The sequence below is a fragment of the Medicago truncatula genome, chromosome 5, assembly GCF_003473485.1.
Source record: "Medicago truncatula cultivar Jemalong A17 chromosome 5, MtrunA17r5.0-ANR, whole genome shotgun sequence".
NCBI lineage: Eukaryota > Viridiplantae > Streptophyta > Magnoliopsida > Fabales > Fabaceae > Medicago > Medicago truncatula.
The window spans coordinates 2,776,697-2,908,807 of record NC_053046.1 but is presented as its reverse complement, the minus strand read 5'-3'; the positions used below and the strand labels follow the sequence as shown (position 1 = coordinate 2,908,807).

General features: G+C 33.0%; 14 protein-coding genes and 2 long non-coding RNA genes across 23 annotated transcripts; 9 read left to right on the top strand and 7 right to left on the bottom strand.

The window, feature by feature from the left end:
* Positions 1-528: 528 nt before the first annotated feature.
* LOC11436800 (protein P21) lies at positions 529-1,607 on the top strand. Its single transcript, XM_003611082.4, has one exon. The coding sequence runs from the start codon at positions 634-636 to the stop codon at positions 1,342-1,344; it is 711 nt and encodes a 236-aa protein (XP_003611130.2). The 5' UTR covers positions 529-633; the 3' UTR covers positions 1,345-1,607.
* Positions 1,608-5,499: 3,892 nt separating this feature from the next.
* On the top strand, positions 5,500-6,435 carry LOC25494521 (thaumatin-like protein 1). The gene has a single exon (XM_013597958.3). It carries the CDS (start codon positions 5,528-5,530, stop codon positions 6,251-6,253), a length of 726 nt encoding a protein of 241 aa, XP_013453412.1. The 5' UTR covers positions 5,500-5,527; the 3' UTR covers positions 6,254-6,435.
* A 5,104-nt stretch (positions 6,436-11,539) lies between these two features.
* On the top strand, positions 11,540-16,234 carry LOC11443092 (transcription initiation factor IIE subunit beta). The gene is made up of 5 exons (XM_024784012.2): positions 11,540-11,627; positions 11,973-12,194; positions 13,298-13,429; positions 13,559-13,675; positions 15,345-16,234. The coding sequence occupies exons 2-5, from the start codon at positions 11,973-11,975 to the stop codon at positions 15,684-15,686; spliced, it is 813 nt and encodes a 270-aa protein (XP_024639780.1). The 5' UTR covers positions 11,540-11,627; the 3' UTR covers positions 15,687-16,234.
* Positions 16,235-17,612: 1,378 nt separating this feature from the next.
* Positions 17,613-19,816, bottom strand: LOC11442403 (F-box protein At3g07870). Its single transcript, XM_024784659.2, has 2 exons — positions 18,495-19,816; positions 17,613-17,707 (listed from the first exon to the last, which is right to left on the bottom strand). The coding sequence occupies exons 1-2, from the start codon at positions 19,814-19,816 to the stop codon at positions 17,644-17,646; spliced, it is 1,386 nt and encodes a 461-aa protein (XP_024640427.1). The 3' UTR covers positions 17,613-17,643.
* A 1,663-nt stretch (positions 19,817-21,479) lies between these two features.
* On the bottom strand, positions 21,480-23,728 carry LOC11443068 (remorin 1.4). 2 transcript variants are annotated; one of them, XM_003611073.4, is made up of 5 exons: positions 23,267-23,728; positions 22,794-22,874; positions 22,625-22,712; positions 22,156-22,237; positions 21,480-21,847 (listed from the first exon to the last, which is right to left on the bottom strand). In XM_003611073.4, the coding sequence occupies exons 1-5, from the start codon at positions 23,442-23,444 to the stop codon at positions 21,647-21,649; spliced, it is 630 nt and encodes a 209-aa protein (XP_003611121.1). In that variant the 5' UTR covers positions 23,445-23,728; the 3' UTR covers positions 21,480-21,646. The 2 variants fall into 2 exon arrangements, with proteins under 2 accessions (XP_003611121.1, XP_039690023.1); XM_039834089.1 differs by having other exon boundaries at positions 23,312-23,726.
* A 10,059-nt stretch (positions 23,729-33,787) lies between these two features.
* Positions 33,788-50,932, bottom strand: LOC11440987 (F-box protein At3g07870). 4 transcript variants are annotated; one of them, XM_039834524.1, is made up of 5 exons: positions 50,819-50,932; positions 40,659-40,708; positions 36,104-37,507; positions 35,173-35,309; positions 33,788-34,112 (listed from the first exon to the last, which is right to left on the bottom strand). In XM_039834524.1, the coding sequence occupies exons 3-4, from the start codon at positions 37,498-37,500 to the stop codon at positions 35,246-35,248; spliced, it is 1,461 nt and encodes a 486-aa protein (XP_039690458.1). In that variant the 5' UTR covers positions 37,501-37,507; positions 40,659-40,708; positions 50,819-50,932; the 3' UTR covers positions 33,788-34,112; positions 35,173-35,245. The 4 variants fall into 4 exon arrangements, with proteins under 4 accessions (XP_039690458.1, XP_039690456.1, XP_039690457.1 ...); XM_039834522.1 differs by lacking the exon at positions 50,819-50,932 and adding an exon at positions 38,695-40,048 and having other exon boundaries at positions 40,659-41,109; XM_039834523.1 differs by lacking the exon at positions 50,819-50,932 and adding an exon at positions 38,695-40,048 and having other exon boundaries at positions 36,104-37,492; positions 40,659-41,109.
* Positions 45,625-50,944, bottom strand: LOC11427577 (F-box protein At3g07870). 4 transcript variants are annotated; one of them, XM_039834520.1, is made up of 5 exons: positions 50,803-50,944; positions 50,477-50,720; positions 47,922-49,337; positions 46,991-47,127; positions 45,625-45,947 (listed from the first exon to the last, which is right to left on the bottom strand). In XM_039834520.1, the coding sequence occupies exons 3-4, from the start codon at positions 49,328-49,330 to the stop codon at positions 47,064-47,066; spliced, it is 1,473 nt and encodes a 490-aa protein (XP_039690454.1). In that variant the 5' UTR covers positions 49,331-49,337; positions 50,477-50,720; positions 50,803-50,944; the 3' UTR covers positions 45,625-45,947; positions 46,991-47,063. The 4 variants fall into 4 exon arrangements, with proteins under 4 accessions (XP_039690454.1, XP_024639842.1, XP_024639841.1 ...); XM_024784074.2 differs by having other exon boundaries at positions 47,922-49,322; XM_024784073.2 differs by lacking the exon at positions 50,477-50,720 and having other exon boundaries at positions 50,803-50,941.
* Positions 50,945-59,383: 8,439 nt separating this feature from the next.
* Positions 59,384-64,450, top strand: LOC11438969 (COP1-interactive protein 1). The gene is made up of 8 exons (XM_003611067.4): positions 59,384-59,746; positions 60,143-60,343; positions 60,434-60,556; positions 60,699-60,742; positions 60,841-60,949; positions 61,229-63,472; positions 63,635-63,772; positions 63,949-64,450. The coding sequence occupies exons 1-8, from the start codon at positions 59,669-59,671 to the stop codon at positions 64,198-64,200; spliced, it is 3,189 nt and encodes a 1,062-aa protein (XP_003611115.1). The 5' UTR covers positions 59,384-59,668; the 3' UTR covers positions 64,201-64,450.
* A 6,434-nt stretch (positions 64,451-70,884) lies between these two features.
* Positions 70,885-74,329, top strand: LOC11427048 (O-glucosyltransferase rumi homolog). The gene is made up of 6 exons (XM_003611065.4): positions 70,885-71,109; positions 71,404-71,972; positions 72,527-72,719; positions 72,803-72,867; positions 72,983-73,193; positions 73,522-74,329. Exons 1-6 carry the CDS (start codon positions 70,996-70,998, stop codon positions 73,876-73,878), a joined length of 1,509 nt encoding a protein of 502 aa, XP_003611113.1. The 5' UTR covers positions 70,885-70,995; the 3' UTR covers positions 73,879-74,329.
* Positions 74,330-77,695: 3,366 nt separating this feature from the next.
* On the top strand, positions 77,696-81,570 carry LOC11429105 (cell division cycle 5-like protein). Its single transcript, XM_024785082.2, has 3 exons — positions 77,696-77,845; positions 78,327-80,286; positions 80,953-81,570. Exon 2 carries the CDS (start codon positions 78,403-78,405, stop codon positions 80,224-80,226), a length of 1,824 nt encoding a protein of 607 aa, XP_024640850.1. The 5' UTR covers positions 77,696-77,845; positions 78,327-78,402; the 3' UTR covers positions 80,227-80,286; positions 80,953-81,570.
* A 9,824-nt stretch (positions 81,571-91,394) lies between these two features.
* On the top strand, positions 91,395-95,341 carry LOC11436779 (probable LRR receptor-like serine/threonine-protein kinase At1g63430). Its single transcript, XM_003611059.4, has 11 exons — positions 91,395-91,707; positions 91,944-92,154; positions 92,256-92,399; positions 92,484-92,633; positions 92,891-93,007; positions 93,094-93,413; positions 93,493-93,698; positions 93,791-93,926; positions 94,009-94,166; positions 94,355-94,570; positions 94,834-95,341. Exons 1-11 carry the CDS (start codon positions 91,623-91,625, stop codon positions 95,074-95,076), a joined length of 1,986 nt encoding a protein of 661 aa, XP_003611107.1. The 5' UTR covers positions 91,395-91,622; the 3' UTR covers positions 95,077-95,341.
* Positions 95,342-95,396: 55 nt separating this feature from the next.
* On the bottom strand, positions 95,397-97,452 carry LOC11442402 (actin-depolymerizing factor 7). The gene is made up of 3 exons (XM_039834153.1): positions 97,187-97,452; positions 95,892-96,151; positions 95,397-95,793 (listed from the first exon to the last, which is right to left on the bottom strand). Exons 1-3 carry the CDS (start codon positions 97,187-97,189, stop codon positions 95,643-95,645), a joined length of 414 nt encoding a protein of 137 aa, XP_039690087.1. The 5' UTR covers positions 97,190-97,452; the 3' UTR covers positions 95,397-95,642.
* A 4,875-nt stretch (positions 97,453-102,327) lies between these two features.
* LOC11443067 (probable copper-transporting ATPase HMA5) lies at positions 102,328-120,883 on the top strand. The gene is made up of 7 exons (XM_039834152.1): positions 102,328-102,663; positions 103,201-103,207; positions 112,029-113,419; positions 113,593-113,847; positions 114,247-114,369; positions 119,135-119,611; positions 120,271-120,883. Exons 1-7 carry the CDS (start codon positions 102,376-102,378, stop codon positions 120,718-120,720), a joined length of 2,991 nt encoding a protein of 996 aa, XP_039690086.1. The 5' UTR covers positions 102,328-102,375; the 3' UTR covers positions 120,721-120,883.
* Positions 115,285-119,128, bottom strand: LOC112421827 (uncharacterized). Its single transcript, XR_005646220.1, has 5 exons — positions 118,126-119,128; positions 117,355-117,445; positions 116,672-116,726; positions 116,402-116,481; positions 115,285-115,516 (listed from the first exon to the last, which is right to left on the bottom strand). It is a non-coding gene; the product is annotated as an uncharacterized lncRNA (long non-coding RNA).
* A 162-nt stretch (positions 120,884-121,045) lies between the features above and the next one.
* Positions 121,046-122,657, bottom strand: LOC11435708 (uncharacterized). Its single transcript, XR_003012149.2, has 3 exons — positions 122,330-122,657; positions 122,032-122,143; positions 121,046-121,261 (listed from the first exon to the last, which is right to left on the bottom strand). It is a non-coding gene; the product is annotated as an uncharacterized lncRNA (long non-coding RNA).
* Positions 122,658-126,007: 3,350 nt separating this feature from the next.
* Positions 126,008-130,764, top strand: LOC11440986 (FT-interacting protein 7). The gene is made up of 4 exons (XM_024784570.2): positions 126,008-126,118; positions 126,438-126,515; positions 127,248-129,897; positions 130,063-130,764. The coding sequence occupies exons 3-4, from the start codon at positions 127,295-127,297 to the stop codon at positions 130,481-130,483; spliced, it is 3,024 nt and encodes a 1,007-aa protein (XP_024640338.1). The 5' UTR covers positions 126,008-126,118; positions 126,438-126,515; positions 127,248-127,294; the 3' UTR covers positions 130,484-130,764.
* The last annotated feature ends 1,347 nt before the right edge of the window (positions 130,765-132,111 follow it).

Sequence of the window (132,111 nt, the reverse complement as noted above, 5' to 3'; positions counted from 1 at the left end):
GAATATTATATTATTGGTGTTATTTAAAAAGATAAATATTTTTATTATTTAATTTATTGGTAAAAAAATAAACATAATTTATTGCTTATTTTTTTGAAGGAATAATTTGTTGCTTATTTAAAAGTCAAAAAATTTATACAAATTTCATAAAAAATATTGTTTATGATTTACATGTGTAAGAATATTTAAAAAAAGCGGACACACAAACGCTGTAGGGTAAATAAATAACGTTGAATTTTTTTTTTAGGGAAAATAACGTTGAACTTGTAAATAAATAACGTTGATCTTTGAAAGATTAACCAAAGGAATCGAGGAAGGAAATTTTGACCATAGTTATAACCAGCTTTTCCACAATCACGGCTCAAAACCTCGTTTAATTAACGTGACCTATTTTGCTAAGCTACCATAGTACATTATATTATTAAACTTTCAACAAATGTTAGTTATCAATAACTTATTTTAATTCTAAATACTTGACTTGTCTGCTATTTCATAACTTATTATACATATGAATTTTCCAAAACAAACCACATTTTTCTTCTTTCAACATATCCAAATGTTGAACGAATCAAATCAAATAGTAATAATTATTTATAAAACCTACCTCTCATTCATTTTTCATCATACACAAAAATGGCCATCATCATGAAAACAAATCTCTCAATCTTCCTTCTCATAGCCATAACATCCATAGCTGCAGCACAAGCAGGAAGATTCAATATCACAAACAAATGCAACTACACCGTATGGGCTGCAGCCTTCCCCGGTGGCGGCATGAAACTCAACACCGGTGAATCATGGAACATGAACATAACCAACGGTACAAGTAACGCAAGAATCTGGGGTCGAACCAATTGCACTTTCGACAATTCAGGTCTCGGAAAGTGTCAAACCGGTGATTGCAATGGGACACTAGAGTGTAAAACAATTGGTACGCCACCAAACACAATCATGGAATTTGCTTTGAACATGTATAACGACCTTGATTTTTACGATGTTTCGCTTGTACAAGGTTTCAATATTCCAATTCAGTTAAAACCGTCTTTAAATTCTTGTGGTACCGTTAATTGTACCGCCGATATTAACGGAGAGTGTCCTACTCCACTTAAGGTACCAGGTGGATGTAACAATCCTTGTACTACGTTTGATACAACTGAATATTGTTGCAACTCTGATTCTGCTAGATCTGCAGCTACCAATGCCTCTGCCACATGTGGTCCAACAACTTATTCTAAGTTCTTTAAGGATAGGTGCCCTTATGCTTATAGTTACCCTAAAGATGATGCAACCAGCACATTCTCTTGTATGGGAGGAACAACTTATGATGTTGTCTTTTGTCCTTAAATTACTTGTTTTTATTAACTTCTCTTTTTATTGATTTTTATTTGTCTTGTTTACAATTTGTGATTCTTATTGTAAAATTTGATATATGTATCTGTAACCAAATAAATGGGTAATCTTTAGGGGATTCCTTTGTACATCTATGGAATATTGATGTGCTCTAGAGCCTTGTCATAGAATAAAGTAAGATTTATGTAAAAGTAAATTCTGATCCTGAGAACAAATTAATTGATATTTATTAATAAGAGACTTTGATTCATATGGTACATAGTATTACAAATTAAACATGGATATGTCATATGTGCAGCCTGTATCCCACATCATTTGGGACAATTGATATGTAGCTCCAGTTATGAATTATAGTTACGGTTTATTCAGCTATGATTGTTTTGATCTATATATGATTAGCTATAATTCTTGCAAGAGTTTTCATTTTGATGTACAAGATATTTTTACATTGTTATATTAGTTTTTTTCTTTTTTTGATTTAACCCTCTAAGTTTTAGGAGATTGAATCCTAGTAATTCGAAGTTTAATTGGGAGATAGAAAAAATATTCGTCTTTAATCAAAGTTTATTATCTACTACAATTATATGAGTTAGTTTATTGTCATACTTAGAAAAAATGATTCTGTCTTGACCCTCTTTATCGCTCTTTAATTCCCTTGCCTCATCCACCAGGTACCAAACAGCGTTATATCCCCTATTCGTCATGTTTAATTGTTACCTGATTCATTGTCATCTACTAAAAAAATAAAAATCATTTTCACAAATCGTTCATTTTGTCCACAAATACGACTTTGATTTAGGGTGTGTTTGGTAACACAAATAATCTAGCTTATAGTTTGTTGGACTAACTTATAAGCTTGTTGGATGAAAATGTGATGTGTTTGATAATAAACTTTTCTCACGAGCTTATAGCTTTTTTTGAGAAACTATTTCAAATAGCTTTTTAGCTTATAGCTGATAGCTTTTTACATTTTCTTCCATTTTTAACCTTTAATATTATTTTTTATAAAAATAAATTTCCCACTTAAAAGGATAAAACTGCCCACGTTCCTTTATATTTTTTTTTTTTTTAAGAAAACACTTAGTTACTACTTTATTATTCATTTTTCTTTAATTCTTTTTTTTCCCTTTATTTCTATTGAACTTGTATATTCATATTATCATTTTTTTTTCTTTTAACTTATTTACTGATTCAAATAGAAAGAAAAAAATCATTAAAAAAATATAAAAATGAAGTTAGACAAGATTCGTTAAAAAAATATATCAATTAAATTCATAAATCACAATTATCATTTTAAAGATAAAAAATACTTTGAAATAAATTAAATATTTAAGACAAATATAACAGTTGAAAATATTTATAAATGTAATTTATAAAAAAAATAAAGACACATGTACTTTTATGTCATTTTATATTTATCACTCATTTCAAAAGCAAATTTTACCAAACACTTTAATTTCAAACAACTAGTTTTTCAGCTATAAGTTAGTTTTTCAGCTATAAGATAGCTTATCAGCTATCAACTAGCTTATAACTTATTTTTACCAAACAGAGCCTTAGTTTCTAAAGTGGAAATTTTTGCATTATTTTTATTTTGCACCATTGTTTACATATATATTACTTTTAGCAATTTTTTAAACAGAGCCTTAGCAATTTTTGCATTATTTTTACATCGGAATATGAAAATACATGGGATTGGATAGGTGAAACCTTGCCATAGTTTCATTGCTTCCATGCATGGGAATGGGGGTCTCCAACGGTCTCTGCACACTTGCAAGGACAACATATTACTCGAAAAGTCCTAAAACGACATCGTGTTAACTCCAAACCATAATTTTTTCAATGAATAATAGAAGAAAATGGGAGGATGTTTGTGGAAGAATGTTAAGGGAGATTGTAGGTAATACATATGGAAAGAAAAAAAAAGGTTTTACGTATTAAGAGTATGGAAAAGAGGTGTCAACTGACGGAGGAACGTAAATATACCAACTTTGGTAATGTTTTACAAATTCAAGGATCGTTTTTTAGAATTTTCGTAACATAAATGATAATTTTGAGGTCATATATATTACAAAGTTTATGATCATTTTGGTGGCTTGGACTTCCAATAACAAACTTAACAAACACATTATCATGTTTGTTTGGTACTTGGTAGAATAGACACATTATTAAGCAACACAACTTTTAGTTACATGAATACTTCAAAAAGTTATTTAACAACAAAGCTACATAGACAAGGCTACTTTTTTTTTTTTTTTTTTTTTTTTTTAGGTAGGCTGCAATTTTTTTAAAGTTTATTTTAAATAAAATTGAATCAAGAGCTATGGGTTCTCTAAAAATTCCAATATGAAGATAGTAGAAGAGTTTATGATCTATCGATGTAATCTATCAATTTAAATAAACGAAATTATTTTGTTGTAAGAAAACTATATAATCATTTTTTTGAAGGAAAAACTATATATACTCATTAGATTTTGCGTAGAACAACACATTAGATTGTATATAAGTGAAAGGTGTACACTAGTAAAGATCTGAACAGAATATTGATCAAAATGAATACACACAAGATTTCATTCTCTTTTACCTTACTGAAAGTTCTCACTTTTCTCTTTCTCATTAGATAGTATTTATTATTAAATGTGAGAGAAGTTGGTAAAGAGATTTATATTGAGATACAAAGAAAATGTGAAGAATTTTTTTTTTTTCAAATAAAGACGAATGAAATGAATTATTTTTTCAATAATTATTCTAGCGACAAAAATTTCATTCAATAAATTAAAGAAGTGAAGAATTCGGGGAACAAACAAATAAAATATCGACCGTACAGTACTAGTTTATAATTTTTTTTTTTTTAGAAAGTGTATAAAACTTGTAACACTCAACTTGTATTAAATTAAAATGACATCATGTTTTATGATATTATCTTCATTATAGATCGAGCTGAGCTAGTTAGGCAGATAGCCGCCGGGGACCTTTTCATTATGAAAGCTAGGTCAACTTGTTTTTCTTTTTCTATATTCTCAATGCCAGCAAAGATTAGAGAAGAAAATTATGAAGAAATACGCAATTTGTTGGGTAATATGATGAGAAATAGTGATAGAAATTGAAAAGTAATAATGTCAGGAAACTACGAGCATAGCAAACTACTAACCCGCTTGTTTCTATAATAAAAATTATGTATTATTAGGATATAAGAGTATAAGCCCCTCACTTATTGTGCAAAAAACAAGTTGATTATCGATTGAGGTAGGTATATACTACATCCTTCAGTTATTGTGATAAGCAAAAAAAAAACTATTTTATAGATTATTTAATAAATCTAAAAAATAATTTTTGTTTGTTTATAATGATGATAGTAAGATGGTTGTATGGAAAATTCTATGGTGAAGTTATGAAAATGACTACACTTAATCTAATTTTATTTTACCTTGTTTCAAGTTTAACATTCCATAAAGTGTAACACTTAAGACTATCAGATAATATCATCAAATATGTTTGCATGTTAAAGATGTCAACGATAAAATAGTACCTGTAAGTCCAAGATGTTACAAGCATTACTAGATGAATTACTATTGATCATTAATCAGTAATCAACAATTTAAAAATGAATCAAACATTAAAATTAAAATTAACTTTTTCAAAAAAGTCAATTTTCTGACTGCACCGTAGAAGCCCCCTGTATTTTTTTCGTCATAAATTTAGTATTCATTTGAGAAGTATATTTATGCATTGAAATATTAACTAATATCCTCATAACACTTTTTAATCACCTAAAATGATAAGTTTTTACAAAATTTATGTATTTGGTGTATTGTGAACTATTTAACTTGTTTAAATAATATTTTTTTAATTATGAATCCTTAAAGAACACCTAAAGAAGACTTTTATGTAAGAATTTACAATGTTTCAACTTTCAAGTAAGTAGCTATGACATTAAAAAAATAAATAATAATAATAGCTATGTATTAAACTCTATATAACAACAAAATAGTCAAGTATCTACCTATCTAAGATATTGATTATTGACTAAAGTTCATGATTTTAAGCACTAGTGAGAAAGTGACGGGAAAAAATGAATATTATAATTGCCCAAATGTGATGGCCGCCGAGTCCCATCCTTACTCAAAATTGGCTATATAAACCTAAACTAGCATACATCCAATATCCATATAACAAAATGACTTTCTTATCAATCCTCACATTCACACTATGCTCCCTACTACTCACCCTCACTCCTTCACAAGCAGCCAACTTTGAGATCGTCAACAATTGCCCTTACACCGTTTGGGCAGCTGCTAGCCCAGGTGGTGGTCGCCGCCTCGACCGCGGTCAAACATGGAACCTCTGGGTTAATCCTGGTACCGCCATGGCTCGTATTTGGGGTCGTACCGGTTGCAACTTTGATGGCAGCGGTCGTGGCCGTTGCCAAACAGGAGACTGCACCGGTGGACTCCAATGTACCGGTTGGGGTGTCCCACCAAACACATTAGCCGAATATGCGTTAAACCAATTCGGAAATCAAGATTTCTACGACATCTCTCTTGTCGATGGTTTCAATATCCCAATGGATTTCTTCCCTCTTAACGGTGGATGTCATAAAATCAGTTGCACTGCCGATATCAACGGACAGTGCCCTAACGAATTGAGGACTCAAGGTGGCTGTAACAACCCTTGTACTGTTTTTAAGACCAATGAATATTGTTGCACTAATGGCCAAGGAAGCTGTGGGCCCACTAAATTCTCAAGGTTTTTTAAGGATAGGTGTCATGATTCATACAGTTACCCTCAAGATGATCCAACAAGTACTTTCACTTGTCCTGCTGGATCTAACTATAAAGTTGTTTTCTGTCCTCTTGGAGCTCCTCATATTGAGATGTCACTAAACCAGACCGGTGTGTATTGAAATGTGTATGTGATCAATGGTGTGTTCTTTCAATAAGTTGAAGTTTTTTTGCTAAAACTTCATTTAGGTAGCTACTTTGGCTTTGCTTGGGGTTTATAATTACTGTATTTTGCTGTGTGTATTGTGTGTACGATGAAGTATTAATGGATGGAGCCAATGAAGTTTTTTAATTATGTGATGAAGTTTTCAAATATCTTTCCCTAAAACAACTTTATCCACCTTACTAACTTTTGATATACAATTATCTTGATAGTGAAACAAACCAAAAAATTAAAGACCGTAAAATCCTCCCTGAAAGCAAGTCCATGGTCTAATTTTAATCGGTCACGATGATTAAAAAGTTAACAAGAAGTAACACATAGACATTAATTACGATGTTGCATATTTCAAATGGCATGTATCAAACTATTAGAGAAATGAAATTTTGTCAAAGGATTAAGGGCCACAACACACAACATATGATGTAACCCGACTGCTGCTATTATAGCATATTCGTTGAATATTATTACATAAGATCCAATGCATCTAACCTCTCTTTTCTCTCTCTCTCTCTCTACTAATCAATGTATCCAACCTTTTCTTTTAGAGGAGAATGCATCCAAACCTCTTTTTATTTTCAACAAACTAGCACAAAATGTGCAAAGTTGTTCCAAAATCATCATACAATTGATATGATACACATTGACTACCACTAAGAAGTTGTTACGTCATAAAAAATAAGTTACTTGACTAGAAGAAAAAAGTAGCAATCATGTGGCAACTCCTAAACAACCTCCCTGCTTCACAATATTCCACCGGCTGCCAACAAAATAATGATAGTGTCAAAACAAAATTACGATATTACCATAAATTTTTAAATTCAGTGTTATTTCAAACATACACCAAATCACTTAAAATAATATTATGGTGAAAATTGCTATCATGGCTTGGACGATACATTTTCTTGTAAAGAGCTAGGAGTGTAGGACTATACATACATTTGATTTAACTTGCATTCACATGGTAGGGACATCCATGAGATATGCAAATCTTTTTTTTTTTTTTTTTTTTTAAGGAAATGAGATATGCAAATCATGAATTTAGTGTGTTACACACACACATGTATGTTATATGTATGTATATGTGTGTGTATATGCGTGTGTGTGTTTTGTGAATGCGTGTGCATGTGTGTGGGTACGTACATGATGTGAATTGATTATTAAATGAGTAAATATTGGTAGATATATCTTTTTTGTACCACTCTTGTACCACCCCTATGTGGCAGGGACATTTTTGTAAATTTACCCATTTTTAATTTTGTTTTTCTGATTCATTCAGAGACCATCCCCTCTCTCAAACTTCCCCTTTCATCTCAAATCATCCGCCGCACTTCCATCTCCGACAATACTGCTCGTTTTCCAAGGGTATCTTTGTTTTCTCCTATCCATAATCAAGAAGGAAAAGATCATTGCTTAAACATCCATACCAAAGTAATAAAGGGTCGTCTTCCTTGATTGCTTTCTCAGCCACAACCTATGGCAAAGATTGAATTCCTCAGCAAAGAAAAATCCAAAGTATAGTTGTTTCTAAAAAGAAAATTCCTCAGAATTTGACGTGTGAGTGTATGTGTCTGGGAGAGGAGTCATTAAGGAAAGAGTATGAAATAACATGCCTTCACCCACATCTTTGTGCTACTTTCTTGTTCCTGAACAATTCTAGCATTTGGATTGAAACTATTATTACACATGTCAATTAGAGGGAGCATCATGGGAATGTCAAAGTTTACCCCATTCGATTGCTTGTTACCATGTAACTTGAATGCTCTAGATGAAACTGCTGACATAGCCCATCCAAGAGATGAAGCATCTACTTCTTGGCCATCGAAAGGAGAAATTTGCATAATTTTTTTATGTCCTTTTTTTTTATGAATGTTTTTTTTTTTGTGTGGAGAAGACGTGCCACGGCCGGTGAAGGAAGGAGGAACCACGGTCGGCGGAGGTGACGGCAGGATTTGAGTTTTATTAGTTCCGGCGTCGGCGCTGGTTGTTGTGGACTGTGGTGGTGGTAAAGAGAGAGGGAGAAGAAAGAGAAGGGGAAAGGCACTCAAGAGAGAGAATTCATTTTTTATTATTTTAAGTTAAATTGTGCCACAAGAGGTGTATAAGGTGGGATTGCCACATAAAGTGGTCTACCTATCATCACCCTTATTAAATACATGGCCTTCAGTATAAAATACTTTAGTAACTAGTCACTAATTGCTTTAATACAATTTCAAGTAAAATAAAATAATATGGATGACATCTGTTTAAGTTATTTGAAAAGATAGAAATAACTGTATTGTTCGATAAAAACCACAGTCATTGCAGTAGTTTGTTGACAATGTGAAACTTTTTTCTTTAAAGTCATTATTACAAGGAAAAAAAAAGAAAAATATCTAATTCATTTTTCGATTATCATCATTGATGGACTAATCTCACTCAATGCTTTACTTTTGTCTCTAGTTAGAGTGTAGTATCGATCTCTACCTAGCAATGATGTTGGCTTTACTGTGTATTTTGATTATTTATCTATTTTTGAGTCCTAATCTAACACAACTTATGCGGGTGTAGAGCTCCAATACATACATACATACCAAAACTACAGTAAGAAAATAAAATAATATGGAAGCAAAGTTAAAAATTACATTAATATTGAAAATTTCACACCATATCAAAACTACACTAGAATTATAACAAAAGTAGTTATTCATGCATCTATCCAACTCGATATTTATTAGTAGCAGTTCACATAATTAGTAGCGCCTCGTATTATCAAGCTCTAGTTTTTTTCTTCTTTACTTTATACTTCTTCTGTTTTAAAATATAAGTAAAAATTGGTCAATAAAATTTAATGTATTTAATACAAATTTTAAATCAAATACATTAATTTTATTGATCAATTTTTTTCCTTATATTTTAAAACTTTGAGTAAAGATACTCTTTATTTGCTTAAAATAAATGGAGAATGTCATTTGGTGAAAGATATATACAAAAAATTATATAATGGATCCTACCACTAAGTGGATCTCTCTACAATTAATTTTTTTCAAATTTCATTATACCTTTATGAAAATGGAAAAAATGGAGATGGTATTAAATAGAGAGGATCCTACTTTACCCGAAACGGGTTAAGATCCTCTCCATTTATTACTTTTTTCATTTGTTGCAATTAGGAGTGGAAATAGGCTAAGCCGGGCCGGGCTTTGTAAGGCCTAAGCCTGACCTACTTCAAAACTTATAGGCTTGAGCCTGGCCTATTATCCGTCATAGGCTCATTTTCGAGGCCTGATGTGGCCTATTTAAAGGCCTGATGAAGCCTGAAAGCCTATTTAAAAGCCTGTTACGAAGGCCTAAAGCACATGAATATATTTGATACTAAATAATGAAATCTTACGAAGGTCTAATCACACCAATATATCTACTACTAAATAACGAATCATATGAAGGCTTGAGTTTATGAGAAAAAAACTTCAACGATATCAATAATGGAAGATATATTAAACATAAAAAGTTTAATAGGCCGGCCTGACTGGCTTAATAGGCTTATTTTGTAAACCTTAGTCTAGCCTATTTAATTAAATAGGCTTTATAAAAAAATCTTGAGCCTGGCCTTGTTAATAAACGAGTTGGGCCGAGCTAGGCTTTAAATAGGCCTCTATCGGACGGCATGGCCTGTTCCCTCCCCTAGTTGCAATTTGAAGAGAGATAGACAAAAAAAATTGATGGTGGAATTCACTTAGTAATATGACCTATCACTTATTTTTTTATGTTTTTCTCTCTCTAAATTACAATAAATGGAAAAAATTATAAATGGAGAGGATGTTTACCCCCTTGACACATGGACAACAAGGTAAAAAGACCATTGTCTCAAAGTGGTTATTTACTTTTGGACACCATCATGATCTCACCAACATTATTCAACTATATGTGTTTATCTTAGTGGCTGTAGTTATCTATCTCGAATATGGTTGAAACTTTGAATTCAATGAATTAAGCATACATATGCATGCTTTCTTGTCGTGTACGAAAACTCTTCAATTTCTTTAACAAATTAAGCTAAGAGAAATCTAAAATTTGATATTTTCTTCAAACCTGAATCAGGGACTTCGATGCTGACCACCATGAGTTATATAGATGAAATTTTTCTTCCCGAATAACATGAAAAAATGTATGTACGCCTCTTGATAAAATATCACCGTAAAAATGTATGATTAAATTAAAAATTAGGATTTATTACTTAAATTATGAAACATGATAAACTGTAACAAACAATGCATTTAACTTAAACATATAACACTGTAGGATATGGTGTACATTATTGAGAAATTCAGTTCAATTTGATTAGCATCTATCATTAGAGAAGTTATGTTTGCGTAGACCAATAGAGGCATCCTTGCACTTTCTTTGCTCGTAATTAGAAACGATTCGAGGTAAAATACCTATCACTTATTCATGATCATCTCTATAGATCCAAGGAAGGAAAATAAAATTTTAAATTCTACTGCGTTTATCTCTATTTTGATTCACTATTTTCTTTTAAGTTGAGCTCTAAAGGCTCAACAGAGTCATGACATCTTCAAGGGTCAAGACTCGATGAATGCTAATTGAGGTAGTTATATATTATCAATCAAAGCAATTTTCACGCTGACATTGAAAATTAAATATATAATTTTGCGAGTGAATCAACTTCCTAACTAATTATGCGAACTTTATCGACAAGATAATACTTTCAAATACAAGGGGAAAAAAGAGGCATTGATAATTTGAAACTCGTCTAAAAAGTGAATATAATCTAATTTACACCGATTTTATCCATGGTTCAGCTTGAATTCTAGTTCTAGAATAAAAATACTCTCTCCGTCTTAAATTGTATGACGTTTTGGCATTTCAGACATATTAAGAAATGCAATTATTATGTGGAAAAAATATATTATGAATTGTTTTATAAAATTGTCCTTAATAAATAATATGGAAAATATAAATGAAAGAATTGAAAGAAGAGATAGTAATAAATAGTTAATGTTATAATAGGAAAAATAATATTAATGTTGCATTGATATTGTAAAACGACATATAATTTGGGATAAATTCTCTCCCCTAGAGCGACATACAATTTGGGAAGGAGGAAATATATTTCGTTAAAGAAAAAGAGTAAATTAAATTTTCTTTCACAGAAAGTCAGAAAGTAAATAAATATATATTATTTTTTTTTTGAAAGAGAAAGTAAATAAATATTAAATACCTGTAAAATGAAAGGAAAAAAAAGAAAATAGAATAACAAGGAAAAAAACTGCAAAGACTTTCTTTTTCTGCATTCCTTCATCCATATCGAAAAATCTGTGACGAACTCAATCACGGTTATCTTTCTTTTCATCTCTCAAATTTAATTCGCTCTACATACATATTCTTCTTCCGATTATTATTATTACTTTCTCGATTTCAACACGCTCTTCAAATTTCAATTCTCTTCTACTTTCCCCTTTTCACCATTTCCGATCACAAAAATCAAATTTCAATAACCCTCTCTTTGATTGAATTGTTTTCAAAACTTATTATAACAATTCAATTTTTATCATTCTAATTAAGTTTCAGTACATTAGTATATGTTGTTGTTTCCCCATTGATTTTGCATATAAAAGTGAAAACCTAGAAGAATTGATCATTTTGATGAACCTTAGAAATTGATTTGATTTGAAATTCAGATGGCGTTGCAAGGAAAGCTAGATAGATTCAAAAAGCAGCAAGAGAAATGTCAATCAACACTATCGAGTATAGCAGCAAACAAGGCTGTATCTGCATCTGTGCCAAATGCTCTTGCTCCGGTCAAATTTTCGACCGATACGGAGAGACTTCAACATATTAATAGTATTCGTAAAGCTCCTGTTGGTGCTCAAATGAAGCGTGTTATTGATCTTCTTTTTGAGGTATCAAAAAATAATATGATCATATGCAATACCCACTTGTTGATATTATTTTTATGATTTCACTATTTTTATGCTCTTGGTATATGTTTTGAGATGGAACTTTAATTGGGTAAAACAATCACAGTCAAAAGTGGAAGCTTTATAAGTTGCGGCCGCTTTTTTATCTTAGTGTTGCAGAAAATTGTGGTTTAATAGTATACTTATGCAGCTGAAATTTTAATTACTTTGTGCTTGCCAAGATATCAAAAACCTAGATATTAAGGTTTTGATACAGTATTTTAAATCCCGGGTGAAGAGAATTAAGATATATATCGGCCCTGTTTGAATAAGAAACTTAACTAAGCTTTTATCATATAAGTGCTTATACGTAAACTATTTCTATAACATAATGAAATGCAGTATATAATCTATAAGTTGTTTTTATAAGCTATTCAGAAGAGTTTATGGAAATAAGCTGAAAACACCTTATGAACATATCATTAGCTGTTTCCATAAGCTCCTCCCAAACAGTTTCACTAGTACTTAGCTCAGTAGATAAGTTCAAATAAGTCAATCTAAAGAGGATCATTGATAATATGTGATGTCAACACTTGCAATTCCTCCTATGACAAGAGGTAACTATACTGAAATTGTTTCTTCAACCGAATAATAAATTAATAATGTTTAATTGGACTAATTTGATGGATTACTTTGGTGATATTATTTCCTCACAGGGATCAGCCATTAACCCAGTTATAATAATAAGTATTAATGGAGCATTTACCTCCTTCATGCAATTTATAGTCCCGTGTCATCTTATAAATATTATCAGAAAGTACTTGTACTTTAGGTTCAAAAGTCCTTAGGTTATAATTTATATGCGTTTTATTTCTATATCACGTTGCTGTTTAGGAAAACATCTACAGTGCTTTTTATATATGATATGATGTATAAATATGGTTTAATGTTAGTACCTGTAAGCTATTCTGTGCCTAATAGTCATTCTGAGTGGTGGCTAATAAACCTTTTCAGCCAACCCCTGACCTCTCTCGAGGTTGATGGGTATGTGCATGTTGCCTTGCCAGGATACATACTTATTGCTTGTGTTTGTATTTGCTTAATAGACTCGGCAGGCTTTAACATTGGAGCAAATAAATGAAACATGCCATGTGGACATGAAAGCTAACAAAGATGTTTTTGACAATATGAGGAAAAATCCAAAAGTAAGATACGATGGAGAAAGATTCTCTTATAAGGTAACTTTTATTCTTGCGTATATGTTAACCTTCGTGTTTCAATTTTGTTCACTTTGACAGTAACATCCCCTTCTTTTATGCTACCTATTATTTTGGCTCATGACATTTGGCATTGCTTTTGGTCTATAGTCAAAACATGCTCTTCGGGACAAAAAAGAGCTGCTTTTCCTGATACGCAAATTTCCCGAGGGCATTGCTGTTATTGACTTAAAGGATTCGTACCCAACTGTAATGGAGGACTTACAGGTAAATTAGTTTTAGCAGTTAGTTTTTTTTTATATTCATTTTTCTGGAACATTGGTGAACTTTAATCATAGAAATATGTCTAACTCCCATATTGCCTTGAGCTTGTTGAGCAACTATTCTTATATCACCACCTTGATTCCTTTCTTGTGCACAATGAATTTTTGGGAGACATATTTGTTCCTAAATACTAAGCAGTCACTATACCTATGAAAGAAGCCCAAATGTTATTATAGTCAATACAATTGATGGATATAAGAATAAGATGTTGCAAGGGACAAATTATAATAGACAAATATTGTTAGAAACTGTTCATCTGAAAAAAACAATCCAACTCATAATTCACAACAATATAAATATAAGTTCAGTGTCCTGAGTATTCCCGTTCCTCCCTTTGTATCCGAAAGACTAACCCTATAACTTCAATATAGACCATGATATCAAAGTGGTTTCATCCACAATGACCTCCGCCATCGTCATCTCGTTGATTATTTTTTCTTCGTTAAAAAAGCATTGGATCAGTTAGTTATTTGTTTCAATGTTCTTCCAGGGTTCCAGCATCCCCTGGCTATTACAATCAAATAAATTTTGATATCAACTAATCCAAAAGTAGTGTAGCCCTAACTATCCCAAATGACTGCCTATCCCATCTCAGAAATAGTTTGGCCCCGTGTCTATCCTAGAGAATTAGTCTCACCCTAACAATCCCAGATGTAGTTTGGTTTCGACAGTTGTAGATTATTTTGGTCACCGTTTGGATTAGGCTTATTTTGAGCTTATGCTAAACAGCTTATGCAAATAAATAAGCTTTTATCTATTATTCATAAGTTTGTCAATGTGGTTTATGAAACAACAGTTTAGAAGATACAATTTTTGTTAGTGAAAACTTTTAAATTAACATAAAAGCTTATTTATTTACATAAGCTATTTTTTCATAAGCTAAAAAATAAGCCAATCCAAACGGACCCCCAAATCCCAGAGGCATTCTGGCCTCATCTTTTTATTACCTCAATCTTGTCCCAGCTTATTCCAAATATAGTCTGTCCCTGATTTATCCTAGATACAATCTAGCCCTACTTTTTGTCCCAAATAAGCTCTAAATTTTGTCTGAGTTTACAATTCGTCATGTTTTGTGGAGTCTACTTTTATATGGATGGTATTCTTTTTTCCTCCCCATGCATATAAAAGAATAACCCTTTAACTTAAACAAATATGAATAAAATATTAATTTGAAAACTAATTATTCCTACCCAAACTCTCAGCTCCTCTGAGACAAGGCAATAGGCCAACTGTATATGCACCCTCTGTTTGTAGTTACAATTTTCAACACTCACTTTTATTGTTAAAATTTACACGAATCCCACCGATTCTTGTGGGTCCCATATGCATTTAGTGGGACCAACATAAATATTAACCAATAAAAGAGTGTGTTTCGGAAAGTGTGAGTCAGACTGTGTTGCTAGCCTTATTCATATCTTAATACAAGCGTGAACTGTTTTAGCATTTTTTTTTTTTTTTTTGAAAAGTGAAAGAATTCTATTAATCTGCAACATCTATACTCAGATGACTCGCTGTGGTGAGTGATGTTTTTTAGAGGTGGTTAAGAGTCAAAATTTAGGTATGTAATTGGTTTCTCATGAAAATAAGATCTCATAAAGCTTTCAGTTTATAGGCTTTGAAAGGTGGCAGGGAGATTTGGCTGCTGTCCAACTTTGATTCACAGGAAGACATTGCCTACCCTAATGATCCTAAAGTGCCCATTAAGGTGGATGATGACCTAAAACAGCTTTTTCGTGGGATTGAATTGCCTCGTGATATGATTGATATAGAGAGGGATCTCCAAAAAAATGGAATGAAGCCTGCTACTAACACTGCAAAGAGGAGGAGTGCAGCACAAATGGAAGGCATTTCATCCAAGCCTAAACCTAAGAAAAAGAAGAACGAAATCACCAAGAGGACCAAGCTGACTAACGCCCATCTTCCAGAGCTTTTTCAGAACTTGAACAACTCCTGATTTAAGTAACTCAGCGTGTGTTGGGCGAATTCTCGTAGTTTATTTAGTGGTGTAAAAATGATAATGTGTTTACAGAGATTTCCCATTGTCCAGAAGGATGTATCTTTATTATTGTATTAGCTTACTGCCTCAGGTTTTGTGCATATTTGTTTTGTTGAAGAAACAACTTTTCGTAGTGGGGGACACATTGCAAATTCAGGGTATTCCTTCCAGGATTAAACAAGATTCTTAAGCAAAAGGGCAAAGGTGGCCAAAACCCCTCTTCTAGTGGTTTTTCTAAACTCAAGGTCGTATCATTTAAATCAAGGGCTGAAAATGGCGGACCAGGTTAGCCAACTAAGTCATTTAGCAGAGTGAAAACATTGTCCCTCTCATTCTTAGGTCCTACTTCTGGAAATGAATAATGAATTATATTGTTTGTTGCCTATTGGTGAGAATAAAGACTTCCATGTAATTTTATTATGGTCCTGAATTTCAGAATGATGTAATTTTATTGAACACATGTATGAAATGATTATATACGCACATAATTTTGAATTTTATACGCACATAATTTTGCATTGTGCCTATGTCTTAAAATTACCAAAAGAAAGTAATTCAGTTAATTAGTAACCAGGGTTAAATATGTTATCTCTCCTCTGTTGGACTTGGGACGGATTAAACATATTTTAAGTCCTTCAAATTAAGAAAGAGGAAATGTTTACAAATGCAGTTTTTAGTCCCTCATAATGAGAAATAGACTATTCGTAGACCCCAACAAAGTGACATCCTATCAACTTGCAGATCATTATGTTATCTGATTTTGCAGCTTGATGGTCTTAGGCTCTTCAGAGTATATACAGAGTTGAACATCGCGTAACCAATCCATCAAGAATTCAGTCCTTATTTGGTTTAAAATTTAATAGAAAAAGCTTGAAAAAAAATTCTTTGGTGCAACTCCACGGCTACGAAACTTAGCAGATGTTTCCTGCTCAAAAAATTCTCCAGCATATTGATTGACTTCAGCTATTTCCAAAGTTTCCTGTCAATTTAAACAAAATTGAGCAACACTTGAGTGTAACAACTGATATTTGAAAAGAAAAGGCAAATTAATCTTGTGGTTTCTTAACTTAATTTCAGATAACAATTTAATTTTTTTTTTTATATGTTTGCATATATATAAAATGACATTTGTACCAAAAAAAAAAAATGACATGAAAAAAGAAAACTCAGTTTGTACCGAAAATTGAGAGCAATTTTGCGAAAAGAAAAATAGGCACATTGATGCATTAAATTTGTGCTAATCCCTCGTCAACAATTTATTTTTTGTCTTAACCTTTGTTAATTTAGAGTTCGACCGAAAAGTAAGAAAGACCTTACTTACAAATTGTTCCAATCAAGAGATTCAAGCATGGGTAATTCAAAAAATATTTGTTCTTAGAATAGAGGAAAATCTAATTGCTTCCTTTCAAAATGCACAAAAATAGGAATTCAGATTACGTGTTTTAGAATATAATTATTCATTTCTCAATAAAAAATAAATAGAGCCACACAAGAATTAACTTAATTGTATCCAATATCCAATTTTTTTAGACTAAAATTCAATATCCAAACTTTGTGATTATCCAGAGACAGAGCCAACAAATAACTTCAAACTATGCATCAAAATAATTGATCAATGTTTTCTTGTTAAACACAGTTGTAATGATTAAAAGAATGCCAAGATAGTATAGTGACTTTTATCTCTTACAACAACACTGATTCATTTGCAATAAGATTTTTTGTCTGAGAAACTAGCACAATAAGCTGCTTATCAATTGTGATCTAGCATAACCTAACCCTGCCTGTTGTATAGAAATTCATATATTCTTCATCAAAGGCTTCCAATGTGAAAACAAACATACTCTTATTAGGAAGCAGGCTCTTCACCAAATTCTTCACCATCAAGTGCAGGTGAAGAACGTGTACTTTCCAAGTCTCAAACAATATGTTGATATATGGAAAGAACTTCATTTTCTCCACATGTAATATCGTTTTCCCACCTACAAAAAATTAAAACAAAATTAAGGAACAATGGTTAAGTAAAATTTGCTATAACTGCAATTTGTAGGGGATAGAATAGTCTTGAGAAACTATCTACAACTAAACAAACCATGAAGATCCAAAACCAAGAACTATCCATTTCCTGCTCGTCCATCAACCCAAAAAGTATAAAGGAATTTGCTAAAGAGTTCTACATCGGATAAAAGATGGCCTCAACAAGTGTTTATATGTGAAAACAATTATAACATCTTAAGCCGGTTTTGTAGAGTTGTGTTAGACCAAGTTACATTTCTAAGAGAAATTTATAAGATGTAATTATTAATAAATAGGAGTAATGTCAACAACACTCATTTTAACACTCTTTCTAACATACACTCTCTTATTGGTGAAATACGTATAGGACCTACCACTTTGAAAACAAGTCTCGCATATAGTGGTGGGACCCATGTGCATTTAACAAAATAAGAGAATTGGTGTTAGAAATAATGTGTTGAAACGAGCGATTATTGACAACATTTTCCAACAAATAATTGAGTCAACATGTATTTTTACAATTGTCAAAGCTAATATGTAATTAAAGGCAACGAAAACGGACTAAAATTATAACAAATTAAAACAACACAAAAATAGAGCATGGTTGTTCACAAAAGTGGAAATCAAAACATAGACAACAACGTAAGAAATTCACATATGTCCCGTTGAATCTTTGTCTTATGAGTCAAATTGTAATTTCTAAAAGAAAATCATATTCATTTACTCAATCAAAATAAAATATTACATTCGTACCATGAGTGGGTGTTCAACGCTTCAACATTGTCTCCTTTCACGACATCGTTCAATGATATTAGACTTTGAATATATTCAATTACTTCAACTTCTGTTGTCCCTTGAATTCGAAAAACTTTGAACCCATGTTTCTCAGGTTCGTGGTGTTTAGACAGCCAATAAAAACTACAACGCCACGGATAAGGATAGCCCACACAAGTGCCCGGAATGTACAAGAGCGAAGTATCAATGTTGTAAACAATAGTCCATGATTCTCCAATGCCATATTCATTCATAACCCACATTGTAACATTCTCGAGAGACGATCTATGACAAATGTAAAGAAATCCCTTCAATTCTCCCAATCTAATAGGCATGCTATGGGGAAATCCATTATCATGATTTCCAAACACATGTGGAGGAGAAGGAAACGACTGCAACCTCTCACTTTCAAAATTGAAACACAATATTGACTTTTGTTGCCAAGCTTCAAATATAATCCAATGAAGTGCGCCATTCACACATGTTGGATTCAAAAGCTTCAAAAAAGAAATTTGAGGATCCACTTCAACATTTCTCCATGATGGTGTTCCGAGCGTGTGTATCTCGAGCACTACACGCTCAAACACCAAACGATTGTCTCGTCTAACATATTTGTTCCATATTATGATCACCTTATATTCATTAGTTTTGGGTTGGAAACTAAAACCAGCTTGTACCCGAGCACTGTTAAACCAGTCAGAAGTCGTAGTAAGTTCAGGAAGTATTGTGAATTCCCTCGTTACTGGGTTGCAAATCACTAAAGGGCTTCCGATAGATGTTTCAGATAAACAAAGCAAGCCATTGCAAGAATTCACAATGCCAAACTTGTCCCTACTTGAGGTGCAAGTAATATAACGTTCCTTGGATTTATTTTTTATCACCTTATATAATTTGGCGTCATTTTTGTCCCTAGATGATATGTCATTACAAAGAGGAAGCTCGAATATAGGGTCAAGCTTCACATGATTGTTGCTTCCAATCTCAAACTTTTCAGCTTCGCACTCAAGAAGGTATAGGTTTCTTGACACTCCTATATTGTCTAAATTTCGAATCACGAAACTAACTGGTGCTCGCTCAAATTGCAATTTAGCAAAATGTGGTTCTGAAATAAGTGTATTCCAAGTTTTGCACACACATCTACACATGAGAAGAGACTTAATGGGAAGTTGAAGAAGAATGTGGGTAGTTAAGTGAGATGGAAGATTATCAAAGTAAGGGCAAAGTTGTTGACATTTTGATTTATTGCTGCATCTTTGGATAGTAGCCCTTGGTGGGGTAATTGAACCCTTTTTTCTTTTCATGGCCGATCACACTAAATTGCAAAAAGGAAAATAAATGAATGGAGTTTACATTAAAAATAAAAATTAACTAACAAGTAAAAAAAACATGACAATTAATTAACGAGAAAGAAATCAATCAAAACAAAAGTACCTAGCTAAGGTCGGAATGGAGAATTGCAAAAGCTGGGAACGTGCGTGCGTGAGTGAGATCGTAGAAGAACAACAATTAAAAGGGCAACCCCAAATCCTTTATTAATTTATCTATTTTATAAACAAAAGGGTCATGGGCCAAAACACCACGATCACTTTTTATTTATTTATTTTTTTACAAAATTACACCGACATAAACTTGGCTTAACCAAAATTTAACTCCAAACAATGCATTGCTATAACACATTCAAATACACTTAAAAACATTCAAAGACAACACAATCAACATTGATCACATTAAATTCATTCAACATTGAAACGACATAAAATTTTTGTGTATTTCATTCATCACGTCAATATTCGTACACATTCAAAATAGTAATTGTTGTGAACTTGCGATATACATTAATGATGACAAAAATACAAGAAAAAATACAATACAAATGAAGTCGTTAGAATACCCTTCTCCTATACGAGACTAGATACTAAGCGACCAACTCTGCTTCTTCAGAAATATGCTCCAAAGTACTATATAGATCATCGTAAGTGGTGCCATTTGCTGTGCCATACAAAGTCATGGTCCTAACCCTTTATACTAGCTGAAATGTATCCAAAGTTTCACTCTCATGCTCCTCGTCTATCATAACCTTGACATTTTCTTGCCTAGGTGGTTCTCCCTCAACTTGAGCTATTAATTTGCGATGAGATACTACATAGAACCAAACAATGTAATCAGGTATGGACTGCCAATGAACCTCCATAAATGTAATAATATTTATTGATTGTCTTAATTTATGTAAAATGTTAAAAGGTAACGGTAAAAAAAGAACGGAGGTCTCTACAAAAAAAAAAAAAAAAGAACAGAGGAGGTAGTAGTAACACTGCTGCCGAAGAACCCAAGGACCACTAATAAATTTCTCTAAAATAAGTGCGGTTAGTCACCGTATTTTTGATTTTTATCCTTCTTGTATTGAACATTGCCATTGGTTGATTAATGATAATAGTTAACTTTGTTTCGGTAAAAAAAAAAATGTGGTTAAATTACACTTTATATATACAAAATGCATTCAATGTTGTTTTTCATATTCTAAGACAAATTGATAATATTAATAGGGTATATTTGAAAAATGAATAGTAAATGTATCTAGAAATTTAGCCGGTCTTATATTTAAGGACAGATGAATTATGTGCTAAATTTTAGCCGCCCTTAATATATATTTTTTAATTCGTCCCTGTATACTCCCTTCAATCCAATCTCACGAGAGTAGCAATTAGGTGTAGAATAAGGGTGGTGAAATAAACTATTTCTCTATCATCCATTCAATCCATCAAATGCATCTATTACTTACAACAAAAGTTAATTAATTAATAGGATCTATTAATTGAGAATTGTGATGCTGAAAAAGTTTAGCAATCTACTTGTAATTAATTTGCATTGTTCATTGTTATATTAATTTGATCCAATTTATGGCCAATGTCTTGCTAGTCTATGTTTGTTTGAGTTGCAGGTGGTATTGTTCCCTTAATGATACAATTAAAGGGAAAGTAGTAAATGTTATTGATTATCAAATGTGGAATTCTTTGTTAACTCAAACAATACATATAAGAACAAAACCACACTTTTAAAAGTATACATAATTGAACATCATGTAAAACCAATCCATCAAGAATTCAATTCTTCTTATTTGGCTTAAAAAAAACTTAAGCACTAAAGCATCCAAACAATTTCTTTGGTGCAACTCCACGACTACGAAACTTTGCAGCTGTTTCCTCTAGTTCAAGACATTCTTCCCTTTTTTGAGCCTCAACTATTGCTCTTTTCTCTTCAGCATATTGATGGATTTCAGCTAGTTCATTTTTCATTTTTGAAACATACTCAACTTTCTTTCTTTCCAAATTTTCCTATTAATTAAAACAATTTTGTAAGTTACAAATGAGGGAAACAACTGATATTTGAAAATAAAAGCAAGTCACATTGATGAATTAAATGAGTATTACGGGACCCAAGAGCGCTTAGATGAAATGACTCGCATCTCTTCTAATCTAACCAAGGTTTAGGGTTTGATCCCGAGCCGAGCTTGAGCATTTAACAACGGTAAAACTTTTGGGAGGAATTTGTCACACATTTGAGTTCCACAAGACTCGAGAGATTTGTCTATACAATTGTGCGCGAAGATACCTAATTTACAACAAAAAGAAATAATAATCACCTCAAATTTCTTGAGTTGTGCCTCTATAGATGATTTCTTGCTTTCCTCCCATAATCCAACAGAAGATTGCTTCTTGTATGCCCTGTGTGACCATTTCATCAAGCTCTTGAATAATTTATATTTGGGTTAATAGGTCTTTACCTCCTGTAATATAGGTCATTTCCGATTTCCCTCCTATAAAATATTTTTTTGATTTACCCCTTTATAAAATTTTATTGTTTTGATTTACCCCCCTAATAGGCCAAACAAAAACCAATTTTGTTTTTTTTTTTTTAAGAAATTTTCGTTTTTATTTGGCCTATTAGGGGGTTAAATCAAAACAATAAAATTTTACAGGGGGTAAATAAAAAAAATATATTTTACAGGGGAAAAACCGAAAATGATCTATATTACAGGAGGTTAAAGACCTATTAACCCTTTATATTTTATTTGAGTAAGATAGTCATAAATCTATAAGATGGGTCCTTGCCTATTTTCTGCCTTTGTCTTTTCACTTTCTTCCCATGCTTTAATTAAAGCCAATCTTTTCTCTGCTACAATTTTTGCAAGCCCAGCATCTAATGGAACAAAAAGAAAATAGTTACAATATATCTATATAAGCATACAATATCTTTATACTACTTTTTATAGAAAATAACCTCTGTCAGTTGAGTCCTTAGCATCCTTTTTATCATCATGGTCCCCTGTTTCCTTATTATCAGCATGATCATCTGCAACCTCTGTATGAAAAATACGATGAGTTGAATGAATCAAAGTAGCATACAAAATCTCATGCAGTGACCTAAACAATTTTGACAAAATAGAATTATCTGTTCTATGTCACGAGCTCCTTTGTTACATTTTTTTTTTTATTAATACAAACCATCTTTTTAAAAAAAATTCATTTGTTTGTTACAATTTAAAAAATAAAAAATCGAGAGTCCGAAAAAAAAAAAAAAAAAAAATCTAGAAACTGCTTCAAATACAAAGGTATTTTTTTATTAGTCTTTTATAATTAAATTTTTTAAGAAGTAATTTTATTACAATAAACAAACATAAAATAACTTGTGCGTTCTAATCTCTAAAAAGACAAAAAAAAAAAAAAAAACAAAGAGAAAAGTGAGAGAAATACTCTGATCATCAAGTGTTGAGATGGCCTGCTGATTAGGCTCCTGACTGATACTGATCGTGCTTAGAGTTTCTGAATCCTTTTCCACAACAGGGGAAAGCTCTTCAGGAACAGGGTCCAGAAGAGACTGTAGCTGTGGTGATTCAGTTTTGTTGATGCTGGAACCTTCTGATTCTCCCATGACTTGTTCTGTGGATATATACACAGTGCAACCTGAAAACTTAGTTATGACAAGGGTAGGTGAATGAATATTATGATGATTTAGAATTGAATATATATAGCAACTAAGAAAAGAGGAAACATGGTACTATAATGAATGGTTCCTTGTTGGAATTTGGAAATAACAAAGTAGTGGTGGTAATTAAGTAACTTGACAGGGTGGATTTTGTTTGGCAAACGTAGGAGAGTAGAGAAGTTTCACGTTTGGGCCACGACAAATATGTGCAGATGGATATTCACGGTCTTGTGTTATTTTTCTGTAGTTAGTTACTACCTATGTTTTATGACATCTGTCAAAACAACTATGTCTAATGATATTGATATTGTTATTTATTTCTATTTCTATAAGTTTCCCTCTTGTTTTCATTAGCTGTTAATTCCTTTCAAGTAACCTTGAAGTCCCGAGTTTTGAATTTTAATTTTCAAACATTTATTGGTCTTCCATATGGCATCTCTGCTTGTAGAGAGGTTGTTTTATGCACAATTTTACTTGCAATCTTGGTCGATCTAATTCAATAATGATCGAGCTTCAGGGACAATATTGCACTGTTAATAGATACTTACATATTTATATAGAATGACTACACTTATATGGTATTATTGTCCCGCGTTCTCATAACTTTTATATGATTGTTTTTCTCTAAAAATAAAAAGCTTTGTCTATATTAGATCACACTTGTTGCAATTGTGATAACTGGCTTGGGAATGAAATTGAGGGTGTTTTGATCTCAGCTTGGGAATTGATTCTTAATCTTGGAATTGATTTTAGGTGAAGCAGCATTTTCTAACTTTTACTGTTCCTTCAATCGATTCTCAAACAATCATTGACAATTTCTCAATTTTGCCCTCTTTAATAAAACCATAAGTAAAAAATAACTGTGGCTTGTCATCTTGAGGTGTTGTCCCTCGTCGTTTTTCCTTATTTAAGGAGTCATGTGGATCGCCCATTTCATTTAATAAATTAAAGCAAAATAACTATAAATATATAAAAATAAAAAAAATCAAAAGCAGAAAATTATAAAAAACATACGTAAAAAAAAATAAAAAAATAAACATGAGTATGTAATAAAAATACACATGTATTCCCTTGTTTTATTTGAATACTTCGTTTTTAATAATTGTGCAAATTTAGTACTTTTAATGTCAATTTTATCAAAAATAAGTAAAGGAGAAATATGTAAATATAAATATATATATATATATATATATATATATACACACACACATAATAAAACCCATTTTGGTAATTTACACACCTAAAAGCAATTTTGATTCAAGCTATCCAAACACCATCTTTAATGTAAATCACTTTTGTTCTTAAAACATCCAAACTTAAATCACTTTACATTCAACTCACTTTTAACTAAAATCAATTCTACAAAATTAATTCTACTAAAATCAATTTTTGTCACTGTGGAACCAAACACACGCTTAATATTTTATGATGATAATATATGATAGGCACGTGGGTTCAGATAGCAAAAGGAAGACCAAGAAGCCTTTGTGGCTTAAGGGTTTTATAACTAAGTAGTATGGGCCGTAACAGTAGGCCCCTACAAGTAACTCTTTTATGTGTGTCACTACTATATATTGTAGGCTATTGGCCACAACCCTAAATAATGAATTGAGAATTATTTTCTATAATTTGTCTTCCTTTCTGCAATTTATTTCAGTGACAATTTTACAGCAAATTCCTAGTGATTCTCTTAGCTTATCCTTAGTAGTCATAGTGAAACCTATCAATATAGCATGACGATATTTTAGCGTTAGTCAACTTTATGTAAATTTTATTTCTTTTACCAAAAACTTTATGTAAATATGAGAGTTTTTTTTTTTATCTTTTTTGAAAGAATGTAAATTTAGAGATGGATTGTAAATTATCCAAATATACAAATATGATGATTTTTACGGCACACATAATTGAAAAGTGTCCGCTACGCACCTTGCTTACATTTTCTCGTGCGTCATAACGTATTCCTGGTTTGGAACACTTTGGAAGTCCAAGTAAAATAAAAATACTATGTGCCGTGAGCATAGCTTAGATGATAGAATAATGCATTATTATATGCAGGGCCGGAGTTCGAACTTCGGACATCCCACTTATTCACCGTAAATTCTAACCAATAGACTACCTGAAAAAAAAAAAATAATACTATTTTGGTCATAAAAATTAATACCATTTTCTTGTCCAAAGAAAAAAATCAATACCATTTTTTTCTTCCGTTGCGGAACAAACTTACCATTTCGATATGCTTACTTGTATTTAAAATGATTTTAATCAGACCTTCTAATCAAGAACGATTTGGTGGTTTAATCCCCTTTTATACATGTAATGGTTCTCTTTGCTTTCTTATGGTGTTTTATACCTTTATTTGATGTAACAATATTTTTCTCTTTATTTTCTCCAGCACTCTTTGTAGAGAGAAAATAAAATCGTTTGGTTCTATATAATTTTATTTTAGCTTCTTAAAAAAAAAAAGTAAATTATGGTTGAGATAATAATATAAAATAATAGAAAACAGAGGAAAGGAATTAACTTATTTGTATAAATTCTAATTCAATTGATAAAAATATCGAAACTGTTAAATTAAATACGATGATGAGCAGTGGCGGATCTTGGTGGGGACCGGCAGGTGCCACTGCATCCCCTAACTTTACTATAATTATCATATTATGCATGATAATTCAAACGGAGTATTGTTTTTGCAGTGGATTGGTGAGTTTCGAAACCCCCCAGCTGCGTGTGGGTTCGATCCTCGTTAGCTGTTTTTTTTTATATTTTCAATTGTATTATTAATACTTTACTCAAAAAAAGAGGTCCTAATGGGAATCGAACCACCGTTCCCTATAGTTGTTTCAGGAAAATAAACCACTAGGCTAATTCATTATTTCACTAATATTTTAAAACTGATATATATATATATTCTAAAAATATTTGGCACCCCCAGAAAAAAAGTTCAAGATCCGCCACTGATGATGAGATTCAAACATTAACTTCTCAACTTATGTAACGATTATTGTCATTTTCTTAAACTACCGAACAAGAAGTAACTCATAAGATTCACCAGGCACGTAAGTCACAACATTGAAATGGGAAAATTGTATATAATGGAACAATAAAGAAACAGCAGTCAACAATCCATTGGTTATATGAATAGATATATACCAAGCACATTGAATTGAATTGAATTGAATCACAATGCATCGTTTCTTAATTTTGATGATACCGCGTTTGTAATGCCCTCACTTACCCAAATAAGTAAGCAACCATGATGCTTCACTTTCATTTTGGCGTTATTATTATTGTGTTTCAATGGCTAAAATTCTTTACTCAAGCTAATATTAGGGTTTTCTCACAATCGTATCACACTTCAATCGTGACTAAATTGAACCTCTTTATAGAGTTTCAAAATGTTTAATCCAGTTTTAGTTAATCCAATTGCTTTTCTGTCATATTATTTGACACTTGAGTCTCACACATACTAAACTTTTGAAATTTTTAGATCCATCCATTGATTGGGATCACACGTGTTCTTTTATCAATCAATGATAGTATAGGTAGATTTGATTATATTATCTTGTTTACCGACTAAGAATCTTGGCTCTTTCTCTCAAAAAAAAAAAACAAAAGAATCTTGGCTCTTTGACTTGTAGGGTGAAATAGTGACTAATTAATTAATCACATGTTAAAACCAATTAGTCACTATTCTATGTTGGTTAATTAGTCATGTTAAACTATTATCATTGTTAAAACAAAGTTAGATTTTTTTTTGAAGGAAAAAACAAAGTTAGATATTTGTTGATCATTTAAATGTAAAGCTATTTTTAAAAAACTCATTATTATTTTTTTTCAAATTAATCACATGTTAAAACCAATTAGTCACTATTCTATGTTGGTTATTTAGTCATGTTAAACTATTCTCATGTTGCTTAAAAAAAAAAACTATTCTCATGTTAAAACAAAGTTAGATATTTGTTGATAATTTAAATGTAAAGTTATTTTTAAAAAACTCGTTATTATTATTTTCATAGTGAAACCTTTAATTTAGTATCTCAAGTATATCTTCATAGAAAAGCAAGTCTCTCAAGTATCAATTATTCATACACTTGATCTCTAAATTGAGTATATGAAAACAGTAAAGTAATTCCAAATATAATCTTAAGTAGTCTTTTTTTTTTTCCCTCTAAGGGTTAACTTAATAGTAAAAGATTGACTTTGGAGACTCAAAAGACATGTACAAATTTCATATAAAATTGTTGCAAAATAATCATTAGTATCTTTATTGTTATTGATAATAATTTTCCGTGTCTTATTTGGTTCTGAAATCCAAAAAAATTGGAGTTTATTGCATGCTTGTCTTTTACTCATATGTAATTTTGTGTGTGTTTTTATATTTAAAGATTAAGTATGAAATTTAGTTTCCTAAAAAAAATAGGCTTAATTACACTTTTGGTCCTCGTGTTTTGGCCTACTCACGAAACTGGTCCTGCCCTTTTAAAACAGAACAAAACGGTCCTTCAATTATCATTTTTGTTTCATTTTTCGTCCTACCCCCCATTTTATTCTCCAAAAACGTAGAGAAATGACAGTTTTAGACCTACCCCCTATGCTCAACCATGAAATAAACAAGGAATAAAGCATGTGGGTACAAAGAATCCACTTTATTCAACACACTAACCAAGAAAACCCTAATTTCTAAGATATGTTTCAAATTAGGGTTTTTTTTTGTTAGTGTGCTGAATATAATAGATTCCTTGTGCCCACATGTTTTATTCCTTGTTGATTTCATGGTTGAGCATAGGGGTAGTTCTAAAACCGCCTAAAACTGTCATTTCTCTGCGTTTATGGAGTTTGAAAATAGGAGGTAGGACGAAAAATGCAACAAAAATGATAATTGAAGGACCGTTTTGTTATGTTTTAAAAGGGCATGATCAATTTCGTGAGTAGGCCAAAACACAAGGACCAAAAGTGTAATTAAGTCAAAAAAGTATAAAATTTAGTGTTTGTTGGGTTATGCTTTGACAATAATTGATTTTGAGTTAATTGATTTGTGTTTTCATAAATTTTTATGTAAAAGCAAGTTGAATTATAAATGTGTTTTAAAATTAATTCTAGAAAGAAAAATAAAAAACTATAAATAGTAGCTTCATGTAAATTTGCTTATGGTACCTAAAATTGATTTCTAAACAAAATGTCAAACATAATTTTATAATACTATAATTGTTTTTGAACTTGAAAAGCACTTCTAAAGCATCTAAAAGTGAAACCAAACACTTAAAAAAGTAGATGTAATAATGTTTCTTTTTTTGCATAATGAGATATAAGATTAGTATGGATGATCGTACCCTAGGGTTGATATTTTATACGTTACTCTCATGGCAGAACATAATAATATAAGGGTCTTATTAACGAGTGCCTCTGAGCACTCTTTAAGCATTCTATTTTAAGAAATTGTCCATTAAAAAAAGTCAATTGTTTCAATTTTCAATGCATTAAATACAATAATTCTCATAAAACATTACTCCATCTGTCCCTCAATAGATGACATATTTGATAATATACATTATTGACTTAACATACTTTCACCATATTTTTCTACTAATTCACAAAGATAAATAATATCATATAAGATGTTGTTGGATTCGTCTCGATGAATATTTTTAAAATATTAAGTTTTCATAATTTTTTTTAGTAGAGAATTGAAGATATCAAAGATAAAGCGTATATATTGGTACATGTGACGGAGTCAACTAGATCATCTATTCTGGAACGGAGTGAGTACTATTTAAATGTCTTAAAGTGTGTCTCGGTGACACTTGTTAACATTTCCATAATATAATGGTAGTATAAAATTATTAATAAAAACTATTTAATAACTCTTTTTTTGCTGTGCTCCCCATTAAAAGAATTGAATACCTTTTTTTAAGGAAAAAGAATTGAATACTTATTATATTAATTTTTAAATATATAAATGAGTTGTATATATTTGCAAGTTCCGTCCAAGAATAATGATATTTAAACAATTATTTAGTACAATTTTTGGGACAACCTTGTTGTTATCTCTTTTCATTGGTCAAAAATAATGGAGAGAGAAAAAGGAAGAAAGAGAATAAGAAAATAATGTGAGTATAGAGAGAAAATTGTACAAAAGTTATATAAAAATGGTTGTTCAAATATCAATTCTCTCCGTCCAAGTATTCAGAAGTTGGAGTAGCTTTATTGTAGATGTTTTAGGGTTACTTTTTATTTTTTTTAGGAATGTTTTAATGTTACTTTTTTTTTTACAAAGTTTTAATGTTACTTAAAAGACTAAATTAGGGCCTTACACTATATATATATATATTTTTTTTGGGTACAATGCTTTACACTATTTTTTTTATTAATTAAATACTATGTTCACAACAAAACTATTAGCATAACCGATAAGTTAATTCTTGAGTCGGCAAGTACAGTTCAAGTTCGAACAGTTTTGATTTGGACACGAAAAGGAACTCTAAGGGGCCCATTATTTTATGAGCAAAACTACCAAACTGAAATACCAAAATTTAGGTCCCAGTTTAACTCAAAACATGGTACAAACGCCCCTAGTATTTCACTATCTTGTCCCCTTTATTTATATCCTCGTACATTGTCATCACTCATCACACCACATGCTCTACACACATTTACCAATTTTCACTTACATTAGGTTTCACCTCATCTTGGAACTTAGAAGAAAAAGTTATATGATGGATGTGTTCATTCCAGAAGATTATGTTAGAAAGAGAAGACTTGAGAAAAAACTTGCAGCTAAGGTGGCTTCCATAAAAGGCTCTCAAACACATTCACATTGGAATAATAGCAATGAGAGGATTAAGGACAACGTTAAAACCATGTCCTTCACTCATCATCAATACTCACTTGTCGATGATCATCTTTTTACTTGCCTATCGGCTTAATTCATTCTACATCTTCATTCCTTATTAATTGGGACACCTCTATCTATTTCAAGTTTTGATTTACATGAAGTTGTTAGAGTATGACATTGATATGTAAATTTGTTGTGTGTGTTAAATGCATTTTAGTCCCTCTATATTGTTTCATTCACAAATTTAGCCCTCATGTTTCTAACCGCGATTTTAGTTTTCCAGATTTTTTTTTTTTTTTTTATTTATGTTGAGACTGAATTCTGATGACATGATAAGGGAGATATTTATGTAACTTTCAAGTTGATAACATGAAAATGTGTTATTAAGTGATAATTCACTTATACAAAATGTTATAGGAAAATGCTGATTTGTACACTTACACATAAGTTAAGAAATCAAATATAATAAACCAAAAAAATATATAAAAATATAATATTGAAAATTGTGTATTTAATATTTCAAAAACTTAAAAATGTATCTTTTCAATATAAAAATTAAAAGTTAGTTTTTAATTTCCTTTTTAGCATGACCCCAACAAATTCTGGTTGTTTTTATAATATATATATTAATGCAAAAAAAGGGTCTTGAACTTGATCCTTACAGTAAGAATTTTAACTGTTGCCATGATTTTCTAAAAAAGCAAAGTAGAAAAATCACTGCGAAGCATTTTAAAAATGATGGAATCTATACTCATTCGAAACATTTTCCCTGCAATCTCTCAAGTGAAATACATTTCCATTCATAGTTGAATCCTGAATGGGATATTGTTATAAGCTTTAGGACGATGATGTACATATAACAATTTCCTTGTGTCTATTGCTCAAGCACATATTGTCAACTAGTGGAAGAGTAATAACGAATTACAAGATCCAAGATCCAGCAGTTGAAAGTAGTTTACTTATGCAAGAAGTTTTTCAATTTTTAACAAGTATATGATGTCAAAACAGAAAGTTTGACAAAAGAACGCTGCTTATAATAACATTTGTAAAAGTAGTCGCATCTTCTTTTTTTCCCATGTGGGCTACTCAGTGTGTGTTTGGTTCTACGTCGAGATAATTGAGGTTAATAGAATTGATTTTGATATAATTGATTTGAGTTAAAAATGACTTGCATGTAAATTGATTTATGTTTGGATATAATATGTAAAAGTGATTCTTATAAATAAATTTATGTTGTTTGAATAATTTGGATCAAAATTGATTTTGAATGCAAAATTACTAAAGTGGGTATCAATATTTATATAAGATTAGATTTTTTTTTATGGAAGATTAGATTTTTTTTTTTTATTTCTTCAAATAACATATTGACTAGAAAGAAATTCACACGTTAATGTGAATAAGTAAAAAATTTGAGGTTCGAACATCAACACTTACATGCCACTAAATATTTTTACCAACGGCTTTCAGTTTTCCTTCATCTCCTTTTTGATGATAGTTGATTCGTAGTTTTACATCTTGTGATGTTTCCCCTTTGTTATTAATTGAATTTTTTTCCCTCTGTTCTTGGAAGTTTCATCACTTGGTTTTTGTCTTCTTTTCCTTTGCCTCTTCTTTAGGCTCATCCCATCATCATTACCAATCGTGTTTTTCTCATCTCACCATCGTTACCAATCTTGCTTCTTTCCTTTCTTTTGCTCATTGTGGTTCCCTTCCCCTCTGCCTTATCTCATCATGTCTCTCCCTTCCACTTCTGGAGCCGTCTCTGACTCCCAACATCAGCAACTCCACCCTATTCTTTCCCCAGATTCCCACCGTCCTACAAAAATTCAAAAGGTTGCAAACGTAACCCCTATCATAACAAACAATCCTAACCTCTTCTCCACAAACCAACAATCTTATCAACAACAAATCCATGGCGCTCATGATGGTCAAGATTCAACCAGTGGACACTAGTATGCACCAGACCAGACTGATTCTTTTCAACAACCTTCTCATCAAGAATCACCCCCTGGGGAGTCACCAGATTCTGAACCGTTTTGCTATTATCAAGAAGATGATCTCCAAGAAAGTATTAACACTTGCAAGAACAGCTTGATTGAAAAGATTCTCTCTGACAAATCCATTCCTACACCTTCTTTACACAACTCTATGGCTGGAATTTGGTCCAAACCTGCAGGATTGAAGATTACAGAAATAGAAGGAAAATTGTATCAGATATCTATGGATAAAGAACAAGATCTGACAAGAATTCTAAAAGGAAATCCATGGATAATACGCAACTGCTGGTTAGTTCTTCATTCTTGGGATAGAAAGGTTAATCCTAGTGAACTAGATTTCTCTAAAATTCCTCTTTGGGTCCAGATGTGGGGCCTCCCACTTCACTGTAGATCTATTTGTATGGGTAACCAAATTGGGTCTCAAATTGGTCAGGTTTTGGATGTTGGATTGTATGATTACCATGATAGTGCTAGGATAGTGAAAGCTAAGATTCTTTTTGACATTAACTCCCCCTATAAAGGCTGAAATGTATATTGGTAATGATGTTGATGGAATTAACTAGGTAGATTTCAGATATGAAAATCTACCAATGTTCTGTTTTAGATGTGGGCTAGTAGCGCATAATGATGACCTATGTTCAAATACTCCTCCCCAAGCTCCACATTCTGCAGAAGGATACAATAACCCTAGAGGGGCATTATTCTTAAATCATTGTGAATTCCAAAAGGGCATTATTCTTGAAAAAGACTATGAATTTAAGAATACTCTTTATTTTGAAAGGACATATATTATCGAATGAACTATGTTCTTAAAATCATTCTTAATTTCGGAAGAACATTATACCAAAAATAGACCATGGTCTTAAGAGCATTGTTAATTCATAAGGGAATAACTTGTTAACACAAGTTGGAGGGAGAAGAGAGAAAAAGTTTTCGACAACTCAATATAATGTTTTGATGTGATTTATTTATTTATTTATTTTTAACAATTTTGATGTGATTTATGACTCATTATAGTCATTTATTTATATAGAAATTTTGTAATCAAATTTAGTTAAACTTGTGAAAGAAACTAACCAGTAAAATGGAAGATACAAAGTAATTGGAAGTGAATGAAGAAAAAATAGAAAACTTAGTTAAATTCTCAATCTTGATCACAACCAAAATAAACTAAATTAAAGTTATGGAAAGTGACATCATGAATAAAAAATAATAATAATTACTATTATTTTATCAATATCAAGTATTTAAAAATTAAAAAGATTTTTAATTCACGCAACATTATGTTAAAATCTCATGACTTGGTGTTTAATCTTCCCAACCATTCAATTTTCTTTCAACTTCATACCAATGTCCCAACACTCTCTTATTAATATGTTAAGGGAAGAAAGTCCGAGCTATTATTCTTATTGATTATGAAATTTTGAAATGTGTAACTCTGTTGACTCAAACAAAGCATATTAGAAACCAGCAATTCATCACAGTTCAAAACAGAAGTATACTGAGTTCAACATTAACTCAAACAAAACATATTAGGAACCAGCAATACATCGCAGTTCAAAACAAACTTTAAAAGCATACAACATCATGTAACCAATCCATCAAAGAATTCAGTCCTTATTTGGTTTAAAATTACTTAACAAAAGCATACAAAAAAAATTCTTTGATGCAGCTCCACGGCTCCGAAACTTTGCGGATGTTTCCTCCAGCTCAAAAAATTCTCTTCAGCATATTGATTGACTTCGTTTTAATAACATACCCAGCCTTCTGTATTTCCAAATTTTCCTGTCAATTTAAACAAAATTTTGAGTAACAATATCCAGCCTTCAGCATATTGACCAACTTAATTGTATCCAATATAATTTTTATTGCTTCCTTCCAAAATGTACAAAAATAGGAAATCAAATTATGTGTTTTGTTTTAGAGTAGAATTACTTATTTTCTCGAAGAAAATAGTCACACAAGAATTATTAATTTATTTGCATCCAAACTTTGTAATTATCTACGGAGCCAACAATTAACTTCAAACTATGCATCAAAATAGTTAGGGTTAAATAAGTAAATGGTCTCCTATATAAACCAACATTTGATTTTAGTTCTTTTAAAATATTTCCTATGCTTTTGGTCCTCCAAAAATTTTCACCTACTTTTTAGTCAATTCATGTTTAACCTTCATGAAATTTTCCAGAAATGTGTGAAAAAGTATGATAATATTTTCCAAAAAAAATTAGATTTTTTTAACAAAACATGAGTGTTATAAATGTTTTAGCACCAAAAACATAAAAATTCATATTAAATTTATGTTTTGCCAAAAACTTTTTTTTTTTTTTTGAAAAATCCATTTCTAGAAAATTTCATTAAAAAACATGAAGGTTACACATGAGTTGACAAAAAAGTATGGACTAATTTCATGGATGGAAAATTTTCGAGGACTAAAATCAAATGTTGATATATTTAGGGGGACCATTTACTTATTTAACCTAAATAGTTAATCAACATTTTCTAGTTAAACACAATTGTAATAATTAAAAGAATGGTAAGATAGAACAGTGAATTTTATCTCTTACCACTGGGAAACTCTTCTATGAACACAAGCACAAATGAAAAATATTTGGACGCGCTCACATCAAATGGAAAAATTTAAAACAAAAATAAATAGATCACATCAATCAACATCATTTAGTTTTATTCTCTTTTAACTTTTGCATATTTGATGAGGGCGTGTTTAAATAAATATTTATCATTTGTGGTTGTGTCTATAGAAGAGTTTCTCTTTTAACCCTCCCTGTTGTATAGAAATTCATATATTATTCATCAAAGGCTTCCAATGCGAAAACAAACGTACTCTTATTAGGAAGCAGGCTCTTCACCAAATTCTTCACCAGAAGTGCAGGTGAAGAACGTGTACTTTCCAAGTCTCAAACAATATGTTGAGATATGGAAAGAACTTCATTTTCTCCACATGTAATATCGTTTTCCCACCTACAAAAAATTAAAACAATTAAGGAACAATGGTTAAGTAAAATTTGCTATAACTACAATTTGTAGGGGATAAAATAGTCTTGAGAAACTATCCACAACTAAACAAACAAGGAAGATCCAAAAACCAACATTACAAGAACTATCCATTTCCTACTCGTCCATCAACCCAAAAAGTATAAAGGAATTTGCTAAAGAGTTCTACATCGGATAAAAGATGGCCTCAACAAGTGTTTATATGTGAAAACAATTCTAACATCTTAAGCCGGTTTTGTAGAGTTGTGTTAGACCAAGTTACATTTCTAAGAGAAATTTATAAGATGTAATTATTAATAAATAGGAGTAATGTCAACAACACTCATTTTAACACTCTTTCTAACTTACACTCTCTTATTGGTGAAATACATATAGGACCTACCACTTTGAAAACAAGTCTCGCATATAGTGGTTGGACCCATGTGCATTTAACAGAATAAGAGAATTGGTGTTAGTAATAATGTGTTGAAACGAGCGATTGTTGACAACATTTTCCAACAAATAATTGAGTCAACATGTATTTTTACAATTGTCAAAGCTAATATGTAATTAAAGGCAACGAAAACGGACTAAAATTATAACAAATTAAAACAACACAAAAATAGAGCATGGTTGTTCACAAAAGTGGAAATCAAAACATAGACAACAACGTAAGAAATTCACATATGTCCCATTGAATCTTTGTCTTATGAGTCAAATTGTAATTTCTAAAAGAAAATCATATTCATTTACTCAATCAAAATAAAATATTACATTCGTACCATGAGTGGGTGTTCAACGCTTCAACATTGTCTCCTTTCACGACATCGTTCAATGATATTAGACTTGGAATATATTCAATTACTTCAACTTCTGTTGTCCCTTGAATTCGAAAAACTTTGAACCCATGTTTCTCAGGTTCGTGGTGTTTAGACAGCCAATAAAAACTACAACGCCACGGATAAGGATAGCCCACACAAGTGCCCGGAATGTACAAGAGCGAAGTATCAATGTTGTAAACAATAGTCCATGATTCTCCAATGCCATATTCATTCATAACCCACATTGTAACATTCTCGAGAGACGATCTATGACAAATGTAAAGAAATCCCTTCAATTCTCCCAATCTAATAGGCATGCTATGGGGAAATCCATTATCATGATTTCCAAACACATGTGGAGGAGAAGGAAACGACTGCAACCTCTCACTTTCAAAATTGAAACACAATATTGACTTTTGTTGCCAAGCTTCAAATATAATCCAATGAAGTGCGCCATTCACACATGTTGGATTCAAAAGCTTCAAAAAAGAAATTTGAGGATCCACTTCAACATTTCTCCATGATGATGTTCCGAGCGTGTGTATCTCGAGCACTACACGCTCAAACACCAAACGATTGTCTCGTCTAACATATTTGTTCCACATTATGATCACCTTATATTCATTAGTTTTGGGTTGGAAACCAAAACCAGCTTGTACCCGAGCACTGTTAAACCAGTCAGAAGTCGTAGTAAGTTCAGGAAGTATTGTAAATTCCCTCGTTACTGGGTTGCAAATCACTAAAGGGCTTCCGATAGATGTTTCAGATAAACAAAGCAAGCCATTGCAAGAATTCACAATGCCAAACTTGTCCCTACTTGAGGTGAGAGTAAAATAACGTATCTTGGATTTTTTTTTTTTTATCACCTTATAAAATTTGGCGTCATTTTTGTCCCTAGATGATATGTCTTTACAAAGAGGAAGCTCGAATATAGGGTCAAGCTTCACATGATTTTTGCTTCCAATCTCAAACTTTTCAGCTTCACACTCAAGAAGGTATAGGTTTCTTGACACTCCTATATTGTCTAAATTTCGAATCACGAAACTAACTGGTGCTCGCTCAAATTGCAATTTAGCAAAATGTGGTTCTGATATAAGTGTATTCCAAATTTTGCACACACATCTACATATGAGAAGAGACTTAATGGGAAGCTTTAGGAGAATGTGGGTAGTTAATTGAGATGGAAAATTATCAAAGTAAGGGCAAAGTTCATGACTTGCATCATCAAATTTTCCTTTCCCTTTTACTTTATTGCAGCTTCGGATAGTAGGCCATGCAACTTTTCCCTCTCCTTTTGCTTTATTGCATCTTTGCATGGTATCACTTGCGGGGGTAATTGAATCCTTATTTCTATTCATAGCCACACTATATTACATAAAGGAATAAAAGGAAAATAAATAAATAAATCAAAACACGCAAAAAAGGATTCATGTTTGATAGTATCATAGAGGCCAAACGAGAAGGTAAGAAGAACAAAACACATACAATTAAACATAAAGTTAAATTATGAATAAAGTTTTATATTATTAAAAACTAACTACAAAGGTGGACAAAAATTTCAAACTGCCATTGGCCAACCATGCCAACCAAAATTAGGTGGGGGAAGAGCGGGTGGCAGATCTTCAATAGTATGAATATTATTTCACATAACTTATGGTTGGGGCAGCGGATAGACAATCTTGCAATCACCTAGCAGGTGTGGGTTCAATCCCCAATAGTTTTTATTAATATTTCTATTGCATTAATAATATTTTATTCTAAAAATATGTTCCTGTCGGAATTTGAACTGCCATCCCCGTATAGTATTCAAGCAAATGAACCAATGCACCTAATACTTTCGATAATTTTTTAAAACTGTTTAATATATATTCTACTGGGATGTCGGTGTAGTGTCCAAACTTGGACTAGTTTTTTTTTTTTTTTTTTTTTTGTAATATAGTGTCCAAGCCCACTCAAGCCTCAATCCACTTAAACAAAATTTCATCTCCATCTCCTAAGTCAGCAGGAGGTTATTTTCCTATCTCAATGATCCCATTAAATCCCTTTACACAATAAATTGACATAAACCATATATTTAGTTATTTTTAAAAGCGTTCTATGTTTATATGATTTTATTAAAAATATATATATATATATATATATATATATATATATATATATATATATATATAAAAAAAAAACCAAGATATAAAATTAAAACAGAGGGTAGTATAGTATTTTGGTCAGGGTCGAGGAATCGGCGGAGCAGGTAATTACCCAATCGCCTATTAAAGATCTGGATGCTTCTTGTCATGTATATCTGTTTGTCAATGGTTGTTTCAAGCCTTGTTGATTGTTGATTCAGATTCAATATAAAACACCCGCTGGAATCGACATCCGCCGAAACCAAGGCTCGAAACGGTCGGGAACGGGGAGACGATTGTGGCCCTTTGGTTTCATTCGGTGGCTCGTTGGTGCCCAACCCATATCCAACCCTAAACTAACCGTAAAAATATTGACAATTAACAAGAAAGAAATCAACCGCAACAGTAATAGAGAAACGAGGAAAGTACCTTAGGTCGCGATGGAGAATTGCAAAACAGCTGGTAGAACAAAGATTGGGATTGGCAGTGGTTTAAATAAGACTAATACCTCAAATTCGTCCTTGAATTTTGAAAAATCGGTCAATTTCGTCCCTGAATTTTTCGAAAATCAAATTAGTCCCTGAATTTTACAGACGTCCAACAAATTCGTCCCTCCGTCCAAAAGGTCCATTAATAGTGATGATGTGGCTTCTTGCATGCTTGTTGTCTTGTACACGTGTCAGCAAGTCAGCCACGTGTACAAGGACTAAATTGATGGAAATGGTCAAAATTCGATATTTAACATTTCAGTATTTTTTTCCTGTGTTTCCAATTATACCCCTCTATTACCTGTGTTGTCTTGGATCGATTTGAGACTTACTGTCATAATTTGAGGACTAATTTGATGGATTTTGTTATAATTTAAGGGCTCATATGATTGATTTTATTTGCAGATAATGAGTACAAGGAGATATGGCATGAGAGGACCAATGATTTCAAATGACATGCATAAACAAACACCATTGAGGGGTCCTGCTCCACAAGATCCAACTGCTCTTGGAGTTATTAGAGTTCCAAATCCAAATTACGGGTCATCCGCTTCTACTCAACCCTAATACATGGAGTTTATCCCAACTCCAGGATTTCTATAGCATTGATGCATGTTTAAATTATGTTTTTGGACTAGTTTAATTAATGTTTTTTGGACTTGTTTAGTTTACGCTTTTTTGGATATGTAATCACTTAAGAACATCAAATGATTTGATGACTTGATGGCTATATAATGTTATTCTTTTGGCTATGTAATGATTTGATGGCTATATAATGTTATTCTTTTGGCTATGTAATGACTTATGAACATCAAATATATGACTTATGATAATATGAAAATGTCTGTCTTTTTATAATCAAAGTGCATGTCTTTTACTTTTTACTTTGTTCAGCAAATGTATGCACCAAGGATCACAGTGATATCTGTTGTGAAAATTCAAAGACCTATTTGATGATATTTAAACTAATTTGAGGATCGATATGATGGATATGTATATAATTCAAGGACCAATTTCATTGAAATATTTTGACATAAAGGTTTGGTTCATTCATTGACAATCTATTTTCATTACAACATTACATGGACTTGGCACATTACAATATCATTTTAAACAACTCAATCAAACAAAATATTCATATCAATATCTTAATCAACCTAAGCTCACTTCTTACACAATCAACTTTATCCATCAACCTTGTCCTCCAAAATACACCTAGAGCTTGAAGATGAATACCGGTTGTTGCAGTTGATTTTGCCCATTCGCGCACCACCCATCAATTCTGAACACCGATTCTACAAGGCAGACCACTTGATCTATGAATTTCAAATTTAATCAAAAAAATTAGGGTTTTTGCGTAAATCAATCAGTTTGGTTCCTGCTTGCGTGGCATCTGAAGTGGTAAGCTTTGTCAGAGGTTAACGTTACACGTCACCTCCGTTAACAGACCAACTTAACGGAGGGACTGATTTGATTGACATTTTGTAAATTCAGGAACTAATTTGATATTTCGCAAAATTCAGGGACGAAATTGACCGATTTTTTAAAATTCAAGGACGAATTTGAGGTATTAGTCTTTAAATAAATTGAAGGGGCGATTGTAAGTTGCATCATTTTTTTATTTATTTATAAGCAAAACCTAAGTTGGGTTCAAGGTTATTAAAACCGGACAGAACCGGTTGAACCGGAAACCGGATCTACGTCCGGTCCGATCAGTGTCAAAAAATGCTAAATACAAGAACCGGAAACCGGATCTACGTCCGGTCCGATCAGTGTCAAAAAATGCTAAATACAAGAACCGGTCAAAACCGGAAAAGATTCATCTACAAAAAAAATCACATCCAATTTCATATTTGTATTGTTGTTGTTGCATGTAATGGAAACAAAATATGTAAAGAACTTGACCTTGATGAAGACAACAGCCCAGTTTTAAGTGTTTGTGTAAAAATTCTGACCCAGATCGGGATGAAAACACGTAAGCTCTTTCCCGGCGCGGTGGTTGCAAGCTCCGGCGTGGTGGTCACCGGCGAAGGTTGTCCGTTCCTGATATTTTTAAATGGGTTTTGTAGAGAAGATGGAGGGGACTCTTTTTATGGTGATGGATTTTCAAAAGCTTGTACGTGGATGTCAAGATCTAGCCGAAAAGATGGTCGTAGGGAAATTTGATAGAGTATAATTACAGATGAAAAGGAGAGGATGAAGATGGTGGAGCAATGTAACGACTGCCGGAGACACACTGAAGGAGGGTGGCGGCGGCGGCTAGGGTTTGTTTGAGAATGAGAGTTTTCCAGATTTCTTTGGTGAAGAGAGAGAAAATTAACTTTGAAATAAATATGGTGTGTGTGGAATAAAGTTAAGGGAACTTCTACGGTACACTCACAAAATGAGGTGTATCGGTACTCATGCTTCTTAATTTTATAAATGAACGATCATTTTTTATGTATTAAATAGCTATTTGTCAATATTTATATTTTATAAAACAACATTTCATAAGAAAAAACATCATTTAATTGTTTATAAGAATCATAATAACTTTTTTTTTTTTTACATATTATCGTAAAAAATAATGAATGTTCTCAATTATGAGTGATAAAAATTTTAAAAAATAAAAAATTATTTCGTTGACATTTTTGATGAATAAAATTTAGTTATTATAATTATAAATGATAAAAAAATAATATATTTTTTCAAAAAACAACTCATTTAACTATGAATTTAAAAAGTGAGTGTATCGGTACACTCAAATATAGTGGGTGTACCGTTGAATTTGCCTAAAGTTAAACTAGACTTTTGACCCTTATTACAGCACGGGTCTTATCGACTGTAATAGAAAGTGATAAGTTATCTTCGACCTGTGTAACTTAGGGTCCGTTTGGTTCGAGAGTTTTGGAGGGAAGGGGAGGGGAGATTTTTAATTTGAAGTGTTTGGTTCAATTTTTAGAAGGGAAGGGAAGGGAAGGGAAGGGGAGGGGAGGGGAGCAAATCTCTTTAAAATTTTATTGCATTGCCATAATTATCCTTAAATTAATTTCAAATCTCAATATTAACCTTGTAACAACTTTTATTATTATTAGATTATATTATTTTTATAACAATCTTATTATTATTATTAGGTTATCTTATTCTTGTAACAATTATTATTATTATTTTGTTATATTTTCCTTGTAACAATTTTTATTATTATATAATCTACCACTCTTATTTGTTAGATGTACAAACCGCTCTTACTACTACTTTGTTGTTGTCAACGACTGCTTGAGGCTTCCTCCAAAGTGAATTGTGAGTAATTTCATCATCTCATTGTCTATATCGTAGTATTATTAATTACATCGTTATTGATTCGCTACTTTATTATTCTTGTTTAATCGTTATCGTTGTTGGAACTTTATTGTTTAAATTGTTGCTTTATCCTTACGGTGACTTGTTTGTTTCATAGTGTGTTTTTTCTTATGGTATTGATCCATTCATTTGAGAGTATTGTTTTTTTTGCACTTTTAAAATCGTTGAAGTCATTTTTTTTTTTGATGAAATCGTTGAAGTTTTATTATTATTATTATTATTTTATTTTAATTCAGATTATTATACTTGTTGTTGCTTGTTTTTTTTTTCACAGTTAATTCACCTATCCATGTTTTGTTGTGTAAAATCTTGACCAGAATTTTTTTTCACTACACAACCTTACTATTATCGGATTAGCTGAATATAACTCGTAATCATTGAATCAAATTGAAAATGAAATTCACTAAAAACGCACATAGTTTTAAAAAAATAAAATAATTTACCATGAGAACAGAAATATACAAATAAAATTTTGCATAAAATAGCTACAGCCTACAGGCAAACGAACAGTAAAAACTCAGGACATGTTTACATTTCACATGTTCCCACTTAAAACCTCTCTCAAGCATGCTGATGCTGGCTATTGAACTTGTTCCTGTTGGCACACTACATTATCCATCCTCAAAGCTGTGCATTATTTTTATTGATACTTATTGTTGTTGGAGTATCAGATACAGCTTATATAAAATGCAAATCTTCACTTCTAGCTAAAATAGGATAATCACAACCTAGTAGTGTTTTTTTTCACTGTTAATTCACCGATCCTACATGTCTTGTTGTGTAAAATCTTGGCTTTATTTTTCTGTACATTAATCTATATGCTTTGTTTCATTTTTTTTATCTTCCATATATCTATACATTAATCATGATTTTTTTTTCTTTTTTACATTCTGCTTTTCTTTCTATATGCTTTGTTTCATTTTTTTTTCTTCCATATATTGATCATGGCCTCGTTTATATATAAATATGTTTGTTGTAGTTTATTACATGTCTATATGTAATTGTAGTATAAGAGTTATATAATCTAGAAATTAATTTTATGCGATTAGATGGATCATCAAGATCAGGAAATTGCTATCAATAGATGGTTTGATTTGCGCCGAAGAGCTATAGCTCAGCTTATGTGTGTTGTTGTCTTTTGTTATATTTGAATCTCGTAAAAAAAAAAAAAGTTATAGTATGAGCTCTCCGAGAGAAAGGGTGCGTGAAGAAGTAATGTATCGACTTAAAAATAGTGAAACTAGTAGAAATATAATAAGAATGGGTCCTCAAACTTTTTTAAAGTTATGCGATATGTTAGAAAGAGAAGGGGGCTTACGACCTACAAGATGGTCAAGTGTGGAAGAACAAGTTGCAAAATCACTTTACATACTAACCCATAATGCTAAAAATCGTGAAGTCAACTTTTGGTTTCGTCGTTCGGGTGAGACAATTAGCCGTCATCTCCATCAAGTTTTGAAAGCTATTCTTGAATTGGAAGAAAAGTTTATTGTACAACCTGATGGATCAACGATCCCCTTGGAAATTTCTAGTAGCACTAGATTCTACCCATATTTTAAGGTACATTTTTATATTAATAAAATATTAACAGTAGTCATAGTCACTTTCATGTGTCTTATTTGTTCATATGCAACAAATTTCATTTGTCTTACAATTGTTAATTAATAAGCACTATCCATGATTTTGAAAATTCTTATGTCCTATATTTAAGAGCTATGCTATTTTTTACGAAAGTAATTGGAAAAAAATGCAAGGATTACAAAGAATTGCTCTTATAAAAAAAATATTACAAAGAATTGCTCCGATAAAAAAAGTCAAAAAAAAAAAACAATATGATGCTTGGAGCAAAATACATGAGCCAGTTTAAGATAAAATAGCGGCTTAGATGTGTGCTTGTCTTTGTCAGTTTCTGAAATCGTAAAAACAAACAGTTTCTTTTATTTAATTAAGTTTAAGGGTAAAACGGTAAAATACTGTTAAAATCCCTCCCCTCCCCTTGTGAACCAAACACACTTTTAATTAAAAATATCTCCCCTCCGTAAAAATCCCTCCCCTCCCGTCCCCTCCTAATTCTCGAACCAAACGGACCCTTATGGGTGTGATTTACTATTTACTATTCGAGTAAATTATTATTTATAAATCAATATATATCAATTAAAGTTTTTATCACAAAATGTGTAAACTAGTGATTAAAGGGTTGATATTTTTTTTTTTTTTTTTTTTAGCAAAGGTTGAGACATTTCTTAAAAATAAAAGGGTTGAGACATTATAATATAAGATATAAGTAACTTATTTTGAGGTGTTTGAATTGTTTTATTATTAATGGAAAAAACCTTAAATGTTGATGCTAATTGAGGTGTATCTTTTGATTATAAAAAAATAGTCGCTGTTATAGATGATGCATAAGTGGTTCAGCTTTAGAAATCGTACACAGAAGCACGAATGAATTTGGAAATAGAGAAATTTAATTTAATTTGAATCATCATAATATGACATGTGTTTCTGGCTTCTAATATCTTTAAATTTGAATCATATAGTTGTATTCATATCCTTTCCATTACATATGCACTTGCTATCATGAAGAAAATTAAACTATTAGAGGTGAAGGCATACAAACTGAACAAATCACAAACAAACCACAATTTAATCATACTTTAATACACACAATTTAATGCCCTTCTCATATTTAATTATTTCCTCTCATGAAAACAGTCAAATTTTAAGCTTGAACTTACTAAAGCACATATACAAACCTAAAGACTGAAGACTGAATTATTATTCTTTTTGGTCAAGTAGCCTAGTGGCTAGAGCTCACACAATTTAATTGTGGAGAAATGAAGTGTGCGGGGTTCGAACCCCGCCTCATGCATATAATATACAATATCCCTACCAACTGAGCTAAGCTCACGGGGATACTGAAGACTGATTTTAACACCAGTAAAAGTCATGTTTAATTTATAAAGGAATAACTTGTTAACACAAGTTGGAGGGAGAAGAGAGAAAAAGTTTTCGACAACTCATGTTTTGATGTGATTTATTTATTTATTTATTTTTAACAATTTTGATGTGATTTATGACTCATTATAGTCATTTATTTATATAGAAATTTTGTAATCAAATTTAGTTAAACTTGTGAAAGAAACTAACCAGTAAAATGGAAGATACAAAGTAATTGGAAGTGAATGAAGAAAAAATAGAAAACTTAGTTAAATTCTCAATCTTGATCACAACCAAAATAAACTAAATTAAAGTTATGGAAAGTGACATCATGAATAAAAAATAATAATAATTACTATTATTTTATCAATATCAAGTATTTAAAAATTAAAAAGATTTTTAATTCACGCAACATTATGTTAAAATCTCATGACTTGGTGTTTAATCTTCCCAACCATTCAATTTTCTTTCAACTTCATACCAATGTCCCAACACTCTCTTATTAATATGTTAAGGGAAGAAAGTCCGAGCTATTATTCTTATTGATTATGAAATTTTGAAATGTGTAACTCTGTTGACTCAAACAAAGCATATTAGAAACCAGCAATTCATCACAGTTCAAAACAGAAGTATACTGAGTTCAACATTAACTCAAACAAAACATATTAGGAACCAGCAATACATCGCAGTTCAAAACAAACTTTAAAAGCATACAACATCATGTAACCAATCCATCAAAGAATTCAGTCCTTATTTGGTTTAAAATTACTTAACAAAAGCATACAAAAAAAATTCTTTGATGCAGCTCCACGGCTCCGAAACTTTGCGGATGTTTCCTCCAGCTCAAAAAATTCTCTTCAGCATATTGATTGACTTCGTTTTAATAACATACCCAGCCTTCTGTATTTCCAAATTTTCCTGTCAATTTAAACAAAATTTTGAGTAACAATATCCAGCCTTCAGCATATTGACCAACTTAATTGTATCCAATATAATTTTTATTGCTTCCTTCCAAAATGTACAAAAATAGGAAATCAAATTATGTGTTTTGTTTTAGAGTAGAATTACTTATTTTCTCGAAGAAAATAGTCACACAAGAATTATTAATTTATTTGCATCCAAACTTTGTAATTATCTACGGAGCCAACAATTAACTTCAAACTATGCATCAAAATAGTTAGGGTTAAATAAGTAAATGGTCTCCTATATAAACCAACATTTGATTTTAGTTCTTTTAAAATATTTCCTATGCTTTTGGTCCTCCAAAAATTTTCACCTACTTTTTAGTCAATTCATGTTTAACCTTCATGAAATTTTCCAGAAATGTGTGAAAAAGTATGATAATATTTTCCAAAAAAAATTAGATTTTTTTAACAAAACATGAGTGTTATAAATGTTTTAGCACCAAAAACATAAAAATTCATATTAAATTTATGTTTTGCCAAAAACTTTTTTTTTTTTTTGAAAAATCCATTTCTAGAAAATTTCATTAAAAAACATGAATACATGAGTTGACAAAAAAGAAAAGTATGAACTAATTTCATGGATCGAAAATTTTGGAGGACTAAAATCAAATGTTGATATATTTAGGGGGACCATTTACTTATTTAACCCAAACAGTAGTTAAACACAATTGTAATAATTAAAAGAATGGTAAGATAGAACAGGAATTTTATCTCTTACCACCGGGAAACTCTTCTATGAACACAAGCACAAATGATAAATATTTGGACGCACTCACATCAAATGGAAAATTTTAAAACAAAAATAATTAGATCACCTCAATCAACATCATTTAGTTTTATTCTCTTTTAACTTTTGCATATTTGATGTGGGCGTGTTTAAATAAATATTTATCATTTGTGGTTGTGCCTATAGAAGAGTTTCTCTTTTAACCCTCCCTGTTGTATAGAAATTCATATATTATTCATCAAAGGCTTCCAATGCGAAAACAAACGTACTCTTATTAGGAAGCAGGCTCTTCACCAAATTCTTCACCAGAAGTGCAGGTGAAGAACGTGTACTTTCCAACTCTCAAACAATATGTTGAGATATGGAAAGAACTTCATTTTCTCCACATGTAATATCGTTTTCCCACCTACAAAAAATTAAAACAATTAAGGAACAATGGTTAAGTAAAATTTGCTATAACTACAATTTGTAGGGGATAAAATAGTCTTGAGAAACTATCCACAACTAAACAAACAAGGAAGATCCAAAAACCAACATTACAAGAACTATCCATTTCCTACTCGTCCATCAACCCAAAAAGTATAAAGGAATATGCTAAAGAGTTCTACATCGGATAAAAGATGGTCTCAACAAGTGTTTATATGTGAAAACAATTCTAACATCTTAAGCCGGTTTTGTAGAGTTGTGTTAGACCAAGTTACATTTCTAAGAGAAATTTATAAGATGTAATTATTAATAAATAGGAGTAATGTCAACAACACTCATTTTAACACTCTTTCTAACATACACTCTCTTATTGGTGAAATACATATAGGACCTACCACTTTGAAAACAAGTCTCGCATATAGTGGTGGGACCCATGTGCATTTAACAGAATAAGAGAATTGGTGTTAGAAAGAATGTGTTGAAACGAGCGAGTGTTGACAACATTTTCCAACAAATAATTGAGTCAACATGTATTTTTACAATTGTTAAAGCTAATATGTAATTAAAGGCAACGAAAATGGACTAAAATTATAACAAATTAAAACAACACAAAAATAGATCATGGTTGTTCACAAAATTGGAAATCAAAACATAGACAACAACGTAAGAAATTCACATATGTCCCATTGAATCTTCGTCTTATGAGTCAAATTGTAATTTCTAAAAGAAAATCATATTCATTTACTCGATCAAAATAAAATATTACATTCGTACCATGAGTGGGTGTTCAACGCTTCAACATTGTCTCCTTTCACGACATCGTTCAATGATATTAGACTTGGAATATATTCAATTACTTCAACTTCTCCTAAAGTTGTCCCTTGAATTCGAAAAACTTTGAACTCATGTTTCTCAGGTTCGTGGTGTTTAGACAGCCAATAACAACCACAACGCCACGGATCAGGATAGCCCAAACAAGTGCCCGGCATGAGCAAGAGCGAAGTATCAATGCTGTAAACAATAGTCCATGATTCTCCAATGCCATATTCATTCATAACCCACATTGTAACATTCTCAAGAGACGATATATGACAAATGTAAAGAAATCCCTTCAATTCTCCCAATCTAATAGGCATGCTAAGGGGAAATCCATTATCATGATTTCCAAACACATGTGGAGGAGAAGGAAACGACTGCAACCTCTCACTTTCAAAATTGAAACACAATATTGACTTTTGTTGCCCCGTTTCAAATATAATCCAATGAAGTGCGCCATTCACACATGTTGGATTCAAAAGCTTCAAAAAAGAAATTTGAGGATCCACTTCAACCTTTCTCCATGATGGTGTTCCAAGCGTGTGTATCTCGAGCACTACACGCTCAAACACCAAACGATTGTTTCGTCTAACATATTTGTTCCACATTATGATCACCTTATATTCATTAGTTTTGGGTTGGAAACCAAAACCAGCTTGTACCCGAGCCCGAGCACGGTTAAACCAGTCAGAAGTCGTAGTAAGTTCAGGAAGTATTGTGAATTCCCTCGTTACTGGGTTGCAAATCACTAAAGGGCTTCCGATAGATGTTTCAGATAAACAAAGCAAGCCATTGCAAGAATTCACAATGCCAAACTTGTCCCTACTTGAGGTGAGAGTAAAATAACGTATCTTGGATTTTTTTTTTTTTATCACCTTATAAAATTTGGCGTCATTTTTGTCCCTAGATGATATGTCTTTACAAAGAGGAAGCTCGAATATAGGGTCAAGCTTCACATGATTTTTGCTTCCAATCTCAAACTTTTCAGCTTCACACTCAAGAAGGTATAGGTTTCTTGACACTCCTATATTGTCTAAATTTCGAATCACGAAACTAACTGGTGCTCGCTCAAATTGCAATTTAGCAAAATGTGGTTCTGATATAAGTGTATTCCAAATTTTGCACACACATCTACATATGAGAAGAGACTTAATGGGAAGCTTTAGGAGAATGTGGGTAGTTAATTGAGATGGAAGATTATCAAAGTAAGGGCAAAGTTCATGACTTGCATCATCAAATTTTCCATTCCCTTTTACTTTATTGCAGCTTCGGATAGTAGGCCATGCAACTTTTCCCTCTCCTTTTGCTTTATTGCATCTTTGCATAGTATCACTTGCGGGGGTAATTGAATCCTTATTTCTATTCATAGCCACACTATATTACATAAAGGAATAAGAGGAAAATAAATAAATAAATAAATCAAAACACGCAAAAAAGGATTCATGTTTGATAGTATCATAGAGGCCAAACGAGAAGGTAAGAAGAACAAAAAACATACAATTAAACATAAAGTTAAATTATGAATAAAGTTTTATATTATTAAAAACTAACTACATAGGTGGACAAAAATTTCAAACTGCCATTGGCCAACCATGCCAACCAAAATTAGGTGGGGGAAGAGCGGGTGGCAGATCTTCAATATTAGGAATATTATTTCACATAACTTATGGTTGGGGCAGCGGATAGACAATCTTGCAATCACCTAGCAGGTGTGGGTTCAATCCCCAATAGTTTTTATTAATATTTTTATTGCATTAATAATATTTTATTCTAAAAATATGTTCATGTCGGAATTTGAACTGCCATCCCCGTATAGTATTCAAGCAAATGAACCAATGCACCTAATACTTTCGATAATTTTTTAAAACTGTTTAATATATATTCTACTGGGATGTCGGTGTAGTGTCCAAACTTGGACTAGTTTTTTTTTTTTTTTTTTTTTTTTTTTGTAATATAGTGTCCAAGCCCACTCAATCCTCAATCCACTTAAACAAAATTTCATCTCCATCTCCTAAGTCAGCAGGAGGTTATTTTCCTATCTCAATGATCCCATTAAATCCCTTTACACAATAAATTGACATAAACCATATATTTAGTTATTTTTAAAAGCGTTCTATGTTTATATGATTTTATTAAAAAAAAAAATTATATAAAAAACCAAGATATAAAATTAAAACAGAGGGTAGTATAGTATTTTAGTCAGGGTCGAGGAATCGGCGGAGCAGGTAATTACCCAATCGCCTATTAAAGATCTGGATGCTTCTTGTCATGTATATCTGTTTGTCAATGGTTGTTTCAAGCCTTGTTGATTGTTGATTCAGATTCAATATAAAACACCCGCCGAAACCAAGGCTCGAAACGGTCGGGAACGGGGAGACGATTGTGGCCCTTTGGTTTCATTCGGTGGCTCGTTGGTGCCCAACCCATATCCAACCCTAAACTAACCGTAAAAATATTGACAATTAACAAGAAAGAAATCAACCGCAACAGTAATAGAGAAACGAGGAAAGTACCTTAGGTCGCGATGGAGAATTGCAAAACAGCTGGTAGAACAAAGATTGGGATTGGCAGTGGTTTAAATAAATTGAAGGGGCGATTGTAAGTTGCATCATTTATTTATTTATTTATAAGCAAAACCTAAGTTGGGTTCAAGGTTATTAAAACCGGACAGAACCGGTTGAACCGGATCTACATCCGGTCCGATCAGTGTCAAAAAATGCTAAATACAAGAACCGGTCAAAACCGGAAAAGATTCATCTACAAAAAAAATCACATCCAATTTCAGATTTGTATTGTTGTTGTTGCATGTAATGGAAACAAAATATGTAAAGAACTTGACCTTGATGAAGACTGACCCAGATCGGGATGAAAACACGTAAGCTCTTTCCCGGCGCGGTGGTCACCGGCGAAGGTTGTCCGTTCCTGATATTTTTAAATGGGTTTTGTAGAGAAGATGGAGGGGACTCTTTTTATGGTTATGGATTTTCAAAAGCTTGTACGGGGATGTCAAGATCTAGCCGAAAAGATGGTCGTAGGGAAATTTGATAGAGTATAATTACAGATGAAAAGGAGAGGATGAAGATGGTGGAGCAATGAAACGACCGCCGGAGACACACTGAAGGAGGGAGGAGGCGGCGGCTAGGGTTTATTTGAGAATGAGAGAGTTTTCCAGATTTCTTTGGTGAAGAGAGAAAATTAACTTTGAAATAAATATGGTGTGTGGAATAAAGTTAAACTAGACTTTTGACCCGTGTTACCGCACGGGTCTTATCGACCGTAATAGGAAGTAGGGTTAATAGTGTTATTCACCATGTATTATATATCATTTCTGATTTTCGTCCCTATAAAATTTTTTGGTTTGATTTGCACCTTCGTAAAAAAATTATTTTCCGGAAAACACCCTTAATAGGCCATTCAAAAACCAAATTAAAAAAATTCTGAAAATGGCCTATTAGGGGTGTTTTCTGGAAAATAAAAATTTTACGAGGGTGTAAATCAGACCGAAAATTTTATAAGGGCGAAAACCGAAAATGACATATATTACAGGGTGAAAAGCACTATTAACCCTAGAAAGTAATAAGTGATCTTCGACCTGTGTAATTTATGGGTGTGATTTACTATTTACTATTCGAGTAAATTATTATTTATAAATCAATATATATCAATTAAAGTTTTTATCTCAAAATGTGTAATCTAGTGATTAAAGGGTTGAGACATTTATTTTTATTTTTTTTAGCAAAGGTTGAGACATTTCTTAAAAATGAAAGGGTCGAGACGTTATAATATAAGATATAAGTAACTTATTTTGAGGTGTTTGAATTGTTTTATTATTAATGGAAAAAACCTTAAATGTTGATGCTAATTGAAGTGTATCTTTTGATTATAAAAAAATAATCGTTGTTATAGATGATGCATAAGTGGTTCAGCTTTAGAAATCGTACACAGAAGCACGAATGAATTTGAAAACAAGAGAAATTTAATTTAATTTGAATCATCGTAATATGACATGTGTTTCTAGCTTCTAATATCTTTAAATTTGAATCATATAGTAGTATTCAGATCCTTTCCATTACATATGCACTTGCTATCATGAAGAAAATTAAACCATTAGAGGTGAAGGCATACAAACTGAACAAATCACAAACAAACCACAATTTAATCATACTTTAATACACACAATTTAATGCCCTTCTCATATTTAATTATTTCCTCTCATGAAAACAGTCAAATTTTAAACTTGAACTTACTAAAGCACATATACAAACCTAAAGACTGAAGACTGATTTTAACACCAGTAAAAGTCATGTTTAGCCGGCCTACAAACACCACCGCTGAATCGTGGAAGAAAAAAAAAAACTACATCAGCAAGACCACTCCATGACAGAACCTGCACTCTTGCAACACTACTGCATAACTGTGTTTTCACTAATGTCGTTCTCCTTGTTATGCTCATAGGACCTAATAGGAAAGACTTTGTGTTTACCAATTCAAAAATAGAAGAATAATACTTTCTAGTTAGAAGATCCAAAAATAGAAGTTTCACCCTAAACAAAAACATAATATGATAGTTTGCATCATTCACGAAAAAATAAGAAGGAAAAAAAAGAGCAAATATTGAGAAATTTCAATCGAAAGAACTTCAGTTCTTGCCCTTGTATCAAAATAAGATGCACAAAAACACAAAGCAAATGCCCGTATAAACTCAGAATAACAAAAAATTAAAGATATACAAAAGACCAATGAAATCAAACATAAAGCATAACATGGTAACTCATGGCAGAGAAATCATGCCAAAGAAAAAGAGTGATACATAAAACAAAAACATTATTCACCACCAACGCATCCACCCAATACCCATAACAGAACCTAAAAAACAGAGAAAGCAAGACTGATACAGTCAGCATAAAAAACACTTTCGGGACCCCAAAAAACTTTCCAAACCAATCTAACAACAACTACAAATATTCCTCTGAAGGAGAGAGTAGTGTCAAATGGGAATGAATGAAAAGGAGAAGAATTGATTTAAAGCCTTAGGTTATTGACCTTCCGGCGAGTTGTGATTCTCAACAACGGAAGTTTCGGCGTCGGAGTGAGAGACACCGTCGATGAGTTTGGGGATCTTTGGCAACACCGCACTTGGTTATGTGAGAGAGAGGGAGAGAGAGAGAGAGGGAGAGAGAGAGGGAGTGGTGATATGAATAGTTTAAGAGACAAGTTTTAAAAAAGATTGACAAAATAAATTATACAAGGGTCAACTTATCACTTCAGAATTTTAAAATAATTGTTTTAAACGAGACAAGTTGTCACTTCGCAAAATTTTTAAAAATTATTATAAACAAGACATTCTGATATAAATTTTAAAATAAGTATTGAACATATTTTGGTAGTGGTCGGAGTTTGAACCCCGAACCTTGGATATATTATGCATTATCCAAACCAACTGAGCTAAGCTCACGAGGACATAAGTATTGAACATATGATTTGTCATCACTAATATATATTATAAAATAATTATTATACACGAGACAAGAGATACACTGATATATATTATTAAACATTATTTCTCCTTCCTTCAAAAAAACATTATTCTCCTTTTTATTCAAACCATAACGTAAGTTGAAAAACTAACTTAAAAAAATAATAGGGATGCACAACATTTGTTATTTCCATCTATTGTTATGAAGTTTTTTTATGTCAAAAGAGCAACGGCTGAACACCATGCTCTGGCAAGGAAAAGAATGGAGACAAGAAAAAAATCAATTTCCAAAAACGAACACACAAACCCAGTCTATACATACAATTAACATAAAATATGAAAGCTATCGATATAAATGCGCTAAACTAATATGCTACCAAAACCAATAATAATGATGCAGTAGTGCTTAATTAGCAAATTGGAATTGTTGTAAATGCGCTGACTGCCAAAATTATGAAGAAGCTGCTGAGGCGTATAAACAAATACATCAGCTTTGTGGTGAAGATGATATCAACTAAGGTTAGTCTTTTAAATTTTATTGATCTGGATTTGGCATGAAAATGCATTCAATTTTCTATAGATTTCATGCGTTGCTAGTTTTGTTTGTTTAGTTAATGATTATATGCAAGAAAACTTGTAAAAAAATCAAATAATTAAGGAAAACATATCATGTTGTGATTCTATTGAATTATCTCTTCATTCAATTACTTATTTTCTAATATCATTTTCCTAGTTAAATCAATTCTAGTTTCCTCTTACATTATCCTGGCTCTTGTAATGTTTTCGAATAGCTGTCAAGTTGAATTTTAATACAAGAAAGACTTTCACCTTTTTCCTTCACGATGGGGAAATGATAGAAAGATAAAAGGGCAATCCATGCACCGATGCTCCCGCATACGCAGGGTCCGAGAAGGGATCCCACCATTTGGTGTATTGTACGCAGCCTTACCCTGTTTTTACACAAGATGCTGTTTCTGAGACTTGACCTCGTGACCTTTACAGTCACATGACAACAACTTTACCGGTTGCGCCAAGGTTACCCCTTGAAAATGATGGAAAGATATTGAGGAGTGACTTGTGATTTAAAGGCGAAGTGTACGACAGTTAAAGATAGGTAGTCACAACTCCCAGAAATCTAACACTATAAGGTTCATGGCCAATTTTTATTTTTTTTTCAATTTACTTATAAAGAGTGTTCCATTCATGTGCATTTCTAGAACTTGCATCGTTTCTTTACTGTCGATTAATCTTTGTCATATACACATTGAGACAAAAGTGCTTGGTTCTGTGAGCCGTTTGAAGCCTACCCTGATTATAATTGATATTTTATCCTGTTTTAAGCCAAATTGAGCCGATAGGTTTAGATCTTTTTGTTCGGTGACAAACTACATTACAAACTTAGAGACTTTTATGATTTTTCCCAAAATGTTATATCTGAGTTAGACATTGTAGAATGTTGCTAAATAATAAGTTTTGGGTTGCTATTGGAATTTGCAACCAGAGAACAAATAAAGAATTTTATGAAAAATACACACAAAAATGGTGTATCAAAAACAAAAACAAAAAAGAAAATAGAATGAAAAAGGGACAAAACATTAAAAATTTGAGTAACTTTAAACTTGATTGTCCCAACAGTTACAAGTATTCTCTGGCACCTTTACAAGAGGTGTTGTTCCAAAGGTGAATGATGGATTGAATTTTGTGCTTTAACTTCCGTAGGAGTGCATAACTCAAAATTTTGTGTAGCCTACTTAACAAAATATTATCCCACCTTCACCTAAGCCCCGTTATAACCCTTAAAGATCTCAAAGTGGACATTGACATTGATTTTGATTGACGTTTATAAATTTTTCAAATGTATGGTAATATGTAGACTTGCATGTCGACTGTGTGTGAACCCTATTCATATTTTTGCGTGGAGTTGTGTAATGGTGGATGCTAACAAGTCAAACTAGCTCATCTTTAGCTAGTAAGGAGTTGAACTTTTCGGTACTATCGCTTGATCAGGTAATTGTTATTTTACTGTTGATTGTCAATATTGCAAGTAGATTCCTTGAGGACAAGGAATGATTCAAGTTTGGGGTTGTGATAACAGTCCGTCATTTCACTTTTTTAGAGTTTTTTTTTTATTTTTTTTTTTATGATATTTTGGAGTTCACAAGCAAGCTTAAGCAGCAATAAAAGCAAGAAAAACTGAAGAAACTGAAGAAAGGGAATCATGTCACGATTACTGAAAAACGTGTCACGATTACTAAAAAACATGTCACGATTTGGAGATCTCAAGAAACATGCATTCGACATTGGTGAAAACGTGTCACGATGGAAAAAACGTGACACGATTATGGAAACCCTAATAAGCTGAAGCCTATTCTGAAAACAAGGGTTACGAATTGGAGAGAGAAAAATACGAATTTAGGACCCTAATCAATCCCTTGATTTAGGACCCTCTTCTCAAACTACAACCCCTAATTCCTTAGGTGGTCTAATAATCTTTGAAGGTTTTATGAACGTTAACCTATTATCACTAATAAACGATTATCCATTCATAAACTAACCATGTTTATTAGAACAATTCAATTAGGTCTAAGTTGAAAGCTATGGTCAGTAGTCATTCATTCTGACTAAATCATGTTTATATTTGATCGGGATATAAAAAGCATTAAGAACAATTGAATTGAATAAAAACTAGATTGTCATTCACAATAATAGAGTTTCATAGTCAAGTTTACAAATAGCATAATCAATAATGGAATCAAAACATACATGAACTGATAGAAGGTTGAAGAATTCGCCCTCCTAGCCGTCTTTAGGTCTCAAAATCGTACTTTTCTCTCTCCAATTCGTAACCCTTGTTTTCAGAATAGCTTCAGCTTATTAGGGTTTCCATAATCGTGTCACGATTTTTTCATTGTGACACATTTTCACCAATGTCGAATGCATGTTTCTTAAGAGCTCCAAATCGTGACACGTTTTTCAGTAATCGTGACACGATTCCCTTTTTTCAGTTTCTTCAGTTTTTCTTGCTGCTTAAGTTTGCTTGTGAACTCAAAAATATCATAAAAAGACTCTAAAAATGTGAAATAACGGAGTGTTAACATCCACCAAAAGTAATTTATACATAAACTTAGGTATGAGAGATAGTATAACGTTCAAAAAAATATATATAACGTCAAATTTTCTTCATCTACTCAAATGAAGCTCATAACATGTCGTGTATATCGAAAATACAATAATAATTCTGTTGTTGGTGAAACAAAAGCTGGGCTAAAAACTGCACACACATGGAATTGTACTTTGTCAAGAAAAGACATACACTCGAGGTCCCAAATAACATGTGGTTTGATGGCTTCTATATCCCTAATAAATGATTTAATACTAAAAGGTAAATGGTGAGCTTTAATTAATTTTTAAAAAATTTCAAATAATTGATAGGTTGGCTTTAGGCAGTGACCACCAACAACCAAAGGCAGTAAAGATCAAAGATACCAATAAATGGATGGATATAAGGGATGGTCCCCAATTCAATCAAATATATATATATATAGTATGTAATGTAACAAAATATATATAATGTTGTTGAGCATTGAGTTATCTTGTGGTATTGTGTCTAGTAGTGACAGCAGATGCACGTTTTGAAAATGGACATATGGACTAGAATAGTGAATTGAATTAACTACTTACCATTAAGCTGATCACCTCATACCTTGCACATCACATTACATTACCGGCTTTAAAGCTAAGTCAAATAAAAGCATAACGAAAAGCAACTCCTACCTCTTTCTTAACTCACCACCATACACTTCCTCTAAGGCCTAAGCTTCACTTAATTAGACCCATTTCCTCTAAAAATAAGCAACATTTTGTGTTTCAGGCTTTCACGCCAATTCTTTCTCCTTTTTTATTATCAGAATTCACAACTTTTTTCATTTATAATTGTTGTGTTGAACGTTGAGTACGCATTAGGTAAGGATTTGTTAGATTTTTTACTTTAACTTTTGATACATTGGATTGTTAAATTTTGTTATACTTAAAACTTTTAGTTTAAGGAGAATGTTAATCCGGTGTCCTTTTTATAAAAAAGGTAATGTAAATATTACTTTATCAAAAGTAAAAATTTACATTTTTAAAGCAAAATTTCTATTTAGGATTTCTAAACAGATTCGCCTAGAACACCAGTTTGCAAGATTTTTAATTTAATGTTAAAAGTCACACATGAAATATCACATTAAAGCGAGATTACAAATGTTCGAACGTTGATTCACCACGTTACAAAAGTTCGACCTCTTCCGCTAAACACAACCCTATTTAAGCATATACCTCATGCAATTTGAGTGCAATTTCCCTTTTATTCTTCAACAGAACTAAAAGAACAAAATGATTTACAAAATTTACACACCTTAGTGGGTCTTGTTGATTCAAGCAATGATGATAACCCTCTAAAGCAATCCACTAAGCTACCGAGTCATTAGAATCTATGTTATCATCATTGATCGAGTTATTATTAAATCAGCTGCGTGATCTCAACGGATAATTGCTGCATTATTGGATCTGCATCAAGAAAAAAGGGAGAGGAGAGAGAAAATGAAGATAGTAAAAAACTAAAAAATATGGAAAAAAGATAAAGATACATAATGAAGGTTCCAAAAGAATGTGGTCAAAAACTATTTCACTAAAAAATTTAACATTTGTGAGTTGAACGAATAAACATTGGTTGACTTGATCGATCTTATTTTGTTGCTCTTTTTTCTCTTCTATTGAAACTAGTAAAATACATGTGCATACGCATAAGTATCTGGTTGTGTGGATGATTTATTTTAGTTAGACAATTTTTTGTCGTGACTTTAAAGACTAACAAAATAACTTGTATATATTGTTGATGTATTTGAAAAACTAACTTTTTTAAGGAGAGAAAATTAAAAAAATTTAATAGTTTTTTTTTTCTTTCTCAAGAAAACATTTTCAGAATGTAACGATGTTTGTGAGTTGAATTGAATAAACAATCGTTGACCCGAACCATCTTATTTTGTTGATACTTTTTGGCTTGATTGAAAATTTTCATTATATCTCTTTTATCGAAACGTATATCTTCCCTTTAGGATTGTATCGAAAAAATGCAGCAAATTGACAACCCATAACTTCCCTTTCAAGTCTGTCAAAAAAAAAAAAAAAAACTTCCCTTTCAAGGGCAAAACAAAATTTATTTTTTCCATAGATTACTTTACGTCTTGCATTCTTGGTTATTATTATTTTTAACTCGACAAATCTTTCAAATTTGAAAGAATATTTTATACACAAATGTTAGCTGTTTGTATATTGTTAAAGGTGGAAAAATGTTAGCAGCAGAGATTAATTTTATTTATCCACCTAAATAGACACATAGAAAAATCGAATTTAAAACATTCAGGAGAGGCACACTTACACCACCAAATCAACCTAAACAGATGCAAAGATCGATTTAAAACCACGGAACTATACCTTATGAAATCCTTTCAAATTTAAGCACGAACTTAACTTACATATTGTACAGCATGTTTTGATATACTTTTAAAAACTCCGCACAATTGGATCAAAAGCTTGTATTTTGCAATTTTTGTTTAAATTAAACCGTGATTTGATTGAAAACGCACGCTAAGCCACCCTCATGCTTAACTATTTAATTGGTTTTAATCAAACAATTTAATTAAAAAGAAACCGACACTGAATGAATGAAACAAATGGTTAGGATAATAATACTTTTTTTTTTTTTTTTTGACGTTATATAACAAACAAGTAAGAAGATACGTTATTGTCATTCACCACCCATAAAAATACAAAACCGTGACATAAGATAAATAACAGACACAACTTTTTCCCTTACCTAAAAAAGCAAATTTCACCAACTTATTAATTTAAACAAAGTTATTAATTTCCACTTCAATATATACTTTCACACGAGGCATGCAAGTACTTTTTATGTGTCATTGAAATAACGTTGTTGGAAACTGAGACAAAAACATAACATCAAACCTTAATATCACAAACAAACATAAGATCTCTTGTTTTGTTCTTAGTTTCATAACTCGTTCTGTTCTTACACGCTACGTTACTTTGTTTTGCTTCATACCAACGAGTTGAACCACCGAGTTTAGTGTTTTTTTTTTAGTGTTTTAGTTGGTGGAGTAATTGTTTGGGAGAGATGAAAATGATTAAGAGCTTATTTGAAACGTGAGTTTTGTGATGTGAAGTGAAGATGTTTCGTTCTTCAAAATGGAGAAGTGAGAAGAATAGGATTAAAGCTGTTTTTAAGCTTCAATTCAATGCTACTAAGGTAGGTTCATCTCAGAATTTTTGTATATTCATTTTCTTTACTTTCATATTTCTCAGAATGAATAATCTAATGTATTGGTTCTGTTAGGTTCTGAGGGTTTTGATAATCTTTTATGATCAAATTTGATCTGATTAAATTAAAAAACAGTTGTAAATAAGTCATTAGTGCTACCTTTATTAATAATAGTTTTTTTTCTCCTAGATTTCAATTATAATATAAAGTGAAAAAAGTAACATTTCTTAACCTATCATATTTCTGGGAAATGAAAATGGATTTTGTAATAGTGTGAATTATGATGATCATATTTTTTTTTATTCTTAACCGTATTAGGTTGGAAATTATTAAATTAACATAACATGATTGGATGAGAAATTGTGTTTGGTGATGTAACTTCAGGTGTTACAATCAGGGGTGGATGCATTGGTGTTGTCAATAGTTCCTGGTGACATTGGAAGACCAACAAAAAGATTAGAGAAAGCTACGGTTCAAGATGGAAATTGTCGGTGGGAGAATCCGGTATACGAAACAGTCAAGTATTATCAGGATCCGAAGACCAGAGAAATCAACGATAAAATATATAAATTTTTGCTCTCAACGGTATATAAAAATTTCTCTCTTCATAAGTACTAGTAATTGTTAATTCGTTTACTTTTGTCATTGTTATATAATTTTTGGGGTTATATGCAGGGGTTATCAAAAGCTAGCGCCGTCGGGGAGGTTTCTGTGAACTTTGCTGATTATGTAGATGCCACAAAGCCTTCCCATGTCTCTCTTCCCATCAGGAATTCTCATGGTGATGCTGTTTTGCATGTTAGTATTTGTTTTTTTTTTTATTTTTTGTTCAGATGTAAAGTTGCTTGAAATTTCAGGGAAACCTAATCAAAATATTGAGTGAGGCATAAGTCAAAGCGATGTTGATGTGACTGAATTTGATTTGTTGCTTAATAAACAGGTATCTATCCAGAGAATGCAAGAAAAAAATGATCAAATTCAAAGGTACTACAAAGGGAATTGGCATTATTAGTTTTCCATTTCAGGTTATGGCTGATGAGTTTGTAATCATGTGGTTTTATTGTTTTCAATAACATTTGCAGAGAGGAAGATGAATGTGAAGATATAAAACTAAAATTCGATGATATGAGCTCAAGAAACCAATTCAGCAACGGTGATACAGATGAAAGCACTAAAAGTTATTTTTCTGAAGTAAGCATTTCACTCATTCAGGCTAAAAATTCTCGTGACTTCTTTCAGTGTATTGCTTTTTGCTATATTTTGAATTTTCGAAAAGATGAAGATGGAGCTGCTCGTGGTTGGTATATAAGATATTATCATGCTTTATGATTGAAATTTTTGTTGGTATATATTCAACTGGCTTGTCCTTGCTTAGTACACAATATATCTGTTTCTTTTGTTCTTTTGCACCGAAAGTAAAAAACATGTGAAAATGAAAATGATTAAGTTTCCTGTTTATCTGCATAACAGGATGTCTCTTCCAAAGCAATAATCAACAGGACGTCTAGTGGGTCCGACGTTACATTGTCAAGTTCTGATGACAGCTCTGGAGTTGATACTCCCTGCGAACTTGGACTGAGAAAAACAAACATTCAACCCACCACAAACCAGTTTGTTCCAGTTATGTCCCGTGCCGCAGAATCTCCAAATGCTGCTGTTAATGCCTTGACACCGATGCATGATTTACATCAGAGATCACAATGGGGTTGGTCATCTAGCTCAGAGCTCGGGTTAAGCATGGGCGATTCAACAAACGGTTCTCAAAATGCCCTTTCCAAGGAAAGTTCCCAAGAGGCATCCCATTTGGAGATTGAGAGACTCAAAGCTGAACTTGCTGCTTTGGCGAGGCACGTGGATGTGTCGGACATGGAACTACAGACCCTTAGGAAACAAATTGTAAAGGAAAGCAAAAGAGGGCAGGATCTCATGAAGGAAATCATTATCTTGAAAGATGAAAGGGACGCACTCAAGACAGAATGTGACAATGTCAGGTCTTTCCACAAACGCATGGACGATGCCAAAGTGAGAAACAGGTCACAGTTGGAAAGTGGAGATCATCATGCCTTTGTCGAAGAAATCAGACAAGAATTGAATTATGAGAAAGACACGAATGCAAATCTCCGATTACAGTTAAAAAAGATGCAAGAATCAAATGCTGAATTGGTTCTTGCCGTGCAGGACCTGGAAGAGATGTTGGAGCAGAAAAATATGAATATGTCTAAACATTCCAATGGACAGGAACACAATAAAAATTCCCAAGAGTTAGAGATGAAACTCTCACAATGTGAAACAAGTGATGATGAAGATCAAAAAGCATTGGATGATCTTGTCAAGGAGAAAAGTGATGCCAAGGAGACACACTTGCTTGAGAAAAAAATTATAGACTTGTATGGTGAAATTGAAATGTATAGGAGGGACAAAGAGGAGTTAGAGATGCAAATAGAGCAGATTGCACTAGACTATGAGATATTAAAACAGGAAAACCACAAGCTTGTACATAAGCTAGAGCAAAGCCAACTGCAGGAACAGTTAAACATCCAATATGAGTGTTCATCTCCTCCTGGTGCTATGAATGGCATTGAAACTCACATTGAGAATCTGGAAAAAGAACTCAAGGAACAGTCAGAAGATTTCTCAAATTCTCTAGCTACCATTAAGGTACTAGAAACCCATATCAGAAGATTAGAGGAGGAAATGGAGAAACAAGTACAAGGATTTGAAGCTGATATAGAAGCAATGGCACGTGAAAAAGTCGAGCAAGAGCAAAGAGCCATCCAAGCCGAGGATGCGTTGCGAAAGACCAGACTGAAAAATGCTAATACAGCTGAAAGGCTTCAAGAGGAATTCCAGAGACTCTCAATGCAAATGACTTCTACCTTTGATGAAAATGAGAAGGCTACCTTGAGAGCTTTGACAGAAGCATGTGAACTACGATCGCAGAAAACTATACTGGAAGAAATGCTGCATAAAGTCCAAGAAGAGCTTCAGTCAACTAAAACTGATTACGAGGTAAAACTGAACGACCTTTCCAATCAAATAGATACAATGAAATTTCAGATACAGCAGATGTTGGTGGAAATCGAAGACAAGTCCAAGCAACTCGAAAATCAGAAGAAGCTTGGGGAACAAGTTAATAGGGATTTCTCTGAGGAGTTTGATATGCTAAAAGCTGAGAATGAAAATCTTAAACTAGAGATTTCGCTCTTAAATGAACAAGTAGAAGGAAAAGAAATATTAAGGACTGACTTGGAACTTATGAAGAAATCAATTGAGGAATCTGAAACATTGTTACATCAAGGAACTGTGGAAAGAGATGAACTTGTGAGCACAATTGCGTCATTGAAGAAGGAAGCGGAACATTCGCTTAACGAGCTAAGTAAAATGAGAAATTTCAAGGAAGAAAAAGAAGAAGAGGCTAGACTATTGAAGTCTGAGTTGGAAGCTATTAGAGTTCAATGCAGTGATTTGAAAAAGTCACTTTTTGAGGATGAGGCTGAGAAAGAAAAACTAAGAAAGCAAATTTCCCAGCTAAAGAGTGAAATAAAGAAGAAAGGTGATGCATTAACCAGCATTGAGAAGAGATTCAGGGATAGTAACGGACGCAACCAACTTTCTGATGGATCTAAAACCATCCCAATCAACAAAAAAATTGCTTCCAGTCCTCATCATTCAAAAGAAATGGCAAGTCTGAGAGAGAAAATAAAAATGCTTGAGGTAACTATTCTAGCATCAATGATATGAAGACATAGGTTGTTTTTTTTTTAAGAAAATTTATTGCTCCCTGGATGCTGTTTTCTCTTGTAATATTTCAGAACATATACTATATATCCTTCATTTTCTCCTTCTTATGTTAATATAAAAGATTGTTTATGTCAGGGCCTGATAAAGTCAAAGGAAACTGCCTTGGAAACTTCAACAACTTCATCTATGAAGAAGGAAAAGGAACTTCAGAGCAGAATTGTGGAGCTGGAGAACAAAGTGGAGGAATTTAATCAGAATGTTACTTTACACGAGGTAAACTAACGCTATAACTATTTGCAAAAGCATTTTTGTTCCACAAAACCTGAATTAGAAACTTTGTCTTGCTTAGTTCAAACTTTCATTGTTGAAATGTGGATTGATAATGAAGCAATTGAATTACATATCTTCAATAAATTGACATTAACATGCCCTTCAAATTGGTTGTTCAGGATAGAAGTATTAAAAGTTCAAATGAGATATCGGAAAAAGTAAGAAATAGATTGGAACACGCGGACAACAGTCTTAGTGGCGTATTGACCGAATTGTCGTCATTGAAGGAAAGAAACAAATCAATGGAAAGCGAGCTCAAAGAGATGCAAGAGAGATACTCAGAAATGAGTCTCAAATTTGCTGAGGTAGAAGGTGAAAGACAAATTCTTGTTATGACTGTAAGAAACCTCAAGAGTGTCCACAAGGGCTGAGAGTTTTTTCCTCTTGATATATTGGAGCCTGCAGTGTATAGCTGTAGCAGGTGCACTTTGCAACAGTGGAACACAATTTATAACGAATAAACTAATGTTTAAAATGGTAAAATATGTTATTTTTACGCAAAAGTGGTTGTTTAGAGGATATATAGCAATGCAGAATTCAAAGAATTAAACATTTGTGTTTAGATGTATTCAAGAGATGCATAAAAGTTCTTAATAAGTTAGTACCTCCAAATATCCAATACTTTGCATTACATGTAAAAGCAGAATCCATCAGAAACATGTTGATAATTGCATAAGCCTTTGGTTTAACCAACTACGAATATGTTATATTTCAACAAAGAAAGAAGAGAGAGTTGGAGAAAGCACACAAAAACTTGTCTAATGGTTCACCCTCAACTTTTAGACTACATCTATTCTCTACCTATGGAGCACAAGTGCTGACACGGACACGATACTTAGATCAACATGTCATACCGATGATAATTTTGAAAAAGATTAATTAGTCACATGCGTCATTGTCGTGTCGTATCATATCATACGCCAAATATGTCTACGGTCACAAGTGTTTGCTAAATAGTTCCCAACCCACGGTATGATTTCCCACTATATCAATCATCAAATACATATAGTCTTTGCATAAGCCTCCTCCATGAATGCATGTTCATCCAAAGATATGGGTTTGAATTTTTTTATTTTTTTTTTCTTCTGATAATCCTTCGGTCAAAGAAAGAGGATCCTGATAATCTAGAGTTCGGTCGCTAGGTAAGTAAAGTGTTGGATCACAGTGAGTCTAAGAGATCTCCTACATTGGGTCAAGAGCAACAATACGAGTGAGTTAGTCATCAAACTTTAACCCAAAACCTTAAGGCATTAGACTTATGGATTATTTCACTTATAAAGTGTACAACCTCCACTTTTCTAAATCATGTGACACTTCTAACTCACTTGATACACAACAAATTCATTATGTTCTCCCTCAAGTGGAAGCTTTTCATCCACATACACTTACTTGCACATGTCATTGCACCAGCGTTGTCGTTGCTTAACAGTATATGTTGCTTGACTTTCATTGTCAGGAAGACTTTGGACACAAGGTACCGATCGAACCCTTGTCAAATCACAACTTTGATAATATTGTTGGGTCACGAGGGAAGCTTGGAAGATAAGGATATTGAGCCAAAAGCAACCATACAAGTGAGTTGAACACTACACTTTAACCCAAAACCTAAGGTGTTAAGTTTATGAGTATTCTCTCTTACAAAATGGTCAACCTCCACTTTTAAAAAAAACATGAGATTTCTAACTCACTTATGAACGAGTGTCCCCGGGGCACTCTTTAAAGATTCCAAATTTAGAAAATATTATTTAAGAAAGTCAAATGTTACAAGTTTCAATGCATTGATTGCACAAATTTTAATAAAAACTTAGATGTTTGTCCCAGGGGCACTCGTTAACATTTTTCTATAAAGTTTGATCAAAAATTATTACACCGAATTTGTATTCTCCTCAACTATTTGTCATAGAAAAAATCATTAAACAATCACTTGATTGAATTTAAAACTCACTTGGTTGAACTAAAACCAAATCTTCGGATTCACCCAACCATATATTAATTTTTCATAACAATAATTAAAAATAAAACATAATTAATAGGTCGAATTATTTCAAACGGCGACAAAATGACAAATTTGTATTCTTGTAAAAATGGAGATACGGTTGCTTGACGGTACGGCTACGACACGTTGTCAAACATCCAATGGTAGAAAAACTTTGACAAATGGTGTTGCCTATCCGACTCTCTTAACATAAATATCAAATCTTGTTTTGTGCTTAGCGAGAGATTTCTATTTGACTTAAAACTCTTCCTTGGGGAGCGGTTATATTTTCACGCAAAAGTTATCTTTATCCACCGTGCATAAACACTTTACAACCATCAGATCTAGTGTACACGTGTAATTATCTTAGGCTTCTCAAACTACACCAAATCAAATTTCATTTGCTTCAAACATTTATCTCACTAAAACATAAAGCTCTCCCTCTCTCTACAATTCAAATGAGTCTTCATCTCTTCCGGCGGCCATACATGATGATTCCGACGCAGTGGCCGGTGGTGGCACCACCGCGCCGGAGTTCAAAACTCCGTCCAAATCAAAAAAAAATTACGGTTTTAGACATCCTTTTTTGTGTTGATTTCAAATATCGCCTTAGATTTCTCAAAAAAAAAAAAAAAACTCACATGAGCGTAGATCTACGAGTAAAAAAACGGAACAAAAAGAGAAAATGAAACTACCTCTTGTTCTTCACGGACCCATTTCACGTTTTGGTCTTCTTCTCCGATCCGGTTCGGATTTGTTGTTGTGTTGAAGTGTTGTTCCGATCCGGTTCGAATCTTGTCGTGGTAGGTTGTACGAACTCTCCCTCTACCTCTTCTAAACTGATTATGGATTTATTGACGAATTCGAGAGTGGTAGATGATGTTTATGTGATTTTCTATGGTTTAGTGTTCATGAGGTTCACGGTTTTAGATCTGAAGTTGTTACTGGATTCAAAATCTTTGTGATGTTAGAGGGATTTATGGCTGGGAAACTGTTGGAAACCATTAAGTACATCTAATCGTTTTCCACAGCAAAATGGTTTTGGCATTCCGGTACGGTGATGATGATGAACGACGGTGTTGATGATGATATTGAAGATTCTGGAAACCATTTCCACAGCAAAATGGATTTGGAGTACAACTCACAGAAACTATTTCCACAGCAAAATGGTTTTGGCATTCCGGTACGGTGATGATGATGAACGACGATGTTGATGATGAACAACGGTGATGATTAAGTTTGTTTCCGCGTTTGGTTCGTTTTGTTTTGTTTTGTATGGTTTTCTTTGGGGGTGTAGGAAGCAATTATGTTGGTTTCCTTATGCACCATAACCGCTCCCATATTTCCAACACTTTAATTTTAGACAAGTACATGTACTCACATAAAATTAATAAAATTAAATACTTCTTCCGCTCCTATTTACAAGAGAAAATTGACTTTTTAGATACATTGAATAATGTATGTATCTAGTTAAGAACCTAAACCAAATACATAAATTATTTAATGTATCTAAAAAAAAATTCTCTTGTAAATAAGACTAGAGGGAGTAAAAAGTATTTAGTCACATCAATTGATATATTATAATTTTTTTTTCTTTAATTTTTTTTGGTTTTGTGTGTGTGTCTAAAATTGAAGTGTTGGGTATGTGTCCAACCAAGACTTTCTCATATATGGAACCAAGACTTTCTCATATATGGATAATAATAATTTTGATCTTTTAACAAGTAGTCATACTAGTGTACGTGTTAAAATTTTAAAATAGTTTTTTATTTTGTATTTTATTTAGTTAAAATAATCATTGTGTAAAAATGTTCTGTCAATACTGTCATATCAGTGTTTAAAAATACTAACTTGTTGTCGCATCAATCCTTATAAGAAAAGAGTTATTGTCAATCTTGAAAGATTATTTTAAGGTTAGAGATTATTTTGACTAACAAAATGCACAATCTTAAAATTTCGATACATTCAAGAACTATTGTAACTATTCATTATATATTCAGAGATCAAAATTACTATTACCGCCAATAATATACTTCATTCTCAAATACATATCGCATTTTGACAATATGCATTATTCACATAACTTACTTTGATAATATTATTTTCATTAATATATAAATAGAAATGTTAGCATATAAGATGTTGTTCGATTTATCTCAATGAATATTTTCAAAAATTTTAGTATGGATAACTAAAGATAGGGTCTTGCTAATGAGTGACTCTGGAACACTTCTTAAGAATTTCTATGATCTCATATATATTAATAGTCCAAGTTGTGTATTAGCATGTCTGAAGTACTTGACAATGACGATATTTAGGAATAAAGGGAATAGTTCATAGGTCTCGTATATAAGTAAAAAGTTAAATGTGATTTATCCAAATTTAAATTAAATACATTTGACTTTATATTTATATATGATATTGGAGGGAGTAGTTGGTGACCAATTGCACATAATTTATATTTTTCTAATTTCTTTTTCTTATTTAATTTATTTTATTTATCGACCTTTATTTATTGTCTATTTCTGAAAAAGATAAATACAAATGATAGATTAGTTTGATCTATTTCAACAAGTGGACAACATTAATGTGTCATATTAATCTTTCACTTGTTTATTTTTTTTTACTTTTTTTTATTTTTATAAATATTAATATTTCATTTCATTTCTATCAATCTCTCTTAAATGAACGGTAAATAATTGTAGATTAATAAAACAAATACAGACTCGTAAATCACATAAACGAGTACTTTCTTTCGATATATTCTTAAGAAATTTGGTAAAATTCATCTAATAATGGTTGTAATATTTTTTAATATAGTTTCCTTTGAATATTATTATTTTATAAATTATTAATTCATAGTTGACAAACAATATTGTTTATGATTATGTACCAAAAAAATCATAAACAATTCAACAATATGTTAAGGAAATTTGTTTATATTAAAAATAAGGGTTAATAATCATTTTTTCCCTCAAAAAAAAAATGATTATGTACCAAAAAAATAAATATTGTTTATGATTTAGAGAATCAAGATACAATTCAACAATATGTTAAGGAAATTTGTTTATATTAAAAATAAGGGTTAATTAAGTAAATGATCCCTATAAATATTCATAACTTTGTTTTTAGTTCATACATGATAAAATCACATTTTTTAATCTTTATAAAATTTTCCATCAATATTTTTAGTTTCAATAAAAATTTTCCATCAGCAATTTTAGTCCCTATCAAATGCTTAAGGAAAATGTTACAGAAACTAAAAAAGTATGATTTTATTTTATATGGATTATAAACAAAACTGTGAATATTTATAAGGACTAAAAATTTAAATTATGTTATAAATTATTGCTTCTATGTTGACTGTCAGTTCTGATTTATGTGCATGTGATGCGTGTATGTTTACTTGTTGGCTCTTACGTAATTTTTTTGAGTTGATCTGTGAAACCTTTATAGGCTGATTTCAACATATTTTTGTGTTGTTTGTTTTTGTTTGACGTGAGCGTTTTTTACTTTTTCTTTCATTGAATCAGATTTTTATATCCTACATTTTTATATCTTTTTATTAATTTTAATTTATTTAGATGTTGCATCTGCAGTATCTCATCGCGTGTAGGGATGAGAATAGATTAGGCTGAGTCAAACTTTGTAAGGCTTAAGTCTGATCTGGTATGTCAAAAAAATTTAAAGCATAAGTCTGACTTGTAGTCTGTCATAGACTTACCTTTTATATCTAAGTTTGACCTTCTAAAAACCTGATTAGGCATGCTAGCATGTTTAAAAGTTTATTTCATATGAACATTATTAAATAAGTAATGTGATATAAGGTTAAATAAACTAACGAACTAATGGATCAATGATATTAAACTCTCTTTTGATATTTTGATAAGTGCCAGAAAGTAGTAATTCAAATGAATATTTAAGGCACTTTTGTTACTTGTTTTGCAAGTTATCTAGGAAAAGCCGAGAGATAAGTGATTATGGCCCTTTTACGTTTTATCCATCTTACTTTACCCATTTATGTAGGAATGTAACTCAAGACACTAAGCAAACAAAGAAAAACAAAGAAGAAGTACAAAGGTTTACTCGCAATGGCGAGTAGAAGGAAGTGAAAGGCGAGTCTAAGGCGAGCAAGTTCTAGAGAGTACAAGAAATTACTCGCACTCAACTTGCAAAGAGGAATGTAAGGCGAGCAACTCGCAATGGCGAGTGGATTTACTCACAAGGCGAGTTAGGGCGGCTAAAACTCCTCAGAGGTGACGTGTCACAGATCCACTGGTGAAGAAATCTCAACTCGCCATGGCGAATGAAGTTATTCGCAAGACGAGTTGATGCAGATCAGAAAGTCTATAAAAGCCCACTTGATCCATTCATTTGTAACATCTTAAGAACATATATAAATTCATATTCTATATTAGTTTTGATTCATCTTGAGGAATAATGATTTTTCTACATTATCCTGATGAATTAAGAATAATTTATCCCTATCAAAGAAAAATTTCATTTTGTAAAAAAAAATAAAAAATCTCATACTCTTCATCTTTATACTAAAAATTAATTACCATTTTCATTTTAAGAACTTCAAACTTTTGATATCTTTCATTCAACTTGCGAGCTCTATCTCCTTCATTTCATAATCGAATCTTACTTATTCTTAAGGGTGAACTACTCTCAAATCATCAAGGAGTAATTTAGGTATCTCCGAAATGGTTCTTTTCTAAAATCAGCTACCATTTTCATTTCAAAAACATTAAATTTCTTCATCTCCTTCCTTTAACGTGTGATCTCCATCTCATTCATTTCAGAATCGAATTTTATTTGCCACAAAAGGTAAATCACTCTTAATTCATATAAGATACGATGAATTAACTTAGATAATTTTTTTTAGGAAACAATGAATTAACTTAGATATTATTTTAAGTGCGTCAATAAAATGGAGCACCAAATATTCCCTCAAAAAAAATTAAAATGGACCACCAAAAAATTTAGTGGAAGAAATTGGGTCTTTTTAAGTCTTCTTTGTTTTTTTTTCAAAGAAGTCTTCTTTGTTTTATTAAGGGTCTTTTGAAGTCTTATTATATATTATTTGGTAAAAATTCAAACGGATGAATGTGATGTGAGATTGTGAGTGACCTTCTCCTAACCGAAAATAGCTACCTAGAGCTTCCACACAACATCAGAATTCATTCATATGAAGAAATTCAAGAAACAACCCCTTCTTCTCAGAAAGACCCCTGCCACTCTTTACACTTCTCTTCTCTTCCTCCTCATCCTCATCACCGCTGCCTTCATCTCTTCCCTCTGGGTTAGTTAATTTCCACTTAATTACATTCATTCATTATCATTTATTTCATATTACTCGATCAGTTGCTCAATTAACAATTAAATTTATTTAATCATGGTTGACCCGTTCGTGAAGGCTTGAGACCTAGGAACACCTCAGGCCTCTGCTAACAATTCATTTGTTGGGTCAGCCTATACATCATTATTACATGGCGGGATTTTTCCACAACTTATTCGGTCCTGGTGGCCAGATAGATATACCGAGTTTAAAAAAAAAAAAAAAATTTAATCTATTTTTTGGCTTAATTTCATGCAGTCTACGCTTTCGACAACAACTAATATCAAACCAACAACAACAACAAATACTGTTGCAAACCAAACCTTAGTAGCAGCAAATGTTCCTACGAAGAATGAAAAAATAAAACATAGCAATAAGTTTCAACCAACAGTACTGAATTGTACCATCAAGAACCAAACATGTTCAAGCAGTAATTATCCGACAACAAAAAACAACATGGTATGTCCGGAGTATTTCAAATGGATTCATGAGGATCTAAAACCATGGAAGAAAAAAGGAATAACCAGAGAAATGGTGGAAAAGGCAAAGAAAACGGCGCATTTTAGGTTGGTGGTAAAAAATGGAAAAGGGTATTTAGAGAAATACAAGAACAAAGAAGCTATACAAACACGTGATGTTTTCACCGTTTGGGGTATTCTGCAATTACTGAGAAAGTACCCTGGTAAAATTCCAGACTTGGAACTCATGTTTGATTGCAATGATAAGCCTGTTGTGCCCATTGGCTTGGACCCACCACCTGTTTTTGGTTACTGTGCTGATCGGTGGACACAAGATATTGTTTTCCCTGACTGGTCCTTCTGGGGTTGGTATGTTCCTAACACATTCTACTTGTTTTAATAATTCTCGTGAAGCATGCTTGGCCCCATTTTTATTTTTATGTTAATTTGGATCCATATGATATAGTTGATTATTATTGTCATTCGAAGTTTGTGTTTAAGTTTACTCGCAGACAAGAAAATGTGATTATTTTTCATAACTTTGCTAAGTTGACGGTCCAATTAGTTAATGAATAAACCATCAATTTTATATGAAAGTCTGTCAATTTTGTCCCCTACATCTTAGAAGCAAAAACTAAATTGACATATTTTATATACTTTATGGATTACTTATTATATTATTTATTTATATAGTTTAAAAAATAAACTATATAAATATTAGTAACTTCAGTTTTCATAATTGCACTTCATGTAACTTCACTTTGTCAAATCCCACAGTTGAGTCATATGCAAATATTAGTAAATCAACGTTTATGTTAGTTTCTTGGATTTGAAGTCTGAACAGCTTAAAACTCCACACAGATGTACGCAGGCTGGTTTGTATTGATTGAACTGATTAATCTTGAATGGAATTGTTAATTCAGGGCTGAGATTAATATAAAGCCTTGGGAACATCTTCTGAAGGATATAAAAAAGGGGAACAAAAGGGTTAAATGGAAAGACAGAGAACCTTATGCTTATTGGAAAGGAAATCCGTATACTGCCGCAACACGACTAGACTTCCTCAATTGTAATGTTTCAACCGCACAGGATTGGAATCTTCGTTTATTTACGCAGGTACAGACATATCTAAAGGCTTTCTGATAAGTTATAACACATATCAGTATACAAAATGATGATATTTTGTCACAAATATGTAGGATTGGATTAAAGAGTCTGAACAAGGATTCAATCACTCAAACTTGGCAGACCAATGTACATATAGGTAGTTCCATTTAATCTCAGATCACATATGTTTTATTTTTTATCCCAAAATTCATCATCTACATTTAAATTAATATAATATGTATATGTATGTATTTGATTTTCCTTGATATCAGATACAAAGTTTATATTGAAGGATACGCGTGGTCTGTGAGTGAGAAATACATTCTAGCCTGTGATTCCCCTGCACTATTAGTGAAGCCTCGTTACTACGATTTCTTCACACGAAGCCTACAGCCATTGCAACATTATTGGCCTATAAGGGACACTGACAAATGCAAATCCATCAAACATGCAGTTGATTGGGGAAATAATCATGAGCAAAAAGTGAGTCTCACTCCATCGCACATCTTTTTCAATTCCTTGTCATTCATATCTTAAAAGTCCATATACTGTCTATGCTTCTTAGCAGTAGTAAAGGTTTAAATCGTGTGGTTATGATATTATATCGCAGAAAATCTAGTCAAATGTTTTTGACACAACCTCAATTGTAATTGCAATCATGAAGACATCGAAAAACTTGATGTCGAGTTCAAGGCAGGCCAAAGATTTAGTGACCCTATGGTTTGGATCGGTCCTGGTCGCGTCATTGATCATGGTTGCATATCTTTGTTTAAAATGCAGATAATAATGTGTACCACTACTAACTTGACAGGCACAGGAAATTGGTAAAGCTGGGAGCAAGTTTATTCAAGAAGAGCTCAACATGAATTACATTTATGACTATATGTTCCATTTGCTAAATGAATATTCCAAGCTTCTCAAGTTTGAGCCAAGAGTTCCTGAAGAAGCCGTGGAGCTGTGCTCGGAGACTATGGCTTGCACAAGATCATATTCGATGGAGAAGGAATTTATGGGTGAATCAATGGTTAGGGAACCTTCTACAAAAGATCCTTGCTCCTTGCCTCCTCCATTTGATCCCACATCACTTAGGATTTTCTATGCAACGAAACAAAATTTAATCAACCGAGTTGAGAGATGGGAAGATGAGTATTGGAAAAGTTACCAATGATCAAATACATACACACATTTGAATTGATTAGCAATTAGCAATATAAATAGTAAGCTGGTAACAAAAAGTGCACTTGTCCTTCTTGTTCCTCATCCTTTGAGTTATTGATTGAAATACAAAATCTAAAAAAAATATTTAAGTGCTGACTTAGGATGCATACTTTGTAAGAGATCGAGTATCTAGATGACTAGATAGCATTTATCAATTTTTATTTCATGATGTTTCATCGAGATTCTTAAATGCATATGTAAAATGGTCTTGCACCATGCACAAACGTCTTTTTTACTATTGGATCAATAAGTTGCATCATATTTCATTTAATCTAATGGTGAGATTTATTGATCCAATGATGAAAACTAACTTGTGTATGATGATAAGATTTGTCACACTCTGTTGTGTACCGTAAAATTGTTCATTTATAAAATTACATAGCACTTTATTTGTAGAGAAATTCAAGATAAGCAAAACTTGTCCAGCGCCAAGCCAAAGTGTGAGAGTTAAACTTAAAATTAGGTTCTGCAGAAATCGTGGCACGATGGCTAGGCAACATGGCACGATTGGAGGTTTCAGTTTTGAGGCAAGTCACTGGATTTTTCGTGGCACGATGGCAGCGAATAACAAAAACGTATTTTCGGGTGCAGATTTGTTCCAAATTTTAAGCGATACTTTTACTATAAATATAGACCTTGTATCAGAGTAAACTTTGAGATAGAGGGGGCTGAAACAAGGGTTTAGAAAGGTAACAACAAAACTATGGTTTGTATAGAGTTTGTCTCTTTGGAACAAACACTAGGGTTTGAGGGTTTGATTCACCTTGGAAAACACTATTACGATTGAGTCTCTTGGTTACGGGAAAAGGCTGGGACTTTGGGTAGAATTAGGCGGGAGACTTTTTCTTGTAACTCATTGACATCTCTTTTGTAACGTTACTCATCATATAGTGAAACGGAGGACTGCTCTCTCCCCCAGACTAGGTCAATTTGGACCGAACTTGGTCAACAAATTCTTTTGTGTTCTCTCTTCTTTTTCTCTCGCTGTTGTTTTCTACTTTTGGCTTGTGTTTATAATTGTTCCATACACTTTGATTTTGGATGCCTGATTATCCCTTGCTCCATACATCAAGTTTGTTATTGGTGTGTTTTTCATCGAATCACAACACAAAGAAAAGAGGCTATGACATTGACAACCCATCTACTTCATGTATACTCTTAGATTTAAGAGCAACCAATTGTAATTGCTGCTGAAAAAATTCAGGATATAAAGTTTCACAGGATAAGTGGTACCAAATCTGAAGTGGAAAACTACAATCTGTGGAAATATGGATAACACTTTCAAGTTATTTTTTATAAACAACTTATTTTGCGGTTAATAGCATACTTGTAAGTGCTTATGTAAGCTATTTTTATAACAAAGTATAAAATAAAGTAAAATTGTTTATAAGCTCTTTGGAGAACATATGAAATAAGCTGAAAACATTTTAGGTTCATATCATAAACTGTTTTTATAAGTTCTCCTAAAAAGCCTCGCAAATACGATAGATATGAACTAAATAAGCCTATCCAGACAGGCTTTAAAGCATAATGAACAACTTTGCACAATAATGGGACACACCATTTGGACCTATAGATTGGTAGACCGAGGGACTGCATGGTATGGTGAAGCCACATGATATGATATTCAGCATTATAATTACTTTTTTTCTTTTTTTGACTTAATTGCACTTTTCCCCCTATAGTTTGCGAATTGTGCGATTTTACATCCAATAGTTTTAAACGAGCGATTTTGCTCCCTATAATTTCCCTCCTTCTAATTTTATGGTCCCCATGACATTTAGTACTGATGTGTTTGTTTTTCATCAATTAATGTGTGCCACGTGTGTAATTCCATTTCTTAAAAAATAAAAAAAATGGTATTTTTTCAGATTTTGAGAGAAGTAGGCACATGGCACACGAAACTCAAAGCTACAAAAAAAAATCTGAAAAATACCATTTTTTTATTTTTTAAAAAATGGAATTACACACGTGGCACACATTAATTGATAAAAAAACAGACACATCAACACTAAATGTCATGGGGACCATAAAATCAGAAAGGGGAAAAATATAGGGGGCAAAATCGCTCGTTTAAAATTATGGGATGCAAAATCGCACAATTGGCAAACTATAGGGAGGAAAAGTGCAATTAAACCTTTTTTTTAAAGATTGCATTAGAATTACTCTTCCCAGGATTAATTAAAAGAAATTAGATATATGATTAAATAAGCATAATAGACAACTTTGCGAAATACAAGGAAACATAACACCGATAAACTGCATGATGTATATTAATCTCTCACTTGTTTTTTTACAAATATTAAACTTTCATTTGTATCGATCTCTCTTAAATGAACGGTAAATGATTGTAGATTAATAAAACAAATACAAACTCATAAATCGCATAAACTAGTACTTTCTTTCAATATATTTTTAAGAAAAATGGTAAACCGTCTGATTAATAAGAAAACTGAATAGCATGTTCGTGTAAATAGTACGGATCAACGGAACAAATGCTAAGCCAATACCTAACAAGACCCCGCAGAGAACAAAAACAGGGGCAAGACAAAAATAAATATTGAGCAGTCTCCAGACCACCACACCAGTCACACATAACTGGTTGTCATGAGAAAGAATACCGCGCACCAACAAATTATCCTTTGTTGATAACCTGTTTCGAAAGAGTCTCCAAACCAAAATCGAAACCTTCAAGGGAACTTGCTCCTGCCAAATGAAGACTGTAGCAGCATCGGAGATTGAATGCTCCTGGTTGGTAAGCATCTAATACACACCCCTGACCGAATAACCATCAATCAGATCGATCCGCCAAAGCCATGTATATGTAGAATTATACTGCAAAGAAATATCATGAAGTAAAACCCTACACTCTCCAAACAAATTCTTGTCCCAAACCTATAATCTACGGCGCCATTGCCAGGTCGCCCCACCATCCTCCCATCCTTTAAATATTATTATTTTATAAAGGTAAATGTTAATGAGTGTCCCGGGGGCACTCGTTAAGACCCATAAATAGTAAATATTTCAAAAAAATGCATGTAATCATTGTCTTGAAAATTGAAATATTTGATTTTTTTAAAGAATAATTGCTTCTTTTGAAATGCTTAAAGAGTACCCCGGTAGCACTCGTTAACAAGACCTTTTTATGAATTATTGATTCATAGTTGACAAACAATATTGTTTATGTTATGCACCTAAAAATTAAAAATACTGTTTACGATTTTGAGAATCAAGATACAATTCAACAATATGTTATGAAAATTTGTTTATATTAAAAACAATGTTATTTATTGCTTCAGTGTTGACGGTTCTGATTTATTTGCAATTTTTTCCGCAGCCGTACACGAGTTTACTAAATTGTTCATGTGATGCGTGTATGTTTACTTGTTGGCTCTTACGTAATTTTGTTGAGTTGATCTGTGAAACCTTTATAGGCTGATTTCAGCATATTTTTGTGTTGTTTGTTTTTGTTTGACGTGAGCGTTTTTTTTCCTTTCTTTCATTGAATCAGATTTTATATCCTCTAATATTTTTGTATCTTTTTATTAATTTTAATTTATCTAAAAGTTGCCGTAACTGATCGCGTGTAGGGATGAGAATAGGTTAGACTGAGTCGAATTTTGTAAGGTTTAAGTCTGATATGTCAAAAAAATTTAAGGTCTAAGTCTGACTTTTTTTAAAATGATAAAGGAATAAAACCATACATGTATATCGTGTTTGTTATTGTTTTAATATATTCATATCAAAAATTGAGGGTATTTTTTAAAAGATAGTGTTCTTCTATGCTCCTATATATAGTATAGATTATGAAAATAGAGACTCTCCACCGTGAAACCAAACCAAAAAGGGCCTTACTCTCTTATCAGAACCCTAGCTATCTATCTCGCGCTCTTGAATTCTCATTCACCAAACCGCAGGTATTAATCTCTTGCTTCTCTCAATTTGTGTTTTCTTGGTATTCTGCGATTTTAACCTCTTACAATTCATTGATTTCGCTGTTTCTGCACATTACGCAATTTTAAGCCATTACAATCGATTTTCTAGGGTTTCCTATTCACTCTCTTCCGCTCACCCTAAATTTCAGATTTTGAAAAACAATTGGATTTCGTTGGCCGACCCAGAAGTTGATTTTTGGAATTTGAGGTTGTCATTGTTTGTTTTTGGCCTTTTGTTCCAAACCAACCCTTAATTGCATTTCGGGACTTCCCCTTTCTACTGTCAGATCAATTCACCACCATATCAGAACCCTACCTACCTTGCCTCTCACCTTCTCATTCACCACCGTCTCCAAACCGCATTGTACCAATCTCTTGCTTCTCTCAATTTGTGTTTTCTACGCATTTCGTGATTTTCAGCAATTATAATTAATTTCTGTTTATATATTTCTTTCTGTTGCAGTAAACGAGTCTCCTGCACTGTGGTTTTTCCGGTTCAACCCGTTTCGTGAGAGGAATACAAATAAAGTGTTGCCAAAATGAGCATTATGACAAAGAAAGGTGTTTGGAAAAACACCGAGGATGAAATCCTGAAAGCTGCTGTTATGAAATATGGTAAAAATCAGTGGGCTCGTATCTCGTCCCTACTCGTTTGCAAATCTGCAAAACAGTGTAAAGCTCGTTGGTATGAGTGGTTAGATCCTTCCATTAAGAAGACTGAGTGGACTCGAGAAGAGGATGAGAAGCTACTTCATCTTGCTAAGGTTATGCCTACTCAGCGGAGAACCATTAGTGTGGGTCGTACTCCTTCGCAGTGTCTTGAACGGTATGAGAAACTCCTTGACGCCGCTTGTGTTAAGGACGGTAACTATGAACCTGGTGATGACCCTAGGAAATTGCGTCCAGGGGGGATTGATCCGAATCCTGAATCAAAGCCTCCGCGACCTGATCCTGTTGATATGGACGAGGATGAGAAGGAGATGCTTTCCGAAGCATGTGCTCGGTTGGCTAACACGAAAGGTAAAAAAGCAAAAAGGAAAGCTAGGGAGAAACAGCTTGAGGAAGCGGGGAGGCTTGCTTCTTTACAGAAAAAGAGAGAATTGAAGGCTGCTGGGATTGATATAAGGCAGCGGAGGAGGAAAAGGAGAGGGATTGATTATAATGCAGAAATTCCGTTTGAGAAGAGGCCTCCTCCGGGTTATTTTGATGTTGCTGATGAGGATAGGGAGGTGGAGCAGCGTTTCCCTACTACTATAGAAGAACTTGAGGGGAAAAGAAGGATTGATGTTGAGGCTCAGTTGAGAAAGCAAGATGTTGCAAGGAATAAAATCGCAGAGAGGCAAGATGCCCCGGCGGCTATTCTGCATGCCAGGAAGCTGAATGACCCAGAAACGGTTAGAAAGAGATCAAAACTGATGCTTCCACCACCTCAGATTTCCGATCAAGAATTGGATGAAATTGCCAAGTTTGGTTATGCCAGTGACCTTGTGGGCAGCGATGAACTCACCAAAGGCAGCAGTGCTACTCGTGCTCTTCTCCCTAATTATCCACAGACACCCAACCAAGCCATGACTCCTTTAAGAACTCCTCAGAGAACACCAGCTGGTAAAGGAGATGCTATCATGATGGAAGCTGAAAATTTGGCCAGGCTGAGGGAGTCTCAGACATTACTGTTAGGAGGAGAGAACCCGGAGTTGCATCCTTCAGATTTTTCTGGGGTCACTCCTAAGAAAAAGGAAATTCACATTCCAAGCCCACTGCTGACTCCCTCTGCAACCCCTGGAAGTGCAGGCCTTACTCCCAGAAGTGGTATGACGCCGGCAAGGGATGGTTTTTCTTTTGGCATGACTCCGAAGGGAACTCCTCTCAGGGATGAGCTACATATCAATGAAGATATGGAGATGCGTGATAGTGCTAAACTCGAGCTACGGAGACAAGCTGATATGAAAAAAAGTCTGCGCTCTGGTTTAAGCAGCCTTCCACAGCCTAAAAATGAGTACCAGATAGTGATGCAACCAATACAAGAAGATGCTGAAGAGCCCGAGGAGAAGATTGAAGAGGATATGTCTGATAGAATGGCTAGAGAAAAGGCAGAAGAAGAGGCACGGCAGCAGGCATTACTTAGAAAACGATCAAAAGTCCTTCAAAGGGAACTTCCTACGCCTCCTCCAGCATCTCTGGAGCTTATTAGGAACTCCTTGATAAGAGCTGACGGAGACAAAAGTTCATTTGTACCACCAACCCCTATTGAGCAAGCCGACGAGATGATAAGAAAGGAGCTTCAAGCCTTACTGGAGCATGACAATGCTAAGTATCCGCTTGAGGAGATAGCAAATAAGGAGAGAGAGAAAGGATCCAAATGAGCAGCAAATGGGCCTGCTATCCCTGTCATAGAAGATTATCAGGAGGACGAGATGAAATCTGTATGTTTTTACTAATTTATCTGTTCACCTTTAATTTTATTTTTATGCCTTTTACTTCGCTTTTCTTCATTTTCTACTAAGTAGCTTGTTCACCTTTTCACCCTTTGGGGTACTCAACGTGATTTTTCATTTAGATGATACACATGCTTTTTCTGATGATATTGACCTTGAAATTATTAGTACTTTGTCCGATTATTAATTACTTGGCATCATCATTTTTATGCTGAAACCCCTTTTCACCCCTTTGAAACCACTGGAATCTTATGTAAAAATTAAATAGAAAAAATTTGGACATCTTTTTAATTTATGTATCATCTCCTTTATGAGCTAGTTGCATATTATGGTGGTATGTAATATGTGTTGTATCATCCTGGTTTTTTTTTTCAGTTATAATCATTTGATTAATTAGGTTGAAGTTAGTTTTAGTTTCTCGTAATTGTTGTTCTCTATTTCTTTCGTTTTTGTAACAAGTGATTCTTCAATTGCCTTTTACAACATTTATTCCCTATCTACGTTAATACGCCGAATGATAGTAATACAAACTTCCAAACTGCTTGTTAATTATTATTTGACTCCTTAAATTTGACTATGGAGATGAGCTTGTACGTTGATGAATGATAATATCTGTGTTGAATGTTATTTATTTTTATCTGTTGTTCTCAATAGGCTGATCAGTTGATGAAAGATGAAACCCAGTATCTTTGTGAGGCAATGGGGCATGGAAATGATTCCCTCGAGGATTTTGTTGAAGCACATACAACATGCATTAATGATTTAATGTACTTTGATACCCGTAACACATATATCTATCAAGTGTTGCTGGAAACGCGGAGAAGCTAGCAGCTTTGCAGAATGAATTTGAGAATATGAGAAGTAAGCTGTATGATGGGAAGGAGAAGATGACTCGACTTGAGAAGAAGGTTACATTACTCACGCAAGGGTACGAGGCATGCTACTGCTAACTTGTGTGCAAAATTCTACATTTTTGTTTCTTGCCGTGTTTCTTTCAATTATTGTTAATGGCACATTTTGTAGTTGTCTAGTTCCTTGGATGCTACTGAGATTCTAGAGTGTTAATGTTGTCTAAATCCCCTTCAAAGTTGGTTTTGTAATATAAAATGCTATTCACCTAACTTAAAACTGTTGCAATTGTTGATTTATGGATCTCAACTAATTAGTAGGGTAGGAGATCATGTAGGTCTGTTGGAATTGCATTTCATTATTGTGGGTGACATGTATTTTCTCTGTAATTTAGAAATGTAAAGAAAGTATTGTTTCACTTCATTTTGTTTTTTGAGATTGATGTTTGACATTGTAATTTCTTTCGACCTTGTGTGGCATTCCCATGGCATATAATGGATGATAGAAAAAATTAACATAATATATTAGGACTTCATCTAATGTATGGTGCAAGCATGGTCTTGTGTAAATCTGATCCAATGCTTAAGTTTTAAGGATGGAGGATCATCTTGATAGAATTTGGTGTGTAGTCTCAAATGAAATAGTGTTGTCAAATAGCGGCATTGTAGTGATATACTAAATATAAAAATGTGTTTCAAATAGCGGCACTGTAGCATAACAGAATTAGACACATCTATTTTCCAGTTGTAGACTTAGATATCTTTTTAATCCTATGATATACATAAATTCTGGCTTTACTCCCTATAAAAATTCTTGCCGGTTTGAGCCTCTGGAGTATAAAAATGAAGCTGCTTTTGGCCCTTGTTTTTGGGTTGCAGTCCTTGTAATATTTGTTCGTCTTGATATTAATCTATGTAGTATGTGGAACATATTGTTTTTAGTCTCTAGAACATGTACTACCAAGGGACCGATTTCGACGCGGACAAATATTACAGGGACTAAAACCAAAACAGTATGGTTCCTATGGCACAGGGTTAATCTGACATGAATTTCTGTAGGAACTAAACCAAAGATGTGTATATTACAGGGGCTAAAAAGTTATTTAAGCTTAAAAGTAATTTCAAATAAATTTAGTCCTGGGAATTACGTAACTGGAGCACAACTATTTTAAAAGAGCTATTACACATATATAGTAGAAGTTTGGACCAATGTGAGGATATAAGGGCCTCCCCCCTCCTCAATCTGTTATTGGCTATTGGATCTCTAGCCTTATAAATTTTTATAATTTTGTGTATGTACATACATGTTTTTTCAATGCATTATATGTAGTGACCATGGGATTTCTTTATTTAAGGCCTTAACTTTTGTTGTTCCAAAAGTTAGTCTTAACATTGTAGATAGGTAATATAGCTATAGTATATTCTTTAATAAAAGATTATTTTTGTTAAAAACAACAATTTTTAATGTATCCATTGTTGTACTTGTACAGTATAACATACAAGCTAGTGTTAAAATTATACAATAATATGTCCTGCCTAACAAAACATACTTGATTTTTTAATTGAGGTCGTAGTGGTCATGGGGTTTATTTAAGGCTGCAAACATGGGAGAATTGTCTCAGCTCTTCTCAGCGTTTGTTTCTTTAACTCCTCAAGTTAAGAAAAGGAGTGATTGTATCTTTTCTAACTCAGTTGTCGAGACTCCAGTTTTTGTGGAGCATATTAAGGCGGACTCATGGAAATGGTTACCACCAAGGGTGAGAGGAGGAAGGGGTCTTTATAATAGTGGGTGGATCCTCTCAATTGTTTATTAAGGTTGTAGTCTCTATAGTGTGTAAGCTGGTGGATGTAATCTAGTTTCTTCTATTCTGATTTGACTCTCTGCATTTTGTGTGTATTTGAGTTAGGGCAGCCCTTGAACGCTTCATATTATATTTATATAAATAAAAATCCTCTGCTGCTTCAAAAAAAATAAAAAAATTAGGCCTCTGGAACTTTTGTTTCTCCCAAAAATTAGCATAACATGGTTGTCTGAGATTCACATGATTCGATCCTACAAAGAAAGGTTGTGTGTGTTTTGTGAAATGTGATGATGGACTATGAAAGTGTTGGGGCACAGGAAATGGTTTTATTAGTTTTTTGTAAAACCGATAAAGGAAAGATTTGTAAGTTTAAGCAAACCCTCTCACCTTAAAATCTGCAACAGTGCATGTATGTATTATCAAATAGTAGTACTTTTTTTAAGGAGGCTTGATCTTCAAATTTCTTTTATATCTTTGTTTTCTTTCTTGATTATATGGGTATGTTACCCTTTTCAATGGGTTTTGCAGATTGAAAAATTGAATATAGTTTCTTATTTTTATAATTATTTGACTGCTTTTCCATAATCGCGACTGAATATTAAACTTTGGCTATAGGATTTTCAGATGAGATCAACAAAAGGTCTTTGGCCACAAATTGAGGCCACTTTCAACCACAGAATTTGAGTGTTTTCAAGCTTTAAAAATGCAGAAGCAGTCAGAAGCAAAAAGAACTTGAGAAAACTTTACAAGGACACGAAATGTAATGGAGCATTTCAGGTACAAGCACAAAAACCTTCACAAAAACGTTGCAGAGGATGAGCATTCAAATTTGCAGAAGACAAAAACGTTGAAAGTTATATTGAACATAATCAGACCCAAATATCCAAATGAATTGCATGGGAAGTGGGTCTTTATTTTGCCAAGTTTTTCCCTTTTACTTTTCGGAGTGGATGTTGGTGATGAGCTCTTTTGGATTCATTTAATTAGATTTGATTGCACCATGTCCTCTTAAAACTCCTTTTAATGGGTAAACTATCAACAACTTTGAATGTGATGAATAAAGCTTATGTCGTAAAGTTAGGATGGATAGTAGTGCTACTTGGAATTGACTACCAATGGAGATTTGGGATGTTTATGGTATTGGAGTACATGATAATACATTTCGGAGGCTAAAGTTTTCAGCTCTTCATGTGATGAAGCTTATTACTTATTAGAGATTATAATGTTGTTGATAAAGTTATTAGAGATAATGGAAGAAGAGTTGGTTATGGATGGGTAGTTTTGCAAAAAATATTGAAAAGTGTAGCGTGTATATAATATAGCAGATAATTGGGACTTGGAGAAATAGAGGTTAATGCGGATTCCTTTTTGGGTAGGTAGAGTTTTGGTTGCAAAGATTCGTCTTCTTGCGCTAGATTTGGAGGTTGAGGTGCCACTATAATCGGTGTGCAGTGCAATGTCCTTAAGTTTTTTTACTTTAGTCTATCCGCCCCGGTGAAAGAAGACACTAAATGTCAATATCTCATTCAGACCAATTAATTGGAATACCCTTCTCATAAAAAAGAAAAAGAGAATACTAATGTTTATTCTTCATCAAAGCATAAAACAAAGCTTACATAGTCGGCGACAAAGTATAGCATGTTTCTCCTCTATAATTAAATCTAAATCTGCTACATTCAGCTTCCCCTGCAGACATTTGACAGTAGTTTTCGAGTATGTTTCAATGATAACACATCCAGATGATTGGAGTAAATTGAAATTGAGACGTCAAATGAAATATTTAATAGTTTTTCCGTTAATTTCTCTTACTCTTATCATTTTTTGTGGAATTTTTTTATAAGGGCACCACTCTCTTGATTCGCCCAAGACATTCAAATTTAAAGGATCGACCCTGATTAAAATTCATATGATTAATATGTAAGAAAACATAATGTCGTGGTGAAAGATATGCTCACCCAAACATATGCCTAATTTTTGTTAAAAGTCAACACAGTTTCAATATTGTATCGGCGAATCCTCGTAGAAAACATCTAATATAAACAAGATGAACATTCAATCAAATTATAAAAATACTAACGATAATGTATTTTTATATTGTTTTGAAAATTGTAAAATTGAAATTTACAAATGTAGCCTTCAACCTTGTCAAAAAAAAAAAAATGTTGCCTTCAACTTAGAACTGATTTCAAATAGTTAGAATGGTTTTTTAGTAAAATGCAAGTGGAAGTAGGCTTGCTAACTTACTCCTTCGTGTTTTTAGGTGAGAGTAAGTTAGCTGCCCCCATATATATATATATATATATATAAAGAAAAAAAGGAAAACCATCCGAATATATTTGGTTGGAGTTTATCTTTCATTACCTAAACATTGTTTTGTTTTGTTTTCATTTTATGAATGTTGCGTCTTCACTTATATATTCGCCTTCGAGCGACCTCTTCATAGCCACCATGATGTCTTTGTGTTTTGGTGACTCCCTCATTGCTTGGTTTGGAATCTAATATCTTTGTTGGTGATTTTATGATTTTAGGGTTACATTTTTTTGCTTGGTTTTTGGTTTTAATTTTAGTTTGTTTTAAGTTTGTGCTCCATGCGTTTGTTAAAATGTCCAAGAGAAACTTGTTTTTCCCATTCTATATTTTGAGTAAGGGGCTTGAGACGACTATCACCAATTAAACATTCATTCAACCTCGCAAATGAATTTGTGGTTGGTTGGATTGATAATACTAAAGACCACCTAAAGTCAATACAAGCAAACAATAACAAAATTTCTTCCATAGATGAATGAGATAAAAGATGGTTGATCTTACATTATTCTTGACCATTGGTCATACTTCGAAGAAATTTGTTTGGTTTTTAGGATAAGGTTTTTGTTTGTTAATTTCTCATGAGGTTTTGAAATATGATCCATGTGTAACCTTAAAGTGTTTTTTTTTCTTAGTCACTGGTATTGAGCTCAAAGCATGAATAAAAAAAAATGTTCCAACACATATTGTACTATCTTTATGTTTATCATTTAAATTGAAAAAAAAAAAATTTGTTTTCTTACACATATTTCATGCTGAGGTTGGCCCAATAAATGATCTGGCATACAATTTCTAAAAAAAAAAAAAGTTTTGATATAGACTTTTGTGTAGGGGAAATAATTGCTTCGGCAGAAGTATTTGAACACTAAATTTAGGCATTCATACAATATTGAGAAAAGGCGAAAAGAAAAAATAATTAAATAATACATATTTTTTAAGAAATAAAATGAAATACATTTTTATGTGTGTGCCTAAATGGTGTGCTCAAAGACATGTGTCCAAACAAGACTTCCACGTTTAAAGCTATCAAAACTGGTCGAATCATATGGGCCGGCCCGTTTAGCCCAAATAAATATAGGGTTTGGGCCTAAAATATTGAGCCGAATTTTAATAGGGCCTTTTAGCTCGGCCCTTAAAAGCCCGGTACCCGTTAGGTCTAGCCCGAACGGGCCGCGGGTAGGTTGTTGGCCTGCATACAAAAAAAAAAAAAAATCCTATAAATTATATATATTTTTCAAATAATTCTTTACTTAGTTGATTATCAAAGTAAAAAACGAAAGTGAAAATTCTATGAATTAACACAAATATAAATGTAATATAAAATTATATTTATTCGTTTCGTTATTTATAGTTTTAAAGATCGAATATATAAATATCTATAACCATAACATATCTAATTTATTTAAAATCATTTTCCTCGTCGTTTTAGTTTACGACTTTTGTACGAAAATGTTTACAATTTATTTTTGTGCTAGACATTATTTAAACATATTAAAAATATTATTTATATAAAAATTATAGCAGTGTCTTATAGTACTTTTTTAAAATAAAAAATATATAATTTTTAATACGGGCCGGTCCGTTTAGCCCGCGGCCCGTCTAGGGCCGGGCTCGAGTGGTATATTTCAAGCCCGTTTTTCAACCGAGCTTTTTGGCCTGACCCGCTAAAATCCAATGCCCGTTAAGCTCAACCCTAAACGGGTCAGACCATCCGTTTTGACAGCTCTACTCACACTAACAGGACCTTATCTGATCGAATAACGTTGCAAATCCACGTGAATAAAAGAGAAGAACATGAATATTGGGCGATCTAAAAACTTTCTTTGATGGAAACTAGAAAATAGTCTATATATTTTGCCTAAAAAATAAAGTCACGCTAACACATCATTTTCTATATAAAAGTTACTCCCTCCGTCCTATAATACTTGACACAGTTGACTTTATTACGCATGTCAATGTATAACTTTGAGTTTAAATATCTTGAATAAAATATTAGAAAAAATTATGAAAATTTTATATTTTGAAAATACTCATTGAGACGAATCTAACGACATCATATATGATATTATTTATCTTTGTATATTAGTAAAAAAAATACAGTCAAAGTAAATTAGGTCAAAATTGCACATTTTCAAATGGGTCATCTATTACGGAACGAATGAAGTATTTTTTCTTAATTCTTTAAACAATATCATAAGTGCACACATTAGCATTTTTCAGAAAAATATAAGTTGTGGACCAAAATCATAATCTAACAAAACATTGACAAAGCTCAAGGAAAAGATTTACTTCAAGGCAATTTAAATGATTTGTCTTTATTTTTTTTTTTTATTCCAGTTTTTCCGCGCTTAGCAGGTGCTTCTCCCTTTTTAGGTGTGACCGTGGGTGTTTTTTTTTTTTAGGTTTTTCATGTTTTTATCATCTTAACTTCAAGCGTGATTGACATTTTATTTTGGTAATCTTTTGTACTTTTTTTCATCTATCCTTTTGGTTAAACTAATTGAATACATTTCTAATTATAAAAATAAATAGAAATTTTGAGTTGAAGTTTAAAACTATTCATTTTTAGTGTTTTTAGAACATTTGTTATCATTATCCAAATAGAGTGTGTTTTCTTTTTACACTTGTCTGTGCTTAACTGAATTTGAAGGTGGATGTTTCCGTGCAATCTTTGAGTCAAAATCATTAGTTTCTGCTTTCTTTGAACATACTCCAACTCTTGGAATGTCTTGCTTGGAAGCATAGTTAGAGAGGCCTTTCATGGCTTAATAAACAATATGTAATCATGTATTATATCCATTTGTTCCTTGCTAGTTGCTACCCCTTCCCAATTTTGCCACCCCACCATTTTAAATAAATCAAATTAGAGTTAGGAAATAAATTAAAATAAAGAAAATATAAAATGCCTCTGAAACACTGGTTAAGGAACAAACAAAACATCTCAGCCAACTCGACCTCCCAAACACACAAATTAAATAAATGCTTAAATTAATTATTAAATACACCCACAGCAGCAGACATAAACACCGAGACAGAGGAGTAATCAAATAAACTAATATGATCTCACAGATGCATTATTAGGTATTAGTGGCCTCTTGATATATATTATGAAAAAGCACAATCTAGAAAACGAAAAGGTAGAGTGGGGTTCGTTTGTTAGTACTTCAACATGATTGAGCATCATGCATGCTAAAATATTGGTGTTATGGAAAACAACTGTAAAATGTTGAATACTTTTTCTCCTTTTTATTTTTGTTGTGAAAAAGATTTATTTTATTCTATGATAATAAAAAAAATATATATCAAATCAACCAGTAATCAACCCAAGAGCAGTTAGATGAGATGAAACGGTTTCTTCTAGCTTAACCAAGGTTTTGGGTTCGAATCCAACCTTGAGCATGCAGCAGCGTTAAAACTTTTAGGGAGAGCTTACCGCCCATTTGGTTTCTACAATGCTCTAGAGATTAATCTCTGCAGTCTCTACAGTTGCGCGCAGAGGATACCTGATTTAAAAAAAATAAAATCAACCAGTAATCACGGTACAAAAGAAATGAAAATAAAATACTCAAATCGATTGGTAGTCATATTTTGAAAATTTTGCTATTAATTAATTAATTTGGATATTCTATTTTCAAACAATGACAACAACCCAATGACATGAAAAATAGGGAATGAAAAAGACGAGACAAGCAAAAGAAAGCAAAGCACTTAAAAAACCAAACATATACTGTCTCAAAAGAAAAAAGAAAAAAAAAATTGATTACATTTATTCTGGTGATGTTATTATACATCTTGATAATGATTTTTCAGTTTTTAACAATAGAAGCCGTAAATTCTTCTATAGAAAGGTTTGCTAAATTGTCAATTTTGGAATATTACAATGTAACCAATTTCTTTTCTTGGAACATCATAATCTGAAGATAAATTACCTTTAATAATCAATCATATCACTGGATAAGGAATTTTTTAATTCGATAAATATCAAGCTGTAAAAAAGAATCCAATAATAATCAATATCAAATATCAATTGCAATGAAAATATAGAATGTAATTTCGTTGTAATACTACCGGTCCTGTGATTTAAACAACCTAATTTTGGTGTCACGTTTTTATGCATTTCACAATTCTATACATAAGTAGTTCATAAAAAAACTTGATGAATCAAATTAAAGAATACCTAAAAGAAGAGTGTGAAACTTATTGAATATGTATGTTTAATTGATTTGGGATGCTGCAAAAAAGAATATTAAATTGAAAATGATGAATGTAATATTAATATTAATTAAATTATTTTACGTGTGTGTAAATAATCTTTTTATTGTAAGTTTTTTTTTTTGGTTAGGTTGTAAGCTTTTTATTAAATTCGAATAAGATGTTTCTAATATAATTCAGACGCACAACGCTCGTCAACGGTATCTCAATTATGTCAGACTAGTATTGAAGATTATATTAATTTTAAAGTATTTTTTTCATAGTTTAAAGTATTTTTTAAAGTTTGGTTAGTGTTAAGCCTAACATGCATGAAGATTATACCGGGGTGTTTGCGGTGCAGTTTGGTTTTGAGGTTAAAAGTCATCTGAACCATAAGATGAAAATACATGTGGTTGGTTCAGTTCGGTTGACTTTGAAAATAAAATATGAATCAAACCAACGCGGTTTGGATTGGATCGGTTGGTGCGTTTTTTTGACACAATAATTTTTTTGGTTTCAAACAATAAAATCGAGTTAAAAAGCTATAGTCCAAATACCTTCCTGGATCCTTTAAGTTTCACGTTTGTTTCAGATATGTCCTTTAAGTTTCTAAGGTTTCATATAAGTGCTTTAAGTTTCGAGTTTGTTTCGGATATGTCCTTTAAGTTTATAAGGTTTCAGATAGGTCCTTTAAGTTTCGAGTTTGTTTCAGATAGGTCATTTCTATCAAACGACCTATCTGAAACAAACTCGAAACTTAAAGGACCTATCTGAAACCTTAAAAACTTAAAGGACCTATCCGAAACAAACTCCAAACTTAAAGGACCTATCTAAAACCTTAGAAACTTAAAAGATCTATCTGAAACAAACATGAAACTTAAAGAACCCGGAAAAGTATTTGACCAAAGCTATAACACAACATATTTCCAGTAATGTTTTCAACAATGTTTACATTTCAACCAAAATTACAATTTTATTTTCACTAAACAAAATGCAAAAGACTAAAATTTTATAATTCTATAAAATTTCAAGTAGCACATAAATACATTTTTGAAATAAAAAGTAAAGAAGAAATTTAACAAGAGAAAAAATACGTCATTTTATCAAAGTTTTCGTTGAGTTTTTATGAGTATTGGTCTAGATGACTTATAGGTTAAATTAGTGTTTTTCTTATGTTGTGGTTTGATTTGGTTGGTAAAATAAAAACCACAAACTGAAACAAACCATGCGGTTAAGTAAAAAAGTGATCCGAATACATTCAAACAAAATGTTGTTTTTTACGATTTCGGTTCAGGTTGGTTCAATTTACACTTTTTCTATTGGATTGGTTCGGTTTTGAACAATCTCAACCAAATTGTCCATATTATTCATATTTAAGTGAATACTATTTTCATAGTCTAGACTCTACATAGATTAAAGATACTCCACATTTATTTCTACCGTTGACTTTTGATTTATTACTACACTTTCATTAATAAAATTATTTTTATCATAGAAAAAAATGATAATTTTGTGAAGTTTGTACTTGTACAAACAATTTTGTCACTATTATGAGTAGAAGAATAATCCCTTGAATTTTGAACATAAATATGATTACCCACTATTCAATGAACCCACATTTGTTGACTAATGTTTAGAATCATTTTTTGTCAAAAAACGTTGTGATGTCAATTCCTTCTTTCACCAAATTCATAACAAATTTGATCAAATTTTTTGAACACCCCACCGTCACTCATAATCACTCTAATTAATTTAACATTTTTAATCTAATAATATTAGAAGAAAAGCAAAAGACAACAAGAAGAAAAAGGTCACTTTTTAATTTAATATTTTAAATCAGAAACAACCATTTAATTTAATTCATTATTTTATATAAATCATAAAAATAAAATGGCCCATTTTTTAATATTACATTCTATGTGCCAATGACTTAATCAAAATCAAGTCTTTGACACTTGTTTTGTTAACTCTCTTTGAATCCAAGTTTTCAAATTTTTTCTTAACTCTCTTCTTTGTTTTCTTTCTTTCTTTTCCAATTTTCCTGCAAAATTAAGAAACTTTGATTTGAACTACTTCTAGTAGCTTATATGAGTTTCTTGAAATTTTTTGTTTCAATTTTGTTACTTGGTTACTAATTTCACTTAATTCAGTAGAAAGAAAACACTGTGAAATCAAAAAGATGAAATTTTTAGCTTCTTTTTTGGTTCTCTCTTTGATTTCAACAATCTCTCTTGTGAACTCAGACACTCTACCCTCAAATGAAGGTATCTTCTTCTTCTTTCAGATCTCAATTTTTATTTTCTGTGTGAAATTGGACAATGTAGAATTAAGTTTGCATTTTTATTGAAATTATTAGTCTTATGATCCTTTTCTGTGTTAAAAAGATGAAATTTTTAACTCAAATAGAGTATGAGTATGATATTAATTTCATTAAAAATGAAGCATTTATTTTTATATATCTGCATTGATTTTTAATGTTTTTGGTTGTTGTTGATGTTAGTTTGGGCACTTACAAGCTTTAAAGAAGCAATTTATGAAGACCCAAATTTGGTTTTATCAAATTGGAATATGCTTGAATCAGATCTTTGTAACTGGTTTGGTGTATCATGCACTCTGGCTGGAGATCATGTCATCAAGTTAAACATCTCAGGTTCATCGTTAAAAGGGTTTCTTGCAAAGGAATTAGGCCAAATTACCTATTTGGAAGAATTGTATGTTGTTAATTTTTATTTTTTTATTATTATTATCATTGTTGATTTAATCTTTGTGAGATATCGCGGTTGATGCTAATTTGTGGTTTTTGTGTTTGTAGAATTTTGCATGGGAACAATTTAATTGGAACTATACCTAAAGAACTATGTGTGTTGAAATCTCTAGAGGTGTTGGATTTGGGAATGAATCAGTTAACAGGACCGATTCCACCGGAGATTGGAAATTTAGCTCTACTTGTGAACATGTAAAAGAAATTCAATATGCTAGCTGTTACTGAATACTATATTGAAAATTATTGACTTATTTGGCTTTATTTGCATTTTAATAGAAACCTGCAGTCCAATGGGTTGACTGGTAGGATACCTCATGAGTTTGGAAATTTGAGATACCTTAAAGAACTTCGGCTCGATAGGAATAAGTTTCAAGGACCGGTTCCTGCTAGTGGAAGTTCTAATTTTGCTTCAAATACGCATGGAATGTGAGTGTAAATTTTATGATTAAATTGTGTTATAGTCTGTTTAGGGGATTCATATTTCATCCATCTAGATTTTCCCTTATATGATCGATCGCATGCTTCTTTTTCTGGTTTGATAAGCTTGATTTTGGTGACTTAGAACTGTTGTGGCTAAAAATCATGCACTCAAGCTCAGTATTGAGTATGAAATGTCAAACTACTATTCCAATCAAAGTTTGGCTTCTTTTTATCTGTCTCTCATACTTTTATAATTTCTCCAGGTATGCATCAAACGAGAATGTAACTGGCATCTGTCGTTCTCCTCAGTTAGAAGTAGCAGACTTTTCATATAATTTTTTAGTTGGTAGTATACCTAAATGCTTGGAGTTTCTCCCAAGGTGCCTTTTCTGATTGTCATGTTGATGTTGGCATTTTTCTCCTCAATCGTACTTAGAAAACATACTTTACATATTCTGTCAAACAGGTTAAATTTTCAAGGAAACTGCCTCCAGAGCAATGATCCAAAGCAGCGGCCTTCCACACAATGTGGCGGTGCCTCACCTGCCAAGAGTCAGCCAGTGGTGGACCACCAATTCCACCAACTAGGTAATCATGTGCGCAAGCATCACGGATTATCAGAACCTACTTGGCTTTTGGCTCTAGAAATAGTAGCAGGAACTATGGTCGGTTCTGTCTGTTTGATTGCCATTCTCGCTGCTTTTCAAAGATGCAATAACAAATCATCTATCATTATTCCTTGGAAAAAGTCTGCCAGCCAGAAATATCACACTGCTGTGTACATAGGTTCAGTTTCTCTGTCTTCTACTTTCGTTTTATGTCAAGTTGTTCGAGATTTGTTTTGAACTGAATACGTGGATTGCAGACCCGGAGATATTAAAGGACGTGAGAAGGTATAGCAGACAGGAGCTTGAAGAGGCTTGCGAAGACTTCAGCAACATAATTGGGTCCTCTCCAGACAGTGTGGTGTACAAGGGAACCATGAAAGGTGGACCTGAGATTGCTGTAATTTCTCTCTGCATCAAGGAGGAGCACTGGACAGGATATCTGGAACTTTACTTTCAGAGAGAGGTAAATGGAAATATTTCAATGCTTACAGTGCAATAGTTGTCAAAGTCTTTTACTATATATTAATTTATTAAGCCATTATTATTTCCATTCAGGTGGCAGAATTAGCAAGGTTAAATCATGAGAATACTGGAAAACTACTGGGATATTGTAGAGAGAGCAATCCGTTTTCAAGGATGTTGGTTTTTGATTATGCTTCAAATGGGACACTTCATGAGCACCTACATTGTTGTAAGCAAGTTTCTTAGGTGTGCGTGTGTGTATATTTAAACAAATGTTTCAGTTCCTTCAACGTGCAATTTTGACTGCGCAGACGAAGAAGGATGCCAATTCTCATGGACACGGCGTATGAAAATTATCATAGGCATTGCACGTGGACTCAAGTATTTGCACACGGAAGTTGAACCTCCATTCACTATCTCAGAGCTGAACTCTAGTGCTGTATACCTTACAGAAGAATTTGCCCCTAAGGTGTGCCCACTAGTTAGTTCACTTCAAATCATAAAACTCGCCAATTACAATTTTGCTTGATATCTTATATCAGTCAAGAGTGAGCAGAAATAGAGAAGCAAACACCTCTGTTTATATGCTATGTGTTTGTTCTGTTGGAAACTGAAAAGTTTTCTTAAGATTCTCATTGTCGTGAACCTAAATTGCAGTTGGTTGATTTTGAAAGCTGGAAGACAATTCTTGAAAGATCAGAAAAGAATTCTGGTTCTATTAGCAGCCAAGGTGCTGTTTGTGTTCTTCCGAACTCCCTTGAGGCACGCCATCTGGATACCAAAGGAAACATACATGCTTTTGGAGTACTTCTACTAGAGATAATCAGTGGGCGACCTCCATATTGTAAGGAAAAAGGTTACTTGGTGGATTGGGTAAGAAACTTTCTCAAGTTTTTATACGTTTAAAATATAATTTAGTCAATGTTTCGAATTTGGGTCCACGTTCAACTCAATATTCTTGCTTCCGGATGTGAATTAACCGTGGTTTTATGAAGCTATAAATTGTGGCTTCTATGTTATCGCAATTTCACACCAGGAAAGTGGAATTTTATGAATACGCGCTTAATGGTTTCAGGAAACCCTGAAAGAGTACTTTTTACTGTGCCATATTTGTTAAATGTATACATGTGCTGCAGGCCAAAGACTATCTTGAAAAGCCAGAAGTAATGTCGCATTTGGTGAATTCAGAATTGAAAAATTATAGACATGATGACCTCAAAGTGATATGCGAGGTGATAACTCTTTGTATCAATCCCGATACAACTGTGCGTCCATCTATGCAAGAATTGTGCAGCATGCTGGAGAGCAGAATCGACACATCAGTAAGCGCGGATCTCAAGTCATCTTTGGCCTGGGCTGAACTTGCTCTTTTAGCATAATAACGATATAGTCAAACTCAAAACTAACAGATCTACATTACAGCATAGATACACAAATAATAATTTTCCTCTTCAATTTTATTTCTATTGTAAATGATTGATCAAAAAGGGTATCTGTTAGGCTTAAGTACAACAAGGTCTCATTGTATAGCTCTAGCCTACTTGTAGAACTTCAGAAATTTTTAAATAGAAGAAGATTGTATTGGACAAGTGTTTTTCTTTTATGCACTATATAAATATATATAAGAAATGCTTTTACATGTAATCCTCTTCCAAGTGAAACAAAAAAATCCAAGTGGTTTCATTGGCAACTTGGCAGAGTAGCAATCTACAAATAATAGATGCTTACTTAATTTGGAAACTAAACCAAGAGCAATCGAAAAACTGAACAATGACAGAGTTTAAGTAGTAACGATGCATTATAGTAATAATACATGACATTTTTGGATTAGTTGTCTATTGAATCCAAGCTAAAAAACAATAACAGGATGGCCCCCAAAACCTTGAAACACAGTTAGGAATTAATAACTGTGAAGGAGAGATGTGAGAAGTCGGAAAGGGGGCACTCAGAGGGCTCGTCCTTTCACGATGTCCAAGCTCATCTCACTTGGATCAGTTGCTTGGAGTTCAACTTGAATGCCATCCAACTCCCTCTTGAATCTATCCTTAGAACTTGCATACACCATCTTCATCCTCACCCTTGAAACTTCTGGTGACCTACACACAACCGATAAACATAATGTATATCATTAAACAGCATGTTCAAATCTATTACGTGACTAACAAACTAAATAAGTGCAGTTTTGTAGTAATACCATGCGATGAAGTAGATCTTGCTTTTCTGGCAATTCTCTGCCGTTGTGAAATCAAAATCATAGACAGCATAACGACACTCATCAGCTGGCAAACTGGCCTGAAAATCGTCATAGGTTTCTGTTGGTCCCCCTATTTTGTCAATCACGACTTGTTGTTGCTCAATTTTGAACACAATGAATCGATAACTCCTCTTTGCTTTAAGCTCTTGGAACTTCAGTTTGCATTCATCGTCCACAGCCATTCCGGACGCTGCATTTGCCTGCACCATATTTTTTCCTCATCTAATTAAATGTCACTAACTAGACTTAATCCTTAATTTATTGTTCTTCACTTTCATATTGTTATTAATTTGAATTCCTAACTTGCATACCTGTTTTTAAAAGGGACATGTAATGTAAGGAATTGGATTCTCTACCTTTGGAGCCTCTACTTTTTGGTGACTTTAGACTAAAAAATAAGAGAGGATGTAGGAAAATGTGGAGAAATATGGAGGGAAAAGATGAGAAAGATAGATAGAAAGGTAGGTGACTTTCCCCCTTCAAGGTAGAGAAACATTGATAGATGTAGTGACAAATTCCTAAACATTGTGGGGGCAATATTCAAATATATGATAAATAATGTTGTAGATGTACCATCCATATACTATACATTGTATATTGTATATGCTATACAATACAACTAATATATGAGATTTCTCTTTAGACCCCAATATCTCTAAGATCTCCTAAATAGATATCCGATAGTTATCTACCGAAAGTATATTTTTTTGTCAAACATATATCTGATAGTTAACTACCAGAAACGTATTTAACGAACCTTAAAGATATTAAGGAGACCTATAGAAAAACGTTCCTAATATATAATATTAATTTTATCTAAATCGAAGTGGAGGCAAATGCCCCAAAGTTACATGGATGGATAGATCCTCTCTGGATAGGCTTATAAAGTAATTTGGATGATCTTTTGATAATTATTAATTCATTATTGGAGAAGCATGTAATGGCATGGTTGTTACTTGTTGGTTTTCAAGACTTATATCAGCTCCTAATATGATAAAGTTCTCATGTTTCATCTTTATACTACCTAATTCATGAAATGTGAATTTATCCAAAATTGTATCATAAGAAAAATATATAAATATCAATCGGTGATGATAATAGCATTCAAAGTTAGATTGTTCAAGAAGTTACGTAAGAAGAACACAATGCTTGTCATGAATATAATCAACTATATTGTGTTACTAATAACTTTTAATGTCAAAAGAGAAAGAAGGGATAGAGACATAAGAAAGTACCATTTTGCCAGCAATGAGGAAGAAGCGCCCTACGAAATGTGAATGAAAGAAAGGGGAGGGGAGTAATAGAGAGAATGGAAAAATGGGAGCAACAAATGCAATGAAAATTAAGAAGAGAAATAACAAATAACAAATAAAGATCCTTGTTTTTTGGAGCCACGAGAGGTGGAACTTTGAGGAGACTAATATAGTGGTTAAAGAATAGAAACTGGGTGAGAAATTAATGGGTGTGGCTGTTAAGATTGAGATCTATTTTGCTTCCACAAGTTCATTTCTATTGACATGTTCCAAATTAGTAGAATCCTTAATTAGATATATATCACCTTACTGTTCTTGTTCACAAAGAAAGATAAAAAATTAGTTGCCTATTATCCAAACCGCACTAAATATGATTTGAGGAATTATATATTTCAAACTAAAATTTTGTTTTCATTTTAGAGAATAATAAAATGAGAGATAATCATAGAAAACAAATGTTCCACTTCGTGTTTGAAGTACTACTTCATTTAGTGTCCGACATGTCTAAAATATCATTATCTCTAAAAATGAACTGTGAAAAAAAAAATGTAAGTGACAATCATATAATACTATAATTGAGTTTTTGTAATCAAATGGAAGGCCTTATTTATTTCAATTAAGTATCGAACTTAGAGTGTTTTTTTTATGAGAGTGAGCATAATATCTTCACAATCAAGTCTTATCCCACAAAATACGGTCTAATATTATTGGGTCAAACGACACTATAATTCTTTGTTAAGATATGATATCTCTATCGAACTAATTAATCATTATCCACTAAAGCGACATTATAAATCAAATGATGACATAATGTTCTGTTGTATATAATATTTCTATCAAACTCCTTAATCTTAAAATATTTCTTAATTTATTTTTGATGTAATTTTTCTAGATAATCCCTTGCTTGTAGCGATTATACTACCTTCCATCTAATATATCATTAAACCATTATTACTATTAATCTACAAGTCTTCTCTTTACCAAATCAAACTACCTTAGCATTTTTTCCACCACCTTTTCATAGTAGGTACTACCCTAACTCTCTCTAATGTTATCATTCCTAATTCTATCATGTCTAATTTTATCATACATTCATCATAATATTTTCATCTCTTTTACACTTACTATATTTTTGTGTTGATTTTTCACTGTCAATATTATGTTGCATACAACATTGTCAATCTTACAGATGTAAAATCAAATTTTCACTTCAATTTAGGTGGTATTTTTATATCACATAAAACACTTTGCTCCTTTATAATCACCTAACTTGAATTCAATGATTTATATCTTCTTCTACCTTCATATCTTTTATGCAATAAACCGAAGATATTTTACTATGTGACATGTGGTGTGATATGATCTCAAACTTTCACTTTTTAACTTAAAAATGTTTGGTCTTTTGTAGACATATATTTCAATATACACTGTCTTACTTATGCTCAAATGGAAGCTACGCACTTTTAAGGTTAGTCTCAACGTCTCTAGCCTTGCATTTAATTATTGCGGCTCTCTGAGTAGGACTATATTGTATACACATAACATGCATCTTGTTGTTGACTCTACGATGTGTTTTGCAAGTACATTTAAAAGAATGTGAGGAGATAAGATCTTAAAGTTGACCATTTGTATAATCATGATGTTACGAGAAAATCTTCTTTAATTTGATCTCACCCTTACCCTACGTCCTTACACTAGTTACACTATTGGAGACCCCTCAAACATAATCTTGATAGATCAAGTTATATTTCTTTAAAGAAGATTGATTGGTCTCTAAAAAAATATTGAATCAAGAAAGATGTATATGGTCGAATAATAGGGCCAGGTACTCATACATGAGATCAAGCGTCCAAGTGAAACATGTACTTACATGATTTTGGCTTCTTCTTATTGTTTGAATTTTGCTCATCACCCAACACATTTCGCTCGCACCCTGCAACCATGTCCAAAATGTCCATGCACTAGTTAACTAACGTAAGTATAAACTTGTGCGCATGTTAAGTGGTGCAAGTGTAAACTAGTGCGAATATTAAGTGGTGCAAAGTGCCTACTTTTTATTTATTTATTCAATATGGTGCAAAGTCGAAAATATTTATTTTATTTAGTCAATATGGCGCAAAGTCTAAATATAAATTCTATTTTATTTTATTTTATTCTAAATTATTTATGCACTTAAAATAAATTCGATTTTATACTAATTCAATTTTTATTCTAATTTATTTATTCATTAAATGCAAAATTAGAAAATAAAATCGATTTTATTTATTCAATATTCATTTATTCAATACATAAGCATAAACATAAAATAAATGCGAAAAATAAATACAAATAAAAAACAAAATTAATAAAAATAACTCTCATTTTATTAATATGATTTAAACATTACATTATATAATACATATTTTACCCTCTTCGCTATATGCCAATAGCTCTTGGGGAAAATAGTGATCCGTCCTGTTGGGGAAAACGACATCAAGACTCCTTGAGTTAAATTTAAATTTGGTTCCTTTTATACCCCAATATTGATTCTTTTTACCCACGGTAAAAAGATTTTAGGAGTAAAAGGAAACAAACCTAATTTTATCTCAAGGGATGATGTCTTTTTCCCCAACTTAACATACCATTATTTCCCCAAAAGCCACCGGTATTTACCTAAAGGGGTATAAAAAAGCCTAGAAACTAAAGAAGTAAAGAAGAAGAGAAAGAGGGGGAGAGAGTGGGAGGAGAAAATGTGAGGAAAAGAGGAAGTATGTGAGGGTTTTTATAGGTGGTATAAGGTATATGACACTTAATGAGGTCCAAAAACGTGTAAAATTCAATCAAAATCATTGACTACCGTCCAAAAAATATTTGTGCTTCAGTTTTTACCACCGGCCAACTTGCGCAAGTTAACTCGCGCATAGGCTCAGTGGTGCATGACTTAAGTCATGCAGAGCTTGTGAGGTGCGTGAGTTAAGTCTCGTTGCGCGACTTAACTCACGCAGGGTTGTATTTGGAAAGAGTGCAGAGCGCGAGCAAAATGTGCAGGATGAAGAGTATAATTCTTATTGTTTTATGTCGGTGAATATGTTTGTTTCATGAGTAGCTCTGTTAAATATGCTCAGCTAAGATGATTAGGACCATATACTATAATTCGGATTGTAGGCCGTAACAGACAAATGAACGGGCTTTGTTTAAGCTTAAAAGTCAACTTTTGTAAACCAGTTATTAAACGTAAGGGTGTTTCTTTTATCACCCCTTATTTTTTTTTTTTTTTTTTTGTGTCTTAGATGAAGTGGTAATCCACTGAATTAAACTCATACACAACTGTGACGTCTCAGGTTTGAATCCGGATCACGGCGTCCGGCCTTGCAATTTTGGCATTTGCCAATTGAATTAGGACTTCTAGACGTTTCTTTTATCACTCTATGAGCGTGTCCTGTATAATTCGGATTATAAAACCCAAAAATATAAACACGTTATAAAAACTTAAAAAAAAACATGTTAAAACATTTCAAATTTTAAAATAAGACGCGCGAAAAATTCAGAATAAAAAAGTAATGACCTAAATGTAATCAATGACGTGTATCACGACCCAATACAAAAAATAAGGTTTACTGTTATTATACTAATTAACAACAATAATGATTCCAATTAACAACAATATACTTTTTTGTTCGTATACCTTTGTTCAACCAAATTATTTGAGTTAAATATGTTTTAGGTCCTTATAAATATATCAATTTTTTGTTTTAGTTTCTCTAAATTTTTTGTTAAATTTTTTTAAAAAAATTTTCATCATTATTTTTTGTCCTTACTTTTTAATCAACTCATATCTAGCCTTCATATTTTCTAATGAATTTTTTAAAAAAATGTGTATAATACTATGATAATCACTCTTGAGAAGAATTAGATTTTTTTAACAAAACATAAACTAAATATGAACTTTTAAGCACCAAAAACATAAAAAAAAAAAATTAATGTTTTGTTAAAAAAATCCAATTTTTTTGGAAGAGATTGTCAAAATATTCTACCCATTTCTAAAAAATTTCATTAAAAAATATGAAGATTAGACATGAGTTAACTAAAAAATAAGGACTAAAAGAGGTGATGATTGTTTTTGAACGACTAAAAGTCTAACAAATTTTTTATACCTCATGAGTATTCATTTATGCCCTCTTTCTCTCCTATGAGTATCATCTATGACACTATAATCGCATGTACTTTGACGGTCTTGGTTCACATGAGAATTGGTCCTCTAAGTTTAATTTAAACATGAGAGAATGAATAAAATGAACATTTAATAAATTCCTCAAGTGTTTTTCTCTTTTAATGAATGGTAGACCTGATTCAAAAAAATGAATGCATCATATCATGGTTTACGTACACATTAGATTAGATGATCCATTTCATTTCATGGTTTCCACTAGCTTTCTAATGTTTTATTTATACTTTCATCATGATCCATCATATCATATCACTCATTTTCTGTTTCCACAACGATAAAGTAAGGAACCGAAGATGCCATACCAATGAACATAGCATAGCATATCACAATGATCACACACACACAATAGAAGATAAGAATTTACCTAAATTAAATGGAAATGATAATAACACGCATAAATAAATCAAATGGAAATCATAAATTTGAAATTTCCCAAGGAGGATATGCGTGCATGCACTCATTCACAAGTTTAAAAGTATAAAATATTTGCCATGTTTATATTAACACAATTCAATCCAGGTTATATTTGTTTATAATTTTATGAAAATTTTACTATAATGTCGTTATTAATTGGACTTGTAATTAACCCACTCAATTCTTCCACGAAACCCGAATTCAGGGGATATGCATCTCAAATCTCAAACCAGTTTAGTACCTAGTGGTTACCTAATCATTTTTTATTTTAAGTCAAATCCTTTATTATAGTTTTATTTAAGGCATCCCTTTATTTAATCAACCCCAAGGTCGCGTTAAACCCACGTAAAGAAGGACCCACCACCCAACAACATTACTTACAACACAAGAAACATAAGTCAAAAGCGAATCTCACCGTTAGATTTCATCAAGACAAAGACGTAACAATTTTTAAATGTTTGGCGCTACGCCACGCTACCACCTATTACAAATACCAACAACTTTAATTCATTTCATACTTTTGGTGGCGGCAAAAAAAAAATAAACATCAATGGCGAAGCTATTATCCTTAGCTTGCTTTCGAAACGAAGGATGGCACAATCTTTCAGCTAGATCTCACTACCCTTCCATGCCTTCTTTTCCCAAAAGCGAGCCAGGTACCTCCACCGTGGAGGAGCCGTCCAAAGTCACCGCACTTTTCTCGGTCCATGGTATGACTTGCTCCGCTTGCGCTGGATCTGTGGAGAAATCCATCAAACGGCTACATGGAATTCATGAAGCTGTTGTTGACGTACTTCATAACCGTGCCCGCGTCATCTTTCACCCCTCTTTTGTTAACGTACGTAACTCACCCCTCTTTTATTCATTTTGTGTGGTTTACTGAGATCTTTGTCGTTTTTCATCTTTACTCGTGTGTTATTAGATTTAAATGTTAGTTATACAATTTAGTGACACGATGTTTTGTTGGATAATATGAATATCCGTGTTAGTGGCATAGCCAGAAATTTAACCTAGGTGTTCAAATTTTTGAGTTTTAGAGCTTTTGTTTAGTGCTGAAAAAAAAAAAAATAGGGGTTTAAAATGCAAAATATAAGGGTATATTTGCATTTCTTTTTTCTAGGCTCAAAAGCCTAGCTCCACCCTTGATTCTTGTAATTTGGACCGTAGTATTTATATATGAGTTGTAGCACTGCAAACTCTAATTCATTCACTATCAGACAGAATTACAACTGCTCTGTAGTTGGAGACGTTGGCATACTTGGTTGAAATTCGTAACCAAACATTGTTGTGTTTTGTTTGTGTTTTAATTGTTTCTTTTATCTTTTGTTACGGGTTGTTGTTATAACAATCTTTTTATTTAATTTTATTTTCTTAGGAGGAGGCTATTTGTAACGCCCTAGTTATTTATTTAATTAATTTTAAACTATGTGGAGTATATATATATTTATATATGATGGTTTGGTGATTTATGTGGAGTATATGCATATGCTTATATTTATATGTGTGATTTTGGGTGATTTATATGGTATATTATTTTATTATATGGTTTATTTAATAATAATTAAAATAAGTATGAAATATTAATTATTTTGGTGTTTGGGGAATTAATTGGAGTTATTAGGAATTTGGGGGAGTTAAGTGTAATTAGGAGGGAGTTACTCTTAAGTGGGAAGTTAAGAAAATAGAAAGTGGGAGTCAGAAACAGTTTTACGTGAAACCAAGCCAAGGAAGAGAAAACCAGGAGCAAGAGAGAAGAACCAGAGGAACCCTTTTTGCTGTGCATTTTTCATTCTGAACTAAGGTAAGGGTGGGGTTTACTTCAATGGTGTAGAATTTAAAGTCTGATTTTGAGTTTAACAGGTTTTGGTAGAAATTGGGGATTTTGGGTTTTTGATGAAATTGTAGTTTTGAAGTTGTAAGCATGAATTTGTTGTTAGAAATAGGTTCTAAGTGCATACAGAAAGTTAATTTGCATCTGTAAACTGATTTGGGGAGTGATTGGAAGAAAAATGGGATTTTTGGGTAAAACCAGTTTTCTGCCCGTACAGAAGTTCATCGCTCGCCTCGCGAGTAGCTGTGCTCGCCATGGCGAGTGAGCAACTTCATAGCTCGCCTCGCGAGCAGTCCAACTCGCCATGGCGAGTAGCCCAGATTAAAACTTGATTTTTGAAAAGTTGTTATAAGATGTTTTGGGGATGGTTTAAGGTACCTAGATGATTTTAATGATGAATGGTGGAAGTTTTAGGTTAGAAAGATGAATAGGGAGCTTAGAATTGGAGTTTGAGTGGGGAAATGTCACTTTTCCCGAGAGTACCTGATTTTCACTCGCCTTGAGTTCGCCTTGAACTCGCCACGGCGAGCTACTGTTTTTGTGAACTCGCCATGGCGAGCAGATGTGCTCGCGAGGCGAGTTGCACAGTTCCTGAGTGCTAACTTGCCTGTATGATTTGTAGTGGTTTGAGATTGTTGGATTTGAGCATAGTTTTATTTAATTGTGCATTATTATGGATTGATGAATTGCTGGTTGTTGTTATTGCTGATGGCTACGATGTATGATTATTTATTAAACCATACATGTTGTATTAATTGGAGTCACATGGAGTTGCATTGCATGGTCAGTTGTATGTAGATATACACAAGTAGGTCCATTGCATATGCATAAAACAGCGGTGAGGGCTTCGGTCCTGGAGTACTAGTTGCTCAACAGCGGTGAGGGCTTCGGTCCTGATGAATGCTTTAACCATTCAAAAGCGGTGAGGGCTTCGGTCCTGATTGGTACCACATGCATAATGCATTTCATTAAGAAGTCTAAGATGGTGTCTTAGCAGTGGTCATGTCATTTGCATGAGTCTTGGTTGTTGTTTCAGGTTTATCTGATGTTGATGTTGAATATACATTTATTTATATATATTCATTGCGATCTTGATGTGTTGTTGATGTTATTGGTAATATGTACATTGTATACATACTTGCTAAATGGATTATTATGGTGATGTTGTTGTGACTTGTGAATTAAATATTGATATTTGCAAGATTATTATATTTGAAGTTTTAGGGTGTTAGATTCATTTGATGATTTTAATATCTATATTTATTGTTGTGAATCTCACCCCTTCTGCTTGAAAACGTTGCCCTTCCTATGGGTAACTTGCAGGTGATCCCGAGTAGTTGGTGGTGGCTCATTGTCGTGTCTAGGGCTCTGATACGTGGGATGGGAATATTTATATTATTTTATTGTTGTTTTCCTCCTATTTATCAAATTTTGGAACTTGATGATGTGGCCCTTTGTTGGTTGACTTTTGTTGTTTAGGCTTAATGCCAGGATATTGTTGGAGATTTACATCGTTGTGGTTGTTATTGAAATGCAAAACTTTCCGCTGCATTATTTTGAAGTTATGACTGATGTTGAATTAAATAGTTTTATTTTCTATTTAAGAATTTTGAATTTGCAATGTAGCATGCCCGTTTGGTGAAATACTCTGATGTTTATATGCTATTTTATTGCTTTTGGGTAACGGGGTGTTACAATTTGGTATCAGAGCAGGTTGGTCCATCCGGCCAAGTAGTAGAGTCGTGTTGAGCCACCTAGGATAGAGTGTCAACTTTAATGTTGCTTTTTGTTGTTGTTCTGAGTTGTTGTTTGTCGTGTAGAATCTCGAGATGACTGGAAGTAGTGATGCTGCTCTTGTTGCTGCGCTTGAGGCTGTAGCTCAAGCTGTTCAACAGCAACCTAAGGTTGAGACTGGTGGTGATGGAACCAGGATGCTAGAGACTTTCCTGAGGAATCATCCACCAACTTTCAAGGGTAGGTATGATCCTGATGGTGCTCAGAACTGGCTGAAGGAAGTTGAAAGGATTTTCAGGGTCATGCAGTGTTCTGAGACACAGAAGGTGCGGTTTGGGACGCACATGTTAGCGGAAGAGGCTGACGACTGGTGGGTGAGTTTGTTGCCTGTGCTGGAACAGGGTGATACTGTGGTGACTTGGGCTATGTTCAGGAAAGAGTTTCTGAGTAGGTACTTTCCGGAGGATGTCAGAGGTAAGAAAGAAATTGAGTTTCTGGAGCTGAAACAGGGTGATATGTCCGTTACGGAGTATGCTGCTAGGTTTGTGGAACTTGCCAAGTTCTACCCTCACTATAGTGTGGAGACAGCTGAGTTCTCTAAGTGTATCAAATTTGAGAATGGGTTGAGAGCTGACATCAAAAGAGCTATTGGGTATCAGCAGATCAGAGTCTTCTCTGAGTTGGTAAACAGATGTAGAATTTATGAAGAAGACACCAAAGCTCATTACAAGATAATGAGTGAGAGGAGGGGTAAGGGTCAGCAGAATCGTCCTAAGCCTTATAGTGCTCCTGCTGACAAAGGAAAGCAGAGGATGAATGATGATAGGAGACCCAAGAGGAGAGATGCTCCTTCTGAGATTGTTTGTTATAAGTGTGGTGAGAAAGGCCACAAGAGCAATGTTTGTGGTAGAGATGATAGAAAGTGCTTCAGGTGTGGTCAGAAGGGTCACAGTTTAGCTGAATGCAAGCGTGGGGACATTGTCTGTTACAACTGCAATGGGGAAGGTCATATCAGTTCACAGTGTCCTGAGCCGAAGAAGACTAGAATTGGTGGAAAGGTTTTTGCTTTGACTGGTACGCAGACTCCTAATGAGGACCGACTTATCAGAGGTACTTGTTTCTTTAATAGTACTCCTTTAATTGCTATTATTGATACTGGTGCTACTCATTGTTTTATTGCTATTGAATGTGCTTATAAGTTGGGTTTGGATGTATCTGATATGAAAGGGGAAATGGTTGTTGAAACTCCAGCTAAGGGTTCAGTAACCACTTCTCTTGTTTGTCTGCGGTGTCCTATATCTATGTTTGGTAGAGATTTTGTGATTGATTTAGTGTGTCTGCCGTTGACGGGTATGGATGTGATTTTTGGTATGAATTGGTTAGAGTATAATCGAGTTCATATCAACTGCTATAATAAGACGGTACATTTCTCTTCTGCTGAAGAAGAAGGTGAGGTTGAGCTTCTGTCTACAAAACAGATGAAACAGTTTGAACGTGATGGAATTTTGATGTATTCTCTAATGACACAATTGTCGTTAGAAAATCAAGCTGTGATTGATGGGTTACCGGTAGTGAATGAATTTCCAGAAGTATTCCCGGATGAGATTCCTGATGTGCCACCAGAAAGGGAGGTTGAATTTTCAATTGATCTTGTTCCAGGAACTAAGCCGGTGTCGATGGCACCGTACCGTATGTCAGCTTCTGAGTTAGCTGAGTTGAAGAAGCAGTTGGAGGATCTGTTAGATAAGAAGTTTGTAAGACCCAGTGTTTCACCTTGGGGAGCACCGGTGTTGTTGGTAAAGAAGAAGGATGGTAGTATGAGATTGTGTATAGATTACCGTCAGTTGAACAAAGTTACGATCAAGAACAGGTATCCGCTTCCTAGAATTGACGACTTGATGGATCAATTGGTTGGTGCTAAGATATTTAGTAAGATTGATTTGAGGTCTGGTTATCATCAGATAAAGGTGAAGGATGAGGATATGCAGAAGACGGCCTTTAGGACACGTTATGGTCATTACGAGTACAAAGTGATGCCTTTCGGTGTTACTAATGCGCCTGGTGTTTTTATGGAGTACATGAACCGAATTTTCCATGCTTTTCTGGATAAGTTTGTTGTGGTGTTTATTGATGATATTTTAATCTATTCCAAGAATGAGGAGGAGCATGCGGAGCATCTGAGAATAGTGTTGCAAGTGTTGAAGGAAAAGAGATTGTATGCAAAGTTGTCGAAATGTGAGTTCTGGTTAAGTGAAGTGAGCTTTCTGGGTCACATTATTTCTGGTAGTGGTATTGCAGTGGATCCTTCAAAAGTTGATGCGGTATCACAATGGGAGACTCCGAAGTCGGTAACTGAGATCAGAAGTTTTCTGGGTTTGGCTGGTTATTACCGCAGGTTCATAGAAGGGTTTTCGAAGTTGGCTCTTCCGTTGACACAGTTGACTTGTAAGGGTAAGTCTTTTGTGTGGGATGCTCAGTGTGAGAGTAGTTTCAATGAATTGAAGCGAAGATTGACAACTGCTCCTGTTTTGATTTTGCCTAAACCAGAAGAACCGTTTGTTGTGTACTGTGATGCATCTAAGCTGGGCTTAGGTGGTGTTCTGATGCAAGATGGTAAGGTGGTAGCGTATGCTTCTAGGCAATTGCGTGTTCATGAGAAGAATTATCCTACACATGACCTGGAGTTAGCTGCGGTGGTTTTTGTTCTAAAAATTTGGAGGCATTATTTGTACGGTTCCAGATTTGAGGTGTTCAGTGATCATAAAAGTTTGAAGTATTTATTTGACCAGAAGGAACTGAACATGAGGCAGATGAGGTGGTTAGAGTTACTGAAGGATTTTGATTTTGGCTTGAATTACCATCCTGGTAAGGCCAATGTGGTTGCTGATGCTTTGAGTAGGAAAACTTTGCACATGTCTGCTTTGATGGTGAAGGAGTTTGAATTGTTAGAACAGTTCAGAGACATGAGTCTTGTCTGTGAATTGTCACCCCAGAGTATACAGTTGGGAATGTTGAAAATTGATAGTGACTTCTTGAACAGTATCCGAGAAGCTCAGAAAGAGGATTTGAAGGTTGTTGATTTGATGACTTCTGGTAATGACACTGAGGATAGTGATTTCAAAGTTGATGATCAGGATGTGCTGAGGTTCAGAGGTAGAGTTTGTATTCCTGACAATGAAGAGTTGAAGAAGTTGATTCTTGAGGAGAGTCACAAGAGTAGTTTGAGTATTCACCCGGGGGCTACAAAGATGTATCATGATTTGAAGAAATTGTTTTGGTGGTCCGGTTTGAAAAGAGATGTTGCTCAGTTTGTTTATGCCTGTTTGATTTGTCAGAAGTCCAAGGTTGAGCATCAGAAGCCTGCAGGGTTATTGACACCGTTAGATGTACCGGAGTGGAAGTGGGACAGTATCTCTATGGATTTTGTAACGAGTTTACCGAACACTCCGAGAGGGCATGACGCTATTTGGGTAGTTGTCGACCGGTTGACGAAGTCGGCACATTTCATTCCTATTAATATTAGTTATCCGGTAGCACAGTTAGCAGAGATTTACATTCACAGTGTGGTGAAGCTTCATGGTGTTCCGTCTAGCATTGTGTCAGATAGAGATCCGAGGTTCACTTCTAGGTTCTGGAAAAGTTTACAGGACGCCTTGGGTTCGAAATTGAAGTTGAGTTCGGCTTATCATCCTCAGACAGATGGTCAGTCGGAGAGGACAATTCAATCATTGGAAGATTTGTTGAGAGTGTGTGTGCTTGAGCAAGGTGGAGCTTGGGACAATCACTTGCCTTTGATTGAGTTTACTTATAACAACAGCTATCACTCGAGTATTGGTATGGCACCGTTCGAAGCCTTGTATGGTCGGAGGTGTAGGACTCCTTTATGCTGGTTTGAGTCGGGTGAGAGTGTTGTGTTGGGACCAGATTTGGTACAGGAGACTACTGAGAAAGTCAGGTTGATAAGAGAAAAGATGAAAGCTTCGCAGAGTCGACAGAAGAGTTACCATGACAAGCGAAGGAAGGATCTTGAGTTTCAGGAGGGTGATCATGTTTTTCTGAGGGTCACTCCTTTGACGGGTGTTGGTCGGGCTTTGAAGTCGAGGAAGTTGACTCCTAAGTTTATTGGTCCGTATCAGATTTCAGAGAGAGTTGGTACTGTGGCATATAGAGTTGGTTTGCCACCACATCTTTCGAACTTGCATGATGTGTTTCATGTTTCTCAGCTTCGTAAGTATGTTGCGGATCCTTCTCATGTGATTCCAAGGGATGATGTACAGGTTAGAGACAACCTGACAGTTGAGACTATGCCGCTGAGGATTGATGACAGAAAGGTGAAGTCCTTGAGAGGTAAAGAGATACCTCTTGTGAGAGTCGTTTGGGGTGGAGCGACTGGTGAAAGTTTGACTTGGGAGCTGGAGAGTAGGATGCGGGAGTCGTATCCGGAGTTGTTTGCTTGAGGTAAGATTTCGAGGACGAAATTCTGTGATTTGGGGAGAGTTGTAACGCCCTAGTTATTTATTTAATTAATTTTAAACTATGTGGAGTATATATATATTTATATATGATGGTTTGGTGATTTATGTGGAGTATATGCATATGCTTATATTTATATGTGTGATTTTGGGTGATTTATATGGTATATTATTTTATTATATGGTTTATTTAATAATAATTAAAATAAGTATGAAATATTAATTATTTTGGTGTTTGGGGAATTAATTGGAGTTATTAGGAATTTGGGGGAGTTAAGTGTAATCAGGAGGGAGTTACTCTTAAGTGGGAAGTTAAGAAAATAGAAAGTGGGAGTCAGAAACAGTTTTACGTGAAACCAAGCCAAGGAAGAGAAAACCAGGAGCAAGAGAGAAGAACCAGAGGAACCCTTTTTGCTGTGCATTTTTCATTCTGAACTAAGGTAAGGGTGGGGTTTACTTCAATGGTGTAGAATTTAAAGTCTGATTTTGAGTTTAACAGGTTTTGGTAGAAATTGGGGATTTTGGGTTTTTGATGAAATTGTAGTTTTGAAGTTGTAAGCATGAATTTGTTGTTAGAAATAGGTTCTAAGTGCATACAGAAAGTTAATTTGCATCTGTAAACTGATTTGGGGAGTGATTGGAAGAAAAATGGGATTTTTGGGTAAAACCAGTTTTCTGCCCGTACAGAAGTTCATCGCTCGCCTCGCGAGTAGCTGTGCTCGCCATGGCGAGTGAGCAACTTCATAGCTCGCCTCGCGAGCAGTCCAACTCGCCATGGCGAGTAGCCCAGATTAAAACTTGATTTTTGAAAAGTTGTTATAAGATGTTTTGGGGATGGTTTAAGGTACCTAGATGATTTTAATGATGAATGGTGGAAGTTTTAGGTTAGAAAGATGAATAGGGAGCTTAGAATTGGAGTTTGAGTGGGGAAATGTCACTTTTCCCGAGAGTACCTGATTTTCACTCGCCTTGAGTTCGCCTTGAACTCGCCACGGCGAGCTACTGTTTTTGTGAACTCGCCATGGCGAGCAGATGTGCTCGCGAGGCGAGTTGCACAGTTCCTGAGTGCTAACTTGCCTGTATGATTTGTAGTGGTTTGAGATTGTTGGATTTGAGCATAGTTTTATTTAATTGTGCATTATTATGGATTGATGAATTGCTGGTTGTTGTTATTGCTGATGGCTACGATGTATGATTATTTATTAAACCATACATGTTGTATTAATTGGAGTCATATGGAGTTGCATTGCATGGTCAGTTGTATGTAGATATACACAAGTAGGTCCATTGCATATGCATAAAACAGCGGTGAGGGCTTCGGTCCTGGAGTACTAGTTGCTCAACAGCGGTGAGGGCTTCGGTCCTGATGAATGCTTTAACCATTCAAAAGCGGTGAGGGCTTCGGTCCTGATTGGTACCACATGCATAATGCATTTCATTAAGAAGTCTAAGATGGTGTCTTAGCAGTGGTCATGTCATTTGCATGAGTCTTGGTTGTTGTTTCAGGTTTATCTGATGTTGATGTTGAATATACATTTATTTATATATATTCATTGCGATCTTGATGTGTTGTTGATGTTATTGGTAATATGTACATTGTATACATACTTGCTAAATGGATTATTATGGTGATGTTGTTGTGACTTGTGAATTAAATATTGATATTTGCAAGATTATTATATTTGAAGTTTTAGGGTGTTAGATTCATTTGATGATTTTAATATCTATATTTATTGTTGTGAATCTCACCCCTTCTGCTTGAAAACGTTGCCCTTCCTATGGGTAACTTGCAGGTGATCCCGAGTAGTTGGTGGTGGCTCATTGTCGTGTCTAGGGCTCTGATACGTGGGATGGGAATATTTATATTATTTTATTGTTGTTTTCCTCCTATTTATCAAATTTTGGAACTTGATGATGTGGCCCTTTGTTGGTTGACTTTTGTTGTTTAGGCTTAATGCCAGGATATTGTTGGAGATTTACATCGTTGTGGTTGTTATTGAAATGCAAAACTTTCCGCTGCATTATTTTGAAGTTATGACTGATGTTGAATTAAATAGTTTTATTTTCTATTTAAGAATTTTGAATTTGCAATGTAGCATGCCCGTTTGGTGAAATACTCTGATGTTTATATGCTATTTTATTGCTTTTGGGTAACGGGGTGTTACACTATTTGTGAGGCAATTGAGGATGCTGGATTTGACGCCGCGTTACTAACAGATGTAACGAATGAGAACACTATTCAAGTATGCCGTATACAAATAAAAGGAATGACATGCACGTCGTGTTCCACCGCGGTTGAATCAGCCCTAAAAGCCCTCTCTGGAGTTGTTGGAGCCCAAGTAGCTTTAGCAACAGAAGAAGCTCAAGTTCATTACAATCCAAACATCATTACTCATAGCCAAATCTTGGAAGCTGTAGATGAAGCTGGATTTGAAGCAACACTCATTAGTTCAAGTGAAGACTTAAGCAAAATCGATCTCCACGTGGAAGGTGATCTCACCAATAATGACATGATCAAACTCGTCGAAGATTCTCTCCGATCACTCCCTGGAGTTTTAGAATTACACACCAATCTCGAGTTCAACAAAATTTCGCTTTCTTATAAAGCAGACATAACAGGGCCAAGGGATTTCATTAATGTGATTGTAGAAACTAGTAATGGAAATTTGAAGGCGAAAATATTTCCTAGTGAAGGTGGAAGAAGAGATGCTCATAGAAAAAAGGAAATTAAAAGCTATTACAAATCTTTTTTATGGAGTTTGGTGTTTACCGTTCCAGTTTTTCTAACTTCCATGGTGTTTATGTATATACCTGGAATAAAAAATTTATTGGATTCGAAAATCGTGAAGATGCTTACTATTGGAGAGGTTATTCGTTGGGTGCTTGCAACACCAGTGCAGTTCATTTTCGGGTGGCGATTTTATACTGGTGCTTATAAATCATTGCGCCGTGGTTCTGCTAATATGGATGTGCTGATAGCACTGGGAACAAATGCAGCTTATTTCTATTCTGTTTATTCTGTTTTGAGAGCTGCTACTTCTAAGGTTTTTGAAGGTACTGATTTCTTTGAGACTAGTGCGATGCTTATTTCGTTTATTCTATTAGGAAAGTATCTTGAGGTTTTAGCTAAGGGGAAAACATCAAATGCAATTGCAAAGTTAATGAATTTGACACCTGATACTGCTATATTGTTGAGTTTGGATGGTGAAGGGAATGTTGTTGGGGAGGAAGAAATTGATAGTAGGTTGGTTCAGAAGAATGATGTGATTAAGATTATTCCGGGTGCAAAAGTTGCTTCTGATGGGCTCGTTGTTTGGGGGCAGAGTCATGTGAATGAGAGTATGATAACAGGTGAGGCACGTCCCGTGTCTAAGAGGAAAGATGATACTGTTATTGGTGGAACTTTGAATGAAAATGGTGTCTTGCATGTAAAGGCAACAAAGGTTGGATCAGAAAGTGCTCTTTCACAGATTGTACGACTTGTTGAGTCTGCTCAGATGGCTAAAGCTCCTGTCCAGAAGTTTGCTGATCGCATTTCCAAATACTTTGTGCCTTTGGTAATTATATTATACCATATTATAATGATATGATATGAGTTTATTAACCTTTTCTATTCAATTTTCTTGATTTTTTGAAGAATAATCTGTAGAATTTACATGTCAGTGTAATCTTGCATGGAATCTTTACTAGTTGAAGTTTAAAGTGACATGTGGATTCTATTGCTTTGTAGGTGATCTTGATCTCATTTTCAACTTGGCTTGCCTGGTTCTTAGCTGGAAAATATAACGCTTACCCGAAATCTTGGATTCCGTCTTCCATGGACAGCTTTGAGCTTGCTCTGCAGTTTGGAATATCTGTCATGGTTATTGCTTGCCCTTGTGCTTTGGGTTTAGCCACACCTACCGCTGTTATGGTTGGAACTGGAGTTGGTGCATCTCAGGGTGTATTGATCAAAGGGGGGCAAGCTTTGGAAAGTGCACATAAGGTTAGCATTTGTCTTTAGAATTAGATTAGCTAGCTCCTTGAATTATGGATTTTCTCTGTGAATGTTGGTTGGCTAAAAATTGAACAATGATGGCCATTTCTGCTAATTAGTCCAATTGTCAAATATGTTTAGGAAAAGAGTTGTCATGTTTATATTTTATACCATGTTCATTTCATATAAAGAACCGGTGTTTGTTATGCTAGATTAAAAGAGATAGTGTTATTGAATATCAATATGTTCGTTCTATCTCACAACTGTCTATAATGTTAAAAAGGAGAAAGTGTTCCTTGGATACTTGTTGTAGCATATCAAAACCATCTATAAAAGCATTCATGGTTTTATTTTATTTTTTTGGATTTGGATTTATATTTGAGTGTGTTTATGACTGTCTTGTTATAGGTAAACTGCATTGTTTTTGACAAGACGGGTACTCTCACTATTGGGAAGCCTGTGATAGTAAATACAAAACTATTGACAAAAATGGTACTTCGAGAATTCTATGAAATTGTTGCTGCAGCTGAGGTAAGCACTTGTCCCCCATCTTCTTCTAAAAGGCTTAGCCTCAAATAGTTATAGAAAACAGTTGTTATTTTCCATTTAAGGTTTTCTTATAGTTATTATGGTAACTTCAATTTAATGTGTTACTTGCCCAAGTTATTTTACAATTCAAGGACTATAGGCGCATATGCATGAAAAGAGATTTATTGTGGTGTTAACAAAAGTTTACTCTAAACATATCAAAAAAATTAAAAACATATAATGCAATTCTTAGAAAAATCAAAAGTTATTGTCTTCATGGAAATAAAAATGACATCCAATGTATCGTTCGGTTTAATTTAAAATGATTACACAATATTTGTCAATAATAATTAAATGATTACATAAGTTATAAGTGACACAAAAAAGTAGTATACACTTGGAAGAGCAATTAATCCCAAAAAAATCATTCTTGAAGATAGATGCATCATCACTTGATAGCTCCAAAGTTATTTACGAAATAAAACAAAGGTTTTTGAATTTTATCAATATAGCTTGGATAATTCAATTTTTATTCAAAATTCACTATGAGGAAGAAGGTTCCATAAGCCTCCTGTGTTTTTTGGGGCATATGTTTGAAAGTATCCCTCTTAATGGGTAAACAAAGAGTGAGTCCTAAGTTAAATAATAATTTTGTTTATGTTTACAAAGATAAATTAAAAAAAAAAGTAAGTAATTATGGTTACCCAAATTGAGATCAGCCTTGTTTGTTTACCCATAAGAATAGTTGTCTCTTTATAATTAGTAATGATTCAAGTTACACTATGAGGAGGAAGATTATCAAAGCCTCTTGTATTTTTGGAATTATCCCAATGAATGTATAAACAAAAAGTGAGTCTTAAAGTCAAATAGTAAATAAAATAAAGTCAAAGATTATCAAAGTCTTAAGTCAAAGATTAATTGAAATAAAATAAAGGAAGTAAATAAACAAAAAGCTGATATAGAGATCAAGTCTTTGAGAAACTCTCCAAGAACTCATCTTTGGAATAGCTTCCAACCACACAACCAGTGCAAATAACAGGGGAATCCTTGAGCACTGGTAATCTTCAGAACATCCCTTACACATATCTTGCTGAAACACAACAATCAGTCCCTTCTGCTGAAGCTGACCAACATTTGCTTTCCATTTACCCTTAGTTGTAAAGAAAGAAACTATGAGAGAACACATCTGACAAAAATATATGGCATAAAAGTCTATTCTATTCAAATCTTGTAAGTTGGGTATCATTATCAAATTTAAAGAAGCTACAAATAATAACAATCAAATGTGGCTATGTATAATTTTTCAAGCCTTGATCTGTTATAATATCGATTCTGCCATATGCGGCGTATGAAATTGATCCCAAAGAAATAGTACTTCAATAATCTGATATGTTTTATCATAAAACAACCTTGAACACTAAAGAAAACTTCATAGTGCTTATAAGAAACTGATTTTGTCCTTAGCACACATCACAAAAGAAGCTAATAAGGCGAGAAAACTCACCTTTTGCCAAAGAAAGAAACATAAGGACCAAAAAGAAATTGACAAAATCTAGTCTCAAATATAATTAAGTTCATTGACCAAAAAGAAGTTGACAAATCTAGTCTAATAGATAATTGACAAAGTCTAGTCTAATAATCTAATACATAATTGACAAAATATTAGCACACTTCTCAACGCCTTGTATGGATTAAACATCAAAGGTAATTGACTTCATTGTTGAGTTACTATTGTGATATAAAAGAATAAAAAAATAGGCAAACCAAGGAAATTATTAAAGCAACGTATTGGTTAATTCTACTCAAGTATATCATAAGTATTGTCAAGTAAATAAACCAAAAGCTGATATCGAGATCGAATAAAAGCTCACAAAACATAGTATAAAAACATTGGATGCATAGCTCAGCAAATAGAAATTACTCAATGTACAAAACCACATTCAAGGGTACTAAAACTCGACCACGCAACTTCATTGGTCATTAGCAACAAAGTTTTTTTAACAAAATTCAAAGAGACACAGACATTGGTACTGACCTGAAGTAAGACAGGAGAAAACCAAACATTGGTACTGACCTACAGTTTTATATCATCCAATTTCGGATAAACCATGAATCCTACAAAGATAAAAAAAAAAAAACCTTATTAGCAAAGGCAGGTGAAATACTAATCCATTATATTGAGCACTTTAGTCCACTAACTTAAGATCAGAACCTGATAGCAATTAGAAAAGGCAAGTGGACATGAAAAGCAGCCTCGCCATAAAAATAGAACCAAAAGGCACAAACGCAACACTGTAAATTATACCTTGTGATTCCATGCAAATAACTGCTCCAACAATCATTCACAGGAGGATACAAAACTATCAAGAAAGCAAAATATAGCTTTGTGTAAGTAAGTATCACTTGTCATGAAATTAACAAAACATGCCTTGCAATTCTGTTGAATGAAGTCAAGTTTTTAGAGAATTATATGACTATATTTATACAGAAAGTTAATTAAAAAACAGACAATGAAAAAAATAAGATTCCTAAAATAAATAATTATCAATTCCACATGGTAGAGTAAATAAAATCGATCACAAACCTGCCCAATTGTTCTCATCATTGCTTAAGCCCAATATATAATTCATGATTACAACTTCTTGAACAAATGTACAACTGGCTTATTTAGGTAGATTACATAAGGTGTCACTAATCAAGAGCTTCAAACATTTCTGTTGTGTAATTTATGTTGCTTTTCTGCTAAAAGCCTCCTATAGTGAATGATTCAGCCCCAAATACGCATGCAATTTCAATTTACAACCATGTGTTTATCAAATGCAATTATCACCAAAACCTTAATCATCCATTCTTGTCATAAAGTTTGTAGAAAACAGGGGGCTCATATGCGTTTAAAAACAAAACTCCAAGAAGTATAATGAAATTCAAAATGGATCTAGCCAATTAAACAAAATATCTTCTGCAATAGATGATATAGAAGAGGCAAACCTAGAAGATTCATGAAAACGAAATATGTTGAGACGAAGCTTCGAAACGGAATTTTCCTTTCCATCATCACTTGCTCACCTTTTTGGTCTTCCTGCAAACACAAAATATGAAATGCATTAACTTCCATGTACAACATAAATTTAGATAGCATTTTTGTTTACACAAAGTTCAACTATATGCTTTATAAGATATACCAACAAAGTAGAGAGAGGGTAAAAAATAGCAGCGAAACAAATACTAAGGTGGAATAAGTTATGTTATTGCATTATACTTTTTTTATAATCACTGACCATTATAAGAAATGAACTACAATATAAATATGAGAATGAAATGTTGTTAGTAGTTAAGAGAGATTAGTTACATAGTTAATTATTTTGTATAGTTGATTAAGTCCCGTATTCATTTTTTCATTTAGCTTTTAAAGAACTTATCACTCAATTTCTCCAAACCGTGTCCATATGTAACAAATGAAAACTTGCAGAATTCCAATTGATAAAAATAAAAAATAAAAATGAATCAATGGTCATTACTCTAGAGATTTAATCTTCAAAATGTTTAATGCAAATATAACTCCACATTTTATCAAAAGTCCAAATTATTAGAAAACTTTATATTTTTTGGTAAGATTTAATGGTAAATATAATTTTGTTGCCAAACAGACATAATGACAAAGTCGCAAAGAATTGTTTCCACTTCAATAAAGCTAATTCATATGATCATCAATATATCTAATTTCATAAAACCTATAAAAAAGATTAGAGAACAATCTACCTCATTTCATCATTGACTTGAAATCTTTATTGTCAGAACCATCTTCATCATCCTTTCTCTCCTAAGAAACCAAAAAAACAAATAGTTCAATCAATCAACCCAAAATATATATTGTTACAATTGATAGACAACCTCTATACTCAAAATATTATCAGTTACAACACTTCAATTTAAAAATTAAAGTTTAAAAAAAATATAGTTGTAGTTGATGATACAGAACTATAGATTGTACATTGCATAATTCAGTGACTTTAGGTCCAAATGCATTCAAAACTATACCAAATATCATCATTAGTCTACTATATCAAGTGCACAAAGTAAATGACATGTAAATAGCTATTTAGATTTAAACATCTTATAAAATGCAACAACAACATAGCACAACCACAACAACAATCTTATTCATATGATCATCAATAAATTTAATTTCATGACACTTGCAACATATTATCATTGAATTCAATACTTGCAGAATACCATTAATTGAAAATAAAAACCATAAACACTACTATCAATGGATACTGATTACCTTCAAATGAAAGGATTGTTGTTGAACAATAGTTTGGCAGACAAGAATCGCGTTTGAATATATCGAAAAATGAAAGAGAAGAGGGGAGAAGAGGAAAAGGAGAGAGTGAGAGATTTAAGGGGACGTATCAAATTTTGAATTTGAATTGAGTGAAGCTTGTGTCATAGCAGGGTTGTGCAATGAATGTCTGAGGAAAATGATGTTTTTGGGAGGGAAATAAACACTTCAAAATGTTTATGCTCTAAAGTGAATATTGATGCATTTTTAATTGTGAAAATTTAAATGGTTTTGTGGTCCCTATTACTAAATGTGATGATAAAATGCACTTAAAAAATTTGATGATTTGGCATTGGAGGCTTAGAATTTTGACACATTGGATTGGAGGTCTAAAAATTGTTCCTCCTTTGTATATTGTATATTATTAAGATTAAGATAAGATGATTTCGATTGATCTTTAGTACTGTTATTTGTCTATCTCAGGTGAACAGCGAACATCCACTAGCTAAGGCCGTTGTTGAGTATGCTAAAAAATTTAAAGATGAAGAGAACCCTTCTTGGCCAGAAGCACGAGATTTTATTTCCATTACTGGACATGGAGTAAAGGCCACCGTTCGTAACAAGGAAATAATGGTCGGTAATAAGGGCTTGATGGTTGACCATAATATTGCAATTCCTGCTATTGCTGAAGATCTACTTGCTGAAGCCGAAAACATGGCTCAAACAGGAATTTTAGTATCTATAAATGGGGAAGTAGCTGGGGTTTTAGCAATATCTGATCCGCTGAAACCAGGTGCTCAAGAAGTGATTTCCATTCTCAAGTCTATGAAAATTAGGAGCATCATGGTGACTGGAGACAACTGGGGAACTGCTAATTCCATTGCTAGGGAAGTTGGAATTGAAGATGTTATTGCTGAAGCCAAACCGGATCAGAAAGCAGACAAAGTAAAAAATTTGCAGGTACTGTAAAATATTGTCATGCTTATATTGACTCTAAACAAGTCAGACAGCAAATTCTAATATTATCTCTGCCTAACAACTATCATCTCATAAAATCAAGTATGACTCCTTTATCTTATGCAGTAACGATCCTATCCTAGCCAAATACAATTAATAAATCTACATTCTAGAAGATTTATTCAATCATCTATAATTCTATAGGTACTAATGATCGCAATTCACAGCATTTATGAGATGACAATGAACCATGACATAGATTTGAATCCTGAAATTGAAAATAATAACAATACTTGTTTTTTTAAGCTCTGACCGCAGTTACTTTCTCTTTTATAGAAAGTCTCCAAGAAATCCATAAATTTCTTCTGTTCCTGGTCTTTATAGTTTATATCATAAACTTCTATTCAGTTCAGGTTATATAGATTAGCTTGAGTCTCACTTTCTATGTAGCACCGACAATTCATATTGAAAGCGTGTTCAAAATGTATACCATTTTCTCTAATTATTACTGTGTTAATGTGTCGGTGCCACTATCATGTCCAGTGTTTGTGCTTCATAGCTCACTTTCACAGAAGCTGTATGTAGCTGCACTGCTTTAGAGAATCAGATGAGTATATTATCTGTAGTAACACTAACATACATACTTTTTCTTTCTTTTTCAGGCTTCTGGATACACGGTGGCTATGGTGGGGGACGGTATCAATGATTCGCCTGCACTTGTAGCAGCAGACGTGGGAATGGCAATAGGTGCTGGCACAGACATTGCTATTGAGGCAGCTGATATTGTACTAATGAAGAGCAACTTGGAGGATGTCATAACTGCCATTGATCTTTCAAGAAAAACTTTATTTCGTATACGCCTCAATTATGTTTGGGCTTTGGGTTATAATTTGCTTGGCATTCCAATAGCAGCTGGAGTTCTTTTCCCTTCTACAGGCTTTCGGTTGCCGCCTTGGATCGCTGGAGCTGCTATGGCTGCCTCTTCTGTCAGTGTAGTTTGTTGTTCTCTGCTGTTGAAATATTACAAGAGACCCAAGAAGCTAAACAGCCTTGACATAGGGGCCATATTGATCGAGACATCAAGCGATCCTTTGATCATACACGACGATTGAAGAGAGTATGAATTAGCTATTCTATTTCTACTGTGTGCAGCTAGGTGTTGATTGTTGTACATATGTGATATTTTATTTTCAGTTAGGTGTGTTATTATCATTTTACAATAAGAAATTAATGAAGGACGTTAAGCAGAAAACAACTTGGTTTCCAGTTCTCATATTTTTATCTGTTCAGTGTTTTCTTTTTTACTACTAAATTATTATTTTTAATTTTTTGATTGGTTGTTTTTAAGAATGTCTTGTTAGGTTCAACTTCATAGAATCTCTCAATTCACAACCCAATTCATATTTTAAATGTCTCAATAAAATAAAACATAAAAGATTTCATCAAACACATGGAATCATTCTCAAGAAATTCAGACATTGTTTTTGAAAATACTGAATAAAATAACCAACCCCGATGTCACCAATCAAAACGAGGTAAAATCTCAATATAAAGTACTTGACATGCAAGTCAATAAAACATAATAAAAATAGCAAAGTCGCCAAGCAAATGTAAAACTAGAATGATGCTCCATCTCTACGTGTCACCTGCAAGCTGCGTGAGTAATCCAATCAGGTAAAACATAAAAACCAATAGAGCGAACATGCACAAGTAGTCTGTAGTCACCTATTCACATTCAACAACATAATTAATAATTCACAACACATTAAAACATATTTCATGTATAAGCAAGACTCATGATATGCACACTTACTTAATGATACTTCGTATGACATGTGGTACCGAACTACTCCATAACACTTGGTAAGGAGACGCATTTGTATTCTCCATCTGATTTTGCTGTTGTATTCCCCCAACATTGGGGTTAATAAACTCACAGATTCACTAACATGATATGCATGTTTACACTAAGTCATAGATTTATAACACTTGTCTTTCTCTCCTCGTCGTTCTATTCTAAGCCGCTTCTTATTTGAGGATAATCGCCAACATGAGTTAGACATATTCATAATGCGCAATTGACACATTGCGACACAAATACATAGTTCACATGATCATAACACAATTTCAAATGAAGTCGCTTCTTATTTGAGGACTATCATCGACATGAGTTAGACATGTTCATAACGTGCAATTTTGACACATTGCGGCACAAATACACAGTTCATATAATCACAACACAATTTCAAATTACTCATGTCTGAACATTTCAATTATTAATATAATAATACATAGCAATGATTCAAACATTATAACATAGAAGTTACTTCACTTTAGATACAACATAGTCAATCAAGAATGGCAATTCATGATATATAACAATACAAAATCCAATCAATGAATAAGCAACCGAAGAAACAAACCTTCTGGTGATCATTTGAAAAATCACATCGGCAAATTCTTCCCCTTGATAATAACATTATAATTATTTGACCTATGTTTCTCCATTTCTTCTCTCAAAAACTCAAGTTTTTCCTGATCCACAACACGAGTATTCCATATACAAATCACCAAACCAAAATAGAAACAATGAAACTCACGTGTTGAATTTGAAGATTCATAATTAATAACACCCTCCTAAATGAAATATAAGCAAAAGGATAGTAATAATATAGATGTACTTGGACACATTGAATTTTTATGAGGTCAAATTGGACTAACCGAACCAACGAGGATCAGATTGAATTCTTGTGCTGGGGAGATCCTTGGACTGAAACTCGTTGTGTAAGACTTTTCCCTTTCTGTTACGTACGGGTTTGGTTCTGTACATTTTAAGACGGCGAATGGTGGCAGCAGACCGCCACTCTTTTTTAACGACATTGCTCCTGTTGACGTCAAGGGAGTGCTTTGGTTTCCCGAAGACGTTAATCTTTCTCACTTTTTTCTTGGCATTTCTCTGTTTCTTCTTCGACATCACAGAGAGAATGGCTAAATTGTGGGCGTAGGGTTTCTTGCCGCCAAGCAATTAGGGTTTACAGTCTGTGAAAAAAATCTTGGAGAGCACGTTTTAGGTTAGACTTATGGAGTCTCCTGTTTCCACTTATTTTTTAATATTATTTAGAAAAAAATATATATAAATAGTACAAGACACATGAAGGACCTTGTATATTTTATGCATTGTCCCGTCCCTACCAACTAAGCTAAGCTCACGATGACACATGAAGGATTTTGATTGATGCATAGTTAATTCTACCCACATTTTGTTGATTTATAAAATAACACAAATTTTCTAAAGAAACAAAGTGATTATCATGCGTTAGTTTCTTTGGAATATATAGGATTGTAGTTGACTTTAATCGAGTCAAAGTTGTCTGAGTTCATTTCGACAAAAATTAGTTTAGCTTAAAAATAATCTCGAATTTGATACAAATCATTTTTTTTTATTTTTTTTGAGTTTGGCTTGTTTAAAGTTTCGAGTAGCTCGATTCGGCTCATTAGCTTGAATCACATGATTCACAAGAGAAAAAAATTAGTAATTTATTTTTTAGATCTTTTGACCTTTTAACTTTTTTTAAATAGCAAATATTAAATTAAAACAAAATTTATTGCAAATATTATATGTTTTCACTACCAAAAAATATTATATGTTTAAATATGCATATACAAACAATCCAAAATAAAAAAGATACCAAAACTAGTACATATAACAATAACAAAAACAACAAAATAAATACGATACATATAACACAAACAAAAACAACAAAATAAATAGGAGAAAAACAATATTTAACATTAGTTTCAAGATATTTACAATTTCCTATTCTTATTCTAGAGAATGATCTAAAGTCTTTTAACATTAAACAAGATCGAAAGTTTTGTCATATGTTGTTTTATACTGTTAAGTTTTTTATTAAGTGAGTCAATTATTTTCTATAATATAATATATATATAAACAGCATTGGATCATGAAAGTCTTTTTAACAGTCACGAGACTTTTTTTTTCTTTCTAATTTTAACAGTTTAACTAGTGTCTCATGGTGCATTGGTTAGTATGACACTTAAATGGTTCAAATTGTTGAAAGATGGTTGAAGTATACATGATAAATATAAAGTTAAATAATAAAATAATCTATTGATATTTTATATCTAATTTAATGGCATGCCTTAGTTTTTTTGAAACATATAGGAATGTAGTTGACTTGAATCGAGTCAAAATTGTCTGAGTTCAACTCGATAAAAATTAATTTAGCATAAAATTTATCACATGGGTGTGTGAATTATTTCATGTGACTTGTGCAGGGAGCTGTTGACACTTGGATTTTGATACCGTGTTGGCGGTCAATCCATTTGTCGTTTTTAAACTCTAACTGTTATTGGCAAATGTTAACTTCTCATATTTTTTGTAACTTGGTTTCGCGCCGCGGGTTTGCTGGCCTGCGTCCGTGATTAGTTAAACTTTATTATGATAGATTAGAGTGGATCCATTAGGTCTGTTTTCATCGATGTATCCCCTTTTGGGTTGTACCTGGGTCAAGTTTTATGTCCCCAGTCTTTGTATATCTCTCTTTTCATTTATTTTAGTTTTCCTTTTGCCCAAAAAAAATATATTTCATGTGATCTCTAACCAATCGAGCACGAACATCTCTGAAAATTGAGATAGAGTCATCGAACGTGGTCTTATAGGAGGCCTTAATTGTGCAAGTCTAAAAAAATATGTATTTGAGCCATTCATACATTTAAGAGGTCTCCCATGTTATTTCTAGACATTATATGCCGACGTAATAAAATTATTGGGAAAAATTACGAAGTCAATGGAACCCATGATGTTTACTACATGATGACCTCAAATTGGTAACACAATACCATACTCTTTTTCTGCTGAACAATGCCAACCCCATGCTTGCAATTAAAGGGAACATCATTTATTTGTATACCTACCAGCAGAGGTCATCTATACTTAAATTTATGGGGATGTCAATGGGGTTGGGTGGAGGGAGAACTTCCTACTTCTCACCCACCACTCATCCCCATTGCCATGGATCCTCTTGGAGCTCCATCAATATAAAATAAATAAGTGATTTATATTATTATTGATCGATTAGTTGAAAAAATATTTAATTTAACCATAGAATAAATATAATATAAGACACTATTGTAAATGTTAGATATAAAAAGAAAAATCTACGCATATTATGTTAGAACTCTAATAAATATAATATATATATATAATATTTGTAGATACTAATATATAATATATTTAGTGGATTCTTTGGGGAAAGGATCATCGCAGAGCAGAGAAATGTATAAATTTTGTATTGAAAAGATAAATATTTAAATTTTTAAAATATTTCTTCGACACTTTGTCAGTCACTATTTTATGTATGGGTAAAAGATTCGAAAAGAATTTATGATACAAATAGTTCATTTTTTTTTTGAAGGAGATACAAATAGTTCATGTATGGGTAAAATAAACGATTCAAAATGAACTAATGATACAAATAGTAAAAATGATTATATCATAAGGAAAGGAAAATATTTCATGGACATTTATACACTTAAATAATACATTGAGAAAAAAATAGAGAGGATGATTGATAGATATGATGGAAAGAGAAAGATCGAGAGAAAATATGGTGTTAAATAAATGTTAAAAAATTATGAGTGTCAAAAAGAAAATGTAAAATAAACAAAATAATGTCAATGGAACACAAATATGACACTTGGGGTCATATTCATAGTATAAATACGATGCACAATACTTTTTATTATAGAGGGTAATTTTTGTTAAACAATTTTTTTTGCAGACTTAATTAATTTCACAATTAAATTAAGCATAAAAATGTACATTGCTAACCACTTTTAAAACATAAATTTCATTAACTACTTTGATTATTTCGTCAATCACAAAAATACAAAGCATTAACAAATTATTTTACATAGTTTCAAAATTGACAAAAGTATGTAGATTCCAACAGTGGTTCACAACATATTGTTTTTATAAATAGAGTAGTGAAATTGATTAAAGACACAACAAAACACATGTTAAAAAATCCTTCTCTATTATAAAAAGAGTTTTTTTTAAATAAAGAAATCGAAAAAAAATTAATAGAGTACATGTGTCGTATTTTGGTGTCCAAATTGTGTGTTTCAACAGCATTGCTGATAAACAAAATGAGAAATGAATTGAATAAAAAATTAAAAAAATAAAAAAATAAAAAAAAATAGTGTTGGGTGGGTAAGGTATGGTTAGATGGAAATGAATGATATTGATATATGATGCAGGTTGCATGCATATATTAAAGATGATGAAGTCACCCGCACGGTAGCACTGTCATTTGTCTTTTCCTCTATATATATATATATATATATATATATATATAATGAAGCATTGGAGACAGTGTTTCTGTTCTTGTTTGTTGCTATTCACTACATAGATAGCTTCTAACACTTCTTCTCTCACTCTTCTTTCAGCTTTCTACCACATTCTTGTGTAAAGCTATTACACTATCAGTAAGTAGCTACTGTATATCTTCAAATTATTTATTTATTTCCTTATTTTTTCATCATTTCTTATATTATTCTAGCTAGAAACTCTTAAGTTTTCAAAAATTTATTATCTTATACTAAAATATATATTTTTCAACTGTGCAAAGCTCATGTGTATGAGCCGTGTTTAATGGATCACTAAATTAGAGCTGAAAAAGTATCAGTGCAAGTCACATGCTTATTTATTTTTCTATACATGAAAGCTCGGTTTTTGAAGAGGTAAATTAATATTCACTCCTTTTTCTTTTCTTTTCTTTTCTCTTTGTGTTCATTTGAAGTGAAGCCATTCATTTCAACTCTCTCCTTTTCAAGAGAACAACCACACAAAGATCTTCTTAAACTTGTTACTCAGCTCTTCAAGGTGATAGTTTAATTCTTTCATGTTTATCACTATTACTACTTCATTTTTTTCTTTTGTGTCGCATTATTTTTGTTTGTGTAGATATGAATATTCATTTTTCAGTTTACTTATTATCTTTCTTTTTTTGTTTCATGCAATACCTTATTGCTAGATATTAAACCAGATATTACATGTTATTCTAGAAAACAAAGTTGGTTTAAATTATAAGGTTTTGTTATTACAAAAATGTTTTGGAAATATGCATTAATAATACACATATATACTTGCAATTGTACTAATCCTTTTGCGTACGTGATGATAGATATATTCAATTTGTATACTTTGATAACTAACTCGTTGAGCTCATGTGGTTAAAAATGAACTTTGGTTAAATTTGATTAAGCTTTGGTACTATTCGAGTTCAATTTTCTATTAGAATAATCATTAGTCAGACTTTACTTTCATTCTAGTTAAATTTCTTATTAGTCAGACCCATTTTTTCTAAGAAACCGGAGCTTTAATACCAATTTGTGTATATAGTTTGATCTTATTATGTTGATTATGAGATTGTTCCATCTTTTGTAGCTTGTTGTAGATTAACAAATAGCATTCCTTATATGTTTGGATCTTATTCTAATGATCACAGTTTATCTGATAATATCACATTTTTAGATGTTTTATTATGAATATGCATACAAAATAGGCATATCATAATATAAGCATCCTTATATGTTTGAATTCCTCTCTTTGTAGGTATCTAAATTCTCAAAATTTCAGTTGTTAAGGAACCACATTTAATTATGATCAACTTAAAGTTAGGGGTAGATGTGGTTGGTGCTCACAATCTACTACCCAAAGATGGAGAAGGTTCTTCTAATGCCTTTGTAGAACTTTACTTCGACGGCCAAAAGTTCCGAACAACCATTAAAGAAAAGGATCTTAATCCTGTTTGGAATGAGAGCTTCTACTTCAACATATCAGATCCTTCCAATCTTCACTATCTCACTCTTGAAGCTTATGTCCATTGTCATTCCAAAGCTACTAACTCAAGTTCATTTCTTGGTAAAGTTAGCCTCACAGGTACTTCTTTTGTCCCTCAAGCTGATGCAGTTGTCTTGCACTATCCGTTGGAAAAGCGCGGGATTTTCTCTCGTGTAAGAGGTGAGCTTGGCCTTAAAATTTACATCACTGATAATCCAACCATAAAATCCTCAATTCCAAATCCTTCTGTTGAGTCCATGCCAACAAATAATCATGCTGAAGTCCACGGACCTACGGGTTCAATGAGGAATGGTTTATCTCGTGACAAGGTTGAGTCCTCAAGACACACATTTCATCACCTCCCTAACACAAACCATCAACGGCATCAGCATCAACAACACTCCACTGGATATGCAGATACTCACTATGTACCGAAGTATGAAGCTGATGAAATGAAAGCTGATCAACCACAACCTATGAAGCTAGTACACATGCACTCAGTTACATCACTACAACCGGTTGATTTTGCACTTAAAGAAACAAGTCCGTTTCTCGGTGGGGGAAGGGTTGTTGGCGGTCGCGTTGTTCATAAAGACAAGACCGCAAGTACTTATGACCTAGTTGAAAGGATGTATTTTTTGTATGTCAGGGTCGTTAAGGCTCGTGAGCTTCCTTCTATGGATCTTACCGGGAGTCTTGATCCATTTGTTGAGGTGAGAATTGGCAATTACAGAGGTATTACCAAACACTATGATAAGAATCAGAATCCGGAGTGGCATCAGGTTTTTGCATTTTCAAAGGAGAGAATGCAAGCATCTGTACTAGAAGTTGTGATCAAGGACAAAGATCTCATCAAAGATGATTTTGTAGGTATTGTGAGGTTTGACATCAATGAGATTCCTTTAAGAGTTCCACCAGATAGTCCTTTGGCACCCGAATGGTATCGCCTCGACGATAAGAAAGGGGAGAAAGTTAAAGGTGAGTTGATGCTAGCTGTTTGGATTGGTACTCAAGCAGATGAAGCATTTTCTGAGGCATGGCATTCAGATGCAGCTTCTCCTGTGGACAGCACGCCTGCTACTACGACAGTGATACGTTCAAAGGTCTATCATGCTCCGAGGTTGTGGTACGTTCGTGTCAATGTTGTAGAAGCACAAGACTTGATTCCAACGGAGAAAAACCGTTTCCCGGATGCATATGTCAAGGTGCAGATAGGAAACCAAGTGCTGAAAACAAAGACAGTTCCTGCTAGAACTCTAAACCCACAATGGAATGAAGATCTTTTGTTTGTTGCTGCCGAGCCTTTTGAAGATCATGTAATACTTTCCGTTGAAGATCGAGTTGGTCCGGGAAAAGATGAGATCATTGGGAGGGTTATCATACCGCTGAACGCTGTGGAGAGGCGCGCGGATGATAGAATCATTCATTCTAGATGGTTCAACTTAGAAAAGCCTGTTGCCGTGGATGTTGATCAGCTGAAGAGAGAAAAGTTTGCAAGCAGAATTCAGCTACGGCTATGTCTGGATGGAGGATATCATGTTCTTGATGAATCAACTCATTACAGCAGCGATCTACGCCCCACTGCAAAACAGTTATGGAGGCCTCCAATTGGTGTTTTAGAACTCGGAGTGCTGAATGCAATAGGACTCCACCCAATGAAAACAAGGGACGGTAGAGGCACTTCTGATACATATTGTGTAGCAAAATATGGTCACAAATGGGTCAGAACAAGGACACTTGTTGACAACTTGTCGCCAAAATACAACGAGCAATACACTTGGGAGGTCTTTGATCCTGCCACAGTCCTCACAGTAGGTGTCTTTGACAATTCCCAAATCAGTGGTGAAAAGGGTCACAACAAAGACTTGAAAATTGGGAAGGTGAGAATTCGCATATCGACTCTTGAAACAGGACGGATTTACACACACTCGTATCCATTGCTTGTTCTTCACCCAACTGGTGTTAAGAAAATGGGCGAACTTCACTTGGCAATAAGATTCTCATGCACTTCTTTTGCAAACATGCTTTACCTATACTCAAAACCACTTCTCCCGAAAATGCATTACGTTAGGCCATTCGCAGTCATGCAACTCGATATGCTACGCCACCAAGCAGTAAACATAGTGGCAGCGCGGCTCGGTCGAGCAGAGCCACCACTTCGTAAAGAAGTGGTTGAATACATGTCAGATGTTGATTCACATTTATGGAGCATGCGCCGTAGTAAGGCAAACTTCTTTCGCCTCATGACAGTTTTCTCTGGTGTGTTTGCAGTTGGAAAATGGTTAGGTGATATCTGCATGTGGTTAAATCCTATCACAACAGTCCTTGTTCATGTGTTGTTTCTCATGTTGGTTTGCTTCCCAGAGTTGATTTTGCCTACACTTTTTCTCTACCTATTCTTGATAGGTGTATGGAACTTCAGGTATTTCTAAACTATCTCATTTATTGATAACTTGATCAATTGATAATAATAAATAAAAGACACCCTATTTATACATGATTGAATATGAAAATGAAAAAGATCATAAAGATACACAACTTAACTAACTCTAAACTAACTATTAACCAACTTTATTTTCAATATCAGGTACCGACCAAGATACCCTCCACACATGAACACAAGAATCTCACAAGCTGATGTAGTACACCCCGATGAAATGGATGAGGAATTTGATACTTTTCCAACAAGCAAAAATCCCGACCTTGTAAGAATGCGGTATGATCGTTTGAGGAGTGTGGCTGGTAGAATACAAACCGTTGTAGGTGATTTGGCTAGCCAGGGTGAGAGGATTCATGCACTGTTGAGCTGGAGAGATCCGCGTGCTACTTCTTTATTCATTACTTTCTGTTTGTTAGCTGCTTTGGTGTTATATGTTACTCCTTTTCAAATGGTGGCTGGTTTAGCAGGTTTCTATTTCATGAGGCATCCGAGATTTCGACACAGGCTTCCATCTGCACCGATCAATTTCTTCCGTCGTCTTCCTGCAAGAACTGATAGTATGTTGTAGAATTCTTTCTTCTTGGTTCCAATTCACCATTTTGCTTGACAGTATAGTATAGTCTAGTAGTGTAAGTGATGTTTCAAACAACCTTTTCATTTGTCCTTCTCTATTATCATTATTTTGTATCTGGTGGCCCTTATTTTGTTTCCATTATGTAACACTAAAATAAATAATAATGGTGATTTGTAGTATTATGTTCTAGCAAGCTTAACCAGAGGAGGACTTCTAATTTGTATGTGGATTTCTTAGCATCTAATCCATTATGTACACTCTAATTCTCTTTACTAGTTCAACTCAAGTTAGATTTGCATATATAATTATATAATAATCAATTTTGGTAAAAGTTATTCAAGATGTTGATCTTGAGCAGACCGAGAGAGAAACTTAAAGAATTGATGAAGTTCTCATTATAATTCTCAAACTAGTATCTGATAGAACAATTGACAAGATTAGAAAACAAATTTTATGAAGAGTGAAGATGATTACAATCAAATTTTATTGAAATGATCACATGATGATTACTATGTGTTTGTAGACTAATTATACAACATGAGAAGCAATACCAAACCCAAACTAACTTGTGGCTCAAGTTACCTAACTACTTGCTAGTTATTTCACTAACAAACTAACTAACTTGAATTATATAGCTAATAGTAGCATTTGTTCTTTTGGTGAGTAATACTATGTGGCTTGAAATATTTTGCCCACTAAAGAGGTGTTTGTTTCAAGGATTTTAATGTTACTTTTGAGAATGTGAGATTTGAAATCTAACATTTCAATGTTTGTTTCAAATTTTATAAAACTATTCATTGGTAGCTTTTATTCACACGAATGTATTTTACACAATTTTTTAACTTTTTATTCCCATATTAAAGGATGTGAATTTACTCACTTTTTTTTTTTTAAATCAAACAACTTTTAAAAACATTACAAGAAAATCAAATGTTTTACAAAACACATAAGTAGGATTCTTATTCCTGAGAACTTTTTTTAATACCTTAAAACAAACACATCTTAAGGCAACAAAACACACTTGTCAATTTATTAAAAAAAATGAAAAATGATTCAGTTAATTTTTGAATAGAAATCACGAATGAGTGGCCAGTTAAAGTCTTTTGTTTATTCCCGTGATTGACTTTTTTCGTACCATGAAACATTTTTCTTTGAAGAATTTTCAATGAATTTAGAACAGATTTTTAAAATTTGGTCTCAACGCATAAATACTACTCCATTATTAAAATTTGCAATTTTTAAATCTGAACACAAAAATATCTTTAATTTTTCAATGAAGAGCACTACTAATATTTATGAGGTAAGTCCTTTTTTTTTGTCTTCGAGGGAACCGGTCCATATTTTCTATCATAATTTTAATATAATTTGATTTGATCTGATGATAAATAACAGATGACTTTTTTTAGATACCAAAATAGAATATATTATTTATGACAAAAACATTAATAGTGCTTTTCAAAATGCTTCTTTCGTAAATAATATATTCCATTTTGTCAAAATCAACAATTACATGCCAAAATCCAAGCAAACTAAAAGATAAATAAGAGATACATTAACATGAAATCCTTGCTTTTTTGTCAAACAAATTAAATGAAACCACTCTTAGAACAATATATGATCTT

Bases quoted from the DNA above. Each gene is read 5' to 3' on its own strand.
- LOC11443067 (XM_039834152.1), top strand. From the start codon at position 102,376: ATGGCGAAGCTATTATCCTTAGCTTGCTTTCGAAACGAAGGATGGCAC. The intron at 113,420-113,592 runs GTAATTATATTA...ATTGCTTTGTAG, and splicing joins CCAAATACTTTGTGCCTTTG to GTGATCTTGATCTCATTTTC. The intron at 113,848-114,246 runs GTTAGCATTTGT...GTCTTGTTATAG, and splicing joins CTTTGGAAAGTGCACATAAG to GTAAACTGCATTGTTTTTGA.
- LOC11443092 (XM_024784012.2), top strand. From the start codon at position 11,973: ATGGCGTTGCAAGGAAAGCTAGATAGATTCAAAAAGCAGCAAGAGAAA. The intron at 13,430-13,558 runs GTAACTTTTATT...TTTGGTCTATAG, and splicing joins GAGAAAGATTCTCTTATAAG to TCAAAACATGCTCTTCGGGA. The intron at 13,676-15,344 runs GTAAATTAGTTT...TTCAGTTTATAG, and splicing joins CTGTAATGGAGGACTTACAG to GCTTTGAAAGGTGGCAGGGA.
- LOC11443068 (XM_003611073.4), bottom strand. From the start codon at position 23,444: ATGGGAGAATCAGAAGGTTCCAGCATCAACAAAACTGAATCACCACAG. The intron at 22,238-22,624 runs GCAAGGACCCAT...ATGGTCACACAG, and splicing joins AAGACAAAGGCAGAAAATAG to GGCATACAAGAAGCAATCTT. The intron at 21,848-22,155 runs GTGATTATTATT...TTTAATTAATAG, and splicing joins CACAACTCAAGAAATTTGAG to GAAAATTTGGAAAGAAAGAA.
- LOC11436800 (XM_003611082.4), top strand. From the start codon at position 634: ATGGCCATCATCATGAAAACAAATCTCTCAATCTTCCTTCTCATAGCC.
- LOC25494521 (XM_013597958.3), top strand. From the start codon at position 5,528: ATGACTTTCTTATCAATCCTCACATTCACACTATGCTCCCTACTACTC.
- LOC11440987 (XM_039834524.1), bottom strand. From the start codon at position 37,500: ATGAATAGAAATAAGGATTCAATTACCCCCGCAAGTGATACCATGCAA. The intron at 35,310-36,103 runs GTACGAATGTAA...AATTTTTTGTAG, and splicing joins GCGTTGAACACCCACTCATG to GTGGGAAAACGATATTACAT.
- LOC11442403 (XM_024784659.2), bottom strand. From the start codon at position 19,816: ATGAAAAGAAAAAAGGGTTCAATTACCCCACCAAGGGCTACTATCCAA. The intron at 17,708-18,494 runs GTACGAATGTAA...AATTTTTTGTAG, and splicing joins GCGTTGAACACCCACTCATG to GTGGGAAAACGATATTACAT.
- LOC11427577 (XM_039834520.1), bottom strand. From the start codon at position 49,330: ATGAATAGAAATAAGGATTCAATTACCCCCGCAAGTGATACTATGCAA. The intron at 47,128-47,921 runs GTACGAATGTAA...AATTTTTTGTAG, and splicing joins GCGTTGAACACCCACTCATG to GTGGGAAAACGATATTACAT.
- LOC11442402 (XM_039834153.1), bottom strand. The intron at 95,794-95,891 runs GTATTACTACAA...GGTTGTGTGTAG, and splicing joins AAGATCTACTTCATCGCATG to GTCACCAGAAGTTTCAAGGG.
- LOC11440986 (XM_024784570.2), top strand. From the start codon at position 127,295: ATGATCAACTTAAAGTTAGGGGTAGATGTGGTTGGTGCTCACAATCTA. The intron at 129,898-130,062 runs GTATTTCTAAAC...TTTCAATATCAG, and splicing joins ATAGGTGTATGGAACTTCAG to GTACCGACCAAGATACCCTC.
- LOC11427048 (XM_003611065.4), top strand. From the start codon at position 70,996: ATGAAGAAATTCAAGAAACAACCCCTTCTTCTCAGAAAGACCCCTGCC. The intron at 71,973-72,526 runs GTATGTTCCTAA...TTGTTAATTCAG, and splicing joins GACTGGTCCTTCTGGGGTTG to GGCTGAGATTAATATAAAGC. The intron at 72,868-72,982 runs GTAGTTCCATTT...CCTTGATATCAG, and splicing joins GCAGACCAATGTACATATAG to ATACAAAGTTTATATTGAAG.
- LOC11429105 (XM_024785082.2), top strand. From the start codon at position 78,403: ATGAGCATTATGACAAAGAAAGGTGTTTGGAAAAACACCGAGGATGAA.
- LOC11438969 (XM_003611067.4), top strand. From the start codon at position 59,669: ATGTTTCGTTCTTCAAAATGGAGAAGTGAGAAGAATAGGATTAAAGCT. The intron at 60,344-60,433 runs GTATATAAAAAT...GGTTATATGCAG, and splicing joins ATAAATTTTTGCTCTCAACG to GGGTTATCAAAAGCTAGCGC. The intron at 60,950-61,228 runs GTAAGCATTTCA...TCTGCATAACAG, and splicing joins CTAAAAGTTATTTTTCTGAA to GATGTCTCTTCCAAAGCAAT.
- LOC11436779 (XM_003611059.4), top strand. From the start codon at position 91,623: ATGAAATTTTTAGCTTCTTTTTTGGTTCTCTCTTTGATTTCAACAATC. The intron at 91,708-91,943 runs GTATCTTCTTCT...TGTTGATGTTAG, and splicing joins CACTCTACCCTCAAATGAAG to TTTGGGCACTTACAAGCTTT. The intron at 92,634-92,890 runs GTGAGTGTAAAT...TAATTTCTCCAG, and splicing joins GCTTCAAATACGCATGGAAT to GTATGCATCAAACGAGAATG.